Source organism: Jatropha curcas, chromosome 4 (genome assembly GCF_041381405.1).
Source record: "Jatropha curcas cultivar XTBG-Jc1 chromosome 4, XTBG_Jcur_1.0, whole genome shotgun sequence".
Taxonomy (NCBI): domain Eukaryota; kingdom Viridiplantae; phylum Streptophyta; class Magnoliopsida; order Malpighiales; family Euphorbiaceae; genus Jatropha; species Jatropha curcas.
In genome coordinates, this window is record NC_143154.1 from 22569202 (window position 1) to 22686799 (window position 117598).

The 117598-nt window shown below is 33.3% G+C and overlaps 6 protein-coding genes, 3 long non-coding RNA genes, 1 other non-coding gene and 1 pseudogene across 13 annotated transcripts in view; 5 read left to right on the forward strand and 6 right to left on the reverse strand.

The window, feature by feature from the left end:
• Window positions 1-1089, forward strand: part of LOC105641498 (uncharacterized) — a 10178-nt gene extending 9089 nt beyond the window's left edge. Inside the window, exons 8-10 of the mRNA XM_012226101.4 lie at window positions 1-194; window positions 344-548; window positions 893-1089. The exon at window positions 1-194 is cut by the window's left edge and continues 43 nt beyond it. Coding sequence (XP_012081491.1) covers window positions 1-194; window positions 344-548; window positions 893-987 — 494 coding nt within the window. The 3' untranslated portion in view covers window positions 988-1089. The remainder of the gene's footprint in view (window positions 195-343; window positions 549-892) is intronic.
• Window positions 1090-4135: 3046 nt separating this feature from the next.
• On the reverse strand, window positions 4136-4241 carry LOC149496998 (small nucleolar RNA R71). Its single transcript, XR_016320709.1, has one exon. It is a non-coding gene; the product is annotated as a small nucleolar RNA R71 (small nucleolar RNA).
• Window positions 4242-50993: 46752 nt separating this feature from the next.
• On the forward strand, window positions 50994-54790 carry EMB1687 (ribonuclease P family protein / Rpp14 family protein). The gene is made up of 4 exons (XM_037638757.2): window positions 50994-51228; window positions 53249-53436; window positions 53555-53692; window positions 54415-54790. The coding sequence occupies exons 2-4, from the start codon at window positions 53259-53261 to the stop codon at window positions 54561-54563; spliced, it is 465 nt and encodes a 154-aa protein (XP_037494685.1). The 5' UTR covers window positions 50994-51228; window positions 53249-53258; the 3' UTR covers window positions 54564-54790.
• Window positions 54791-55396: 606 nt separating this feature from the next.
• LOC105641666 (18.5 kDa class I heat shock protein) lies at window positions 55397-56366 on the reverse strand. Its single transcript, XM_012226290.4, has one exon. The coding sequence runs from the start codon at window positions 56105-56107 to the stop codon at window positions 55661-55663; it is 447 nt and encodes a 148-aa protein (XP_012081680.1). The 5' UTR covers window positions 56108-56366; the 3' UTR covers window positions 55397-55660.
• An 8546-nt stretch (window positions 56367-64912) lies between these two features.
• Window positions 64913-70520, forward strand: LOC110010193 (uncharacterized). The gene is made up of 3 exons (XR_002285177.3): window positions 64913-66711; window positions 66857-68883; window positions 69088-70520. It is a non-coding gene; the product is annotated as an uncharacterized LOC110010193 (long non-coding RNA).
• Window positions 70521-71650: 1130 nt separating this feature from the next.
• Window positions 71651-72720, reverse strand: LOC105641757 (NDR1/HIN1-like protein 6). The gene has a single exon (XM_012226390.4). The coding sequence runs from the start codon at window positions 72629-72631 to the stop codon at window positions 71861-71863; it is 771 nt and encodes a 256-aa protein (XP_012081780.1). The 5' UTR covers window positions 72632-72720; the 3' UTR covers window positions 71651-71860.
• Window positions 72721-84696: 11976 nt separating this feature from the next.
• Window positions 84697-86025, forward strand: LOC149496999 (uncharacterized). Its single transcript, XR_016320659.1, has 3 exons — window positions 84697-84948; window positions 85165-85292; window positions 85970-86025. It is a non-coding gene; the product is annotated as an uncharacterized LOC149496999 (long non-coding RNA).
• Window positions 86026-94147: 8122 nt separating this feature from the next.
• Window positions 94148-103154, forward strand: LOC105641839 (nodulin MtN21 /EamA-like transporter family protein). Its single transcript, XM_012226492.4, has 7 exons — window positions 94148-94912; window positions 95715-95762; window positions 96389-96511; window positions 101029-101178; window positions 101533-101704; window positions 102139-102199; window positions 102371-103154. Exons 1-7 carry the CDS (start codon window positions 94244-94246, stop codon window positions 102471-102473), a joined length of 1326 nt encoding a protein of 441 aa, XP_012081882.1. The 5' UTR covers window positions 94148-94243; the 3' UTR covers window positions 102474-103154.
• A 672-nt stretch (window positions 103155-103826) lies between these two features.
• LOC105641912 (uncharacterized protein At1g65710) lies at window positions 103827-106475 on the reverse strand. The gene is made up of 2 exons (XM_012226594.4): window positions 104959-106475; window positions 103827-104847 (listed from the first exon to the last, which is right to left on the reverse strand). Exons 1-2 carry the CDS (start codon window positions 106240-106242, stop codon window positions 103993-103995), a joined length of 2139 nt encoding a protein of 712 aa, XP_012081984.3. The 5' UTR covers window positions 106243-106475; the 3' UTR covers window positions 103827-103992.
• Window positions 106476-109567: 3092 nt separating this feature from the next.
• LOC105642003 (uncharacterized) lies at window positions 109568-113934 on the reverse strand. 4 transcript variants are annotated; one of them, XR_016320532.1, is made up of 4 exons: window positions 113720-113934; window positions 110306-110559; window positions 110082-110232; window positions 109568-109956 (listed from the first exon to the last, which is right to left on the reverse strand). It is a non-coding gene; the product is annotated as an uncharacterized LOC105642003 (long non-coding RNA). The 4 variants fall into 4 exon arrangements; XR_005178002.2 differs by lacking the exon at window positions 113720-113934 and adding an exon at window positions 110653-111539; XR_001047277.4 differs by lacking the exon at window positions 113720-113934 and adding an exon at window positions 110626-111539.
• LOC149497000 (uncharacterized) lies at window positions 111864-113051 on the reverse strand (annotated as a pseudogene).
• Window positions 113935-117598: the final 3664 nt, after the last annotated feature.

The following is a 117598-nucleotide window of genomic DNA, read 5'->3' on the forward strand; positions in this document are numbered from 1 at the left end:
TCAAACCTGAAACGGCAAGTACAGGTCTGAAAGTTTTACCACCATGGATGATCAAACAAGGAATGAACCTCACAAAAGAGCAACGAGGAGAGGTCAAGCAGGAGTCTAAGATGGATGTCAATTCTGCAACAGCAGCATCAGGATTCTCAGACGACAAAAAGTCCAATAACGCTGATGATAAACAAAGTATACAGGTCCAGAGAACGACAACATTAGAGTTTTGCTTGTTTTGTCTTCTTCTATCTCTCTCTCTCTCTCTTTTCCCTATCTTAGTTTCTGCTATTTGGTTTGTGACTCTCTTCTCATCTTTTGAGTCTTACTTTTTGCTAATTAATTCTCACAGAATGAGTATGTAAAAGCTTATTATGAAGCTCTGCTTAAACAACAACAAGAACTAGAAGAAGCTGGTAAGAAGCAACAGGCGTCGCAGACATCTATATCTAATGGTATTTCTGGATCACCTTCTAATCGTCAAGTGGGCATGAAGTTCAAACGTGAGGAGGATGAAGGGGAAGATGATGTTGAGTGGGAAGAGCCCCAAGCTGGAGGTAGGCCTCAATAATCCCATATTCTCCAATCCTATTGGAGACAAATAAGAGCCATAATATGTCTATGCAAGCTGAACTAATTGCATATACTCTTCTCTCTCTCTCTCTCTCTCTCTCTCTCTCTCTACTATTTATCTGTGAATCTCATGTTATATATTTGGCATTTATGGAGGGGAGAGTGGGAGGGAGGGACAAAGAGGTTAGGCCCCTATGCGCCTATAAAGGAGCTTAGATAAAATATTAGACCCCTGAAACATTTTATGACAAACAATTTTGGTTGGTTATGTTAAGTAGTCTCTAACATAATCATGGTGGTTTTCTCTGTTTTGCTTGTGACTTTACAGGCAATACAACTGAAAGTTACAGGATCAATGACTTGAATGTTGAAGCAGAAGCTTCATCAGAGGATGAGGATGATGTAGATTGGGAAGAAGGTTGAATGGTGCTTATTAATCTGTTATGGATCTGTTCTTACAATGTTTAGAAATTCTGTATGAAAGGTACCCAAAATTTTATCTAAATATATTTTCCTTGATTCGCATTTTACATGTTCAAGACATGATCCATTTAGCACTAATGTCATTAATGTCATGTTTTGCAAGTCAAATCCACCTTTGTGATGCATTTTTGTAAATCGAAAAAAAGAGCGAAAATATTCCTCTTCATCTCACACCCAATTTTTGGCATATTAATGGAACAAGATACCATATGAGAATATTAAACAGCAACAGCTGAATATTCTCTTCAGGTTCACTATTCATAGTTGAGTAATTGCATAATCTTAGCTTAAGATTGGACTACTTAGGTGTTTCTTTCTTAGTTGCTTTTGTGAAAAACACATTATTGAAATATATTAATTAGAGGTCATCAAAATTTATTTTTAAAATGAATTTTAAATGTTCTACTCATAAAAGCATCAAATAGTAAAACAATATTCCAAAATTATTTTTCCCCAATAGCATCTAAAATGGTTTGCTTAAGGGAAATCCTAAGATGGGTGACCTCCTAGTAGAAGTTTCCCATTTTATTTCACCTTCCATTTCACCTACGGGACAAAACTGTGCGGATCTTGCCAATTTAGTATGGGATGGAATTGACGTGATCCAAAGCAGACAATTTTTTTGGTGGTTGGAGTCGGACGTGACAGACATGTTACAGATTTTGAGCTACGCCGAAAACAATTTGGTGAACTCTTACTAGGTTAGATGATAGATGTTAATTCTATAGTGTTTTAATATAGTTTTTATTTGAATTCTAGTAAGTTTTTATTGCTTTAATTTGATTTTAAATCACTTTTAGTATAATTATATTCAAAAGCTTCCTTGATCTTTAATCCGCTTGATCTAAGAGAAAATTGCAGAAATTTGGCGCAGAAAAGAACTTTATAATACAAGGCACTTAGCCTTTAGCACGCCCAGGCCGTGTTAAAAAGCACAACCGTGCTAGAAGCCAAGGAAACCAAAGAAGAGACAGAAGAAAGCACGGCCAGGGTGTGCCAAAAGGCACGACCGTGCTATAATGGGACTAGGGCGTGTCAAGCATAGCACGCCCGTGACAACTCTAGGCAGACTTCCAGAGAAAAGCACGCCCTTGCCGTGCTAAATGGCACGCCCGTGCCTCAATGCTTCGCTAGCCCGTGCTGCCTAGCACGCCCCGTGCTTCACTGGCCAGACTTCCAGACTAAAGCACACCCAGCCCGTGCCAGGAAGCACGCCCGTGCTGCACAGGCGGAACCAGCGTAAATTTAATATGCAAATCAAGCCTTTTCTCACATGGGCCGACTTCAGGGAGTTTCCTAAACACACTAAACAAGACCTGGACCTATTCTAGGAGAAAAAGGAGTCCTAATCAAGAAGAAATCAAAAGTCTAAACAGTCATGATCTCCTATAAAGGATTTTGCATTAAATAAGGATTCTATTTCCTAAAAGGAATCAGACTTGCCTTCAGGAACTCTATATAAAGAAAGGAACTTCTCATAGCAAAAGATATCTCTCGTTGTTTTTAGGCAATTTCTTTACATAATTCGTTCTCTCTCTCAAGGATTTCAAGCATCAAACAATTGTGCCAAGATTCAAGGAAGCCATCAACATAGTTGTGATACAGTTTTTATTCTAAAACTCTTCATCTTGTTTCTTTCTTTTATTATTGTCTTTAAATATGATGAATGTGCCAAGCATGATTGAGTTTAATTTAATTACTATGTCCAGCTAAACTCTTATACTAGGGATTTGATGTAGCTTAATTCGATTCCAATTTATGATATTAGATTTGTTTTTCTTTGTTCTTGTTATAAATTATTATTGTGCTTAATGCTTCCAGGCAGAAATTTTCCCCTGGATTGAGGTATTTCAATAACTACATTCGGGAGAAGGGTTATTGATATGAAAAAGATAATAATTTACTTGAGAATAACAACTTGATGCGGAAGCTATATGGTTTGACTCAAGGGAGGTTTTCATAAGTTAATAAATTATTAAGTTGTGAACTCACAAAACAACCATAAAACCTAATAATCTGATTTATGTTTAATTTCACTATTAAAGATAGGTAATTGAACTGAATTAGAATAACTAACAATAAATCGGGAGAGCTTGTTAGTGACTTTAGGGTTGTTCTCCTACTTGAACAATTAAAATTGATTAATGAACTAATAGAATAAGCTGGATAGAATTAAGTGAAATCAAATTCCCTAGTAGCTTAATCCCCTGATTTCTTTTCACTTAAATTTTATGTTTGATCTCTTCTATTTTTACTTTAAGATTCTATTTACCTTACAGTGAATCTCTCTTATCGTCGTCTAAATAATAATAGGTTAACATAATTTTGGTACTTGATAAACAATCCCTGTGGATACGATACTCTCTTACTCTATATTACTTGTTGCGATTTCGTATACTTGCGAAAAAACGCTGTCAAGTTTTTGGCGCCGTTGCCGGGGATTGGCATATCAATATCAATACGAATTACCCTATTGTTAATTTAGACACTTTTTTTTATTTTTATTTAATTTTCTTCTAAGAATCATTCCAGGTGTTTTATGCAAAGAAGATCGAGGAGGACTGAACCTCTAGTCTTTGATCCGGAAATTGAACGAACTTGTCGTCGCCACAACGCTGCAAGAAAAACACGTGAAATAAAACCCGAACAAGAAGCAAACATGGCCAACGAAAACGAAAACATAAATGAAAACATAGTTGGACCACCACTTCAACAGCCGGTCCGTACCTTGAGAGATTATACAACACCTAATCTGAATGGGACAACCTCAAGTATTACTAGACCCAGGGTAGAAGCTAACAACTTCGAGATTAAACCAGCAATTATCCAAATGCTCTCTACCTCGATCCAATATGGGGGTCTACCTAGTGAAGATCCTAATGCTCACATCACCAATTTTTTGGAAATTTGTGACACATTCAAGCAAAACGGTGTTTCTGAAGATGCAATCAAATTAAGACTTTTCCCATTCACTCTTAGGGATAAAGCGAGATCTTGGTTACAATCGTGTCCCGCTGGAAGTTTCACAACATGGGATGAATTAGCTCAAAAATTCCTAGCTAAATTCTTTCCATCCTCAAAAACCACCAAGTTGCGCAATGAGATAATGACATTTGCTCATCATGATCAAGAGAGCTTGTATGAAGCTTGGGAAAGATTCAAAGACTTGTTAAGAAAGTGCCCACATCACAGTTTGCCCAAGTGGTTACAGGTACAAACTTTCTATAATGCATTATCTCCTAACATAAAAATTACCTTAGATGCAGCTGCAGGTGGATCCTTTGAAAAGACAGGAATTGATGAAGCATATGAGTTGATAGAGGAAATGGCAAGCAATAGCCATTACCAAAACAATACCAAAAGGAGAAGAACTGCAGGAGTCTATGAAATAGACGCTATTACAGCACTTAATGCCAAGGTAGATAACATGGTAAGGAAATTGGACATGTTAACCACTAATCCTGTAAATTCTGTTATGCAAGTTTGTGATAGGTGCAATGGACAACATGGTATTGGAGAATGCATTATGGACTCTTTAAATCCACAAACTTTAGAGCAAGTGAACTATGTGATGAATCAAGGAAGAAAGAATTACCCTTATTCAAATTCATATGATAACAGATTCAGGAATCATCCTAATCTATCTTATGGTAATCCTAACAATGCCTTGAATGCACCACCTGGTTTCCATCCTCCGGAAAAGAAATCTCATGACGACCTCCTCACTGCTCTTTCCAAATCGCACATGGAGTTTATGAATGAAACTAGAGAGAACCACAAAATCCAGCAGGCCGCAATAAGAAATTTGGAGATCCAATTGGGACAGTTTGCAAACATGATGACATCTCGACCCCAAGGTACGTTACCTAGCAATACTGAAAAGAATCCAAAGGAACAAGTGCAAGCTATTACCTTGAGGAGCGGCAAACAGTTAGATGAACCACCAAGGAAAGAAAAAGAAGAAAAAGAACAAACAAGGGAACCTATCATTGACTTGGAGGAAAAAGAAAAGGTAAAACCATATGTTCCCCCTGTACCCTTCCCACAAAGATTAAAGAAAGCACAAGAGGACAAGAGCTTCCTCAAATTCCTAGATGTATTTAAGAAGCTTCAAATCAATATTCCTTTTGCTGAAGCTCTTGCTCAAATGCCTAGCTATGCTAAATTCCTAAAAGATATCCTACGCAAGAAACGAAAAATTGATGATCAAGAAACGGTAATGTTAACCGAGGAGTGCAGTGCGATTATCCAAAACAAATTGCCTCCAAAGTTAAAAGACCCAGGAAGTTTTTCTATCCCTTGTAACATTGGTAATCTTGACTTTGAAAAAGCTTTGGCAGATTTAGGTGCTAGCATTAATCTTATGTCCTATGAAGTTTTTAAGATGCTAGGTATGGGAGAACTCAAGCCAACAAGGATGTCTTTGCAACTAGCAGATCGGTCAATTAAATATCCTAGAGGGATTGTAGAAGACGTGCTTGTAAAGGTAGGTACATTCATCTTTCCTGTTGATTTTGTAATTCTTGACATTGATGAAGACAGGGAAGGATCTCTAATCCTGGGACGACCTTTTCTTGCAACTGCAAGAGCATTAATTGATGTTTATGAGGGTAAGTTGACCTTAAGAGTTGGACAGGAAGAGATTGTCTTTGATGTACTTAAATCTTGTAAACTTCCTATGGACTATGAAGATTGTTTTAGAATTGATGTTGTTGATGAATGTGTGGAAACCACTTTGCATGTTGAAAATAACACTAACGAATCAAGCATCTTGAATGAAAAAGAAAAGGAACTTCCTAAGCATGAACTGAAACAACTTCCACCTCATTTAAAACATGCATTCTTAGGAGAGAACCATTCTTTTCCTATTATTATTTCTTCTCACCTAACGCTTGATCAAGAGGAAAGGTTGTTACAGGTTCTACAAAGGCACAAGAAAGCTTTAGGGTGGTCTATCTTGGATCTACAAGGAATAAGCCCAAGTGTGTGCATGCATAAAATCTTGATGGAAGAAGACTACAAACCTTCAATCGAGCATCAAAGGCGGCTGAACCCAAATATGAAGGAGGTAGTCAAGGCTGAAATCATCAAACTCCTAGATGCCGGTATCATTTATCCGATTTCAGACAGTAATTGGGTAAGTCCTGTCCAAGTTGTTCCAAAGAAGGGAGGTATGACTGTTATCTCTAATGAAAACAATGAACTCATTCCCACAAGAACAGTCACAGGTTGGCGTGTGTGCATAGATTATAGAAAACTAAATAAAGCAACACGAAAAGACCATTTTCCCCTTCCCTTTATTGATCAAATGCTTGAGAGACTTGCTGGCTATCCTTTCTATTGTTTCTTAGATGGCTACTCAGGGTACTTCCAAATACCTATAGCTCCTGAAGACCAAGAGAAAACCACATTCACCTGTCCTTATGGCACTTTTGCCTACAGGAGAATGCCTTTTGGGCTATGCAATGCCCCTGCAACCTTTCAAAGGTGCATGATGTCCATCTTTTCTGATATGGTGGAAAAGTTTATTGAAATATTCATGGATGACTTTTCTGTGTTTGGTTCTTCCTTCGATGCATGTCTTTATAATTTATCTCTAGTAATGCAACGATGTGAAGACACTAACCTTGTGTTAAATTGGGAAAAATGTCACTTCATGGTGAGTGAAGGTATTGTCTTAGGGCATAAAATCTCTCAAAAAGGAATTGAAGTAGACAAGGCAAAAATTGAGGTAATTGAGAAACTACCTCCTCCTAACACAGTAAAAGGTATAAGAAGTTTTCTTGGGCATGCAGGGTTTTACAGGAGGTTCATAAAAGACTTCTCCAAAATCACTAAACCTCTTTGCAATTTGTTAGTTAAAGATGTTCCATTTGATTTTGACAAAGAATGTTTAGATGCTTTTAACAGGTTGAAGAAGGAATTAATCTCAGCCCCGATCATCACTACACCAGATTGGACTTTACCTTTTGAGCTTATGTGTGATGCTAGTGATCATGCTGTAGGAGCCGTTCTTGGACAAAGAAAAGACAAGAAGTTGCATGTTATTTATTATGCAAGTCGCACATTGAATGATGCGCAATTAAACTATGCAACTACGGAAAAAGAATTATTGGCTATTGTTTTTGCTTTTGACAAATTCAGGGCATATCTAATTGGAGCTAAAACAATAGTCTACACAGATCACTCCGCTATCAAATACTTGCTGGAAAAGAAAGATGCAAAACCGAGACTCATTCGTTGGGTACTTTTATTGCAAGAATTTGACCTAGAAATTCGCGACAAAAAGGGGACCGAGAACCTCGTTGCTGACCATCTTTCCAGGCTTGAATTGGGGGAAGAAGATACAAGCGAGCTACAAATCAATGAAAGCTTTCCTCATGAGCAACTTCTTCTAGTAGCAAATGCTCAAACCCCCTGGTACGCTGACATAGTTAATTATCTTGTTTGCAAAATTTCTCCTCCCAATTTTTCTTACCAACAGAGAAAGAAATTTTTTCATGATATCAATTTCTACTATTGGGAGGAGCCATTTTTGTTCAAGTATTGCAGTGATCAACTATTCAGGAGATGTATACCAAAGACTGAAATAGAAAGTGCCCTTAAATTTTGCCATTCCATGGAATGCGGAGGCCACTTTGGAGCAAGCAAGACAGCTGCGCGTATACTAGAAAGTGGTTTGTATTGGCCTAATCTCTTTAAAGATGCTTATAACTATGTTCGTCTTTGTGATCGTTGTCAAAGGTTAGGTAACATTTCGAAGAGACATGAGATGCCCCTAAATAGCATCCTTGAAGTCGAAATCTTCGACGTATGGGGTCTGGACTTCATGGGACCGTTTCCGCCATCATATTCAAACCAATACATTCTAGTGGCGGTGGATTATGTGTCAAAATGGGCAGAGGCTGTTGCTCTTCCAAATAATGATGCCAAAAGTGTAATGAGCTTCATCAAGAAAAACATTTTTACAAGGCATGGTACTCCTAGGGCAATAATCACGGACGGAGGTAAGCATTTTTGTAATAAGTATTTAGATTCCCTTCTTGCAAAATATGGTGTCACTCATCGTGTAGGTACTCCATATCATCCTCAAACAAGTGGACAAGTAGAAGTAACTAACAGGGAAATCAAGAAGATCCTCGAAACCACTGTTGGACAATCACGAAAGGATTGGTCCAAAAAGCTAGACGATGCTCTATGGGCCTACAGAACGGCATTCAAAACACCTATAGGTATGTCTCCATATCGCATGGTGTATGGTAAGGCTTGTCATCTTCCTGTAGAGTTAGAACATAAGGCGTTTTGGGCCATTCAATTTCTTAACTTCAATGTAAAGGAAGTTGGTCAAAAGCGACTGTTACAATTAAACATGATGGATGAAATGCGCCTCCATGCTTATGAAAGTGCCAAAATATACAAAGATCGCACCAAACAATGGCACGATAAGCGCATTATCATGAGGGATCTGAAGGTAGGCCAGCAGGTATTGCTCTATAACTCTAGGCTCCGTTTATTCCCTGGTAAGTTACGCTCTAGATGGTCTGGACCATTCACAATAAAGGAAATCTTTCCTCATGGTGCAATTGAAATAGTGGATGGTAAGACAAATCGAAGTTTCAAGGTGAATGCTCAACGTCTGAGAAGCTATCATAATGACAACTTCGAACCCATCAAGAGTGCGATCGGTCTTGCTTAGCCTAAACTAGGATAAGTGCGTCGAACTTAACGACGTTAAACAAAAGTGCTTGTGGGAGACAACCCATCTAATTTTTGTTATGTGTTTTGCTTTATGTTTGATTCCATTCATGCGTTTTGATTTATGTTTTATTTGCAAAAACCCCCAAATTTTCTCCATAATTGTTGTTTTGTTTTAGTTAGAGTTTTTAGGAAAAAGTGGAAATCCAGAAAAGCGCACGCCCTAGCCGTGCTAGGAAGCACGCCCGTGCCATGGGGTGAGGATCCTGCACGCCCAAGCATGCCCAGCAGCACGCCCGTGCGGTTTTTCAAGGTGATGATACTTGAGAGTCAGACACAAGCACGCCCGGGCCGTGCTAACGGGCACGCCCGTGCCATTGAAAAGGGACAATCGCACTTGAAGGTCAGAAAAGAGCACGCCCTAACCGTGCTAAGAGGCACGCCCGTGCTACTGAAGAAGGGAAAAGACACTTGAGAGTCAGAGACAAGCACGCCCAGGGCGTGTCAGATAGCACACCCGTGCTATCCACAGGCAATTTTCAATTCAAGAGGCAGGGAATAAGTATTAGTGTTGATAATCTCTCTAAACTTATATTTTACTCAATGAATGTGCTTTATTCAAAAAAATAAAAATCAAGCTTAAGTATGAATAGCATGGAGAACAATTGAGTTTATCCACTTATTTACTAATCATGATATCATGAAAAGTTTATTGAGATCAGCTCCAGCCATGGTAAGCCAGTGTCGTCAAATTATTTTCTTTTAGTTTTGTTGCTTGAGGACAAGCAATGGTTTAAGTTTGGGGAATTTTGATAGATGTTAATTCTATAGTGTTTTAATATAGTTTTTATTTGAATTCTAGTAAGTTTTTATTGCTTTAATTTGATTTTAAATCACTTTTAGTATAATTATATTCAAAAGCTTCCTTGATCTTTAATCCGCTTGATCTAAGAGAAAATTGCAGAAATTTGGCGCAGAAAAGAACTTTATAATACAAGGCACTTAGCCTTTAGCACGCCCAGGCCGTGTTAAAAAGCACAACCGTGCTAGAAGCCAAGGAAACCAAAGAAGAGACAGAAGAAAGCACGGCCAGGGTGTGCCAAAAGGCACGACCGTGCTATAATGGGACCAGGGCGTGTCAAGCATAGCACGCCCGTGACAACTCTAGGCAGACTTCCAGAGAAAAGCACGCCCTTGCCGTGCTAAGTGGCACGCCCGTGCCTCAATGCTTCGCTAGCCCGTGCTGCCTAGCACGCCCCGTGCTTCACTGGCCAGACTTCCAGACTAAAGCACACCCAGCCCGTGCCAGGAAGCACGCCCGTGCTGCACAGGCGGAACCAGCGTAAATTTAATATGCAAATCAAGCCTTTTCTCACATGGGCCGACTTCAGGGAGTTTCCTAAACACACTAAACAAGACCTGGACCTATTCTAGGAGAAAAAGGAGTCCTAATCAAGAAGAAATCAAAAGTCTAAACAGTCATGATCTCCTATAAAGGATTTTGCATTAAATAAGGATTCTATTTCCTAAAAGGAATCAGACTTGCCTTCAGGAACTCTATATAAAGAAAGGAACTTCTCATAGCAAAAGATATCTCTCGTTGTTTTTAGGCAATTTCTTTACATAATTCGTTCTCTCTCTCAAGGATTTCAAGCATCAAACAATTGTGCCAAGATTCAAGGAAGCCATCAACATAGTTGTGATACAGTTTTTATTCTAAAACTCTTCATCTTGTTTCTTTCTTTTATTATTGTCTTTAAATATGATGAATGTGCCAAGCATGATTGAGTTTAATTTAATTACTATGTCCAGCTAAACTCTTATACTAGGGATTTGATGTAGCTTAATTCGATTCCAATTTATGATATTAGATTTGTTTTTCTTTGTTCTCGTTATAAATTATTATTGTGCTTAATGCTTCCAGGCAGAAATTTTCCCCTGGATTGAGGTATTTCAATAACTACATTCGGGAGAAGGGTTATTGATATGAAAAAGATAATAATTTACTTGAGAATAACAACTTGATGCGGAAGCTATATGGTTTGACTCAAGGGAGGTTTTCATAAGTTAATAAATTATTAAGTTGTGAACTCACAAAACAACCATAAAACCTAATAATCTGATTTATGTTTAATTTCACTATTAAAGATAGGTAATTGAACTGAATTAGAATAACTAACAATAAATCGGGAGAGCTTATTAGTGACTTTAGGGTTGTTCTCCTACTTGAACAATTAAAATTGATTAATGAACTAATAGAATAAGCTGGATAGAATTAAGTGAAATCAAATTCCCTAGTAGCTTAATCCCCTGATTTCTTTTCACTTAAATTTTATGTTTGATCTCTTCTATTTTTACTTTAAGATTCTATTTACCTTACAGTGAATCTCTCTTATCGTCGTCTAAATAATAATAGGTTAACATAATTTTGGTACTTGATAAACAATCCCTGTGGATACGATACTCTCTTACTCTATATTACTTGTTGCGATTTCGTATACTTGCGAAAAAACGCTGTCATTAGACAATTCCTCTGATGGTTGGAGTCGAGTGTGACAGACATGTTACAGATTTTCAGCTGCGCCGAAAACAATTTGGTGAAATTTGGTGAACTCTCACAGATTTTGAGCTGTGCCGAAAAAAATTTGGTTAACAAAAGCTGCGTTGAAAATAATTCAGTGAACTCTTACTAGGTTAGACAATTATCTAGGTAAAGGCTTGGGCCAATAATGCTAAAAGGTTAGTACCAACCAATTGTCAGTTAGCTTGCTATCCTTATATGCCTTTTGTGAATTTAGTATTCAGTCGATATGGGATTCTTAACAATCATTGTATTCACTTTTTTTTCTTCCTTTCTTTCTCTCTTTCTTTCTTTTCACTTAACATGTGATTTTAGAAAGTAGGAAGAATGAATCAATTATTTTTTAGCTTTCTTTTTATTGTTATTTTTTGTCTTCACTAAATAAGCATTGGTTATTTGAAGAAATTGAAGTTGATTATTGCATTTCATCTTAAACACAATAGTTTTCATCACTCGTGTGAGTTAAGAGAGGGTTACTCTTTTTGTATAGTTCACAATGTTATTATAGCTTATTGAGTCTCCCAATAAATAAAAAAATGCATGTGCATGAGAGAAAAAAATGGAACCTTTATTTGTTTTTAAATTAAAAATAATAATTTTCGATAAGTCATTTTCCTCAACTTTCTAGTGAGGACTAGTTTGAAATATAATAATATATAAGAGATATTTTATTATTATGGAAATTGAAATTTATGTATTTTTCAATTACAAATTCAAGTTTAGGAATGATAATTCCGTTGTTTAGAGCCTAAAAGGGTTTTTGTGAAAAAGAAATAAATGAAAGGTAAGTAGAGAGAGAGAGGGAGAGAGAGAAGAGAAACTAATATTTTATTCATTAATTTCTGTTATGTCCATCTCAGCCTATACAGCTTTTAATTGTTTTGCATAAATTACAGATTTCAACCTCAGCTGATATTTCATAATCTGGTTTATCAATTACCATTCTTTCTTAAACTATCAAATCATAACAGAATTTGACATTTACAATTAGATTCATTCCTATCAACAAATTACTCCAATGAGGGTTGATGATTATTTAATTGGTGGTGGATCTACATATTTGGGAAAGATTCTTGCTTTTTGCAGGTATGATTATTTAAAATCATGGGGTATTATTTTAATTGTTTAAAAGGGATTATTTGTATTGTTTTATGCAATTGGTGACAGCTCCTATTTATGAACTTAGCTAAGTTATTGAGATAAACTAGAAAGGTAAATATAAATATGTGTTAATTTGATACCATCATATGAAAGTAAAATAGTTGAGGTTTGATTTATATAGATTTTCTTTAGAGAAGATCAAATATACAAGGCTTGAGAAAAGCTTAGACTTCCTTATATTTTGTGTACGTGGAAAGAAAAACTAGTAAAAGATTAGATAGAAGATAAATATTTGAAGAGATTATTTATTGTATATTTCTATTTCTATCTGTTGTTGGGTTAGTGTTGTAACTTTTGTGTTATTTATTTGAAAAATATATTTGATTGATGTAGGAATCGTTCCAATTATTATTAAGCTTAATCAACTCCTTTACTATTATAAATAATTTCTCTTTGTTAACCAGTTGATTAAGTGAGCTATTTTACTATTATTAAACATTCCAACTATTCATTTGATCCTAGCATAAGAGGTTTCACCTTGGCCTGAATTGAGAGCTTGTGCTGCTTTATCCTTCCTTTGATGTCTAAGACATTGCTGTGTTTTTGGAATACTTTGAATTCTTTGTTTTGTGTTTGAGTGAGGTTCAACGATTATTTGTATAATTGTGTATTTGTGTTTATTATTGGTGTAGATAATGAAATTTTTTGCAACATGAAACCTTCAACTTAGGAAATAAGTGGATATGCCTCAACTAAAAAATTAGACTTTTGAGAGTTGCACCAAGAGTTTCATATGGCTTCTCAATGCTTGCTTCTAAGGTTGTACTGTTTTGGTGTTATGGTTGTGTGGAACAATTGGATTAATATAAAAAATTTAGGATTTGATTTTATCCTTGGAAAAAAAAAATTCCAATTATTAATTAAGATAAAATATAAAAGATGGACACCAGTTCTTCTATTCAATTGATCGAGAGTGATTTATTTGTAACTCATTCACTATATTTACTATTTTTCCTACATTCTTCTATTATTTCCCTTTTACACATTATTAGAACTCTAATTTTCTCCCATTTATGCTTATTAAAATTTAATTTTATTTCAAGTTGACAAGTGTTATTGCAGAATTCCTTCATTTGATATCTATTTTATTATATCCTAATGTTTGCATTTGCAAATCTAATTATGTGCTATCATTTCTTCATTTGTATACAGCATGTCTCACACTCTTGTTAGACTTCTTAATATCATGGTGGGCAATTTGTGTATATAAATGAGAAGAAAGAATATGTGGGTGGGAAGTGTGAAGTTGTATGTGAGAAATTTGATATGGACTTACTGTGTTTCCCTAATGTGATGTCCTATGTGAAGGACCTAAGGTATGAGGTTGTAGATGGTGTTTATTTTAAGATGAAATTAAATGGAGAATGGTTGCAAATTATTGATGACAAGAGTGGAGATGACATACCTTAGGTCATACATGTTCATAATGATTTAAAAAGTCAACCTTTTGTTCGAGTCAACTTGCCCTCCATTGATCATATTGTATATAGATCAAAACCTTTTAATGTCAATGCAGAGGTAGATTCTGATAGATAATAAACCTTTAATGACAATGCAGAGGTATGTTGAAGAGGATATTAATGTAGATGACTTTCAAACTCATCAAACGTTTGATGAAATTTGTGTTAATGTGCCCTATTTAACTGATGATGAGGATGAAGAGTTACAATAAGCAAGGGGAAAGTTAGGGGGTTTAGAAATAGAAACAAACAGCCGTTGGTCAATCAATATGGGAATGGGTTGGGGGAATTAGGTGAAGAACCACCAGTAGATCTCTTGGATGAACCTGAAAATGAAGAGGTTGATGATGATTGTGTAAATAGCTCAAATAGTGATTTTTCTTTGGAATAGTAGTGTTTACTATGATACTTCTGATTTAAGTAGTTATTACACTGACTGACGATGAGCTTGAGCTAGATTCTGCAAGAATACCTAGGTCTAGGATTACATTTGATCCCACCTATAATATTCTTGTTTTTTGCTTGGGTATGGCATTCACCAATTTTCAGCATGTCAGGGATGCAGTGTCAAATTATCCAATTTTCAAGGGTTTGGCGGTTCATATTGTTAAAATGAACCTCTTAGGATTCGGGTACATTCTGCACCAGGTTGTCCATGGACTCTATGTTAGTAATGAAGTGAATGATAATAGTTTGGTTGTTAAGACGTACATTCCAAATCATAGGTGTTACAGGGTCAATAAGGGCAATTTTACAAATAGTTCCTTTGTTGCTTGATATTTTAAGCATAGGATTACTGCCCCCCCAAACATAAACATAAGGGTATTAAAAGGTCTGCAAATCTGATTTGAGGATGCATGTAAGCATGCATGTCTGTAGGAATGCAAAAAAGAAGGTAATGACTAAGTTGGAAGGCAATTATAAGACATGCAAAAGGTATTCATTTAAAAATAACAACTTTGAATTATTTCAGACATGATGTTTGTTTGTTTGTCCAATAATAATTTTGTTATATGTGTTTTAGAGATTGGAGGGTGCCATTAAAGATCTTCTTCCGAACGTGGAGCATAGGATGGTGTGCAGGACACATGTATGCAGCTTGGGCTAAGAAGTGCAGGGGGGGAGGAGAGGAAAACAGTTTTTTGGGGCTGTGCTAAAGCCACATTTATTAGTGACTTAAAGGCAAAATTGAAAGTTTCGGATACTTTGGGTACAGGCTGTGTGCATGATGCATTGGCATATGAAATTCGAAGTTGGTGTAAGGCATTTTTTAATACGGATGTGAAGTGTGATGTGATGGATAACAACCCATCAGAAACTTTTAATGGTTGGGTTCTTGAAGCAATATGTATTGTTCAAAAAAATAAAAACAAAAAAATTTATTTTGGTCAATATTTTTTCTATTTTTAGTTATTGTCTTTTCTAGTTTTTCGTTTCTATATAATACTTTCAATTTCTTTAGAGATATCATAAAGTCAAAAATACAAGCAGCCCCTTTTTATGGAAGTAAGATATATAACTTACTGTTACACAGTGGCTTCAGATTATGACATGTTATGCTCTGGGGTTACAGATAATAATTCTCGATTGTGGAAGTTGGTGTGGAAGAGTCAGGTTCCTCGGCGGGTTAGGATGTTTTTATGGCTTCTAGCTCATGACAGAATTATGACTAACTCAGCTAGAGGTACGAGAGGGTTTACAACAAATATCTTTTTCTCTTCTTGCCCTGGTGTTCCTGAGGACTCCTTCCATCTGTTTAGGACGTGTTCTCTTGCTTCTCGTGTTTGGGATGCAATTTAGGCACGTGATTATTGCGGAGCAGTTTTATTAGCTTCAGCTGGAAGAATGGCTGGTTCTCAAACCGTCTAATACTCAGCCGAATATTCTGGGGTGTTCTTAGGGTATTGTGTTCTCGCTTTCTCTCTGGTGGCTTTGGAAGACAAGGAATAATCGGGTTTTCAATACTGAGAATGGAATGCTTGATCTTTCCTCTCTGTTCTTGCATTCTAGAGTTCGTGAGGTTTCTGAAGCATGGAATCGTTCTACGAGCAAGGATGCTGGAAGTTTGCAGTCTGGTGTTTGTTTGATTGGTTGGTGACGGGGTAGGCAAGGGTGGATCACAGTTAATACAGATGGATGCTCCAAGGGTAACCCAGGCATTGTAGCTGGTGGTGGATGTTACAGGGATCACCAAGGTCGTTGGTTGCTAGGTTTTCAAGCTTTTTTGGGCTCGGGCACAGCTCTTGAAGCCGAGCTCTAGGCTGTTTATTATGTTCTTAATCTGGCCTGGGACAGAGGTTGGAGGAAAATCCAAGTGCAGGTGGATTTCCATGTAGCGTTTGACATGCTGAACAATAGGGTTACTTCTGCGTGCAGGTACCGTAACTTGGTTATGGCTTGCTCTGTTCTGCTCAAAAAGCAATGGGACGTGAGGTTAGTGAAGATTCTTCGAGAGGCGAATTGCATTGCAGATATCTTGGCTAATAATGCAGCGTTAGGGCCTCGTGGTGTCTATTTTGTTTCTCATCGGTCACCGAGAGTTTCTTCCTTTGTGGACGCTGATCTGATTGGGTTGGCTTGACCAAGGAGCAGCTAGTGATGCTTTTAAAAAAAAGAAAAAAAAGGATATATAACTTGCTTAGGATGTGTTTGTTTGAGCTTATTGTACTTATTAGAAACCTATCTTATTGATTCAGATGATAAGAAATAGATTTGTTTGTTTTATCTTTGCAGAAAAGTAGCTTCTTTGAATATAAATGCAAAAAATTAGTTTATTAAAAAAGCTAAGTTTTCTTCCCTTATTTGGTAAGCTGTATTGCTTTTTTTATTATTATTTATTTATTGGAATATAAAAATATTCTCACGTAATATTTAAAATCATGTCCTACTATGTAAAAAAGGACTTTATATTATATATAATTTAATTTTATATTTATTATATAGTGAACTATAGATGATATGCTTTAATTTTATATTTTCTAATGAATTTTTTAAGTTATGAACTATTTTTGACTTTTACATAATTAATTTAAAATATTCATCATTAAATTAAATTTATATTGTATAAAAATAATAGAAATTCATGTCATTTGCAATCATATTATGCTAGCAGTTGATAATAAGTTATATATATATATATATATATATATATTAGAATTTACCCCAAAGAAAGAAACAGCCCCTTCGTTGCTAAATGGACTATGTATACAAATTAATGTAATTTGTTTTGCAAATCACTATAATACTCGGTTAAAAATTTATAATTTTTAAAGTAATTTAAGAATCTAGAATTTATAAAATTAGTTGCTTTTTGTTTCAGCCAATGAAAATTAATTTTTCTTTTGAAACTGAATAGAAATCTAAAATTTACACGAATAATTTCCATATTATTTATTTTCATTATGTACTGATTATATAATTAGCTCCTATCATATTTCTTTTATTAATTAATATACGTATTTCGATTTTATTGTTCTTTGTTTTACCGCTTATATTATTTACCTTAAATTTAAAATTTAAAATTTAAAAATAAATTAATTCCTCCATACTTCTGTGAATAATCTTCAAATGAACTGAAAAAAAATACAACTTTTCAAAATCCATTTCCCTAGATTCTAAACTTCTCTCTATAGCAACTTTTTCATCCATTGCAACCAACAATGATAACATCTATTACTGTGTGTTTATAAATCATTCTACACAAAAATTGAGCTTACACATTGATAATATTTGGAAGCAAAAATCTCCAAAATCTCAATTCTATTATTTTGTTTACATTTAACTTGAAAAAGCATTTATATTACAATAACACTCAAAATAATTACAATTTTTTAATAATTTTCTCCAATATCTCATATATATTAAAAAATTTTTTTTTTTTCTTTGTAAACATATTAATTCAAACTCCCATTCATTTACTATTATGTAGTAAATTATCATATGTATGGTTACTTGTAAAATGAATATGGTTTAGTGTCACAATATAATTGCTTGTAAAACAAGTATTCACAGTTTTTCAATGGTGAAGTTTTAAGTTCTAACATTCAAAACTTGTTAGAGGCTTACAGCTATAATTTAAAAACTTTTTCTCCATCTTAAAGGGCTGTAAAACTGTCATCAAAAATATATTTACATGAGTTAAATTCTTATCCTTAAAGTTGTAATAGAAAAATTGTGTCCCTCTTAATCTCTTGAGAGAAAAAATTTGACAAAATTATACCATCAAATTGCGTTACGTCAACTTAATCAAACTTAATGTATTTAAAACAGTATTTTAAAAATTGGATCGATAGTGAACTGAAAGGTTCGACCGGATTCAATATGGTTCAACCGAATTAATTGCTAGAATTTTAAGCTAGAATTTTCCCTCTTTTTTTTGAATAGGTCAAATAAGCAATTGATTGCTTGTTGGACAAAAATAATGCAATTTTAGAACTATTTAAAAAATAATATTTCTTTTTCGATGAAATTTTTATCTCACGAAACCACAAAAATGGTGAATGAGATTTCTTCAGTAAATTTGGCACTGTTTAAAAATGCAAAATGCTCTTGAAACAAACAAGCGGCTGCTGTTTTTGAAGCATAATATAATGTCCTACGCTCTTCATCATTTTCATTGATTGATTAAAAATAATTAAAATAATAATTCTTAAAAATCGGGGCTACTTTTTCTGAAGCATTCATTACTTTCATTAAAAAAACTATGGGACAATTTAACAAATGAGGTTGCAAATTTAACTAAATGTCAAAAAAAAAAAAAAAATAAGATAATAATAAATTTGGTCAAAATAAATTTTAAAGTACCAAAACTAACCTTGCAAAAGAAACTACAACTGTTGAGAGATTTACTATAATCATGATAAGAAGTGGATTTATTTGCATAAAACAAAGATCAAAGTATAACGATTAGGACTTAGTTGCACTAAAATATAATATACACCCGTTAGGACTTAACGGGTGGACCGGGAAGGAATGTTTCATATATAATTTGCAGTGGCTGGAAAATATGTTGGGGTAGCAGGAGGAAGAGCTGCCTCAAAAGTTATGAGTTTTTCATGTAACTCATCAAAGGTTATGGCAGAATCAGGAGCATTGATTGCATGTATGATTTCTTTGTAAGCATCTTCTAAACCTTCTAAAATATGATTAGTGATGTCTTCCTCGGACATAAGTGAGTCTAACATTGCTAATTCATCAGTTGTCATCCGAATTGCCTGCATGTATTCTGTAACTGTTGAATTCCCTTTTGTGATACTTTTAAGCTGAGCTTTGATTTGTTTAATTCTGCCTCTAAAAGGTTTGGCATAGGTAGTTTGAAGAATATCCCATGCTTGTTTGGATGTTTTGGCTTTTGCAATGAAAGGAATGAGAGAAGGTGAGAGAGCACCAATGAAAGCATTGATGACAAGATGATCTTGCCTAATCCAATGACTATATTCTGGATTGGGAGTGGAAGTTCCAGAAATAGTGGGAGATGGACAAGGACGAGAGCCATCTATATCTATATGGCCAAGAAGATCATAACCTATTAACAAGCTTTGAAACCGATGTTTCCAAGCAAGGTAATTTGATCCTATGAGCTTTAGAGGAGCTTGTGCAGCTACAGTAAATGTTACTAATTGTTTGGTGTTAGAAGCAGGAAGAAGAGATGTATCACTCATTGTGAAAGAGAAGAAAAAGAAGGAAGAAAAAAAAGGATCAAGAGACGTTTGTCTTGAAGCTCTGATACAATAAAAGACTAAAGAATGTTACTGCAAAAGATGATATTTATTGATGTAAACTGTATGTATTTATACAGATTGCTAAGCCTAATTTGAAAATCAAATCCCACTATAATAGGGATATAATAATATTTACAGATATTCTTTCCTAACAGAGTTTATTTGCTAAGAGAGTACACAGATGGGCTTGAGCTTGGCTATTAAAGCCTATCTCTAATATAAGCAAACACTACCCTTTTATTCTTACCAATTAACGATTGCAAACCCAGATATCTACCATGATTCAAAGGTGAGAAAACTACCAAGATTCTCATTAACATTAGGTGAGACGAAAAAACCTGACTTTTGGAAGTTAACCGATTGGCCAGAAGTCGATTCATAGGTTTGTAAAATATCTTTCACCTTTATACTTTCTCTTTCCGTAGTTCAACAAAGAAAAACTATCATCGGCAAATAGAAGATGAAAGATACTAGGTGCACTACTGTTAATACTGCATCCATGAATATCCTCTACACGCTCTGCCTTCCGAAGAAACGCAGATAAAGCTTCAGCACAAACTAAAAACAAATGGGGAGATAGATGACCGTCTGATGCAAACCTCTCTCAGGGATAATCGGCCCATTTCCATTCTATTAAAAACGGATTGAATACCTAATCAAAATAACACAAAGCATAATGAGATCCCCCAATATAACCACAAAATCCATCTTAAGTAACATAGCTTTCAAAAAAAATCCAATCTGCCCTGTCATAAATGTTTATCTTTAAAGTGGTTAAGCATTTTCTCCTTCTAGTTTGTCTCTGCATATGATGCAGTAATTCAAAAGCAACTAGCATGTTATTAATCATCAAAGAAAAAATGTCGAATGGGAATCATAAATAATTTTGTCCAAAAACCTTTTTAAATGATTAGCAAGGACTTTAGAGAAAACGTTATAGACAACATTGCATAATAAGATTGGCCGAAAATCCTTAGGATTTTTCGGCTTGTCAATTTCTGAAATCAGGACAACTGCAGTATCATTTAAAGACTTAGGAAAAACTCCTTTTTCAAACCAATCCCGACAATTGAAAATCACGTTAGAACTAACCACATGTCAGTACTTTTGAAAAAAGCAAGGACTCGTATCATTAGGTCCCGACACCTTGTCTGGATGCATCTGGAACAAATCTATCCTGAATTCTTCATCAGAAAATGGGGCTAGAACAGGTATATTATCTGCATCTACGATAGAAGGAATAATAGCCCATAATACTGGTTTCAGCTCTACTGTGGAAGCCGTAAATAAGTAAGAATAATATTGCTCATCAAACAAGCTTGCCATTGAATTATTACGAGATCGTTTAGTTGCCACTGAATGAAAATATTGCGTGCTCCGAGCCATATTGAAGTCAAAACGATACGGTTGGCTCTTTGCCGCCAATGTATTTCTTCTTCTGCTAAAAGAACATTCAACTCATTCTTCACTTGTGCTAAGTTTCCTTCCACACGAAACAATTTTACTAACCACCATGATGACTACTTCTTGGTTCCTTGCGAAAACCTTACGTATCCGAATGCCAAAGAATAATTGCTGAGGGAGTGATCTGACAAAATATCAGTGACCCAACTTCTAAATAAAAAAACATATATATAAATATATATATATATATATATTTCGTTAGAATATTTATCAGAGCCTAGTTTCGATCTAGGGACCTGTGGGTTATGGGCCCACCACGCTTCCGCTGCGCCACTCTGATTATTGACGATAATTTTCATATTTAATATATATATACAGCTATGTTTTATTCAATATAAGTTCAACAATAACAATTATTATCAAATAAGTTCTAATTATTTGATCTTGTGCATCCCACTAATAGATTTCGTGTTGGGTGGTGTGAATGGAAACTTTTTTTTCATAGTAATTTTGTTTTTTTATATTAACAAATAATATTTTTAAATAATTTAATGTTTTTGCATAACAATTATATTTAATAAAATTTAATAATTTGTATGAAATATACTTTTACATAAAAAAAAAAGTTATGGTAAATTTAGAAGTTTGAATTAAATTTAGACTCTATAATTTCATCCTCAAAATTTTTAGAAAAAATCTCTTATCTCTCATCAATATTTTATGTTAGTCTTAACATTCAACGTATATTAGTAAGTTCAATTTCAAAACTAATTGCTTTTAAGCCAGATTCAAAGCTTATAAAGTTTATAAATGATATAAACTCTTCGAATCAGCAATAAATTTAAATTATTATAAGGAATTAATTTGAAGTTATTTTCTAAAAAAGAAAATTTTTATACAGATAATTAAATTATTTTAAATAATTTATGTTTGTTATCTTAATCAATGACCCACTAAATAAATTTTCTTCAATAATTTATGGTTCCAACTTCCAAGTTTGTCAACAAGTACTGGAAATAAAATTATTATTGAAGAGAAATTTCATGCTTTAAATTGTTGTTTTGATCAATGAATGCCTGCCTCCTAAAGAGAAGCATTATGTTTATATTAGAATTCACTTCCAGCTCCAGGCCTTATAATCTGCTTCCAAATGAATTTCAGAAACAGTTACTCGCTCAACGGTTTCTTCAATTTTATTTATTCTAACGTTCATATTTTATCCTAGAAATTTATATTTATACTTATATTTACTATATATAAATGCGAGAATGGTGGAAAATAATAAGATTTTCGATATTGCCTTCAATAAAATTTAGAATATCATAAAATAGCCTTAGTTATTGTCAATTCAAAAATTACATTTTATACCAACGAATGTTTGGATGAGTAATTCGACACTTTTCTCCCTTAGGTAATGTCGAGTGTTCGATCCTTATGAATGGAGCAAATACTCACTGGGAGCACTTTATCCCCTCTTAGGTTGACTTGGTGCGAGCAGGATTTAATTTTGCCCAATAAGCTCAGGATACATGTGGTTAAGACGAAAAAAAAAAATACATTTTATTATTTGGTTGGATATAATTTCTAAAAATTATTTTTTAAATAAATAAATATATATAATAAAAACAAAAAAAGTATACACTTTTTGTATGCTTGTAGGAAAAATTGTAGATTTATTTGGAGATGATACAACGTTTCTTTTATGTAACTTTTTTTTATTACTTAATTAACTTATTTATTTATTTTAAATCTGCAACTTAGAACAATAAAGAAACACAATACTTGAATAAACTTATTAATTGACTAATATTAGATCCTAGCATGATTTGCTTTGTAATTTTCATTTATTGACATCGCTTTTTTTTTTTTTTTTTTTTGTCCATCAAAATCAAATTTAATTAAATTATAGCATTTCCAAGGTTATGTTTGAAATTCAAATTCGTAATTTTTGTTCTTACTAAAAATTTATTATTTTGTATTTTCTTTTTCGTTATTGAATTAATTTGTAACCACTATCACTTTAATTTAGTAAAAGATTTATATCTCCTTTGCAATCAATAGATGGCCTCCTGATTAAGTATTTTTAATTTTCTTGACATTTTTAATATATCCTAAATATGTTTAACTTGAAAGAAAATTGTGTTTATGAAATTGAAAAAAACTAGAACTATATATTTCTATTTTAGATAATTTTTGGGGTTTTAAGAGTTTGTGTGTATATTCATATATTTCTTTCTATAATTGAAACGACCCGAAAATTTAATTTCGTAGAATTTTCATTTAAAAACTAAACTTTTTTATTTCAACCAATGAGATTATACCAGCTAGTATTTTATTATTGCTAAACTGGACCCGTAAACCAATTCGATTTTTTGAAAACCAAGCGAAAAACTTAAAAATCAAACGAAATGAGACCAAATCACTAAAACAGACCAAACCGGTTTGAATCGAACCGGAATGGCCTAGAATTTGCTAGAAACCGCCTTTCTTCTTTCTTTTTTTCTTTCTCTTCTTCTTCGGCGCGACCTCGCTGCCTCTCCTCTCTCGTTTTTCCGATCACCAGAACTAGCGCCTCCTCGCCGCGCATCCTTGCCACGCCGCCGCCTCACCGCAGCACTGGCCTCTCTTCCTCTCTTTCTCTTTTCGTTTATGGCTAATGCAGCAACCGCAGGAGACTCGATCGGGAAATCGCGTCGCAACCCACTCCTCGATCTTCCGGCGACTGCAGCCCTCTTCGGTCGACTCCAGCTTCGTCTCGTCGACAGCGAAGTTCCTATACCTCGCTCTCTTCCCTTTCCGGCTAGCGCAACAAGCTAGTAAATGTGCGATCATGGCTTGCGATCGCCGCTGATCCTCCATTGTTGTCTCCTCCAGTCAAGCTGTCGCTGGCAGCATTGGGTTTTGACTTTGAAGTTCACTTCCGGTCACTTTAATTGGAAAATCTCAGTCTTTCAGTGCGTTTTTCAGTTGGGTAAGTCAAATTTCACCCTTCTTTAATACATTTAGTGAATTCTTTGAGCAAGGGTCTAGAATTTCATGCATAAATCAAGTTGGATAGAGTTTAAATCCCTAAATTAACTATTATTTCAGTGTAAATAATTAGAAGCTTTGATTTTACTATTTAGGTTGATTTATAAACTGAATTCCCATATAGAAATGGTTAGGTTATTTCTTCTATTATAAATTTTCATGAAAAGTCGAGCATTCGTTAGATTGATAGTAGCCAGTTAGCCATGCTTGATTTTCTTTATCAATTTAACTGAACTATAAACTGAAATGGCGAAAGAATTGAGAAACTTGAAATGGCAGCATGCCGTTTTAACTAATTAGCTTGAACAATTATTGCGGTATAATGCAAACGAAGTTATAAATTAAGTTCTTGGTGGGAAATGGGTTAAGTAGCATATGATGTTTGAGTTTAATCAATAACTCAAGGTTTCTTTGATATAATGGCAGCTTCTAGTTAGAGAAAATCATGGATTTTTGCTTGAACCAAGTTTATATTGTTGGAATAAATGTGCTCTTCATAACTTGTCGTGGATGTAGAGGTTCTAATGACTAAATTTGATGAGAATGGAGAAACTTTTGGTAGTGGCAGCAGCTATTTTCAATCATTTACATAGATTATTGCTTGATATGGAATATTTGAAGTAGTAGATCTAATTCTTGTTAAGAATTAGTCGGTTGGTGTTTTTTTGTTGTAAATTGGATTTGTTTTAGTAGAGGTAATCATTAAATTTTAGTTTAATTGAAGCATTTGTTCTTAGTAGCTAATTTAAATTTAATAAAGGTATAAATATGTGGTTGTTATCTTTAAGCAAGAATGAAGAAATGAAAGCTTGATAAAGAGTATTATAATAGTTAGACACTACGAAACTATCAAATGAAAGTGATTGAAATTAACTTAATGATATAAGTTTTATTCGATTATATATGTATTAAAGCTTTCATTTGTTTGGTAACTAGTTATAATTATATGAAGTAAAGAATGATTGCTATTATCATTGGAACATGATTGTTGTAAATTAATGGTTGAGTGTTGATATTGTTGTTTTGGAAGGAGGACGGGATTTTAAATTGATTGATTGCCCGACGGATGGGCTGTGTGCATTGATTGGTAAATATATATAATATTGTGATATTTGAGCAGATAGATAGTCCAATTTTTAGGGGAGGTGCTGCCGAAATTTCGATAGAACTTAGACTTATTTTAATTAACAATATAATTAATAAGTTTATTTAGATTAATTCTATAACTTAATACATAGTAAATAAAGTGCTCTAATTATTTTACTATTATCATTATTTATTTAATTATTAAATTACTTATTTATTTTCATTATTATTGTTTATTATTATTATTATTATTTATTTTATTATTGTTGTTTATTGTTAACACTATTTACTTATTTATTTGCATTTGATTTTGGATGTCTAATTGTGCATTGCATTACGATGTTTAATTGATTAATATGCTTGCATTTAATTGCAATACTTGATTAATTGTGTTGTGAAAATGCTATGCTTTGTTTGTGTGGAATTGGGATGAAGTGGACCACCATGGGTTTGTGAGGACGGTCTGTGATATGGATCCTGAATACGATATGAAATTTGACCGTCGGCCGGGAAAATGGGAGATCGGCGCCCCCTTGTGCACCTGATGATATAGATTATATGGAAATTCACAGGATGGCTTCTTGTTGTTGCGCACCTGATAATCTAGATTTGATTGTAGCCCGCAGGGTGGCCTCCTGTTGTGAGCACTTGATGATCTAGATTGGATGGAGACCACCGGGTTGCCTCCTGTTGGTATGAAAAAGAAAAGAGAGAATGGAAAAATAATGAGAGGACTGGTCAGTGAGGATTAGACCAGTTGGCCGTATGGGGGATCGGCTCCCTGGTGCACATGTATGAGAGGGCGAGCCATGTGTGAGGACGGCTCGTTGGGGTTTCAGGTGGCGCCACAGACCAATTTCTACGTGATGTGATTATATGAAGATGTTAATGATTGTGAGTGCTGGTATGTGTCATTTGTGTGACTAGCTGCGTGAGCATATAACTAGTCGGATGACTAGATTGATATGTTTACACATTTGCGTGACTGCGTGTGTTGTGCAATAATTATTACTCCTTAGAAAACTCACATGTCTTGTTTGATTTTTTTTCAGGAAGTAAGTTTTTCTTTAATTCGATTTAGGCTATGTTTCTTCGGCGCAGGGCAATAGAGAAATTTTCCTAGTTTCATAATTATTTTACTATGTAATTATGTGTATAAAAAGCTATGTATATCAAACAGTTAATGACTCCACAGTTGTAGGATTTGTATACTTTTAATCGTTTATTATTATAGATGAGATAATTATGTTGTAGCTGATAAATTTGGGCCGAGATTTAATAAAATCTTGAGGTTAATTTGCCTATAAATATGGGCTGAATGTTTAAAATTATATTGAAATAGTAAATTTTTAGTATTTCAGGCTTACTACGGGCCTCGGGGGCCTTAAGCTTACCTGGACCCTAGTGCCGGTCCGGCCCATGGAATTGGGTCGTGACAATAATGCACTGGGTAAGTAATATATTAATATAGCCAAAATGATTACCATTATTAATTCAAATCATTTTCTCATTTCTTTTCTTTTGCCTACCAGTAAAAACAATTTATTATTATTTTTCATTATAGCTGTATATAGATATTGATTTGTGATTGAGGACAAAGGTTGGGGATTGAGTGATAACTAGATTTTCTTTTATACTTATTACGGTTTTAAGAATCTATATTTATAAATTAGGGGCTGAAGGGTTAGATATAAGGATTGGATTGAACTTTATTTTGAAACCATTTCATTATATAAAAATAGAATCAGGTACGTAAGAAATAGCATTTGAAGTAGCTTAAATGGCAAACTCTAATACAACTTAAACAATTGTATTTATTTTAATGTAAAAAAAAAAAATTATGCTTTAATATTATATAGATAAAAAATTAAAAGAGTATAAAAAATGAAAATATAACGAGCATTGTTGACCTGCTAACAGTCGAGCTACAAGCTGAATGAAATCCTCATTTCCCAGCCTAACAGCAATTGGATGAGTCCAACTATTAACTTCATATAGAATGATGTCCGACCTACTAATAGACAAGAAGCGATCAAACTCTATAGGAAAGCTGCAAACTATGCACTTGAGAATGGAGAACTGTACAGGAGATCAAAATCACACCCTTGGGCGAAGTGCCTAACTGAAGAAGAAGGTAACTACATCATAAAGGAGACCCATGAGGGTGTCTATGGAGCACATGAAGGCTTAGACGCTTTGCTTAGCAAAATACTACTCCTAGGATTTCACTGGCCAACGATGAAGAAAGATGTTCGCCAATACGTTCGTCGTTGCAGTACTTGTCAAAAATATAATCGTGTACCCAAGAAAGCTTCTACAGAGCTACAGCCTTTAGATTCAGGCTGGCCTTTTGCTCAATGGGGGCTAGATATACTAGGACCCTTTCCTGTAACAACTGGGCAAAGAAAATTTGTAGTCGTTGCAATTGATCACTTCTCCAAGTGGGTAGAAGCCAAGGTCCTTAGCATTATTACCCCAGCTCGAGTTATTAGCTTTTTTAACAATAATGTGATATTCAGCTATGGTGTAACCCATTAACTTGTCACTGATAATGGTAAACAGTTTGACTTATGAGCCTTCAGATCCTTTTGTGAAGACTGGCACATTGAACTCCATTTCACTTTAGTAGCTCATCCCCAAACTAATGGCCTTACTGAAGTTACAAACTGAACCATTCTATAAGGCCTAAAGAAGAGGCTAGACGGGGAAAAAAGCTAACTAAGTAGAAGAGTTAAACAGTCTACTATGGGCTTATAGGACCACATCTCAACAAGCGACAGGACAAACCCCCTTCTCTTTTGTATATGGGACCGAGGCGATTGTGCCAGTAGAAATAGGTATTTGTAGCAAAAGAATAGGGGAATATGACGAGCTCGGTAGCAATGAGAGTCTGAAAATCAACCCAGACCTATTAGAAGAACTTAGAGAAGATACTATGATCAGAGCCGAGGCGTGCAGGCAAAGGATGAGAAGGTACTTCAACAGGCGGGTTGAAAACAGACAGTTCGAAGAAGGAGATAAGGTATGGCGAAAAACGGAAATAATCAAAGGCTCGACAGGGGTTGGCAAGCTAGGATAGAATTGGGAAGGCCCCTATGAAGTCTCAAAGCAGTTAGGCCAAGCACATATAAGCTTAGGAAGGTTGACGATGCCAAGCTACCTCGCACATGGAATGCAGACAACCTAAAGAGAGCATATTATATTTCCACCCAAAAATAGGCATGTCCACTGGTTTGGTTCTAACCGGAATCTAACCGTACTGTAGATGAACTAGAACTGGACCAAAACCGGCGGTTCAAAATTTTAAACTGGAACCAAGGGTTCAAGGGCCGGTTAAGGTTTATATGAATGTTAACATATGAACCTGAACTGGCCCGAAACTAGCGGTTTTGGTCCAATTCGAACCGGACGCACATACAAAATTATTTGCAGCTTAAAATTTTTTATAAAGAAATTTATATCACTTGATTTAATTGTAGTTGATTTGATTTATGGTGAAGAGAAGTACACAATGATACATAGAAGTTTTTGTAAATTTAATGTAATAATAATGAATTAGCAAAATTTTATAAATTTAATGTAATAATAGTTCTAAGTTAGTTAATAGAAGTTTTTCTTTTAAAATTGTATAATAATTTATTTAGTTAATAAAATTTGAACATTTTAAAATATTATTTATTTATGAATTCGGAATCAAAATTTTATTAATTTTTTTAAAAATTTGCGTAATACCAGAATCGAATTGGAATCGTAATTCGAACCGTCGGTTCATCGAAACTGTGCCAGAATCAAATCAAACCGGAATCAAAGGTTCAAAGGTCGATTTCGGTTCAAAATTTTAAACATCTCGAACTGACGGTTCAATGAACCGAAATCGTCGGTTCACTGAACCAGCCATGTCTACCTAAAAAGATGTAAAGTAACTTTATATTTAAATAATAAAAAGACCTCAATTTTTTCCACTAAATATATCATGCCTTATAAGGGTAAGAAAGACATGATACATTAAGTTTTTCCTAAAGGATCTTACTTAAAATTTTTTTCAACATCCTATTTAGTTCTCCAGTTTGGACTTAAGTGGTCCTTTAAATAAGTCCATTAGTTCAAACATACATGGTTCTATCGTTCAGACATAAGCAATCCTTTAACTAAGTCCATCAGTTCGGACATACTTAATTCCCCATATCATAATCCATAATAGTTAAGCTCAAGTTTTTCAATCTCTTGCGTTCGGAATTTGATACTGAAAGAAAAGAGTAACTTTAACAGGCACATACTTAGCCGCGATGTTGACATAATATAGAAGAAATGCCATCAAAAGTACTTAGAAAAAGAAGGAAAACGTAACACTTGAACAATAGTGAAAACTTTTATTCATTCAACAAAAAGTATTACATAGATGAGTACAAAAGCTTTCTATCTAAGGCTAAGTACAAAAAATCTTCCTACATAAAACTAAGTACAACATACATCGCCCTAGACTAGTTAAAATCTTGCCCTAAGCGCAAATCCCAGTGGTGTCTTCCCCCCAGAAGAAATAGGATGGACATCAGTTGATACCTCGGTATCCACCCTCGGAGAAGGCAAGCCATTCGCATTAGGATCTTGAGGCAAAAGGTCGCCTCTAAACCCATCAACATCCCCCTCTTCTTCTTCTTCTCCTTCATCATCAGGATACACCTCCTCCACCTAGCTTCAATCTTGCTCCAGATCCTAAGCCTTTAGTTCGGCCATAATCTTAGTCCTAAGGCTCAAACAAGCCTTAACTAAATCCTCCTCCACTGAACCCTCCTGAGCCTGAAGCCTTTGAACCTCATTCTCCAACTCTTGATTCTTTGTTTCCAAAGCATGAATTTTTTTAGACTATGCTCGAAAATTCTCCTGCAATTCTTCATGCTCAGTTTCCCGAGCAGTAAGCTCGACCTTGTACTGAGCCTCTTGCTCCTTCATTGTGGCATCTAGGCTCTTTAAGGCCTCCTCCAGCTCAACCTTCTTCACCTCCATCTGTGTTTATGCCCCCTTCATCTTCTTTATATGAACATAGCTCAAGTTATTAGCATTGATTGCCTGAAAGAGGCTTTGATCGACGAGGTCCCTTATACCCAGGTCATCCATACACTTAAATTAGTGAGCATCACCAGGAAGGAGGCAATGTCTCGACATCTCTCGACTAGGATGGTCACTTTGCAAAGTACATGTTGGCCCATACTTTTGCAAAAAATAGGCTCGTATGCCCATAGACTCGTCACTTCCCGAGGCCTTTTCCTACTAGGCTCGGTCGATGGGCTTGTAGAGGGAAGTCCAACATGAGCAGGCTCAGAAACAGCACCGATGTTGTATACTGGGGGATCAACTATCACTAGCAGAACTCCCTAGTCCGATCTGCTCTCCTTAGCCTTTTTCTTTATTGCTTCTGCAATTTTAGCCATCTTGGAAGCCTTCGCCTTTTTGGGAGCCATCTCTATAAAAAAACCATGAAAAGAAGATAATAAGAAAAGTTAGTACAAGAACGCAATGCTAAAACAAAAAAGAACTAAACTCACCAAAAGACGAAGGGCAAGGCCTTATGGGTCGACTGGGAGAACGAACGGGGTAACCCTCGGCAATCACTTGCCTCAAATTCACTGATCGCAGTCCCTTAGCTTTCATGAAATCCACACATTATCGATCCTCAAGGGTTGGCGAAGGCAGAAGGCAACGCATAGGATAACTAGACCACTGGTTCGATATCTTGAACCCGCCAAGATGCCGAATTATGAAAAACTTCTGCTTTCAATTTTTAAAGGAAGAAATCTTTGACTTCTTCGAGAAGATATTGCACTTGATCTTCGCTTGAAGGAAGTAGTGATCCTCGTTGACCTTAATTTGAAAATGATAGAGCTCCCGCACTCCCCAAGCTGTAAGAGCCTTCCCATCTTGGTGAGCCAACTTCACATTGCCACACAAAAACCTTAAGCCATTGGGGTGGAGTTGGCTAACAGTAATATTGTACTCATTGAAAAAAGACAAAGGCTCAGAAAGGGATAACCGAACCCCAGGTCGAAAATCTTCCTCATATAACATAATAGAATCACTATCTAATGGCTCGTTCTCTCTCATATAATCAGAAGGGCGAGCTAGCATATACTCTAGAGAGATATCATACATATAACATATATCAAGGAGCTCGCCCTCATCAATATCAAAAGCAATATCGGCGATCTTGATATTGTCCTTTCTGCCTTTCACCTCGCCAACCCTAGATTCAACAGCTTCATCCTCAGAATGCTCAAACAAAATTTGGACGTCAGCTGAACCCATAATCCCAGCCAGTAATAAGAAAGAAAAACCAATCTCGAGGCCCAGGAAACTTACCAGAATAGTTAAAGAGAGAGAAAAAACTTTTAGAGAGAGAAGCTCTAATGATTGAAGAGATTGAAAGTGGGTCAAATGAAATGAAAGGAGGAGCCTTATATAAGTAGGGCAAGGTGCCGAAAAGTCATCATATTTAATGAACTCTTGAAGTACCCCTTGACAAATGAACTAGCGCTCATTTACTTCAAAAGGAGCTATTTTTCTTTGTCAGCTCGTGCAAAGCTAAATAATAAGTAATAATATTTATACACTTAAAATATAATAAAATCTTATGGTGAAGACATGACAATCACTATATTTGGACATAAATGACCAAATAACTAATAGGAAGACTATTGATCATATATAATAATATATATACTATTATTTTCATATTTAAACTCTAACTGATAAACCACATAGGATTCCCATAGTTCTTATCCTAATATTATTATATATGACTCCAATATAAATACCTGAGTTCTACCCTTCACAAGGGTGATTTCACAATTTATTATACCCTCAATTTCTGAGAGCTTAACAAATAGCAATGATAATAATAAATAAGGATGATCACGATTTAGTTTCGAATCGAACTGAAATTGAATCGGTCAAAATTAGCACTAAACCATAGTCAACAGTTTTGGTTTCAAACAGTAATCGAAATCGTGTATTTAAGGTTTTATTCTGATTCTTCATTTTTTGAAACCGACACTATTGGTTCGGATTTAAAACCAACGGTTTTGTTTTGAAAACATAAAATATATGCTCTTAAAAAAAACTCCCAACTTATTTTTTTATTATAACTTTTTAAACTAATATTTAGAAATTTTTATTAAATCGGTTTTAGTTTTTTTTTTCATTATGTGAATACTCAAATTTTGAGGCTCAAAAAGCCAGTTTTCCCGGACTGCAAACAGTTCGGCCGGACCGGAGGTCATTTTAGAAATTTACCGGAAGTATGCCAATATGGTACTTAAAACGTCCGGGACGTTGCGAGGATCGCGGAACTGGTCTCGGAATATTTTTTGGAGGTCCAGAACTCCCAAAAAAGCCGTCGGAACGAAAAAACTGGCGAATGGACAGGATACGGCGGCAGCGGCCGCCCTGCCCGGCGGCAGCTGCCGCCCTTCAATTCGAATTTTGCCTATAAATACAGCCCCGGCACTCCGTTTTTACTCATTCAGTCTGTGTTGACGGACGCTCCTTCTCCCTTACGCTCCTTGCGATTCTTTACTGCTTTTCTGTATTTAACATAGGCTTTTATTATTGTGTTGCTGTGATATTTGGTCACTTAAATTAAATTAAATTAATTAATATTCCCTTAACGAGGAGCTTAATCCAGAATTTTCAAGCTGAAGCTAAGAAGCGGTCGTCGATTAAATCAGGTAATAACTAAACCCTGTCTATTTAAATTTAGCACTTCATGCATGCTTCTCTTCTACTCCTAATTCTACAACTGCATAAATGCATTCACGTCATCGTTAGGCAAATAAACTACCTCAATTAAATAATTTTAGGCTAGATGCCCGGTTAATTAATAATCGTGGTATTAAAGCCTAAATCCGACAATATTGGCTAAAGCCTAGTTAATCAATGACTATGGTGTGATCGCCTTTATTTCGAACAGTTCGGCTTAAGTCCAATTAATCAATAATTATGGCTAAAAGACCTTAATTAAAACACGTTTTCTTGGCAATAAATTGCCTACATTGCAACTCAGTTGATCTCTTTTGGCAAACAAATTGCTTATAAGTGAGATTAATCTTTTTTAGCGACAAATTGCTTAAAACAAAGTCTTGGCAAAAACCTTTAATTAATCAATCTTTTGGCTAAAAGCCTTAAATCAATTAATTTTGGCGACAATCGCCCAATCAACACCTTTTGGCAAACTAATTGCCTAAATCAACTCATTTTGGCTAAAGACCTTCAAATAATCAATTTTGGCGACAATCGCCTAAATCACATCAATTTTTGGCAACAATTGCCTAAATCAATCTTTTGGCTAAAAGCCTTAAATCAACATTTTTGGCAACAAACGCCTAATCAAATCAATCAATTCTTTGGCAAAATGCCTAAACAAAATGCACAAAACATACACACACTCATGCATTAAGCATACCCATTCAAAGCCCTTTTAAAAAAGGCCTATCGAACTACGTTGACTTTGATCTTCCATTCAAACGGAAGTACGCAGGCACGTTCGGGATTTAACCCCGAGTGGCAAGTCGAAATCACATAAACATTTTCATTGGTCCAATTACATCATCTTCCTTGCAAAGCATTCATTCATAGGTTAGTTCATCAACATGACATGGTCTCGGGATCCACCTCGGGTTCGTAGATTATGCCTTAAACATTGGGATAATTAATCTAATAATTAGGTTAATTAAAATTGGAGTCACTTAGGGTTTTTTCCTAGTTTACCCTAAAATAATTAAGCAAGGTGGCGACTAACACATTCACGTGCATTTCTGCCCTTAATCATATGCATTTTTATGCTTATTTTCGGGGGAGGGATTCACACATTAGTAATAGTTATTATTATTATTTATTCAAGATTCAAATCTAAAAAAAAAAAAAACATTCTAAAAAAATTTAAATATATTATTTAATTTCAATTTAAAATTGGAATAAAACTGAAATCGACAATTCCAAAACCATTTTAAAAACCACTTAAAAACTGTTCGATTTCAATTCCAAGATATATATATATATATATATATATATATATATATATGAAAGCTGAAACAAATAGAAACTTAGCTGCGTTCTCTTTGTATAGTATTCTATTTATCTTTTTTTAGAAAATTTTAAATTTTTTTCTTTTTTTTTTATTTTGATTGGCCAATTTTACTTATTTTTAATTTTTAATTAGTGTGATAACTTTTGAATCTAAACTAATCTACCCACCTAATCAAATCCAATTAAAACTTTAAATTTATATATAGATAATTATAGATTTACAAATTTTCATTTTTTTTCTTATCCATATCTGCAAACACACACACACACACATATATATATATATATATATATATATATATATTCAAGTGTACAACTAGATTTTTTTATGAGTTCTTCGTATTTTGGTTTGGCTACGAGATATTTACTCTGTGACGCAGAACGGTTATGTAAATGGAAAAGACGATTATACTCCGTCAGGAGTTTTGATCAATAACGTTTGATCTGCGAATAAAATAGGGAACTTAAACTTTCAAAGAAGTTTATTGATATTAATAATGTTCAAGGAAAATGAATCAATCACAATACAAAAAAAAAACATATTTATAGGTTCAGGGTAAAAGTTATAAAATCCTAAAAATACAAAAAAAAACTCGTAATTAAGCAAAACCCTAGTAAGGGCGGTGGCACGAGCGTGCTGGACTTAACACAGGCGTGCTTGGACTCTCAGAGGCTAACACGAGACGTGTTTGGCATGACATGGGCGTGCCGAAACTCGAATCGTAACTGGAACCGTCGGCACGGGCATGCTATGACTTCCACAGGCTAGCACGATCAGGCTATCTGTGGCACGGGCGTGCTTGGGCTTCTTGGTCTTAGGTGTGACTCGTGTCTTGTACTTCCAGAGTCTGGCACGGGCGTGCTAGGAGTGACACGGTCATGCGTCTTTTTTCTTGGTTTGCACCGATCAATGGGAATAAATCAGCAACATTGAAAGTCCTAGAAATCTTCATGTATTCAAGCAGGTCAAGTACATAGGCATTATCATTAATCTTCTTAAGTATCTGAAATGGGCCAATCTTTTTGGAGTCATGCTTCTTCTGTCCTCTGCCACGCTCCTTGCAAAGATACACCATGACCCAATTACCCACTGTAAAAGATTTGTATCGCCGGTGTTTATTAGCTGCAGCTTTATATTTTTCATTGGCAGTAGTGATGAATTGCTGCACTTGCTTGAATACTTCCTCGTGCTCAAAAGCCAAGTGATTAGCTGCAATGCTCTTTTTTACACCTGCTGGAAGGAAAAGAAGATCAAAAGTATGCGCTGGTACCTTCGGGTAGACAACTACAAATGGGGACATCTTGGTGGAGCTATGGACGACACTGTTGTAAGCAAATTCTACTTAGGCAAGAGCAAGATCCCATATCTTCTTCTTCTCACTGCAAATGCACCTCAGAAGATTTCCAAGAGTCCAGTTCACTACCTCAACTTGTCCATCAGTTTGTAGATGAGCAGTACTACTGTAATAAAGTTGAGTGTTGATCCTCTTCCACAAAGTTGTCCAGAAGTGAGCTAGAAACTGTGTCTCGATCATATGTGATTGTTTTAGGAATGCCATGCAAGCGAACAATCTCCTGGAAAAATAACTTCGCTATGTGTGAGGCATCATTAGTTTGCTTGCAAGGAATAAAGTGTGCCATCTACGAGAACCTGTACAACAAAGATAGAGTCAGCTCCGCGTTGAGTTCGAGGTAAACCCTACACAAAATCCATGGATAAGTCCTCCCAAGGTTGTTCCGGTACAACTAAAGGAGTGTAAAGATTGGTGTTTTGAGAATGGCCCTTTTGTGTCTGGCAAACGAAACATCTTTGTACTAGCTTTCCTACTTCCTTCTTCAGCTGTGGCCAATAGAATCGAGACTCCAAATCCGCAATAGTTTTATCTCGTCCTAAGTGTCTGCTCAACCCTCCACCATGGACTTCACTAATTAATTTTTCTCGGAGGGAAGACCAAAGGATGCATAGCCTATTTTCTTTGAATAAGTACCCGTCATAAGCCAAGAAACCGTCGGTAGGCTTTTTAGCATCAATCTTTGCCCAAGTGTCAGCAAAATCTTCATCCGAGGTGTATAGATCTTTAAGAAATTTGAACCCAACAATTTCTTGCTTGATTGTGATCAACAATGATGCTCTTCTGCTCAAGGCATCTGCTACTGTGTTGCATGTACCTGACTTGTGCTTGATGACATAATGGAAAGCACCAAAATAAGTTGCCCAATGTGCATGCATCTTGCTCACTTTCTTTTGAGTTTGAAAATGAGTTAAAGCCTGATGATCAGTGTAAATGATGAACTCACGCCCCAACAAATAATGTTCCCAAGTTTTGAAGGCTCGAAAAACTGCATACAATTCTTGCTCATAAGTAGACCAATTCTGCCTAGCTTCATTCAACTTGTCACTAAAAAATGCAATAGGCTTTCTAGATTGAGACAAAACACCACCAATTCCAACCCCACAAGCATCACAATCTACTTCAAACTATTTATCAAAGTCAGGTACAAACTGTCGAACTCTCTCCTTCTTCAAGAAATCTGTGATGGGAGCAATGATGCTACTAAAGTTCCTGATAAACCGTCTATAGAAAGTGGTAAGACCATGAAAGCTGCGAACTTCAGTGATGTTCCTAGGAATAGGCCAATTTTGAATGGCCTCAATCTTTCTGTCATCCACATGAATTCCTTTCGAGCTAACAATATGCCCAAGAAATAGAATCCACTCTGTCATAAAGCTGCACTTCTTGAGGTTGATATACAACTCATTTTTCTGCAAAGCCTCTAACACCCCTCGAAGGTGCTGAAGGTGTTTTTCCTTGCTGCGACTAAAAATCAAGATATCATAAAAGTAAACAACCACAAATTTGCGCAAGAAAGGACACAAAACCTGAGTCATAAGTCGCATGAATGTGCTCGGTGCATTAGTCAACCCAAATGGCATAACCAACCACTCATATAATCCTTCCTTGGTCTTAAATGTCGTTTTCCATTCGTCTCCCTCCTTGATCCTAATTTAATGCCTGCTGTGAAGATCTATTTTGGAGAACACTATAGATCCTAATAGTTGGTCCAACATGTCCTCCAGATGAGGAATAGGGAATCGATACTGCACCGTGATCTTGTTGACTACTCGACTATCAACACACATCCTCCAAGTCCCACCTTTTTTTTTGTACTAACAAAGCAAGAACCCCACAAGGACTGATACTTTCATGGATATATCCCTTCTTCAATAACTCTTCTACCTGTTCTTGAAGGATCTGGCTATCCTTTGGATTCATCTTATAATAAGGTAGATTTGGAATCTTCGATCTAGGGATGAAATCGATTTGATGTTGAATGCCTTGTAAAGGTGGGAGTGTAGATGGTTCTTTAACTACAGAATGAAATTCATCTAGCAACTCTTTGATTGGTGGTGGTATTAGTGCCCCTTCATTAGACCCTATCTCTGGTTTGATCAGCAATGCCAACGCACCTTCGGACTTCTCAATTGCACCAGATAATTCCTGCACGTTGGACGAAACAGCTACTATGGATTTCCCCTCCACTTTGGAAGCTTTGGCAAAATATCCAAAAGGTAGGACAATGATTTTCTTATTTTTCCAAGTGAACATGTATGAATTCTCTCTACCCTTATGCAAAGCATCTATGTCAAACTGCCATGGACATCCTAATAGTACTCCACAGGCATCCATATCCACAACATCACAACTAACAATATCTGTGTACGACTTCTCCATTGAAATCGGGACTTTACAAACACGATCTACCTCAATCGTAGGACCCTCCTTAATCCACCCTACCTTGTACATCGAAGGATGTGGTTCTATTGGTAAACTGAGCTTTTCAACCAATTGTTTGGCTATCAAGTTTTCACAACTGCAACTGTCAATGATAAGTCGGCACACTACTTTGCCAATTCGACATTTAGGTTGGAAGATTTTTCTCCGTTAGGTGTCGCTTTCTTGTTTCTGGAGAGTAAAAAATTTTTTTAATCACATATGTAACTTCACCATCTTCTAAACCTGCCAAGGACCCATCTTCTTCATCTTCCACTTCTTTAACCTCGGTCACCTCATCAACTACATTAACTTGCCAACGATCGTCATTAGTCCCCCTACGCTCTGGACATACGTTAGAGGTATGCCCTTGCTTTTTACATTGAAAACAGTAGTCTCCGATTGGTTTCTGGTATGGGTTAGACTTGTTGATTTTGTATACTATAGGAGCCTTACCCCAGGAGTCTTTTTTTTCTTCGGTTGAGGGCTGTTGAGAATTTTGATTATTAATAGGGGTTGTTGCTCTTGAATTTTGTCCACCGAAATTTCTGTTAAACTGTTGATTTCTAGGTGAGTACGGTTGCCTGAATTCTGATTACGATTAAATGGTTATCTAAACTGCCAGTTAATTTGATCCTCCGCACGTTTAGCCATCTCAATTGCATTTGGCAATGTGAAAATCGTAGCTACACCCATCCTACACATGATATCATGCTTCAATCCGCTCTAGTAATGAGCTATTTGCTGGGATTCGATTTCACAATTGTCACAACGAGCCTGTAGTCTTAAAAACTCTTCCGTATACTCATCAACCTTTCGGTTTCCTTGAAAACAGTCATGATACCTATTGTACATTTAATTTGAGAGTGATCACTGGGAAGGAAACGTTGCTGAATCATCTGTTTCATTAGGATCCAATCTCGTACAGGTTCAATTGTTCAGCGATGGCGTTCGTTTTGCATAAAATGCCACCATGCTGCTGCACCTCTTTTAAGTTTATAGGCCATAATAGAAACCTTGCGTTCATCCTCAACATTCATGACCTCAAAGAATCACTCGACCTCCGTTAGCCAATCAAGGGTGCTTTCAATATCTAGCGATCTTGAGAAAGGTTGAAGGTCTACCTTTATTTTGTATCCATCATGAAAGTTTTCACGATTGTTTCTATAATCTCGGCCTCCATCATAATGATTTTGGCACCTTGCATAATCTGGTTGCTGCTGATTCGACCCTGCGACTGCAGCTGTAGGTTCTTGGTTTCCTTGTTGAATTATGAGAGTCAACTGTCTAATCTATTCGGTTAACTCGTTGAATTTCGCCTCTATGGCTGCGAGTCATGCTTCATGATTGTCGGCCACGGAGTTACTTTGCCTTTTCGGCTCTGATACCAACTGACGCAAAACGATTACGTGAATGGGAAGGATGATTATACTCCATCAGGAGTTTTGATCAATAACGTTTGATCTGACGAATAAAATAGGAAACTTAAACTTTCAAAGAAGTTTATTGATATGAATATTGTTCAAAGATAATGAATCAATCACAAGACAAAGAAAAAAAAAAAAAAAAACCTATTTATAGGTTCAGGGTAAAAGTTATAAAATCCTAAAAATACACAAAACTCGTAATTAAGCAAAACCCTAGTAAGGGAGGTGGCACGGGGGTGCTTGGACTCTCAGAGGCTAACCCGGGGAGTGTTTGGCATGATACGGGCGTGCCGAAACTCAAATCGTAACTGGACCTGTCGACACGGGCATGCTTGTCATGGCACGGGCGTGCTATGACTTCCAGAGGCTAGCACGGTCAGGCTATCTATGGCACGGACCTACCTGGGCTTCTTGGTCTTGGGTGTGTCTCATGTCCTGCACTTCTAGAGTCTGGCACGGGCGTGTTAGGAGTGACACAGCCATGCATCTTTTTTCTTGGTTTGCACCGATCCAAGTCTTCCATATATTGAAGTGCAAGTTGCTCCGCATTACTCTGTTTTATCTTTCGCTTTTGCAATTCAATATTTTATTATCATCATCTCCTTTTGCATTTTAATATTTTTATTTTTTTACTTTCATGAGTTTTTTATTTTATTATCTTTTGCTTTTACAATTTAATATTTTTGTTTTATTATTTGTTGCTCTTTCAATTTTGGTTTCATTGACTTATCATAAATCTTGGTCCTCAGAATTTGGTTATCTGGAGATATCAAGGCAAGAAAGAAGTAGGCAATTAAAGCTGCTTAAGATGAGGTCATGTATAGAAACTTACAGTAAACAACCAACAAACATTAAGGTGAGAAAGACGAAGATAAAGAAGACAAGAAACTTAGTAAAATCTAATCTTTGTCACCGTAATTATCAACTCCAAGTCATTCACCTTATTCCTAATTCTTCCTTTTGACTTCTCTTCTTCTCTCTATAAAATCTCTTTCTAAACCTCTTAAAATTTCACTTCTTTAACAACTATTTCTACGCAATGGATCGCTACTTGGAGGATATTGAAACGAGATCTGATTGAAGGAAAAAGAAATCTTCTTTCTATTAATCTGTGAGTTCTTATTATATACAAGAATAAGAAGATAACAGAAAAGCAATAACAAAGGAGGAAGTTGTAACTGCCTATAGAGATGTGCTAACAAACTAAAAATAAGTTACAGCTAATCTATTGCCAGGTAAGCAATTAGTTACTTAGTGGGCCAGTCTCTTTTTTTTGCTTTCTTTTCATTTTGTTTGCGTCTGCCGTGAATTTGTCACTTTCATTTATGGTTAATACCCCCTCGCAAGCTGGAGAATGGATACTCACCATTCCCAGCTTGAGCATAAATGAGTGGAAGGATGGGGAAGGAAGGGGTTTGGTGAAAATGTCAGCTAGTTGGGCTGAGGAGGAGATAGGAAGGAGGTGAATGAGACCCAAATTGACTTTTTCCCTGACAATATGGCAATCAAGCTCAATATGCTTGGTTCTCTTATGGGATGTAGGGTTGGCAGCAATGTGTATAGCTGATTGATTATCACAGTAAATGCTAACAGGCTGAGGGTGTGGGAAAGAAAGCTCAGTCAACATGTATTTTAACCATTGGACCTCACAAGTTACTGCTGCAAGGGCTCTGTACTCAGCCTCAGAGGATGATCTAGAGATAGTTTGTTGTTTCTTAGATTTCCAACCAATTAAGGAATTGCCAAGATAAACACTAAAGCTAGAGATGGATCATCTAGTATCAACACAACTGGCCCAATCCGAATCACTGAAGGCTTTAAGAGTGCAGGAAGAAGAAGCGGGGAAGAAAAGGCCTTTTCCTGGGGCTGATTTGATGTACCTCAGTATTATCTATAGAGTGCTTGTAAATGAACTGTAGTAGGCTTGGATAAAAATTGACTTAAGTGGTTGACTGAGAATGTGATATCGGGCCTTGTGGTGGTGAGGTACAGCAGTTTCCCTACCCATCGTCGATAAACAGTTGAATCTGGTAATGGGGATCCATAATGAGAGCTTAACTTCTGATGGGAATCTATGGGAGTGGAAGCAGGCTTAGCTATAAGATAGCCTGTGTCCGAGAGAAGCTCTAAAGTGTATTTCCGCTGACACAAAGAAATACCTTGCTATGACCTTGCAATTTCAAGACCTAAGAAAAACTTTAAAGGACCGAGATCTTTAATCTTGAGCAAGGAATCAAGGTTCTGTTTGACCAAATCAATCTCAGAAACATCATCACCTGTTAAGAGGATATCATCAACATATACAAGTAAAATGGTAAAGGAAGCTAACTTGTTTTTTATGAACATAGAGTGATCATATGAGGACTGTGAGTAGCCAGAATTGAGAGGGACTTCAGATAACTTTGAAAACCATTGCCTGCTTGCCTGTTTGAGGCCATAAAAGGGACTTTTGTAAAAGGCAAACTTGCTTAGGATTAGAAAGAATTAAGCGTGGGGGCGGGGTCATATACACTTCCTCTTTAAGATCCCCATGCAAAAAAGGCATTATTCACATCTAATTGGTGAATATGCCATGAGTGAATGGAGGCTAGAGCCAATAGTAATCTGAGAATAGTCATTTTTACAATTGGTGAAAAAGTTTCCAAGTAATCAAGACCCTCAACTTGAGTGTACCCTTTGGCCACAAGCCTAGCCTTGTACCTCTCTATTTGAACCATCAAACCTATGCTTTATTTTGCATACCCACTTGCAGCTAATAGGAATTTTCCCTGCAGGTAAATCAACTAGCTTCCAGGTTTTAGTGCAAGCAAAGGCTTGAAGTTCAGCAGCCATAGCCTCTTTCCATTGAGCATGATTGTTTGCTTAAGCAAATGTTGTAGGTTCAACAGAAGTGGAAATGTTAAGAATATAATGAGAATAAGAGGGGGAAAGGTGAGTATAGGAAATGATAGAGGAGAGAGGATACCTTATACTTGAGCATGCGGATTTTACTGAAACTAAGTTGCAATAATAATCTTGCAGGTATGTGGGGGTTTCCTCACTCTAGTGGAGTGACGTGTAGCTAATGGAAGCGGTTGTGTAACAGGAGAGGTGGTAGCTGGGTTTTGGGATGGCAAAGTGGGTGACTGTGAATATGTTTGTGGGGTAGCTGAATGTGTATGAAATGGGGAAATGGAAGGTGTGCAGTTTTGCTGTGAATTTGGAAAAGGATATACGGTGTCAGCAAGGGAATTCAAAGAGGGAATTACAGGTGTGGAAGAGGGGTGAGAAAAAGGGAAGTGACTTTCATAGAACTGAACATGTCTAAAAAGAAAAATTTCTCTAGTTGTCAAATCTAGGAGAATGTAACCCTTTGTACCAGGTTTGAAACCTAAAAATACGCATTTCCTAGCCCTGGGGTCAAGCTTAGTTCTGTGATTGGTAAGAGTGGAAGCAAAGCATAAAGAGCCAAAAACTCTGAGTTCATTAAAATCTGGTGAAGTATTATAGAGTTTTTGAAAAGGGCTTTTATTTTGAATCAGGGGACTGGGAATTCTATTAATAAGAAAAACTGAGTGAAGGACAGCATAGGACCAAAAGGCTTTGGGCAGGTTAGACTGAAACATAAGGGCTCTTATGACATTTATGAGATGTTGGTGTTTGCGCTCTACAATCCCATTCTGCTGGGGAGTCTCAACACAGGTAGTTTGGTGGGAAGCAGTTGAAGCAGTGGTGCTAAGGGGAAAAGAGAGTTTTCTTTGTTTTGAAAAATGACAAACATCACATGGTTCATGTGTATTATTATTACAATTAACAAAAGGAAAATCTTTAGAAATAGCCTCAATTCTGGAATGAGACGGATGGCCTAGTCTAAAATGCGACAGATGATTGGGAGAGAAAGTTGAAATGGATTGTATTGTTGAATTGAAGACTGATGCACTCTTGGTTGTGTTTGAAACTGGTTGCTGCAAGATGTATAAAGCGTCTCTAATTTCAGTTGAACCAATCATCCTCGAGGTAGTCTGATCCTGTATAAGGCAATAATTGTCTTGTAAGTGCCGCATACAATGCTAAAGTTTTGATAAGTTTGGTAATGGAGATAAGATTGAAATGAAATTCTGGCACATACAACACATCAACAAGAAACAAATCATTACTAAAATGCACTGTGCCTGAATAGCAAGCTATTACATAGGTATTGTTGGGTAATTTCACTTTAATTGGTCTGATTTTCTTATATGAGGTAAAAAATGAAAGAGAAGTGGATATATGGTCTGTGGCACCTGTATCTAAAATCCAAGATCCATGGTCTATCACAGAAGCAAGGAGAAAATGATTACCTGCAATCTTTTGATTACCTTCTGAAGCAATTTGTTCGAGTTGTTTGGTTGGAATATCATTTGCAGTGGTGATGTGATTTACCAAGCTATTAGACGTAGATTGATCTTGAATCAAAGATAAGAGTTTCTGGTGTTGCTCAGGGGTGAAAAGCATAGCTTCATGAGACTGTTGTGTAGGAAAAGAGGGCTGCAAACCAAAGTTATTTGATTTTTCAACATTTTCTGTAGAAACAGCATTGGCACTTACAGTGGAAAAATTAGGATTCTTAAACTTAAATCCTGGTGGAAAGCCATGCTTTCTATAACAAGTTTCAATGGTGTGCCTTTCCTTTCCACAATAACAATAAGAACAAACTTTAACACTAGTATTGCTATGAAAACCTCTTCCTCTAAAGGAATTGTATTGTCCTATGCCTGTTCCTCTGTGAAACTCAGATTTTGTGTTCCCAAGGTTGTTATCATTTCTCATTACTCGATTAACAAGAACTTTGGGCTCCACAGACCCTGCTATCTGCCCTTCTTGTTATATTACTACTAAGGAGAAAACCTTGTTAATTGAAGGTAAGGGTTCAATTAACATGATTTGAGTTTTGACGTTAGAAAAGTTCTCATTGAGTCCCTTTAAAAACCTGACTACATAATCTGCTTGCATATAGCTCTTAAAAGTCGAAATTGCACCACAATTGCAGGTTATTCACATGAATAAATAGGTATTGGCCTAAAATTCAATAGTTCATCCCATAAGATCTTTAACTGTGTAAAATATTCAGTAACTGAAAGATCACCTTGCTTGAAGCCATAGATTTCTTCTTGCAAGTCTGAAATTCGTATAATGTCGCCTTGAGAAAAACGATCTCGCAAATCATTCCAAACATCAGCAGCGATGTCTATCCACAAAACACTCTGAGCAATTGAAGGTGAAAGTGATTTAGTAATCCAAGATAACACCATAGCGTTGCATCTCTCCCAAGTTGAGTGCATCAGGTCTGTTTTTGCTGGAATTATGATTGAACCATCTATAAAAGAGAGTTTGTTTTTGGAAGCCAGCGCCATTTTCATTGCCCTGGCCCAAGAATGGTAATTTGATCCATCAAGAAGAGGTGATACAACAATCAATGCAGGATTCTCGTTTGGGTGAAGGAAGAAAGGATTGGAAGGATTTTGAAGGTGATCCGCCATTGTAGATTAAAGGGAAAATTTATGTAACTATAAGCATAAGTTAATAACAAGAAGCAAATGAAGAAGCTTCTAGAAAAATGAACGCAGGAAAAGCAATTGCTCTGATACCATGAAACGAGATCTGATTGAAGGAAAAAGAAATCTTCTTTCTATTAATCTGTGAGTTCTGATTATATACAAGAATAAGAAGATAACAGAAAAGTAATAACAAAAGAGGAAGTTGTAACCGTCTATAGAGCTGTGCTAACAAACGAAAAATAAGTTATAGCTAATCTATTGCCAGGTAAGCAATTAGTTACTTAGTGGGCCAATCTCTTTTTTTTTTTTTTTTTTTTTTTTTGCTTTCTTTTCATTTTGTTTGCGTCTGATGTGAATTTGTCACTTTCATTTATGGTTAATAGATATTTTTAGAAGATAATCGTCTGGAAGCAATTTCTGTTTTTTATTGGCCAACCTTTAAACTGTATTGTCGTTAGAGATACTGTAGGTGAGAAATCTAAATTTATGGTCTAATTTTATGAGTTTGCTTCATGTAAAAATGAAGATTTTCACTGCATGTTTAGTTTTGTCAATTTGGTTATATTTAATTTTTTTTGCCGCAGCCTCCATAATTGCATAGAGCTTAGCAATCGCCATATTATCTAATTTATTAGAGAGCTTTGGGAAAGAAAGAGGACTAACCCATATTTTGGGTGTGTCTATAGTAGCCTGAATCGTTCTTCTGCTTTATATGATGAAGATGATAGCATACAGCTTGAAGCTTGAAGGGTGCCATGTCTTGCTTTAATTCTAAAATTTAATAATCTACTCAGCTTACAAAATTGGAATGAAATATTTGGTTCAGGCTTTAGAGAAGGTTAAGTTTGAAGAGAGGGTATGATTTGATCTTGATGCGATATTCATATAGAGGTAGAGATTGCTCAAAAACAAGAGATAGAAAGGGTCTAACTGTTGAAACTTGAAATTTATTATTAGTTTGAATTTAGAAATTAGACTATTTCATTTTCTGAAGTCAGTGATTAAACTTTAAAAAATAGTATAAACCACTAACGCTAATGAATTCTAAGCATGAGTTATTAAAGTTATGGATGATTAGGTAATCTAAATATGAAAATTCATTTATAAATGAACTTATAGACAGGTTGCAGCTGGCTCTACATATATCCGGAAAGAATTTATGAACTTACGTTGTATTTAAAGAGGAAGTACAGCAATCCAATCATTTACATTATTCAGAAGGGTAAAACAGGATAATCAGCTTTTTGGTGTTCATTAATCTATATATTTTAGTTTATTAATTTATTTTTTTAATTTTTTTAATATTAATAGAAAATAATCAGGTAAGTGCTAGTATTTAACTATTAGTCTAATTACATATTTGTTTACGATCTATAATAACATATTATTAAATAACTAGATAATTTTTTTTCTAATTATAAATCTGTCTGCATCCTATATCTATATAAATAAAAATTATTCCTTCATTTATCTATATATTTTAATTGGTTAATTTATTTTTGAAAATTTATTTAATGTTGATAGGAAATAACTAGATAATTAATAGAAAATAACTAAAACAATTTGCTGAACAAATCATCCTAGCAAAAACTTTACATTATTACATTGTTTGTTTTCTGTAAAATCAAAGTAAAACATGAATTTATAATTTTCAATAAAAAATTTCAATATGTTTTTTTTTTTCATCAAATCCAATCTAATTTAAGATTCATTTTGATGTTTGTATAATTACCCGGTTAGGTATCTCTCATATTTAAAAATTTCCTCTACATTATTTTATTTTCTGGATTTTCCCCTCCTATTATTTAAAATCAATTTCAAGTATTTAAATATCTTTAATAATGAAACTTACCAAGTTTTTTTTAATCATCTTTGGCAAATTTCTACATATGGTACTTCCTCCACCGTGGGGTTATTTTGATAAAGAAACTTAATTACAATATTATAGATTTACAATATTATGCTATTGCAAATAATGTCATAATCGTTTTATTACAAATTATTTTGAACCATTATTAATTATTTCAAGTAGGATTTTTAATTGTTCTACCTAATAATTTGACAATGCATAATAGTTTATCAAAAATAATAATATAATCAACTATAATAATTAATAAAATAATATTTAAATAACTGAGCTTTCTTGCAATTTTTGACTTTTTTTTTATAAATTGGAACCGGTGATTTTGAAATCGTCATCATGCCTGAATAATAATAATAAAACAAAATAACTCTTATGCTTTTACTACAGTACAGAATTAACAAATTCTATATTGATAGAGAACTCCATTTGAGTGTGTCACGACCCGATTCCATGGGCCGGACCGGCACTAGGGCCCAGGTAAGCTTAAGGCCTCCGAGGCCCGTAGTAAACCTGAAACACTAAAAATTTACTATTTCAGTATAATTTAAACATTCAGCCCATAATTATAGGAAAATAAACCTCAAGATTCTATTAAATCTCGGCCCAAATTTATCGGCTACAACATTCCATAATTCGGGCCCAATTAACAATACGTCACATTTTTAATATGGGCTCACATAATTATATCGTCTATATTAATACACGACTAATTGTACACAAATTCTACAACTGCGGAGTCACTAACTACTTGGTATACATATCTTTTTATACATATAATTACATAGTAAGATAATTTATGAAACTGGGAAAATTTTCTTCTAGCCCTGCGGCAAAGGAACATAGTTAACCGAATTAAAAGAAGCTTACTTCCTAAAAAATTAAACAAGGTATGTGAGCCTTCTAAGAAGTAACACTTATTGCACAACACACGCATTCACACAAATGTTTAAATATATCAATCTAGTCATCCGACTAGTTATATGTTCACCCAGCCAGTCACACAAATGGCATATCACCAGCACCCACAAACAATATCACATTCAATTAATCACATCACGTGGAAATTAGTCAGTGGAGTCACCGAAACCCCCGATGAGCCGTCCTACCACATGGCTCATCCTCTCACGTGTGCACCAGGGAGCCGATCCCCCATACTGGCCGACCGGTCTAATCCTCACTTGACCAGCCCTCTCATTGTTTTTCCATTCTCTCTCTCTCTTTTTTTTTTTTTTTTATACCAACAGGAGGCAACCCGGTGGTCTCCATCCAATTTAGATTATCAAGCGCTCACAACAGGAGGCCACCCTGCGGGCTGCAATCAAATCTAGACTGTCCGGTGCGCAACGACGAGAAGCCCACCTGTGGTCAACGGTAACGGTAGGTGCACACGGGGGCGCCGATCTCCCATATACCCGGCTAACGGTAATGGATCCATATAACGGTAATGGTATATAACGGCAACGGTAATCAGGATCCATATAACGGTAACGGTCTCACAAACACATGGTGACCCACTTCATCCCAATTCCACACAAACAAAGCATAGCTTTATCACAACACAACTAATCAAACATTTCAATTAAATGCAAACATATTGATCAGCTGAACATTGTAATGCAATGCACAATTAAACATCCATTCTCAAATGCAGCTAAATAATTAAATAAATAATATTAACAATAACAACAACGATAAAATAAATAATAATAATAATAAACAATGATAATGATATGGTAGTTAAAGCACTTTATTTATTATGTATCGAATTGTAAAAATTATCTAAAAAAGCTTATTTGTTATGTTATCAATTAAAATTAGTCTAAGTTCTACTGAAATTTCGGCAGCACCTCTCCTAAACATGGGACTATCAATCTGTTTAGATAACATAGTATTATTATATGTTTATCAATCAATACACACAGTCCATCTATCGGGCAATCAATCAATTTAAAACCCCATCCTCCTTCCAAAACCACAATATCAACACTCAACCATTAATTCATAACAATTATGTTCCAATGATAATGACAATCATTATTTACTTCATATAATTATAACTAGCTACTATAGCTAATTACCAAACAAATGAAGGCTTTAATACATATATAATCGAATAAAACTTATATCATTAAGTTAATTTCAATTACTTTCATTTCTTCATTCTCGCTTAAAGATAATAACCACATATTTTTATACCTTTGTTAAATTTTATATTAGCCAATAAGAACAAATGCTTCAATTAATTATAATTTAATGAATACATCTACTAAGTAACTCGACTCGCCCTTATATATATATATATATATATCAATTCTTATAATTAGTTTATCTAAATGTCCTTAATTATTCAAAATAGTTGTTGTTCATCAAAATAGGTCATTCTCAACCTAGCTCATATATGATATATGAATCAATTCATTCAAATTCAATTTAATTGACTAATGATTACTAAGTTTAGAATTTATACCGAAAATAGGAAATTGGTCTTAGAACGTACCAATTGAAATTTGGGTGATGATTCCACGATCCTTGCGAAGGAGAGGAACATTCTGTCCCTGGTGCCTCGCCGGAGACTCGCCGGACCGCCGCCGTCCACGGTGGCCGGAAAAGTTGGAGCCACCCAGAATTGACCCTTCTTCACACCACCCCACTCAAATTTCATCGAGGAGTTCATTTTTTATGTCGGTTGTGCGAGGTTGGCCCTCCATTTGGCTGAATTAGTCCCGACAATAGCTTGGTGCCGCCATTAATGGTGGTTTCGCCATTTCAAGCTTTGTAGTCGGAATTAATGGAGGAGAAACACTCACAAGGTAGAGGTGACTCGATCGACGCCTACCTTTTGTGTTGACGTCGCCGGAATTGCTCGATCTCGCCGGAGATCGAAGAAGGAGAACTGTCGATGGAGACAGTCCCGCTTCGCGTCACTGGAGGCTCTGTTAGTGTGGAAGGAGGTCGGAAAATGGACAAGGAGCTCTAGCGGAGACGATCGCCATCTCGCTCTCGTCGAGCGGTGGCCAGAAACGGAGGGAGAGGGTGGAGGGAGGCTGTCGCGTGACTGAAGAAGGAGAAGAGAAAGAAAGAAAAAAAAAGAAAGAAGAAAGGCGGTTTCTAGCAAACTCTAGGCCATTCCGGTTTGATTCAAACTGATTTGGTCCGATTTAGTGATTTGGTCTCATTTCATTTGATTTTCAAGTTTTTCACTCGATTTTCGGATTATTCGTGTGGTTCTCGACAAATTAAACCGATTTTCGGGTCTGGTTCAATTTATTTTAACTGTTCAGTTCAGTTTCATAATATTTTCTCCATTTACTCAATAATTATAAAATTATTTATAGAACAATATTTGATTTTAGGATAATTAATTTATATATATTCATAATAGGTTAAATTACGGGATTTCGTATTATTTCTCAAAAATTTTAGCTGTTTACGATTCAAAATTTCTTTTCGACATTTTATTTGGGCTTGGGCCCAACTCGTAAAATTTTGGGCTCAAATTAGAATTGCTCGATCCTACCAACCCATACTATCAAAAATTCGGATTTTTGATTTAATAAAAATTCCAAAGTTTTAAAAATAAAAATTCGGGGTATTTCAGTCACGTTATTATCTCAATTTACTATAATATTGGTTACCTATTAAATATGTCTTTTATTTTCTAACTTTTTCTTTTACATTTTTGTAAGTAATTTCTTTTTATCTTTAAAAGCACAAATATAAGTCTAAATTTATTCTTCATTCAAATATATATATATATATATATATATATATATATATATATATATATATATATATATTGAAACATCCCATAATTTTATTTTCGAAACTTTTGAATTTTTAATATATATTTTTGACTCATGGGCCATAAATACTATATAATCTTAATCCGCATCCAAATTCGCGAGTTGGGCCTTAACCCAAAGTATAGTGTCGTGACACCTAATTGAGAATTTTCCAAACTTCTTGAGAATTATATTGGACGAAAAATATTAAATCAATTAAAATATATCAATCGGACCAGTAAAACCAAGTGGAAAACTCGAAAACCAAGCAAAAATCGAGCCAAATCTTTGAATTGAGCCAAACCGGTTCGAATCGAACCGGAATGGCCCAGAAATTCCAAAAACCTTTTTCTTCTTTTTTTTTCTTTCTTCTTCTTCCCTCTTGAGCGAGGCAGGCGCGCCCCTCTCCTCCTCTCGTTTTTCCGACGACCAGAGACCCGCCCCGTCGACTCCTCGCCGCAGCAGTCCGGCCTTCCTTTACCTTCTTTTCGTTTCCGTTTCTGGTGAGCGCAAAAGTCACAACGAAGCCGCGACTTCAGCCCGATCGAGACAGTCGCGTCTTCGTCCTTCTCTCCGAGCAACTCCGGCGACTATCGCCGACAAGGTAAGCCGATTATCCTCCCTCCTTACTCTTTTGCAAATTATTTTGTATAGAATAGGCGATTTATTGAAGGAATTGATCAAAATAGGACTTAGGGATTTAAGAATAAAAAATTGGGATTTCGTTAGATATTGACATAATTTGTAGTAGTTAGCTATAGAACTGAGTTTTATATGAAATTTGCTATGTTTAGGCGTAAGAGTTGCAAGATTCTGGAACCATGGTACCTCCGGCCACCGTAGACGGCGGAACAGCGGTGGCTCCAGTGACCGGAGTTTCCAATAGGCAGAACATTGCATTTTTCGTGTAGAGTCTGAATATATTATTAGTTTTACTATCTGACACCAATTAATATTGAACTGTGGATTGACGTATATTTAGAAATTAGGCTTCAGGCTCAAAAATCACGGAAAGTCGATAAACAAGAACTATACTATATTAGAAAGGTTTAATTAGCTAGTTAGCAAAGTAATTACATTTGGTTAGTATTCAAAATAAGTTATATGTATGAATTTGATAATAATTAGGATGTTTTAGTTTCTATGAAGTTAATATTAATAAGGGTTAATATTATTAAGTGATATGTAGTCGAATGTTAATTAAGGATTAATTAGTATATTTTGTTTTATATATAAATATTCTAAATCTGAAATCTTTCGATCTTTTGTGAAATATTTAGTTTTTATATCCTTGTATAACACTTAGGTACTAATGATAAGAAGTTGATTAGTGAATTTGCTAGCCTGTGGACTATGAGTTTAAGCTGGAATTTATTAATTTTATTCTTAATTATTTCTTCAAATCATTGCTTGATATTGTACATAGGAGGTTGTAAGCGTAATTTTCGCAAGAAATTAGTTAGTTGGTGTGTAATTTAAGATTTTAGCATAGAAAAACTACGAATCTGTGTATTGGCAGCAGTTATCTTAAATTGTTGTAGAAGGACAAATATATATGAGCAGTGTATATTCAAATTTCTGGGTTGATAGATATATATGTAAACGCTTATTCATATTCGATAGACGATGATTCATGGATCATTAACCGGAATTGCGAGATCTAAATTAATAAGAAGGGAATGGAAGAGTTGGTAAATTATAGTTGTATATAATTATTAAAGGTATATATATATATATATATATATATATATATATATATAGTTACACTAGAAGGATGTAAAGGTTAAGCCAATATTAGTTTTCAATTGTTTATTTACTTAGTTATTTGCTTATTTGCTTAACCTTATAAAGTAAAGTTAAAGTTTGGTATCGGTGATTAAATATTGATATTGTTAATTGGATGGAGGAAGGGAAATTTAATTGCTTGATCGCCCGTTGGATGGGCTGTGTGTAATGATTGATATCTATATATATTAAGTTGTGTTTCTTTAAATAGGTGGATAGTCCAATTTTTAAGGAAGGTTCTGCCGAAATTTCGACAGAATCTAGAATAGTTTTACTTGTGAATAGGCCGCAGGATTTGTTTAGGATAATCCTTTATTATTTAGGAGGAAGTTTTAATTAATTCTTTCCTCTCCTCCCAATTTCATTTCATTGCAATCACTTTAGTTGGTTTATTAATTTGACAAGTTGGAATCGAAATTTAAGTCTTTTCCCATCTAGTGTAATAAATAATAAAAAATAGTATAATATCATCTACATTATGCATAGTTACATTGCTACATAATGCTATAATTGTCTATTTATTTGATTATCACTTATTTAATTCATTACTTTTCTACTTATTGTATGTATGTTTATATTTGAATATTAGCATAACAATGTTTGTTTATTTAATGTGCTTGCATTTAATTGCAATGTTTGATTAGATGTGTTGTGACATTGCTATGCCTTGTTTGTGTGGAATTGGGATGAAGTGGGTCACCATGGGTTTGTGACATATTTTTCATAATATTTTCATATGAAAAAAATTAGCTGCACAAAATGTGCGATTTTGTGCTAGCAAGAGTGAAAGAATACCATTTCTTGATGTTGATTTGTTTTTGTTTGGATTCATATTTTAGGTAAACGAACATGGTGGGATTTAAAAATAGGTATCTAGTAATGGAAATTTTCTTGGATCCAACTAGAGACCCCATGAGTGATGATCCCATCATAATTACGCAGTTTAATGTCTCAAAAGCAATTAAAGAAAGTATTCTGGAAAACTATGGTGAGTGTGGTTTGGCTTCATCAATTGGATCTTTTCAAGGTGAGTAACTCGTTGCTTATTATGGTTGTTTTTGTTGTTGATCATATGTAAAATCACTTTCATCTTCTATGAAATGCTGATTCCCTTAATTGTCTTTCTAAATCTGGTGTATTTGCAGTCAAGTATGTGAATCCCAGTACAAAGCTAGTTATCATCAGGTCCGCACGGGAGGACTACCAAAAGGTTTGGTCAGCAATTACCATGGTTAGGAGAATTGGAAATTGTCCAGTGCTATTCAACTTACTGGACCTAAGTGGTAAGTTAAATAACTAATGACAGTGGCTAAAAAGGGGAAAAGCAAGAACTAAAAGCATTATCTCATTAAAAGCATAATGTGTGAAGATTTTGTTATTGATGTTATTATTGATTTTGTCAAGTTAATAGAAATAATATGTGAAGATGAAGCTTTAAAACTCCTTTATTATGCTGGATTTTCCTAAGTAAAAGCTTAAATTAGCTCAAATTTTTTTGGCAACTTATTCATAAGAGAATTTATTTGTTTTATTCTGCAATTTGTACAATGTTTGCAAGCAGCATGATATGACAGGAAAAGTTTTTTGCATGTGAATAGTAAGATGTGCTGTTAATGTACAATTTTGGATTGTGTTCATTGTTACTAAGTAGCGATAACAATGATATAATGCGAATGCCTCGCGTCAATTCACTTGAAATTCTCATACAGGATATTCTGCTTTTACACTAGCTTCTTATTAAACCCAGAGACCAGGTTTTGTTTATGAAACCTTTATCAACAACAAATTCCCTGAACAATTTTTTTACTTGATTTTCTCGAAGTGGTTTAATCTGTACGTTGAGAGCAGTTTGCACCATTGTTAACATTGAATTATTATACCTTTATTTCCATAGTATCATGCATAATGTCATTGAACAATGAAAATATATTGGTGTTAATTTTAGTCTAATTTTAAATTCTGCACTCATTGTACTTTGTTTGTTTTGATTGTTCTTTCATGCTAGGAAGCATCAAGGCGTGCAAAACTGCTGCCTTGAAGTATGATGAATTGAAATTTGAACAGTACAAGCTTGCAGCTGGGGATCGCCTTTCGGCTGAGGTTACTCAGAGCATGAAAAATTGTCTGGAAAAGATCAAGATTTTGGAGCACTGAGTATTGCACATATAGCCTGCACTTTGGTGATAATCTTTTGACGTCGATCTTCTTAGGGAATTCTTCCAAATTAACATTGTTTTCACTAAAGTAAAAACACCATATCTTTTTTAACCCCTGTTGGATGAATTGATAAAGGTTCTTTCAATGGTGGAAAAAACAATATGTGTACAACTATATTAAGAAAATTTAAATTTAAATTTGAAGCCATGGGGATTTTTTTTTTACGTGACGAGATCACAAGATTCATTTTTTTCCAAAGCTTCTCTTTCTCCTCATGGGAAATGGTATCTTGCAATTTAACTTCTTATAGATTTTATATTTTGAAGTTGGTTTGGCTGTTCTTTATGGAAGAGGAAAATGGGATTCTTAAGGATTTGTTCATGGGTGGAAGTGAGCTGGTTAGAGTGAGGACCGAGTTGGACCAGTTGGTGATGGTAGATAGAAGAAGAAAGTCGAGAGTTAAGAACTTGTGCATCTAGAATTTTAATTCTACAATAATTTACATAAAATATTATTGTTTGAGAGATTATAAATATTGAAATGTAAATGTAAATGAGATTATATAACTTTGGTTGATTGAACAAATAAAGTGAAACTTTTCATTTTTCTGCAAATTCTCAAGAGATTTCACATTAAAAAAAATATATGAAAAATTGTTATATTAATCTTGACCTCTCAAGTAGTTTATTTTCTAATTATGTTAGTTAAAATTTTATTTAATGTGACTTCTTATTATAAGTTCTAAATTAGGTATTCTCAAAAAAATAAAATCTAAATTAGGAAGAGTTTTTTAAAATAAATCAAATTAGAAATTTTATACAAACATGGGATGAAGTAATTGCTTTTAATATTTGATATAACAAGATTTATTCCATCAATATATATTTATTTAATTTACATCCTCCCAGCAAAACATATCTTATTACATCACAGCCACACGGAAAAACCCAACCCTCTTTCCTACAGACACAGAAGCAGAAGATCCTCTCCTACAGACACCACACGGGAAAACCCAACCCTCTCTCCTACAGACACAGAAGCACAAGATCCTCTCCTACAGACATAGAAGCACAAGATCTAACTATACATGTATTCTAATCAGAACCAGAAATTTCAATGGCCCTTACATTAGAGATCCTATCACCACCTTCCTTAGGAACAGTAACAATAAGAACTCCGTTCACCATAGAAGCACTAACCTTATCCCTTTGAGCATTATCAGGCAGCTTAAACTTGCTCATGAACTTACCACTCTCTGTACTTATTTGAAGAATATTGTTATCGTCAATGTAAACCAACACATCCTCATTGTTGGACCCTCCAAACACACCCCTAAACACATGGGCTCTTGGGGTTTCTCTCCAATCCACCTGGGTTTCAAGGGAAGAGAAAACTGAGGGGAAGTGAGCGGAAAGTAAAGAAGGGAAAGGAAAGTTTTGAAATGGATCTAGTAAAGGGGAGAAGCCTTCTAGGTCCCAGAAGTCTGGAGAGGTACGATTGGCGATTGTACCTCTTTGGTCACTTACAGGGACGATTGACATTGGAATTGAAGAAGAAGAAGAGACAAATGAAATGAAGTTGAGGAGTGGAGTATGTGAAAATGGGAAAGTAGATAAAGAAGAAGAGGAAAGAAGGACAGAGTTTTCTTGCGCCTTCTGGAGTGTGCTGTTGGGTGGGCTCTCAAATTGTTGTAGACAAATGAAATGAAGCTGAGGCGTGGCGTATGTGAAAATGGGAAAGTAGAGAAAGAAGAAGAGGAAAGAAGGATAGAGTTAGTTTTCTTGCACCTTCTGGAGTGTGCTGTTGGGTGGGCTCTCAAATAGTTGTAGGCTTATGGGCCTTAGCTGACTGAACGGCGTCGTTTTTACAGACTTCAATTTTAATAAAAAAAATAAAAAACCCTAAACCTTGTTTTAGTGTAGTCTGGGAACGCAACTAGCTGTTTTGTGTTTTGGTGTAGTCTGGGAATACATCTAGCTGTTTTATCTGTTTGGAGGTTAAGTAGGTTGTGCTGAAGTTTTAGTTTTTTTTAGTTCTCTAAGTATTTTTCACGATAGCTAGGAAAACCAATTAAACCATCCTGATTGGTTGATGTAAACTTTTATCTATATATCACTTTATTACTTAAAATAGTAATATATCACTTTGGATTGGAGTGATTGGTCGGACCAATTAAATCACAAATATTTATTAATTTGACTAAATTTGATTAAAAGAATTAAATGAGAAATGAAATTAATTTCAGTCGTTCCAAGATTACCCATATAAACTCACTCAATTTATAAGTATTTTTTCCACGTATTGAATATTTAACCTTAATATATTATGGTAGATATATATTTTCTTTTCTTCTTAAATAGTGAGCTAAATTTTACAATTATAGGGATGGATTGAAAAAAATATGTGTTGATCCCTAAATATTATTGTTAGCAATAGGGTATTTTTATATTGGAGAGTGACGTTTGAGCATATGAAGAACTTTTTACCTTATACAAATAAATAACAAAATGATTACTTTTAAATTAGGGTATAATTTATTTTTAAATTTAGACATCAAATCAAAGTCTATTTTGTAAGAAAATTTTAAATTATTTATTTATAATTTTTGAATTTTTATTTTTATTTACGATGAATTTATTTTCAAACAAAAAGTCTTGGTAATTATTTTATAAATCTATATTATATATAAATGTGGAAATAAGGAGAAATAATGAGATTTTCTATAATAGCTTTAAATTGATTTTCCATTTAGTTAGATTTTTTTTATGCATTTTAATTGCAGAAACTATTTATCTTTTTAAGTGTATTTTTTATTGCCTTTTAATTGGAGAAAATAGATTCCATTTATCTTTTTGAATATCCTTTTAATTAGATTTTTTTATATATTTTAATCGGAGAAAATATGTGTAATATTTTTTGCTTATTTGATTTGATATTATTATTGTCCAATAATTTTTATAGTTAATAGATTTTGATGTTCTTAATTATAGGTGATATTGCTTTTTAGAAGATAAATTAAAAATCTTAATTCCGGAATTGAAAATGAAATTTAAATTCTTTAAATAATTATGTTATAAATTTTTTTAAATATGGGTAAACACTTTACTATTAAACTCTATTAGTTAAATATAATGAAATTAAAATAAAAAATTTTAAATATATTATTTCTCTTTGATTTTTTTAGATGATGGTGTACATTTATTTGGACTATTTATACATTATTGTATTTGACTAATATCATATAAAAAGTTTTCCTTTTTAAAAATGAAATCTTATTTTTTAAAAAATACACTATAAAAGTTTGAATTAATGAAAAATGGCTATTTGGCATATTTGCTATCATTTTTATTTTTTTCTATATTAAAGATGAAATGATGAAGAAATTCAAGAGATCTCTTTTTATTAAATATTTTATTCTTTTTTTTTTTTGAATTTTTGAAATATAAATTATTTTTTTATGATTTAATTGGATGTATTTTTTTAAAAAATAATCCTTACAATAAATATGAAGATAATTAGATCTTTGAAATTTTAATTTTTTTTAAATAAATATATAGGACATTGAATTTTTTAAAATTTAATACCATATATATCTATCTATAAATTTGACGGAGGATCTTCTATTACCTATGTTATTGTTTGCATATTGATTTCTAAGTTACATATTAATATTTATTTATGTCATTTTGAATTCTTTTTTAGCAAAGAAAAAATCTTGAAACAATTGGAATAAAATAGTTGCATGTTAAATAGAAAAGTTAGATACTATAAAATTTTCTTTAGTTACCTTTTAATATTTTTTAATTTAATGAGTAATAATATTTTTTTCGACGAGTTTGATTTTTTATCATTCTTTTTGAAATAGTAATCTTTTTTTATTTTTATAAAATATATTAATTAAAAGGAAGAAAAATACTTTATATCATTTATTTTAAATGAGTAAAAATACATATTAATTTTTGTTGTTTTAATCAAAATAAATAGTAATGTAATTTAATAATAAAATTTATTTAAACAACATATTTATATAAACACCAATGCGCTCAGAATTACGAGTACAATATTAAATATCAGTTATTATATTTAAAATAGATATTCGACTTAAATCAAACTCAAAAGAAAATTTAAATTAAAGAAATGAAAATCTTCTAAGCACTTATGCTCCATTAACTCAAGTTGGATGACTTATAAAAAAAAAAAAAATACAAACTAATTAATTTAGATAATGATTATTAATATAATATTTTCATATTGTAGCGGATAAATTAAAAGTTCTATTTTTTAGAGTTTAAAGAAAAAAGAAAAATGTTATTTTAAAGAGAGAAGTAGAAATGTTATTTTTTTTTTTTCAATTAGATATTAAAGTGCAAAACATTTAAAACAAATCATTGTATAAATAAAGTGCAATATAAATATATCATTGTATTTATTTTAAAATAAATAAGAACTTCAACTTTAATATTATATAAATAAAAAATTAAACTTGTATCGCACGTCATAAAAGAACATGTAATATAATAAAAAGCCACTGATGCCCACAAAATATCATTGTTTGAATTAACAAATTAAAATTGTGATAAACTATATCAATATAATTACAAAGCAATAAACTAAAAAATGACCATATTCAAAAACATCTGAAATTTAGCATTCAAAATTCCAATTTGATTTTGATTTACAATAATTAGGTACAATCATGGAAAGTTTGAATAATTAATAAAATAAAAAGAATAATTAAAAATAATAAAAAACAAATAACAAGTTTTAAAATTGAAAAAATAAAACTAAAAAAATAATTAACTAAGTAGAATTAAGTTATGAATAGTCTATATTGTTAACAAAGTTTAATTGAGTTTGTGGGTATGGTGAGTTGTTTGAGAATAATAATATAATGATATTATTATTGTTATTATAACGATGACATAATCATGAAGACAACTCTGATAAGTAAAAGGTGAATTATCACCGTCTTATACAGTGATGTTTTCATATGTCACCAAAGATTTAAGGCGTGATATATAAATTTGATTATGAAATTTACACATTTAACCTTGTACCAATTTATTGAAACCTATCATGCTCCAAGTTATATTTTTTTTAATATCAAATTTACACCTTGCCATGTTGGCAAAACATGCGTGAAGGTCACACACTCAAGGTTGAGTGACAGCTTTAAAGTGTTGCCAATATAGACTTTTTCTTCCTCTTCGTATCTAGCATCAAACAAAACAAAACATTTCTTCTTAGCATTTTATCAAACAGAAGATGATCATTTGCAAAAACAAGATCAAAAGATAAAATTTTGCTCAAAAACTAAAATAAAAAAATTTCATAACATGAGCTTGTTCTGTTCATATCAGGTGCTACTACTATTATTGTCACGACACTTCGATTCAGGTTCAAACTGTTATTGGTGTTACTCCTATTCTTAATTTTCTTATGGGTTATAATTTATAACCCTAACCTTTTGATATCTTTTGGGTTGAATTTCGAGTCAGATTTGCAAAGCTTTATTTTTTTTACATGGTGAAACCAGTATATCAATAAGATCTTAAAAATATAATTGAGTGTGTAGTGGCATCTAAGAAAGGGAATCAATTGTTACTGAAGAAATAGCAAGCATTAAAGAGAGAAACTCACCTTCATCAAATGATGAGAAAGATCATTTTAGTGACATAAATTCTTCGTCATCGGTGAATGAGATAGGAATAAAGATCAATTTGGTCCAAGAACTTATTTAGCAGGATCAAAAAGATCAAATTTGATCTTTTGGACCAATTTAACCGTTAAACTTATATAAAATGATTAAAAAAATCCGATTTCACTTTTTAGGCTAATTTAACCCTTGAACTTATTTTATTTTTATAAATTAATAATTGATTTAATTTAATATGATTGACTTTTTATCCCTTTTTATCCTACGCTAAGAACATTCAGATCAAACTTTTTCAACACTTACGAATATAAATTTAAAATTCATAAAAACATCATTTCTTATAATATAATAAATTTATAAACATGCATTATAAATTTAATTTATTAAACATAAAAAATGCATTGATTTCATAAGTGATAACCAAGTAATAGAAGTTAATTTATAATATTCAAATTAACACATATTTATAAAATCAAAACCATAAATCAAGATAAACATAGAAATAATATACTTCATATATCATTTTTTCATATTTTATAATTAATTAATTTTTAATAAATTAGTCAGCTCGATCTCAACTACAGTTTTAATAAATATCTATATAATAATTTTCATATTGTAAGTACAATAAAAAAGATTAAATAGAATCAAACTGTTAAATATGATTTTTTTTAATCACTTTAATTAAATTTAGGGGTTAAATTGATCTAAAAAGTGAAATTGAATCTTTTTAATAATTTTATATAAGTTTAAGAGTTAAATTGGCCTGAAAGATCAAATCCGATCCTTTTGATTCTGGTGAACAAATTTAGGGATCAGATTGGCTTTTATTCGATGAAGATATTTTCTTAAAAAAAAAAAAGAGGAAAAAAGAGAGAAAGAGATGGTCCAAATAAGGAAGAAGAAAAGAGCAAAGAAACGCAGATGAGATTGGTTCTAGAAATAAAATAAAGAAAGAAAAATAAAAAATAGAAGAAATATGAGTTGGAAGTTGACTTGTACCACGTGTCATAAGTTGTTTGCCATGTAGGTGCATTTGAAGACCATGCAAATTTAATAGATTGGCTAAATGCAGATTTGATATTTTTTTTAATACAATTTCGCTGAGCATAATAGTTCTCATGCAAATTTAAGAGTGCCATAAGGTTAAATTTATGCATTAAGCTAAAGATTTCATAATGATGATTGAATATATAAATTCATCCCCAAAATATTGCAATTTCAATTTTAAGACATCCCAAATTTTGTAAATCACATATTATGCACTCAAATTATAAATTTTGGTAATATTACATACATCTCCGTAATCACAATAATAATTTTTCTGGTTTTTGAATTTTATATACAAAATATTGATTTGATGTATAGTTATTATAATTCTCAAAACAATAATTTTTATATTTCAATTATTTAATAAGTATTTAATTAAACTAATTTTATAAATTAAAGTGTTTGATAAGTGTAATTTAAATCGAAATGATACGAAAGTTAAAAAAAAAAGATAAAAAAATTATACGGTTCCGATCCGATTCTAATTCATCTATACTATAGTTCAGTTTAAGTTCAACATGAACCAATCCCTGTGCCTACAAACAATAAGGTATTTTGAAATACTTCTTCTCTCTCTCTCTCTCTCTCTTTCAATCTTATACGGGCAGTCAAACACGAGCCAATGGGAGTTGCAAATATCGGCTACACTACCAACCTACGAGGGGAGCCAGCATACGGTGGCTATGTTGTTTGATAGACACAGTGGAACAATAAACCTTAATTAAGATTGAGCCAAATTAATGCATAAATATACCCATAATGGTATGGAAAAAACTTTCTAACACTTTAAACTTTTTAAACTTTGCGAGTCACCTATTATGCTCCTAAAATTACGAATTTTACTAATATTATATTCCTTTTTATATTGTTAATAATATTTTTTTAGTGTTTTTGACATTTATGTGTAAGATATTTATTTAATTTGTGGTTAGTATAATCTTTAAAATAATAATTTTCACATTTTTCAACTATCTAATAAGTATTTAGTGAGCTAATTTTAGAAGTTTAAGTATTCAATAGAATAATTTTTGCATATCGAAGCATCTAATTGGTGTAATTTTATAAATTAAAGTGTTCAATAGATTAACGTAAAAATTGAAAGTAACGCAAAGTTTTTTATGTAAAGTTTATGGATAAATTTATGCCCATTAAGATAGAGACAAAATTAAAGTCTGAATTCAATTAATTTAATTATATATACTGAGACAATTTAATTATAACAACAAAAGAAAAACGTAATTAATGCATTTTCACATTGAAAAAAAATGCATAAACTGAAAAGTATAAATAGTTAGCAAATCAATTAAAACATGAGTATCTTACAATAACATAATATATATATATATATATATATATATATATATATATATATATATATATATATAATATTTAAAAAATTTTTGATTTACAGTAGAGAAGCTTAGAGGCTCGTTGTTATCTTGACATGACCAGAGACGAAGTTAGAATCTAAAAGAATGAGCCAAATACTATAAAAATTAGTTAAAAGAATGAAAACCTTACGAAGGATTAGATGGTTGAAATGTTTGATTGGGAAGAGTTGGAAGCCGAGCATTAAAAGAGAAGATTTGAGGGAGAATAAGACAGAAAGAGTTGCAAGAGAAATTGTTTTATCAGTTTAATCCATCACTTAGATAATAGATTAACTCATGTTCATCTATTATCAATTAATAAATTGCTATACACAACCATATGAAGACATTTTACATGACTATTATTATTGCATTCATAGCCATTTTTTGGTTTTTGCAACTGTAATCGTGGTTCGAAACCGGTGGGAATCAAAACCATATGGAATTGAAATCGGTACGAATTGAAATCGATCCGAACCAAAATCGAAATCTGGAGCCTGTGGTCCGATTTCAGTTCTAAGAACCGGTCGGAACCAGCAGTTTTTCCAACCGGTTAGAACTGGCGGTTTTAGAATTTTTTTTTTTCAAAAATTTTTGTGAAATCTCTAAATTAATCATCCTAAAAACTATATAATAGCTAATTTTAAGGATATTTGTGAAAATTTGATTTTTGGATTTATTATAAATACACATTATTTCCATTTATCCTCATACAAAATTATTTTTCTCTATTACTCTCTACTGGTCACTCTTCAATCTTTCTAAGCTCTCCCATTTATAATTGTCCAAATTATTATCAAATAATTTCTCCAAAGTCTAATATCTAATTATTTTCCAAGTCTTCTTTCAAAAAAAAAAAGGTTCAAGCCTTTTCTTTAATTTCTTTTCTTAAAGTTTTTTTTTAATTATATCATAAATATTTAAATTTTCAATTTTCAATAAAAAATCTAATTTTTTATTTTATAATTATGCGATTCGCTGGAAAATCGATTGGAAAACGGGCGGAAACTATCAGTTTTGAAACTATTAAGGAATCGTAACCGGAATTATAACTATTCAGTTCTAAACTATATTCAGAAGTGTCAATTTTCGATTCGATTTCAGTTCCATATTTTTTAAACCGAAACCGGTGATTCCGAAAGCGTGGCAACTCCTAACATTTTCTAATGATAATGTGTCACGTGATAAACTAGATTCACCTAACATTTTCTAAAAATATGAAGGCCTTAACGTACTCTTCCAAGTTCCAATTATATGTCAATGATAATGTAAAGAATACATGTAAATATGTAATTTATTTATAAGGATACTTTTGTAAATACATAGCTTTGATGTTATAGCTACTGTATATGCAATCACAATAACAATTAATGAAGCAACGTGTTGAATATTTTCCAAAACCGCTCTCTCACGTGTCAGGCCTGAGTGACAAAATTACCCTACGTTTGCGACTTGTTACAGTATCACTCCAAATCCACTTTTGCCTTTCGAGCACCCTGACTCAGTAACTTAGATATATTATTACCTTAATTAAGAAATTAGCTACGGTTTTATAATAAAATAATACTAAAGTGGGTCCCACCTAACCAGCTTGGATTAACTTAACCCAAGCCCCTCTAAAATCATCAAAACTCAGCGTTTTGAAGACCTGAGTTTCTCCTTTTCCAACGCTCTCTTCTCCTGACACTAATCAAATGTTTTATTCTTCTTTCTTATAAGCACAACATCATCAACCTTTGTCACAAATCATACAACAGCCTTACAGGTATGAGATACCACTCAATGGATATAAACTAGAATTAAAAACTAAAAGCTACATCTAACAATTGATCGTCTTCCAAGCAGCTGAAATTAGTGTTGCATAACATACCCATGTGACACACTTCAAATTATAACCAACAAAATAATTGCATCAATGACAAGAATCAAGATCCAATAATTTTATCAAATTCTGTTGATATACATCATCAACAACTGCCACGCTTAAAAAATTTTTAATAAATAATTTCTCTATTATCCAATATGGCAATCAAAAACCTTAGACCAAATATCATGGACTAAACAAAAAAGAAATTAGATTAAACCTCTTAATAGAATTGTCTGGAAAATTCCTCAAGCTCTCTCCTTCGTGAGAGTTATGCTTTCGCTTTTGCGGCTAGCGTTTCTTATTTTTAGGATTTCTGTCCCCTAATCATTAGGGTTTTATCACCTTTCGTTCCACCTTTTTTAACTTTTCCCATTATTCCTTCCCACCAATCCATCAACAAATCTCTTTCTTATTATTTTCACTTTTCCTAATCTTCTGTTGCTTGTGTAGGCTTTATCTTTGCTGAGGTGCCTTAATCCCCAAGCTTCAGACTTTTGAAAAGGGCTTTTGGTTCTGCAGTCTTAGATGGTGACAGAAATCACTGATGCTAAAACCCAAGGGGAGGCTGATGCAATTAAGCTACCTGAGGATCTTGTGGGTGAAGGAGAAGATAGGGGCAAGTTATGTCTAGCTGGGAAATTATGGACTGACAGAGGTTTCAATAAATTTACTCTCATGGAGACCATAACTCGTGTTTGGAAGGCGAAACATAATGTAACTACGCGCGAATGGAGGAAAGACATATTCCTTTTCCAGTTTACTCATTGGAGAGACATGCAAGCTGTCATAGAGAGTGAACCTTAGAATTTTGATAAACAACAGCTTGTTTTAAAGGAGGTGGTTAGTACGAAACAACCCTCAACGCTGGATTTTTCATTGGCTCCTTTTTGGATTCGAGCTTATGACCTTCCGATTAAGTGTATGAGCCTTCAGGTGGCGCAATTTATTGGGAATAAGATAGGGACCTTTCTGGAATATACTGATCTGTCTAAATAAGCTAAAAACACATATATAAGGTTTCGAGCTACTTTGGATTTAAAGAAACCTTTGCTATGGGGGATAACAATCAAGGCAGAGGGTAAGGAGTTGTGGGTTTCCCTTCGTTATGCAAGCCTACCCAATTTCTGTTACTTCTGCGATTATTGTGGTCACTCAATGAAGAGTTGTGACATGCACACTGATGGATCTTCTGACAATATGGAGAATCTTACGTATGGACGTGCGTCGCCTTTCAAAGGACCTTCCAGGCTGTCTAAAGACCCTTTGGACAACTCAAAAGCGAAACAAAAGTTGGGTTTATAAACCACAGAGGATTCGAAAATCCACTGAGTCTGTGACTAAGACAAATGGATTTCCAGAAAATCACAATGATACAGTTGTGGATCTTTCAAATACCGACGAGATCTTGCACCAACTAGAGGATATGCATGTGAACCGAAGGACCATCCCACGAACCATGTCTCTTGTATCTGATGACTCGCCTAGATTAGAGGAAGGTGAGACCCTCGATAGTAATAACTAGAATCGTAAACTTCCTATCCCATCACCTATTGACTGTAACAACAACTTGCTCATCCAAAAACCTGCCATTAATCCTCCTCCTTCTCTCCCGACCCTTATATCTATTCCTATATTTGAAGACGCATTACCTTTCTCCACTCACATATTATGCTCTAATATCCCTTTAACACCTTTATCACCACTTCCCTCCTCAAATTCTAAAAGTAATCTTTCCATAGCTCATCCACATTACCCGGCTCAAGCAACCAACTCAACCCCACAGTCACCTATCCCACAGCTTAACCCGCCTACCCTTTCCCATCCTAACTCTAAATCCAAATCTTTATTGAAAAGAAAGGCGAGATTGTCTGAACAGGTGGCCCAGCAGGATAAGTTAGGCAGTGCAGGGAAGAGGAAGGAGAGTGAAGTGATTATTTTTTTCCCAATAGATGGTGTTCCTATGGATAATGACTATTCTGCTAAAAAATCCAAATCAACTGAGATATCGACGGAGGCTGGCAGCCAGCCCCGCCGGAAGCCGTGAGTATTTTTTACTTGAATTGCAAGAGGCTTGGGAACCCCTATGCAATTCAAAAACTGAAGAAGCTCATCAAGCTTCAAGATCCCATTTTGGTTTTCCTTGCAGAAACAAAATTGACTGAGGCTGAAATTAGTAGAGTTTGTGATAAATGTGGTTTTAAGGTATCTATTGTTGTTTCTTGTGATAATTCAGTAGGGAGGAAAGGGGATATCTGTTTATTGTGGGCGGAGCATCCGCAAGTTCAGGTTTTTTCGTTATCTCACAATCATATTGATGTCTTTATTACTAATACTTGGCAGTTTACAGGTGTGTGTTATTGGCCGGAAGACTGTAACAAGCACAAAACATAGTCTCTTCTTCGCGATCTTAAAATGCGTCTCAGTTGCCATGGCTAGTTGGTGGTGATTTCAATGAAATACTCTAAAATCATGAAAAAGCATGCGGTTTACCGAAAGATTAAAGCAAGTTGGAAGATTTTCACTCAGTGCTTAATGATTGTGAACTAAAGGATTTGGGCTTTAATGGTTTCGCATTTACATGGAGCAATGGTAGAACTGGTAATCAGAATATTTTAAAACGGTTAGACCGTTTTGTGGCGTTGCCATCTTCGATACAGATGTTTCTTAATTTTTCGGTGTCACATCTCCTTAGACAAAGATCTGATCATTGCCCTATTACTCTGTCTTTGGAAAAACCTAGGAAAGGTCATCGACACAAGGCTCACCCTATCAGATTTGAATTCATGTGGCTTAGAGATTCTGGTTGTGTGGAGACGGTAAAAGATGCATGGGATGAGTCAGTGGGGGACAGCTTGGAAGTCAGATTTAACAAGGGTGCTAAGGCGCTTAAGAGATGGGAACGATGTCACTTTGGTCATGTTACTCATCAAATCCAAAGTATGAGAAGTTGTTATTTAGTTTGCGATAACAAACTCAGTTTGAGGCTTATGTTTTGCTTCAGAGAGATGTGGAGGCATATCATTAGGCCCAGGAGCTTTGGATGGAGGCATTTGCTTAATACCTAATAAAATTTCATCCTTATGATTCAAGATAGCATTCATCTTAGAAGTTACCTTTCTCTCCACTGCAGTTAAAGCTTCGTCTAGAACTGATGGACCTAGAGAAGTAAAAAGCGAACAGAAATACGATGTTATAACCCTTGCAATATCTCCCTCGTCCCTAAACTGCATGCTCGAGTCATCCGATATTTGATCAATATTATTCTTTCTCTAACGAGAGTTTGCTTTTTAATGAAAGAAACCAGTGTTACGGTCCCCCTCCTGCAGCCATTTAATTCTTGATGCTATATGGGTTTTTTTTTTATTATGGCTTGTATTTCTACTGTCTCTTATTCTATTTTGATTAACGGTGAGCCTAAGGAGACTTTCCTCCCATAAAGAGGTCTCTATCAAAGTGATCCTTTGTCACCATACTTGTTTCTCTTTTGTGCAGAGGTTTTCTCTAGCTTACTCAGAAAGGCGAAAGATAATCACCATCTACATGGCATTAAAATTAGTAGAACTGCTCCTCCTATATCACATTTGTTCTTTAAGGATGATAGTATTATCTTCAGTGGACTACCAGGCAATAGGCTATGAAGATTAAGGAGATCATAAGTTGTTATGGACTTGCATCAGGCTAAAGTATCATTTTCGATAAATCTGAAATCTACTTTAGTCCTAACATCAATACAAGTGCCCATGAGACTATTAGTAACTGTTTGGGGGTTCGCCAAATTGACCACCATAAGAAGTATCTTGGCCTTCTGGCTTTTGTTAGGAGAAAAAAGAAAGAAATGTTTAGATATTTAGTTGATAGAGTTGTGAAAAAACTGAATGGATGGAAGGAAAAATCCTTTCTCGAGCTGGTAAGGAAGTGCTTCTTAAGTCAATCATTCAGGCCATACCCACTTATGCTATAAGCTGTTTCTTGATTCCCATGGATATCTGTAATCAAATTGAGGGCATGATGGCTAAATCTTGGTGGGGACAAAAGAAGGACGAGCGAAAATTCATTAGTCGAGTTGGTCTAGCCTACATCGTTCTAAGAAACAAGGAGGAGTGGGTTTTAGGAATTTTCGGGCCTTTAATCTTGGATGCTATTAAAACAGTGTTGGAGACTTGCTTCTAATGAATCTTCATTGCTGTCACAAATTTTGAAGGCAAGATATTACCCTCATGGTTCGTTCATGTCTACAGGACCTATATACAAGCCAAGCTTTACATGGCAGAGTTTTATGAAAGCACGTCATCTCATTGATCAAGGTTCCAGGGTAATGGCACGCGAGTTCGTGTTTGGGGTGATAAATGGATTTCATTGCTGCCTTATCAGAAAGTAATCTCAAAACCCTTAACTTTGTAACTAGATGCTTTATGTTTCTGAGTTGATTGATCATGAGACTAGTTGTTGGCGGTAAGACGTGATCTATTCTTTTTCCTCTCCTATGGAAGCTACTGTTATTCTGAAAATCCCTATCAACGCTCAGAGACCGTGATATTCTAGTTTGAAATTTTTCTAAAAATAGATTCTTCTCTGTAGGTCGGCCTATTACTTGGCGCTATAATCCCAATCTGGAAACATTCCATCTTCCTTTATAGGAACTCAGAACGGTCTCTTGAAGTGGCTATGGAAGCAGCAGCTGCCCCCTTAAGGTAAAACATTTTCATCATTGTCTTCTCTCCAACGCGCTCCCGATGAAACTCATGCTATGTAGACAAGCGATTATTTCGGATCCCATTTGCAATAACTGTGGCGAGGCAGCAGAATCTTTGGACCATATTTTCTTGCATTACCCAGTTGCAGTTAGAGTTTGGCATTTATCACCTTTGCGCTATTATACTACAGTGACTCCTTTATCCTAGATAGACTAGTTTCTTCAGAAACGAGAGAATCTTTCTCCCGAACAGATACATATGATTCTTATGATTGCCTGGGCTTTGTGGCGATCCAGAAACTTGGGGCTATATACGCTTAAAAAACTATCTAATGTCCAAATTTTGCACTATGCATCCAGTTTGCTTCATGATTTTCTAGATGTGCAGGTTCGTGATAGTCAGAGTGTTAATGTTCAACACGCCCCAGCTCAAGTCTCAGGGTGGCAAGCCCCAACTTTTGGTTTTATCAAGATGAATACAGATGCGGGTATTAAGGACAAATGATGGCTGCTGCGGCTAGATGCTCCAATATTATTCTCTCTTTAGCTTAAGCGGAAGTACAGGCTGTGATTTACGGAATGGAAATGGCCTTACGTTGAGCTTCACTAATTTACATTTTGAGACAGACTACATGAAGATAATTTATGGCCTAAGAATTATCCTTGTTCCAGCTAATGATTTTGGGACTCGTCTACTGAAGTTGAAGGGCTTAGTATCTCAGTTCCCCCAGTTCTCTTTTTAGTCATGTTAACAGGAAAAGCAACTGTGTTGGCATTCTATAGCAAAAGATGCTCACTCTCAATTAGAAGAGGAGCTCATATGGGTGGAGGATGTTCCACCTCAATGTTCTTCCCTTATACTGGCTGACTCTTTGCTTCGATTTAATATATTATTTTCCTTCAAAAAAATAGAAAAGATATTAAATCTTAAAAATAAATACGAATAAAATTTCAGAAAACATACCAAGTACCAGAAACCCCACCAACAAGCCTGTTGATTCTATCACCAGTAACACACCCAGCTTCCATAACCTCTTCAGCAACCTCTAAATCAATAGCTTCCTTCTAAAAAACTAACACTTCAAAATCCTTCCTCCTAGTTGCTAGTGCAAAAACCAATCCTTCAATCCCACCTGTAGCAGAAAGAATTCACGATTTCCTTTGCTTCGACTGTGATTATGGTCCAATTAATGTAGAGAGGGAAAGTAAAATGATATAATAAATAAAAAATTGACGAATCTAAATCAAGAAATAAGGAACAACAGTTTGGAGTGGGTGAAGGGAGGAGAGAGATGGAGAAGGGAGGAGAGAAGGAGAAACTTAGGTCTTCAAAACGGTGAGTTTTGATGATTTTGGGGGCTTGGATTAAGTTAACTTAAGCTGGTCAGTGCGACTCACTTTATTATTATTATATTATAAAATCTTAGTTAATTTTGCAACTAAAGTGACAATATATCTAAGTTACTGAATCAGGGTGAGCGAGAGATGAAGGTGAGTTTAGAGTGATACTGAAACAGCCGCAAAAGTGGGAGTAATTTTGTAGCTCAGGCCCACATATAAAGTGCTTCACAAGTTATTTATTATTAATCACAAAAATATGAAAATAGCAATAGAAATGCTCAATAATTTCCAACCTCAATTGAAATAAAACATGACATCATTTTAGCATCCACCAAGAACAATAAAAAGAGATATATATATATTTTTTTTATCAACAATGGGTTGATTGAGGTGATTTGCGACCTCAATTCCTATAAGGAAGAGAAATCTTTGTACTCTACGGCTTGAGGGATTAAGCATCCTTTTTATTAAAAAAAAAAGAGAGAGAGAGAGAGATTTTTTTGTGGACAAACTAATATATCAACTTCATTAACCAAAAGAACAATGAGCCAAAAGCTCTGTTATTGTCTAGAGGTTTGAGCACTTTCTTAGCTCCACCGACTCGTGTTTGTGACGTGGTGTAGGTTGACCTGGTAGGTGGTCTATGGCCACGGTTAATTAGATAATTTGGATTATAGCCTCTATTGTATTAAAAAAACTTCATTAACCAAAAGAACAATGAGTCAAAACAAAAGGTTGAATGGATAGAGGCACTTCCTCCACCCAAATTTATTTAAATACAAAAATCTGTCTAAAAGAAGAAACATGTAGGAGAGAGATTTGTAGAAGAGAGAAGAAGGAAACGTATAAAAAAAAATTGCGTAAACCACAATTTGTAGTTTCATAAAACACATTTTTTATTTTTTAAACGGTTTTGAAAAAAGTTAAACATTTTTACAGTAAACATGTTTCATTTTTCTTTTTTTACCAAAATTAAACGGAAAACTAAAACCACAACAGTAACAAACCCCACCTAATTTGCAAGCTAAAAAAGATTATAAAGTTTTGAATTTGCTTTTATTGCCTAAATCAATAACAAACTAGAGGCTATAAACTAAAATTATAATATATAAAACTATGTATATATATGCCTGAATAAATTAAATATAATACCAAGTACAAGCTATAAATATGAGATGGAGGAAAAAATAACATAAATAATCCTCCATTTTTATGAAAATGAGATAAAAAACTCCAAAAAAAAAAAATCATCCTGACCCTCCCATGGGCATGTATAAAAATACATAATAAATAAAAAAAATATATGACTTAATTAATTTATAATCTTAATCTAAACTTACAACTGCTATTTCTAATCCTAATATCATTAGCAGTAGATAAACTGTCCACATCTAACTTGCACTTAACCAAGAACTTCACCTTCATCAGCTTCAACTTCCCAAGCTTCACTCTAACAGGCTGCTTAACCCTAAGGTTCAAAGGAATAACTCCATTCTCCTGTTGCTGCTGCTGAAGAGATGTAAATAGTCCATAAGCATCCTGTGTCTGCCCTTGCAAAGGGACATTAAGGACAGTTATATTCCTATGTCCTTGATAAAATTTGGGCAGTGACCCTTCACATAGTTTTGTCCCTAAATACAATACGCCTATATGGCTCCCTCCTTCATAATAAATACCAATTTTCTTGTTCGGGTTTTCTGCAGTAATTCTCACATCAAATGCAGCAGATAAGCTTGAATCTGTAGAAAGATTGAACTCAGTTATTTGCAATCCATCAATGGAATATTTCGGCAGTTTTGGCCGGAAAACTAAGTATAAGATTCCGGCTATGATTCCGACTATGACTATGATAAGCAAGATTAGACTAAGTGTCCAACACAAGCATCTGCAGAAACAGCTTCTTCTTTTCTTGGGTGGTTTTGAGTGGATGACCGGAAGAGTACGTTGAAACGGCGGATATCGGTTCTCTTCCACCGCAGGATCGCCTTTATCAGACTTTGAAGCATTTCTAGGCATTAATGGAGCTGTAGGCGGTTGTGGCGCTTCTACATCTTGAGTGACTGGATGGATTCTTTGTTGATCTGCCATTGCTAGTTGATATTAAGCTTCTTTTTCTTCCTCTTTATGGATATGGGTATATAGTTTTCCTCTTTAGATAGTATTTGATGAAGGTTTTATAAGGAGATAAGCTGTAATTTCATAGAAGGAGGATTGATTAGGTCACATGTTATATGAGTTTGAAGCTTCCTTTCTTTGACTTCTTACAGAGTTTACACATTGCATATAATATAAGTAGGTATGTCTTTTTCTTAGCAAGTTTTAAAATGTGGGAGTTCTATCACATGACTTTCTTGCAAAAACAAAATTCAATAACGCGGTTGTATTGTATGTAATTAAAATATTAGTGAGTGCAAAAAAATCTTTACCCTCTAGGACAGGAAGAGATCAAACTTCTTGATTACATATAAAAATAATAATAACCTAAATTTATTATCAGTGTGCGCATTCTTTTCAATTAAGTTAATGGTTTGGAGTATATTTTTATCCAATTTGGATCCCGCTAAAATTAAATATTTTTGTTGGACATTTCATGTGCATTGGAGATTTGCTAGATCCATGTGGAGAGGTATTTGCATGAACCGGAGGTGAAGGGTAGGAATTATATCTGTCCGTTAGTTGGACTGGACACCATCCCGATATAATATATATATATATATATATATATATATATATATTTTCAAATTGCTCTCTAGGGGAATCAAGTAATAAAAAAAAGTGAACAAAATAAACCAAAATAAAATAATGCAAATTTAAAAAACTGAAATTTTTAATGTGAAAATTGAATCCAATCTATTAGTTTATTTCAATCAATTTGGTTGAGATTTTAACTTTTCTTAAGACGAATTTAAACTTATTTATTGATTTAACGAAGACTTAATCAAATTTAAATTTTTTTTATTTAAATTAAAATCAAACTGAATATATTAATAAGTATGATTCAGTTGGTTTTATCGATTTAATCTAGACACAATATTCAATTTTTTCCTATTTTAAACGTAAAATAGACATAAATACTGAGTATAAAATATTAATGAACCATATGATATTATTGGGTACTACAAATAACAAAAGAAAAAGATATAAAGTTTTTTATTAATAAAGTTTAATTCAGGAAATATTGAAATAAATTTATAATAAATACTATAAAAATAGAACCTTTAGACTGCTGTCACAAAAGCATAAATAACAAGTTAACTTATTTCTTAAAGTAATGATAAAGTACATATATTTTAAACTTTAAATTTTGAGTGGAATAGTTAAAATGGATCTGTTGAGGCTCTAAATGATATAATTTTCTAAATATTTTATTTGTCCAATTTTAAATTATTCTATGATTTTCAAGCTCTGGTAGGTTTCACCACATGGAATATATATTTCTTTTCAATATATAATAATAGAATAACATAATAATTAAAGTCAACGATAGAAAACCTCATACGTGTTAATCTCCAAATATAAAATTCTTTTAAGCATTCAGAAGGAATCGTTTTATTCTTTTCGTGGACAATGACTGAGTGCGAATGAATTAATATGACGGGTGAACTTGACGCGGTTAAAAACAAAAAAGAAAGCTGAGAAGCTTCCATAGATTTATTCATACACACAAGCTTGAAAAAGTCTTGCAATGCTGCGTCAATATATAAATATAAATTAATATAAAGAAAAGGAAGCAACCTTTTCCCAACATATTACGCGGCCGTGTCATTATCATCGTCTAATTTACATATGTTGACTTTTCTTCTGTTGGCGCGCTACGCTACCTAAACTTCTTGACTTTGTAATTTGTATAGGAGTCAGGCGCAAATTTTTTTTAATTAATTTTTTTTTTGGAAAAAAAAATGCTTGGGAAGGACTAAAAATGGAAATCTTATTTTTTTAATTGCAAATTGTAAAATTAATAAATTCTTTTATTTAAAATATTTTTCTTTATTGCAGTAGTGTATATATAGGGGTTTAATTTGGTCAAATCAATTAGTACAAAAACAGTTAAAATTTTAATTTTTTAAAATATAAATCGAACCAAATTGTTTAATTTACATGTATTAAATCGAATAGATTTGATTTAACTTTTTTTTAAAATATTAGCTAATTTTTGGGTTTAATGTGATTTCATTTTTAATTTTTAGATTTTTTTTTAATTTTATCACATAATGAAAACCAAACTAATTATAAACTTAAAAAATATTTAATTTTTAAAATTATATTATAAAATTGACCTTGAACTTTAGTTAATTTTTTTTTATTGTGGCTCCATGAATTTTATGAGAATTCAATCATAAGCAGCACTTTAATAATAATTACACTGCTTGTCAAAATAAAATAACTTTTCGAGGTTTTACTTACGACTCTGTATTTTTACATTTCGTTTTACGATTAATATAATTATTAATGAAATGTGAAAATATAAGATTATATCTACAAAATTTAAAGAGCCATAAAATAATGTGAATCGTGAAATTATAATATCAAATTTATGCATTAGTCTGTAACCCTCCAATAAATTTATGTATGTGTATGAGTGTGTGAAGATTCAGAAGCCGCCTCATGTCATACATTACTTATATTATAAGTAATGTTTTCTTTCTTTTTTAATCCTAAAATAAGAAGGTTAGTTAGGTTTAGATAGATAAGGCATTAATCACACCTTTTAGTTATAAAAATTTAGTTTTTAAAACGCGGAATATATAATTTCACTAATTTTAATAAAAAAATTATGAAATCATGAACTTATACAATAATTTAAATATCATTTTTTCGTAATAATTTCACACATTGTCATATAATAACAACAGTATTTAAGATTTTTTGACTTTTATATGAAAATATTAATCTAATATATAGTTAATACATCTCTTGGAACAACAATTTTCACATTTTTTAATTATTAAATAAGTATTTTATATGTACAAATTATTAAATTGAAGTATTCAAAAAGTCAAATTAAAAATTGAGTGCCACAAAATTTATGTATTGAGCCGTTTTTAATTTTAAACGAAGAATTTTTAAACGAAAGAATTGACCTCCTTTTGTAATCAAAGTTTGGAGCTACCATTTGCTTACATTATTGACTTTGATACTTTTGTTGGCTTTCTTTTTCTTTTTCCTATAAAATATTTTCTCTGTTCCGTTAAATATGGGACGATTTTTTCTTATTTAGATGATACTTTTAGAAAATTATAGTATTAATTATTTTATTATAATTTTACCCTTGTCCAAATATATGCAATGCAGGTTGTTAAACTGTAATACTTAAAAATCTCAATTAAGTTAAATTCATTGAAAATTTATGTTAAATACAATAATTTAATAATTAATTGGCACCCTATAATTCGGATTTCAAATATTTCCCATATAATTTTCAAAAATTTCCAAATATTACCTAAAAAGTAGATGAAGTAAAAGTAATCCTGCCACCTTAATTTAAAAAACAGAATCGACGGAAAAGATTGAGGTTAGATGACCGGGTCAAAAAGTGAAAATAAAATGGCCAATTTAATGTCTTGAAATATAATTTTAAAACCTTACTTTTTTGTTTGAAGAATAAACCGACCTTACTTCCATCAACATTTTTTTTTAAAAAAAAATTATCATTATAATTTCATTATGTATAAATTATGAGTTCTTTTTATTTTTTTTGTCAATCATTTGTGTTCTGGTTAATCTTTTTACCTTTTGTAAAAGATATAAATGATAATTATAAATTTAATGTTTGAACTGTTCAAATTTTTCTGTTTGATATCTGATCGGAAAAATTTTACAATCAAGTGTTTAAACTACTTTAAAAAAATTTTTAATTACGTGTTTTACAGCCCATGTGGACAACCGAAATTGCTATTAGGACAGCTGGGACTCACGAAACAGTAGCAAATATGCTGAGTAGGCTGAAAATGAGTGAGCCACGTAGACTCATATGTACAACATACAATCTGGATGTCTAAAATTATTAACTCGCCATTTTTATCTCTATCTCCTTCAAGCAGCAAACTAAAAGAGTCGGAAAGTCTCAAACCGAGCTATTGTACAATCTTGTTTACATTACACCATCATCTTCCTTATACTCATTTGAAACCATCCAAAAAAATTTCACTTTAGAAATCCTCTTATTTGCTAAACAATTTTAGCCACGATATCAAAAGATACATTTGAAGTCTTCTCCCCCCATCTTAGGACTATTATACATTTAAGGCTTACCGGAAAATTTGAAAAATCGATTTTGACAGATTATTTGAAAAATCTATTAACGGTGATTTTTACGGGAGATGGGGATCTCTAAAGTTGACGACAATATCTATCGTATCATTTGAAAAATTGATTATGACAGATCTGATTTTAGATCTGAGATGAGAGTTTGTTGATGCTCTATTTACAAATCGATAGAGTTCCATTATTTAGATAATCACAGTCACTTATTGAAATAACCCGAATTTTTATTTTCAAAACTTTGGAATTTTCATTAAATCAAAAATCCGGATTTATGATAGTATGGGCTGTTAAGACCGAGTAATTCTAATTGAGCCCAAAGTTTTATGAATTGGGCCCAAGCCCAAAAACATATTATTCGGAATTTTCGTTTGGGTAACACTTAAAATTTCGATGAAAATGAAAATGGAACACTAATTGCTAATCGATTATAAATGTGTTTATATATAGGTGTAACTACTATATAAATTAATCAGCCTAAAATTAGATATCTTTGCTATTAATATTTTATGATTATTGAATAAATTGAGAAAATATTACGGAACTAAACAAAATAATCAAATAAATTGAACCGGACCCAAAAATCAAATTAATTTTTCGAAAACCAGATGAAAAATCCATAAATCAATTGAAAAACCAAGCTAAAACCATGATTTAAACCAAACCAGACCCGAATCGACCCAAACCCCATCCACCAATTAGAAAATTCTAGAAAAAAAAAAAAGAAAGAAAAGAGAAATGAGAAGAGAGACTCAGTGGTCTCTCTCTCGCTCTTCTCTCTCAACAACCCCCCTCCCCTTTTCTTCTCGTTCTCCGACCACCGGCCACCAAATCCGGCAAATGAATACTCTAAAAACATCTACTCAACACAAGGAAGAAGATTATAGCTTAGATTTGAACTGAAATTGTGTCTATTTTGAAAGGGAAGAGCTTGAAGTTTCGGCCACCGTGGTGACACCTTTCTCCGGCAATTCACGCCGTATCAAGCAAGTCTAGAGCGCAAGGTGAGTACCAAATGCCTCCTCTCTTCTTCCTCTTTCATTTGATGGCCTCCTCGTCAACTGTAATAGCCGGAATCGGAAAACCCAAAATGGGTATCACCGAACCTTTCCGGTCAATTTCCAGCCAAATAGTTCATACCCACCTTGATTTGAATACATATTAGTGATCCTCTCATTGAAACGAATAAAATGAAATATTGTTTGTTAATTTTGGTAAAGATTTGACATTTCCGGCCACCGTGCACGGCGGCGGCGACGGCGGTCCGGCGACCGGCCGGCGAGACTTCAAGAGATAGAATGTTCTCCTCTTCGCGCGGATGACGGACATAACATCTGATTTTCAATCGGTACACTCAAAAGCTTAATTCGCAATTTTTGAATAAATCCCGAATTAATTAATTAATGAACTTAATTAAGTATTTAAGTAAATTAAATTAAATATTGTTAAATATATTTTAATGAATATTAATTATAACTATAAGGACGGTACTAAAATACAAATTCCTACCTAATAATAAATTTTAGGAATTTTATTAACAAATAAATAGTTATAGATCAATTAATTATAATGGACTATGTGAATTAAGTGACTGAATAAATGACGGTTATGGCGGACGAGATTAGTGGATATGAATTTGCCCGATGGATGGGCTGTGCGTGTGGATTTGTGAAAATTTGATAAATTGGGGTAGTACAGTTTAGAGAGGAAATGTTGCCGAATTTTTAATAAAACACTTAATGAATAATTAAATTAGTTATATTCTTAATAAGTAGTAACGACTAAAACCTTAAGTATTATGATTATTATCAGCATTAGGAATATCATTATTATTATTATAACTAGAAATTTTATCTAAAGGTTATAAATTAGAATAAATAAATAAATAGGGAAACTATATATATAGAGAAATATAAAGTTTAGTTTGATATGTGAGTAAAGCGAATAGTAACCAAAACTAATAATTAAGGTAAAAGTACGTTTCTTGAATGAAACCCCTAATGTAGAATTTTCTTATTATGTTAGATGTTTATAGATTCCGAAAGGTGGAGACAAATGCGGGAAGCGTGCAGTAATAAAGATAGTCCTTTGAAGGACAATAAAGAACTGTGAGTAGTGTTAGATAACTAGTATCATCCGCCTGCATTCATGCATTCACGGCTAAATGCTATCATGCATTAATTTGTTGAATTGCCATATTGTGCTGCACTATTTGTTGATATTAAATAAATTATGTGATTACTTGTGCTGTGTATATACTGTGTCTTGTTTGTGTGGAATTGGGATGAAGTGGGCCACCATGGGTTTGTGAGGACGGTCTGTGATATGGATCCTGAGTATGATATGATATGGAATTTGACCGTCGGCCGGGAAAATGGGAGATCGGCGCCCCCGTGTGCACCTGATGATATGGATTATATGGAAAACCACAGGATGGCTTCTTGTTGTTGCGCACCTGATAATCTAGATTTGATTGTAGCCCGCAGGGTGGCCTCCTGTTGTGAGCACTTGATGATCTAGATTGGATGGAGACCACCGGGTTGCCTCCTGTTGGTATGGAAAAGAAAAGAGGGAATGGAAAAACAATGAGAGGACTGGTCAGTGAGGATTAGACCAGTTGGCCGTATGGGGGATCGGCTGCCTGGTGCACATGTATGAGAGGGCGAGCCATGTGTGAGGACGGCTCGTTGGGGTTTTAGGTGGTGCCACTGACTAATTTCCACGTGATGTGATTATATGAAGGTGATAATAATTGTGATTGTTGTTGTATTGCCATTTGTGTGACAAACTGCATGATCATATAACTAAACGAGTGACCAAATTAAAATATTTTAGCATTTGTGTGATTGTGTGGGGTGAGAGGGTTATCTAACCCTACTCATTGAGTTTGGCGCTCATCCCTGCCTACTATTTTTTTTTTCAGGTAATAGAAAGAAAGGAAAGCCATATGGAGTTGAAACACGTATTATAGAAGATTGTTAATGATAGAAATAACGATGTGTATGTAAAGGTAGAGTTCCGCAATTGTATTCCAGTTGGGTTGTAAATAAATAGTAAAGTTCATGTTAAATATATGAACTGTATTTTGGATGCATATGTATAATAAGTTAATGGGCCTGAATCCATAATTATGAATAGAATGTGGGATTTAAATAAGTTAGGCTTACTACGGGCTTTGGAGGCCTTAAGCCCACCCAGGTCCTAGTGCCGGTCCGGTCCATAGAAATGGGTCGTGACAAAGTTGGTATCAGAGCATAAGTTGGGCCTTAGGAATCAATTGCGGAACATAGGAAATTAAATAGAGAGCTCCTATGTTGGGATCGGCCGTAACCAACAAAGGAGTGTAGTCTGGATTGAATTCCATTTTAGTGCCGGTGGACGCATCGTGCACGAGGATGGAAGGAAATCTATATGAAACTTAGGATGAGAATTAAATGTATATAAGTAATAGTAAATCATAAAAAGGTCCGGGTAACTGACGTTTATAAAATAAACATTTCGAGTTTTGCTAAATCCCCTCCATCTATTTTGAAGCAGAAGATCAGTAGGAAATTGGTGTAATGGCCTGATCACCCAGTACACCATGATTCGATAAGAGACACTGCTTCAAAAATTATTTGAAATTATTTAGAAAAGAATTCGGAGTTTTAAAGACAATAAGAAAGTAAATTTATTTGAACTATGATTTGAGAAACATGTTTTATTATTTGCTTATTGGAAATTGTTTTGAAGTTGCAATTAATTGTTTGGTTTTATTGTTTTGTCGGCATGTCAAAAATTTATCTGATTTTAGAATTTAAATTATTTACAATGATTGCATGTTTGAATTATTTTATCATATTGTCTATCCCGAGGACTAAATTAGGCCTATAGAAATTAATATTGATAAATTAATAATAAATGGTATAGAATATGAATTTGAATTAAAATTTCAATTAAGATATAGATTAAATTCTAGAAATGTTACTGTTAGGGAATAAAAAGTGAAAATTGTAATGTACATTAAATTAAGGGTTAGCAAAAGAAGGATTTAGGACAAATAGTCATACTAGACAAGAAATCCTCAATTAACCAAGCGAAACTTAAGGATGTAAAGAGAAAATTTGTAACTTACTTAAGCATAACATTAAGGAGGATAGAGACTTATTGGAAAAATTAAATAGAGTTAGACGTGGAAACAATAATTTGTGTCTAAGTACAATAAAAAGTATTGATTGAGGTGAATCTCGACATATAGAATTTAAATAGAGCAATGAAATTAAAATAAAAGACAAAGGTAAACTAATTATGTGATTAAATATGAAGAAAATAATTTTTAACTGGATAGGTCATATTGAGGTGAGGCAGAATATAATAAGGAAACGGGTAAAACTTCCTTTGCACAACTAGTATGAAGGGTAAGATTTTGGGTGTTTTAATATAGAATTAAAAGTAAAATTGGTTGGTAAATAATTGGGCAAAAGTTTGAATCGAAAATTTGATTAATATAGAAAAGAGTGACTAATAGTTAATAGAAGTAATTACAAGTCATGAAATAATTATGAATCTTTTATAATAAAATGAGCAATTAGATTGAATCGATAATAGACTTATGGAACTAATGTGTAACTAAGGGATAGTTGGTATAATCTAAAATTTTATAAGGTGAAAGTGTAGTAAGTGTATTAGATATTATATAATTAAGATCCTAGCACATGTAGGATGCTTAAAGGGCTAGACTAAGTTCATAAATCTATTATAATAAAATGAATGTAGAAGATGATGAATAATGGAGAATGAATGGGGAAAGGAACGTGGATGCTGTAGGAAGCTTAATAAATTAAGGAAATTGGATGTATCTAGGTAGAGAGTTATGTAGAAAGGACTAATACCATTTATTAATCTAAGGTAATGATAAGAAACGTATATAAAACCTGCTTTAAAGAATTAAGTACAAATTTAGATCGAGGTGCTAAATAAAATAAAATAAAATAAAATAAAAGTTAATAAATTTGGAAGAGAATAAAGGTCAAAGATAACTCATAATGATGAAGTAGAGATAAAAAAAAATGATGATAAAATAAGTAACTAAATAAATAAAGATAAAATAATAATATAAATATAAATATAAATATAAATATAAATCACTACTGAAAATAACTTTTGGGAAAATTTAAGGTGTGGACCAATCTACTTGAGAGACTAGTAATAGCGAAAGGAATAGTAATGATGGAGATTAGAATATTCTTGGTTTAAGAGGATCATTTAGGGATGAAATATGTAACAGTAGACTGGAACTAGATGATTTAAGGATTGTCCTCGTGGAGATAGACAATTCATTTTTGTTAAATACCAAAAGGTTTTAGAAAATAAAATGAGTATTGATTTTCAAACTTTATGAAAATATTTTTATACCACGATTGAGATTGGTTTAAAATAAAAGTAAATGCAAATTTCTATTAAAAGAATTTCAAGGTTTTATGTGAGTGACATGCCGATGTTTTTAAAAGTTGGAAAGGAAAATTACTTTGAAAGTTTTTAAATAGTCAGTTACCCATAGGATGGTCAACCTAGGCTGTAGTTGTCAACTCATTAGTCGAATTTTGAATAAACAATTAATCTAATAATTTATAACGGTGAAACAATGTATAGTGGAAGTATGAATAAATGAGGACTCTTAAATTACTCAAAAATCCTTAGTTAGTAGACACATTCGATGAAATTCATATGAGATAGTTAGTATTGTAGGCTATTAGTATAAATGAATCTATTGAGGCAGAAATTTCTGAAGAATAAGAGATACAAATCAATAAAACTTAGAGATAGATACCTTAAGAACCGAAATTTTTAGTACTATAGACTATAATGAGTTGTGACAAATCAGAATTTAAGAGACTCGATATGTAAATTTAAACTTTCAGATAATTCACGAGATGTAAACAACCCATAAATGTATTAAACAATTAAACTTCAAGAGGAAAGTTCGAAAATAGTTGTTAAATTAGTGAAATGTATAGGTATTAGTTGATATTAGTTGAGGTTGAGATAATAACACCAGGTGGCCTTGTGCTAACCTGAGAAACTAGAGTCGATAAGATTGAATGGATAAATTTAAGGAAATTATAAATACCTTGCTAAACATAAATAAGAAAGGAGGAGATAGATAAATTGATACTATATTTTAAAACTTGGATGAAAAATTAAACAATTAGCTTATATATTATAAATGTGGAGTAGTGGAAACGAATAAATTATGTTGACGCAGAGTTGGGTGATAGAAATTGAGTTGGTGATGTCTACTTACTTGGTGTGATGTCGGAATTGTAAGACAACGTTAGGTCGAGACTTAAGAACTGTTATTGAGATAATCAATAGTACGTTGAAACGATAGTGATCGGATAAGCCGTGAAAAAGTCATGATTCGTAGTATGAAGAAACTAAGTGGAAAGAATACATAATAAGTATGCTTCAATATCCTTAAGATGAATTAATAAGCAACATAAGTGAAATGAGAGGTTATTATGAAAGTCAACTTTTAAGGAGAAATGTTAAGATAATTTAAGGAATAAGTATTAGACGTATGGACGACGATTAAATAGAAAGTGTGGAGATCCCTATAGAGTAAGATAACTAATATTGCAGGGATGTCCTTAGTAAATCAGCTATTTAAATAATTGCGCTAGTGTACGATAAAACTATTATAAGAAGAATAGAACTTGTATAAAAAAGAACTGATAGAGTGAGCTCGAATAACCCTGCGATACTTTAGACAACAGGAGTTACAAGATAATTTTTCTTGAAATTTTGGATTAAGGTATCAGTTTTCCAGTTTTGATTAAGAAAAGATTTAGTCATAACATATGTACGTTAAATAACTCAATATTGATTATACATAAATTAAATTTCAAATTGTTTTGCTTTTTGCAAATTATATATTTGGTTTTCATAAAGAAATGTGTAAAAAAAAAAAAATTAATTCTCAAGTGAAATTAAACACTCTTGGGAAAAATATACATCTTACACTTTTTATTGAAAGACTCGGTTAATTATACGATTTTATTTAAAGAAAGATCTCCTAGCAACTGTCTGAAGATAGTTTGGAGATTAATGTAATAAATCTTCCTATAAGCTTCAGTAAGATGGTACTATGTAACTTAAACGAAATTTTATTCTAAATATGATGATTGGTGATAGAAATACAATCATAAAACCCCCACTCACTTTGTTTCCTCGATATGTATTTTCGCTCTTGAGCTGTCTCCTTGGTTCTGGAAGCAATTTCTGATAACTTTAAAATTTCTCATGCGTCCATTCTTAAGCTTTCCCATTAGATTCAATTCGAGGACGAATTGTCTTAAGGGGGGGAGATTGAAATAACCCGAATTTTTATTTTCAAAATTTTGGAATTTTCATTAAATCAAAAATCCGGATTTATGATAGTATGGGCTGTTAAGACCGAGTAATTCTAATTGAGCCCAAAGTTTTATGAATTGGGCCCAAGCCCAAAAACATATTATTCGGAATTTTCGTTTGGGTAACACTTAAAATTTCGATGAAAATGAAAATGGAACACTAATTGCTAATCGATTATAAATGTGTTTATATATAGGTGTAACTACTATATAAATTAATCAGCCTAAAATTAGATATCTTTGCTATTAATATTTTATGATTATTGAATAAATTGAGAAAATATTACGGAACTAAACAAAATAATCAAATAAATTGAACCGGACCCAAAAATCAAATTAATTTTTCGAAAACCAGATGAAAAATCCATAAATCAATTGAAAAACCAAGCTAAAACCATGATTTAAACCAAACCAGACTCGAATCGACCCAAACCCCATCCACCAATTAGAAAATTCTAGAAAAAAAAAAAGAAAGAAAGAAAAGAGAAACGAGAAGAGAGACTCAGTGGTCTCTCTCTCGCTCTTCTCTCTCAACAACCCCCCTCCCCTTTTCTTCTCGTTCTCCGACCACCGGCCACCAAATCCGGCAAATGAATACTCTAAAAACATCTACTCAACACAAGGAAGAAGATTATAGCTTAGATTTGAACTGAAATTGTGTCTATTTTGAAAGGGAAGAGCTTGAAGTTTCGGCCACCGTGGTGACACCTTTCTCCGCAATTCACGTCGTTTCAGGCAAGTCTAGAGCGCAAGGTGAGTACCAAATGACTCCTCTCTTCTTCCTCTTTCATTTGATGGCCTCCTCGTCGACTGTAATAGCCGGAATCGGAAAACCCAAAATGGGTATCACCGAACCTTTCCGGTCAATTTTCGGCCAAATAGTTCATACCCACCTTGATTTGAATACATATTAGTGATCCTCTCATCGAAACGAATAAAATGAAATATTGTTTGTTAATTTTGGTGAAGATTTGACTTTTCCGGCCACCGTGCACGGCGGCGACGACGGTGGTCCGGCGACCGGCCGGCGAGACTTCAAGAGACAGAATGCTCTCCTCTTCGCGCGGATGACGGACATAACATCTGATTTTCAATCGGTACACTCAAAAGCTTAATTCGCAATTTTTGAATAAATCCCGAATTAATTAATTAATGAACTTAATTAAGTATTTAAGTAAATTAAATTAAATATTGTTAAATATATTTTAATGAATATTAATTATAACTATAAGGACGGTACTAAAATATAAATTCCTACCTAATAATAAATTTTAGGAATTTTATTAACAAATAAATAGTTATAGATCAATTAATTATAATGGACTATGTGAATTAAGTGACTGAATAAATGACGGTTATGGCGGACGAGATTAGTGGATATGAATTTGCCCGATGGATGGGCTGTGCGTGTGGATTTGTGAAAATTTGATAAATTGGGGTAGTACAGTTTAGAGAGGAAATGTTGCCGAATTTTTAATAAAACACTTAATGAATAATTAAATTAGTTATATTCTTAATAAGTAGTAACGACTAAAACCTTAAGTATAATGATTATTATCAGCATTAGGAATATCATTATTATTATTATAACTAGAAATTTTATCTAAAGGTTATAAATTAGAATAAATAAATAAATAGGGAAACTATATATATAGAGAAATATAAAGTTTAGTTTGATATGTGAGTAAAGCGAATAGTAACCAAAACTAATAATTAAGGTAAAAGTACGTTTCTTGAATGAAACCCCTAATGTAGAATTTTCTTATTATGTTAGATGTTTATAGATTCCGAAAGGTGGAGACAAATGCTGGAAGCGTGCAGTGATAAAGATAGTCCTTTGAAGGACAACAAAGAACTGTGAGTAGTGTTAGATAACCAGTATCATCCGCTTGCATTCATGCATTCACGGCTAAATGCTATCATGCATTAATTTGTTGAATTGCCATATCGTGCTGCACTATTTGTTGATATTAAATAAATTATGTGATTACTTGTGCTGTGTATATACTGTGTCTTGTTTGTGTGGAATTAGGATGAAGTGGGCCACCATGGGTTTGTGAGAACGGTCTGTGATATGGATCCTGAATATGATATGATATGGAATTTGACCGTCGGCCGGGAAAATGGGAGATCGGCGCCCCCGTGTGCACCTGATGATATGGATTATATGGAAAACCACAGGATGGCTTCTTGTTGTTGCGCACCTAATAATCTAGATTTGATTGTAGCCCGCAGGGTGGCCTCCTGTTGTGAGCACTTGATGATCTAGATTGGATGGAGACCACCGGGTTGCCTCCTGTTGGTATGGAAAAGAAAAGAGAGAATGGAAAAACAATGAGAGGACTGGTCAGTGAGGATTAGACCAGTTGGCCGTATGGGGGATCGGCTCCCTGGTGCACATGTATGAGAGGGCGAGCCATGTGTGAGGACGGCTCGTTGGGGTTTTAGGTGGTGCCACTGACTAATTTCCATGTGATGTGATTATATGAAGGTGATAATAATTGTGATTGCTGTTGTATTGCCATTTGTGTGACAAACTGCATGATCATATAACTAAACGAGTGACCAAATTAAAATATTTTAGCATTTGTGTGATTGTGTGGGGTGAGAGGGTTATCTAACCCTACTCATTGAGTTTGGCGCTCATCCCTGCCTACTATTTTTTTTTTCAGGTAATAGAAAGAAAGGAAAGCCATATGGAGTTAAAACACGTATTATAGAAGATTGTTAATGATAGAAATAACGATGTGTATGTAAAGGTAGAGTTCCGCAATTGTATTCCAGTTGGGTTGTAAATAAATAGTAAAGTTCATGTTAAATATATGAACTGTATTTTGGATGCATATGTATAATAAGTTAATGGGCCTGAATCCATAATTATGAATAGAATGTGGGATTTAAATAAGTTAAGCTTATTACGGGCTTCGGAGGCCTTAAGCCCACCCAGGTCCTAGTGCCGGTCCGGTCCATAGAAATGGGTCGTGACACTTATATAAATAAACATATAAAGTTAGATATAAAGAAACTGTACCTCAATAGATAAAATTTATTGAATTATAAATATAATTATACATATATGCATTTATATATTAAAGTATTTGGAATTTTTTACTATATAATATTTATTTTGTTAAACTATACATTTGTGTATACTTTTATAGTTATGAAAAATGAAAATTATATTTTAAATTTATTAAAAAAATTTTTTTAAATGTTTATATTTATTTTCAGTTTTCTCATGTAAGTAGGAAACGATTGAGGTTATCCAAATCGAAGTACAACCTAATTTTAATGTAAAAATAATTTTATTTAAAATATTAAAATTGCATAATTAATGTTTAAACGGGAAATTAAGTAGACTAAGTTAAAGGCTACTATTTTAAATTAAAATATTTTGTTAATTTAATAACTAATGAAAAACTAAATCAAAGGACTTTTTTTCTATTGGATAAAGTAAAAAATTATATTATATACTATATAAAGTATATCGTAAATATGGTAAAAATATAGTATCTTTAATAATTTTAAATTTATTGTTTGAAAAAAAAAAGGATAATTTAGGTTTTGGTTGGTTATATTAATTGCTTATTTAAATCTAAATTCTATTGGATAGAATAAGAAATTATATTATATACTAAAATAAGGTATATATTAAATATAATAAGAATATAATATCTTTAAGGATTTTAAATTTATTGGTTGAAAAAATAAAGATAATTTAATTTAATATGTGAAAATATAATATGTTTGATTATTATTTGTAATCAATCTTTAATTTAATTGGTTATAATTATTTTCTATAAGTAACTTATCTAAAAAAATATAATTTATTATTATTTACTAAGAAATATATTATAATATTTATTATTTGATTTTTTTTGAATAATCTTGTTGGAGAACAACGATATGGAAAATCAAACTATATTCGACTGAATGATACTTCCATTCATGCTCTTGAAATATCACAAAAAAAAAAAAAAAAAAAAGGAGTATTAGAGTGTTATCCTAAAGGTACAGCAAAAAGGTAATATTATAACTTTTGTCAGTTGTTAAGTATAAAAATTTGCGGACTTGTATTAATTTATTTTAGAGGACACGTAAAAAAGGACAACGAGATGGATAATGTTTTATACATTAATAAATTTGTACAATTGTTAGTTAGCAGTTGTACAAAACACCTAAATACAAGTGAGAACAATTAATAATAGACATGGCCATGTAACGGTTCCAAGAACTGGAACCGGTGGTTCGGAATCGGTCTAAAACGAAACTAGAATTGGTGGGAACCAAAATCGGAGACCTATAGTTCGGTGCCGGTTCCAACATTTTTGGAACCACAAACCGGCGGTTCCAAGAACCGGTCGGAACCGGATGGAACCGCCGGTTCAAACTGGCGGTTCGAACCAATATTTGAATTATTTTTGTAATGGCTTGAACCGTCGGTTCCAACAGGCAGCATCTTTTTTTTTTTTAATTTTTGTGTGAAATCTCCAAATTACCCCTCCTAATAGCTATAAACAGCTACATAACGGTTAGTTTCAAGGGTATTTGTGGAAAAATGATTTTTTGGATTTATTATAAATACCTCATTCCATTTACAATCTCCTCACACAAAATTATCTCTACTCTATTTTATTCTTTTCTACTCTACAATCTCTCTAATTTTCATTCACAATTTATTGTCCAATATATTGCAAGATAATTTCTTCAAAGTCAAATCTCCAATTATTTGTCCAAATTATTATGAATTAATTTCTTCAAATTTCAATATCTAATTATTCTCTCTAATTTTTTTTATTCAATTTTTCAAATTACATATTATTTTTATATAATGGCAAGTGGAGGAAACTCAAGATCCACTAAGGGCAAGGGAAAGATTGGAGAAACACAACATTCATCTATCCCTACAAACGACATCTCCGATTTCACTCTCGACCAATATAATCTTCAAGGATATCCAAATGAAAATTTGAAAATTCCAACTCAAGAATCTGAATTTAATGATGAGCAATTACAAAAAAAGGAAGAGCAAGAGCAAGAGCAAGGTACACAACTTCTTCGAAGAGCAAGACAAAGTTCCAACATATTCATCATTCATTTCACTAAGAAATTCAAAGGTGACAAAATGTTCGATGTAATTTGCAATTATTGTGAAAAATCTTATAAATTCAAACAATTGGGCGGTTATAGATCATTTTGGAAGCATTTGGAGACAAAACATCCAACAAAAATAGGAGTTGATCAGTCTCAAACATAAATTTTCGGGTACACATCTTCTAACATTTCTTTATTTAAATATTCTGAAAAACAACAAAAAGAAGAATTAGCAAAAATGATTTCTATGGAACATTTATCTTTTAGTTTTAGTGAAAAAGAGGTCTTAATCAATATTGTCAAAAAGCTTTAAATCCTTCTGCTAAAAGAGTGCCAAGAAATACTGTAAAACGAACTATTATTTTTTTATATATAAAAAAAAAAGAGTTAAAGCTTTTATTGTCTGAAATGAAAATTCATGTTTCAATTTGTTGTGATATTTGAAGTGATCATTGGCAAATGCATTCTTATATGGGTATTATATGTCATTGGATTGATGATGATTGGAAAATTCAAAAAAGAATTATTGCATTTCGTGATTTTGATGATAAACATATTGCAAATAATATTTAGAGAATAATTGTTTCAATTTTAGATGAATATAAGTTGACAAAAAAAAATTTTTCAATTTCATTTGATAATGCTTCAGCTAACATAAAATCAATTATTGAACTTAAAAATATTTGTGAACCAAAAATTGGTGGAAAATTTTTTCATATAAGATGTGATTGCCATGTTTTAAATTTATGTGTACAAGGTGGTTTAAAAGTTTTTGAATCTTATATTTCTCCAATTAGAAAAACTATTTCATATATATGGGGACATCCCCAAGTGATGAAAAGTTGGGCTAAATTTTGTTAGGAAAATAATAAAAGACCAAAACATTTTCCAAGGGATGTCCCAACTCGTTGGAATTCAACATATGAATTATTAAACGAGTCTTTTTCGTATAAAGAATTATTGTGCATTTTTGTTACTAATAATATTGAAGAAATTAATTTATATCCACAAAATTGGGATATTTGTGCAAAAATTTTAGACATTTTAAAAAAATTTTAATGATACTACCTATAAATTTAGTAAGGTTTATTATCCCAAATCTCATTTATTTTTGCCTATATGCATTAATATTGCTAGTGCACTCCCAGAATTTGAAAATGATTTTATATTACAATATTGTGTTTTTTAATAAAAAAAATGGTTATCTTATTTTAAAAGTATACCACCCCTTTATCTTATTGCTTTTGTATTTGATCCTAGATGTAAAATTGAAGTTTTATCTGAATATTTGACTATTTATTATGAATTATTAAATCTTGATATAGAAGATAGTGTTAATATAAATGTAGTATTGCATGAAGTTATACAAAATATTGTAGAATTATTTAGTGAATTTGTTCAATTTTCTAGTTCATCTACTTCTAATTCTTCTTAATTCAATAATCAACAATTTCCAACTCAAAGGATAAGTGTTAGTGTTGCTGAACGCATTTTAATACAAAGACAAAAAAGACCAAGGGAATCCAATTCTATTTCTGAATTTGATAGTTATCTAACCACTTCTTTTCGAGTTTGGTGATGATTATGCAGATAATAATTTTCTAATTTTAGATTGGTAGAGTCGTCACGCCAATACATTTCCAATACTTTCTTTAATTGCAAAACAAGTTTTAGAAGCTTCGGTCTCCACTGTTGCGGTTGAACAAACTTTTAGTCAATGAGGAAACATAATTGGTGAAACACGATCTCGTATGACACCCGATTCATTAGAAGCACAATCATGCATGGATGATTGGAGCAAGGCTGAAATAAGAGCACAAGAATATCTCATAGAAAATGAAGATTTATATGATTTTTACAATGGGTCCTCAACGGGAACATCAACCGGTGGTGGAAATAACAAATAAGGTAAAAATAGTGAAATTAGTACAAGGTAAATAAGAACTATGTGGCTTTGATTTCTCTAAACCCCAAGAGGATACGTAGGCAACTTAATCTTTTTTTAAAAAAATTAAGTTCAAGCCATTTTTTTAAAAAAAATTAAGTTCTAAATTTTTTAAACAAAAAATAAATTTAGTTGAAAACTTTTTTTAAAAAAATAAATTAAGTTCAGGTCTTTTAAAAAAAAATTTAATTCAAGCATTTTTTAATTTTTTTAAGTGTATTTTTTTTTAGAAATTATTTCACAAATTTTTAAATTTTAAATTTTGAAAACCAGTCTTCAAAATTTAAAATTTAAAATTATGCGATTCGCCGAAAAATCAGCCTAAATATCAGTTTTGGAACTGTTGAGAAATCGAAATCGGAAATTTTCGGTTCTGTTCCGGTTCCAAATTTTTTAGAACCGGAACCGGCGGTTCCAGAACGGTGGCCATGCCTAATTAATAATATATAATAAAAAATGCATATTGTAATCAAGTGTAGTCTGATTGATCTTTCTACCTCTCGTAGAAAATATAAATTAATTCGCAATCGTCGAAATAATGTTTTAGTTCATTGGATTACGAGACAGGTTAATGTAGGGGGTTTATACTTTAGCTAGAGATTCCTACCATCATACTAGTCTCAAAAGTTTAGTATTCAGTTCTCTTAGTTAACTCTTCATTGTTTCTTTTAATGAAGTTTCTTTTCTTTAAAAAAAAAAAAAAGATGGATTGCCTTTTAATAAAAAAAATGACAAAACGCTCACCTTATATGTTACACCAAAAAAAAAAAGCCTCAATTTATATGTTACACAAAAAATCTTGTGACACTATCAATTGTTATTTTGACAAATTGAATACTTTAACTTATAAAATTTTTCTTTTGAATATTTTAATTTGTAAAATTAGATAAATAAAACATTTAATGCATAGTTAACAAATGTGAAAATTATTGTTATAAAAATTGGAATCAAATATCAAATCAATATTTTATATATAAAAGCTAAAAACACTAAAAAATTATTACTGTAAATGTGGAGAGACATGCAATGTTATCAAATGGGAAAATGACGATTTTATTTCTATATTTTACCATAATATCAACATCACCCCTATATTTTTTAAAATACATAGGTTTATCTCTATTTGTTGCTTTTATTACATTGTTATGTCTTTCTGTTTATTTTTTGGGAAAATTATTATTTCGTCCCTGAGATTTTACATAATTATTTAAGTAGTCCTCGACATTTATACATGTATTTATAACGTCTCTGAAGTTTGCCACCATCATATTAATTGGTCCTTCCGTAAAAAAAATACACTTTTTCCGTTAATTTTGAGAAGAAAACACAAAATTATCCTTTGCAAAAATAATTATTTCGTCCTTGAGGTTTGTCATAATTATTAATTAGTCCCCCACATTTATACAAATATTTATAACGTCCTTGAGGTTTACTTCTGTCATATTAATTGGTCATTCCATAAAAAAAATACACATTTTCTATTAATTTTGAGTAGAAAAGACGAAATTATCCTTTATAAGTTTTTATTGACATTATTATTAATTCCTTTCCTCTAAAATACCTGAAACTCACATTTTCACTATCTTTAGTCACCACCGTGTCAATGAAAACTATCATCTTCATAACCAGATCACCACCAAAACTAAAACCCAACATCCAAACTTAATCAAGCCATCATCACCTTTCATCCATTTATCTTTCTCTCCTTGATTAGAGGATTTAGGTTAATTTGGTCATTCTATTAAAAATTAACAGCAAAAAGTGTGTTTTTTGGACGGAAGGACCAAGTAATATGACGGAAGTAATCTCAGGGACGTTATAAATATTTGTATAAATGGCAGAAACTACTTAAATAATTATGGCAAACCTCAGCGACGAAATAATTATTTTCCCTTTTAGTTTTGTTGGTGATCTGGTTATGGAGATGATACTTGACAGAGACATGGTGGTGGCAATGAAGACCGCGTTGGGTTGAGGAAGATGGTGAAAATTTGAGTTTCAGGTATTTTAAAGGAAAGGAATTGACAATATTGTCAATGAAAGCTTATAAAGGACAATTTCGCATTTTTCGCTCAAAATTAACGGAAAAAATATATTTTTTTTTATGGAAGGACTAATTAATATAACGGAAGTAAACCTAAGGGACGTTTTAAATATTTGTATAAATGTCGGGGACTACTTAATAATTATGGCAAACCTCAGAGACGAAATAATTATTTTTCCAAAGGATAATTTCGTCTTTTCCTCTCAAAGTTAACGGAAAAAATGTATTTTTTTGACGGAAGGACCAATTAATATGACAGTGGCAAACCTCAAGGACGTTATAAATATATGTATAAATATCGAGGACTACTTAAATAATTATGTAAAACCTCATGGACGAAATAATAATTTTCCCTTATATTTTTTTTTACTTTTTCAACAATAAATTATTATCTTGTTCCTATATTTTGTCAAAATTAACAAATATGTCCTTGTATTTTATTAGATATTATATTTTTATATTTTGCTAGCATTAACTTCTCTATTCCTGTATTTAATGAAAAAGTATAAAATATCAACAAAAATGATATAGCAGTATAAAAGAGGCAAAAGATAGACACGAAATTATATATTCCTATCAATGAAAGAGCAAATGCATATATTTTGACAAAATTCAAAGATAAGATAGTAATTTTTTCTTACCAAAATTAACTCAATTGGGTTTAACAAGTTCTCTATAAAATTTAGGGTACCACATCATTTTTCACATAAAATACATATGGTAAATTGATATATTTGGCTTACGAAGATTCAATTGGACATAAAATTAGATTCAATTGAAGTAATTTAAAAATATCAGGGATCAAATTGAACTTTGATCTTAAATAAAAATCAACTACATTCGCTGAAGCGAAGCGTTACGTGTACTTATCGGTTGCCACTCGCGTCACTGACCCTCGTTTCCCAAAACAACCAGCAAAACCTATTTAGTGCTTTACACTGAAAAAACAGAGCAAAGAAGGAGACATGAATCTGCTTCCTCTTTCTGTTTCAAATCCCTACAAATTCCCTCTTTCTCTACCTTTACAATTTAATGCCATCCCTTTGTCGTCATTTCGATTCTCCCTTCCACCATCTAATTCTTGTCATTTCAAATCCTCATTTTCAATCCCAGCTTCTAATGTTTACAGTAACATAGCAAGAACAAGAGGAACGAAACGGTACCAATTTATTGGCCACTGCACCACTAGTAGTAGAAACTTAGAATTAGAATCATCGTCTTCGTCATCACCGTCAGATTCAAATAATGATTCTTCATCACCCACCGTTGATTGTGTGGGGACGGGTCTGGACGTGGAGTGCCTTATCTCTCCCTCCGACACCAACGATACACTATCAACGGCGGCGGTGGAAGTAGAAGAAGGAGGAGTAAAAGAATCGAAAAGAAATTTAGTGGAAACGGTGGTGGAGACGGGAATTTTAGTATCGCCGTTCTTTTTTTGGGGAACGGCGATGGTGGCGATGAAGGAGGTTTTGCCTCTCGCCGGACCTTTCTTTGTGGCTGCTTTTAGGCTTATTCCTGCTGGCTTGATTTTAGTTGCATTTGCTGCTTCTAAGGATAGGCCTTTACCTTCTGGACTCACTGCTTGGTTATCTATCGCTCTGTTTGGCGTTGTTGACGCCGCTTGTTTCCAGGTTAGTTGTTTGTTTAAAGCAAAATAATTAGTGGACTTCTACATTTGATAATTTTTTTTTTTTTGGACTAATTTTAAGATGCTTTATTTGATACAATTATGCACAAAATTAGCAGAAAATTTATGTGATTCTGTTAGACTTTGATGTGCTTTAATCTTCAAAACCAGTGCTTTGTTTGGTAGAAACTACACTGGGTTACATTTAGATAGTATGCATTTGAAATGATGAGTGGATTTGATTTATATTTCACTCGTACAAAATCAATTTTGTGAGTTCAGAAAATACATATTCCATTTTTATCTATATACATATATATGCTATATACGGGGCCTGTTTGGTGTTGATGTTGGTAATAGCAAATTTTAGGCCAGAATTTGGAGTATTCTTGTCTGCAGACGGATGTAGCTATTTGCAATAGTGATTTTCTACAGGTCCAAAATTGATTTTGGGACAGGGCTCGAATAAATAGGAGCTTTTTCCAAAATCGATTTGGGGGTCCATAGAACTCTATTCCAAAACAGCCACATTATTGGGCTAACAAAATTTCTAACGTTACCAAAAATTTGTTATTACCAATGTAAGTCCAAAAGGGTCCAAAATATGTTGATTTTATGAAGGTAAATCACTAAGTTTAGAATGACTACATATACATATATACAGATGGGCCCTTATTAACAAGTGTAAGGATTGGTGTGCTTTACACCTATAGTGTGACTGGATTCTTTTGGTATGCTAAAAATTGATGCTATATTTTAGTTATTTCTTGGGTCTGATGATAACAATTACATTAATGGTGGAACAGGGGTTTTTAGCTGAGGGACTGCAGAGGACATCGGCAGGTTTAGGCAGTGTATGTACATTTTCTTTATCTAGCTATTTAATTCTTTTATTGTAATAGTTATTAAATTTATTTTTCATGTTGTTGTATCTTATTGTAAGTTCTACATGCTGGTCTTTTGCTCCATAAAGTTGGAAAACGAGTAGTCTTCTTGATACTTCTATTCAGAGTTAAGAATTAGGCTTCGATTATCTTGGTCAATGGAAATAATTGATTTAAAAAGGTTTAAAGTGGATCAATTGCAAACGATTTCACTTAGTGAGAAATGTTACAATCCCTTATTTGTGATCGAGTATTTGAGTCGCAGTACTAGTATTATTTAACTACCCACTATAATGGAGAAACTCCCTTAGCAACTTCCTACTATTAAAGAAACTGATCTCCATATTGTTATCTGCAGATAGGAAAACAGAAAAATAAAGTACCAAATAAAGCAGCTCCCTAACAGAAAACATCCTGATTTAGGAACTAAATTAAGCTTCACAAATAGGAATAGTTCTTTCATAATCATAGGAGGCTTTTAGGGGAGGAGGCCAGGGCAGGATTTAGGAGTCAGTCATTCAACATCTTCTATACCTATGATATTCTCCTACTCAAGAAAAAATGATGATATAATTCATGGAGCCTTCATACTGCAGGTTATAATTGACTCGCAACCTTTGACTGTGGCTGTACTTGCAGCCTTATTATTTGGTGAATCCATTGGATTGGTTGGAGCTGCAGGCCTTATACTTGGTGTTGTAGGACTTTTACTTCTTGAGGTGAACTCTTAACTTCTGATCCTTTATATATATTGCATGAGATATTGATGTGCATTATTGGTAGCTAAATTATCTGATATTTCAGGGACCTCTGTTGCCTATTTAATGTGATATATCATACATCCTACCATCCAAATAGGGAAAAAAAAAGCAAAAAAATTTAAGGGTTCCATTTCTTTCCTCGTTGATTAGTGTTGGCATAATCTTTTTGCACATGATATCAGCATATCTGGACGTGAATCATTATTTTTATTCAAAGTTTTTACTTAGTCCTGCCTAAATCACTGATGTAATATTTCAACGTAGGAAACTAGGTCCCTGTTTGACTTATTTATTTCCTTTGTAGAGACTAATAATTTTAAGCTTTAGCTTAGACTTAGATTTGACAATTAGGTTTCATTGCCCAAGATTACTTCGGAAGGGGATCAATTTATGTTTCGGAAGCTATGCTATTTTCACCAATTACTATTCATGTGAATGGTATCTATGTGTATATTAAGTGAACAATTGTACTAAAAATTATACAAAGTAAATTCCCAAATAATCGGAGGGTCACAAGCGGCCCCACTTAAAGCTCTATTACCTAGACATGTAATTAATGGCACAGTATATCACTGCAATTATGCACAACAATAGCTATTAAATAGACAATAAAGAGAATGATTAAATCTATAAAAATACTCCTAACTTTTCGACTTGTTGTAGAATCACTCTAAATTGACCTTTGTACCCCGAACACCCCTGACATGCAAATTCGCAAGTGTACGAAATCGCAACAAGAGGATTGTATATCAAGTACCAAAATTATGTTAACCTACTATTATTTAAACGTCAATAAGGGGAATAATTGTTTAAAAGAAATAAAATAAAGCAATGAATAAGAAATCAAGCAAGTAACTGTTGAAAAGAAATTAAGGATTAAAGACTACTAGGGATTTTAACTTCACTTAATTCTGTCCAGTTTATTTTATTAGTTTGATAATCAATTTTAATTTTTCAAAAAGGAGAAATAATCCAAAAATCACTAATAAGCGCTCTCAATATTTTATTAGCTATTTTAACCCAATTTAATTATTCATCTCTCAATGGCGCAACCAAATATAGATTAAATCATTAAGTTCTTGTGATTATTCAGAAATTCACAAATTAAGGTCTTTATTTTTATGAAAACGTCCCACGAGTCAAACCATAAGTTGTTATTCCCATGAAATTTATTACCCTGTTCGTATCAAAAATCCTTCTCGATAGTGATTAATGAAATAAATCAATGCATGAGAAAAACTCTCTCTGGAAGTATTAAGATCAATAATGAAATTTTACTTGAATAAGGAAAATCAAATCTAATATTATAAATTGAAGTTGAATTTAAGCTACATCATATCTCCAGTAAAAAGATTTAGTTCAGCATAGTAAACTCAATTAAACTTGTAGATAATCTCTTAATGAAAAATAAATAAGAAAAGAGTTTAGAAATGAAAACTAGTTGACAATTGGCTAGAGCAGTTTCCTTAATTCTTGGCACTAACTTGGATACTTGAAGTGGTAAAGAGAGAGAAACTATTTAGAGTGGAGAACAAAAGAAAAAAAGATAAAAATAAACTAGCTAGTCTGTCTCTTTATATAGACTTTTTGGAATATCTTCGAGTTCATTTAGGAAAATGAATTTTTATTGAGGATGAAATCTTTTGGAAGTAGAAAATTGTTTTAGGCTTTATATTTCTTCCTATTTAGGAATCTCCTAACATCTAAATAAGATTCTAGCTTGAACAGACACGACCCATAAAATTCTCATGTAGATCCATCCAAGCATCACGGGCTTAATCTCATTTATATAGACTTTTTGGAATATCTTCGAATTCATTTAGGAAAATGAATTTTTATTGAGGAAGAAATCTTTTGGAAGTAGAAAACTGTTGAGGCTTTGTATTTCTTCCCAATTAGGAATCTCCTAACATCTAAATACGATTCTAGCTTGAACAGACACGGCCCATTAAATTCTCATGTAGATCCATGCAAGCATCACGGGCTTAATCTGAAAACTTGGCCCAAGTTGAACTCTGCAGAGTAGCATGAGGGTGCTGGGTAGCACGCTCTAGGCGTGCTCCCTGCTGGAAGTCTTGGACAACTAATTGCTTTTAATCTCACTTGTATTTTTGGCTGGTTTCTATAAAAATCCTGCAATATTCCTCAAGATAAAGTGAGATATGATTCAAGGAAGCCTTATTAAAAAGCAAAAATAAATTTAACTAAAATGAAACAAATTAAGTAAATTTAAAAGAAATCCTAGAGAAAATCTACTAAAAATACTATAAAAATAAAACCTATCAACCCCATTTTGAAACTTAGATATATTAACACTCTAAAATCATATTAGGGTTAGAAATTTAATTAAAAATACATAATAGTGGTTCCACTATCTGACCTTGAGTCAATTTAACTCAAGCGCTCAGTCACACAATAAGCGCACCATTTTTAATAATAATAAAAATCCTTATTCATTTCTCCCTCGACTAGATTGACAACCCCTCCTTCATCTTTGCAACCCACCATTATCAATTGATTTTTGAAGAACGTAAGATATAATCTCACCCCTAGATGAAGCTCTCTCACCCATCAATACTAAATTGTGTCCAATTCCCATGGTTACTACCATTATCTCAGATCAAGATTGAATCTTTCTCTCTTACATGAACCACAACATCTTGAATCTCCATTTTCGAGCCTACTACCTTAATCATCAATTATCTTCTTCCTTTCTCTTTATCTCCATTTTTAATCATTTGGCAAAACTCATATTCTTCAACAATCAATGCAGCAAATAAGAAGAATCAATTTGGGGTTTTCTGAATTTTCAATTTCTCTAGTGTGGTTTTGTGGTGTTTGGGTTAAATTTTCAATGGATATTTGATTGATGATGAAGAATGAGTGGGCGACGATCAAATCGGCAGCTGATTTTTTGTTTCCCTTTCTTATTTTGGTGCTTCTACTTAAACTGAGGATAAACGCAAGGTGCTATCAATATTGCCCTCTTGCTTTGTCCTTTTTTTTTGTTTCTTTTTTCTTCCTTTCCCTTTCTTATTTCTTTTGCTGTTTTGAAAATGAAACTCAGTGATTAATTCTATTTGATGGGATAAATCATAATTTTGAGCTTAGATCTTTAGTTTTGGATTGCTTTAACAAAGCTCTATGGAAGATGATCAATTAGAAAAGATAGAGGAAGAAAAAGAGGAGAGAGAGAGAAAATGGTGGGTTAGTTTGTTTTCAATACAATGAGTTTTAGGTCCTTGGGTTAAGTTAACCCAAGGTTCCAATATGGGTCCCCACTATATAATTTTTTATTCACAGTTCTAACCTCAATATGGTTTTAGGGTGCTAATTTATCGAAATTTGAAAATGGGTGTGGCTAGAGTACAGAGGTCAATTTAGAGTGGTTCTGCAACAAGTTAAATAGTTGAGGGTATTTTATAGATTAGGCCTAAAGAGAACACCAAAATTAAACGAGGTTCATCCAATTTTGCCTACGTCCTACCAAAATAATATAGAAATAAGTACAACAATAGGAGAGAGAGGAGAAAACTATGACTATATAGAAGAAATAGGCAAGTTTTGGAGATGAGAACGAGACTGGAAAGCCCAAACAGAGCCCGGCGGAGGAATGCTTACCGATACCGAAGCTGTTCTGCTCATCCCTCCGATAAATCGCCATCTCGTAGCACCACCACGACACCGATTCTCGTTATTTTTCCGAGCCCCCCATGCCATGCCGTGACTTCGATTTAAACTTAAGGGAGGGGGTCCCTATTATAGACCAAGGAACTCATCCCATTTCCCTCAATTGGCGATGTGGGATTCTTGCCACACACCAACACTGTATATACCAAAATTTAAATTCAAGGAACTTTACTTTATCTCCCTTTTTGTATATATAAAATCAATTAGAGATTGAATGCCTCTTCCAATTTGTAACTATCAGATTATTACAAAACCAGGTAAAGTACCTAGTCGTGTTATAATTAAAATTAAGTAATTAAATTGAGATGATTAAATATTTATATTATAAAAAAATTATTGCGACCACTGTTAGAACTATTTATTTGACAAGGTGCTGCCAGCATTTGATGTGAAAAGCAAATTTCCAACAGTTAGCTGCAGTCAACATTAATGTTTATTCTACACATTTATATGTCTTGCAATTTTTTTTGGGGGTTAATTTTGCATATCAATTATTCTCTTATAAAAAGTAAATATTTAGAAAATGAAAATTACAATTACAAGCCTGCAGCATTGTGTTGCCAATTTACTTGTTAGTTCCTATTTGCTCACCTTGAGCTGAAGTCCTCTGTTTCTTCCTCATAGCTGCTGATCTCTTACCGTCACTGGTATTTATGTCATTGAGTGTGATGCATTACAGACATTTTTTTTCTACTTTTTGTTTTTAGAAATGGAATAAAAGTTCAACTCAATAGAATTTTATTTGCCCCTTTTTTTATTGAATGATGATGCGGTTTGTCCTGCAGTTACCTGTTCTGGCTCTTGATGAGGGTAATTTTTCATTGTGGGGAAGTGGAGAGTGGTGGATGCTTCTTGCTGCTCAGAGCATGGCAGTAGGCACAGTCATGGTCCGTTGGGTTACCAAGTACTCAGATCCTATTATGGCAACTGGATGGGTAAGTTATTCTGAATTGCCCTCGCTCAGCTTATTGTTTGTCATACAATGATAGTCTTGATAATTAATGACATAGTTAATTGTCATTGGAATTTTTTCTTCTTTTTTTGTTTTCTATTCTCTTTTTAGGTGCTATTTATGTTTCTTGATTTATTCTTTTTTTTTGTTTTCTTATCTGGATGTTTGATTATACGTAGCTGTTTTCAGATGTAAATGGATGATATACAGAAAAATCAAGTTTGTTCTGAGATTGCCTTAAAATGATACTTGATGTGCCAATGCCAAAATTTGGTTTTATGCAAAGTTCAAGCAAATGGAAAGGAAATTGACAGTCTTACCTGAACTTTAATTGCAGCACATGGTTATCGGTGGTCTCCCTCTTGTGGTAATCTCTATTCTCAACCATGATCCCGCCTTCAGTGGGAGTCTTAAGGATTTGACAACATCTGATATATTGGCACTCCTCTATACCTCTATTTTTGGAAGTGCTATTAGTTATGGGGTGTATTTCTACAGTGCAACAAAAGGTTAAATTTTATACTCAGAACTCTATTTGCAAGCCTTTCTTTCTGTTCTTCATTTGGTTCTGTTTTATTTTTCTTTTAGTTCGTTTGCATGACTAATATCATGATTGGTATAAATGAATTTTATAAAATTTTCCAGAATTCATTTGAAATTTCTTGTTTTCTGTGTAAGAAAATTTCATTTTACTCGGATAGGATTCACATAATTAAGCCAAAGTTTATCATTTATAAATGAATTCTATACTTCGAGTTCATTTATACCAAACATGGATTAGAATTTAGTCATATGATACTTGCTCAAAATCATCTTTTTGCTTCGCGTTCTTGTGCTGTAATTTGCAGAGTCAGCACGTTTTAATTGCACTAAGATATTCAAGTCCTGATTTTACTTTTTGGATTTCCATAGGAAACTGATTTGTCATTGCTTATAATTTCAGGTAGCTTGACAAAGCTCAGTTCCCTCACATTTTTAACCCCAATGTTCGCTTCAATTTTTGGGTAAGATTCTTCAGTTAAAAAACAATAAAAGATTACAATTCAATTGCAATTTTCTAGATGAATCTTGTTAGAATGCAAGTTCAGATCTTAGTGCATTAATAATTGCATTAAATATCAGTGAAACTTCCAGTATTTTCTTGATTTATTCTTTGGCAATTGGATTAACTACAGGTTCCTATATCTTGGTGAGACCTTCTCATCCTCACAACTGGTGGGGGCTGTTCTTACTTTGGTTGCAATATACATGGTTAACTATCGTGAAAGTATTGAATGAAGCATTTTGCCTATAAGATGGATGCAAAGGGCAGGAAAATGCTGATGGTCTGGTTAGACTCCTGATTCTCTAGAGTGAGAATAAAGTTGATCAAAAGATATCAATCAACATATATGCTACCAGCTCATTAATATATCTGTGAATAATGGTCGGAATTGTTTGGTACCTTTTAAGGGTTACATATGATTCAAAGTGACAAAGCTGTTACCTCAAAGGGTCTGAATTGGATAGACTGCCTCTTGATGTCTAGAATTTCTCACTTCAAGACTATCGTTGTTTGTACCCTGGTTGGGAATCAGTTTTGCTGTGCATTTACTTGTACATAGGGAAACACTTGGAACTAATCTTCTTTTGAGAATGTATATATAGGAAATTCTACATTGTTCTTTTCCAAAATAAACAGTGCTTGTTAAATTATTGAGACAGGTCCCATCTTGTGATGGAGAGAGAGAAAGTAAAGTAGAAATAAAGTGATTAAAATCAGAGTTAGAAAGCATTGATGGAGGTGTGTGAATTCAGGGTTTTGCTGCATTTAGAAGTCATACTGTTTAGATTAATAGTTCTTTTATTGCTAGAAATTTGTAACCTGGCTAAATAGCTTGTTTTGTTTTGTAGTAATGTTTGTACATTCGGTTGTATTTTTGCCCCTATTTATTCACCCTTGAACAAGTTACATGCCAATTCAGTGTACTCTGCTTCTTGTCACCTTAGCAATTTCCCGTTTAAATTAATTTTTCTCATGATAGAAATTTGTAATGTTTCAGAAACTTTGAGATCTTTTTTTTTTTTTTTCCCTTATCTTTGTACATTTTGTAGTACATTTGGTGTTTTTGGTGTCTATAGCATGCTAATTGTTGAAGATGATCCGTTGGTGTTCATTGGTTGATCTCTTGCCAAGCAAAATGATACCTGCTCAACCTATTATTTTGGAACTTGAAAAATAGGTCGGCGTATCTTTTTCCATGGAAATTTCTTGCTTACAGTCGGTGCAATCAAAAAATGTTTTTTAAAAAATGTTACTGTTTTGTCATTCTTTTTCTAATTTATGGTCAGAATCTTCATTTTAATCAAAATACAAAACTCTGATTGTAATTGGTTTGGTGTACGAGTAAATTCGTGTGCGGTATAGGTAAGTTATTTCTCCCTCTAGTATTGTTATTAAGACCTAATTAGTGGATTTTAGTTTGTTATTGTATGAAATTAAATTAAAGCACTTGAGAAATTTGTCTGAGTTGGGTTGAAAAAAACCTGGAGTCATCGAGCTATACCTAAATAAACCTACGTGAAACCTGAAACAAACACTTACCCTCGTGCAAAATCTAGTTTTTCTATTGTAACAAATAAAAAAGAAACTATAAAATGATGATAGATTCAATTAAACAAGAAAAGAAGAGGTTGCTAGCTAGCAACCATCAAATCAAACAACTACAAATGTTTACAACTAGAAAACCACAAATCAGTGGGATTGAAAGAACAAAAAAGAACTATAATCAAATAACCAAATTTTTCACTCATTATCTCATATTGAAGCAACAATATGACTAGTACTAGATGGGTGAAGATTTTTGTTAGAACCAACTCTACCACGCCCAATACCAGTTCTCTGTCCACTAAATCCTTTCCTAGCAGCAACCTCTTCCTTAATACCATCATCCTCTTCTTTAGTGTTTGATCTTGTAGTCCAACGATCAGTTGACTCGGCCGAGTTGGGTTCCCATGAAGAAGAACCAGAGTAATATCCCCACTGCTGTTGGCTACCACCACCTCCTACATAGCTATTGCTGCCTGAGGATTCTTGTCCATCCATATCTTCTGCTGCTGTAACTGATGATGTGCCTCCTCTCCTTACTGTAACATATTTGTGTAAGCTTGGTTCCATTAGATCATCACTTACTATTACTTCAGATTCTACAAAAGGGTCTTTAGCTTCAGTTAGTTTCTTTCCAATAAGATTGGAGCTTCTTTTGTCTTCACATGAAATATTGGAACTTGTAGTGGAATTTAGATCAGCAACTGCTTCAAGAATGGAGCAGGCCTTTGTTACACATCCTGGAACTGTAAAGGAAGGGATGGTGGCTGTGGCGGCTGTGGCAGTGGGGGCGTTGGTGGTGGTGGAGGTGGTGTTCTTTTGGTGAAAATTTTGTATGTCTTCAAGTAATAATGCAGTGTATGATGGGGCTGTGGGATTCAATAAAGTTTCAGGATTGAAGTCTAGATCTCTAGATCTCCTTGCTGACCTACTTCTTGTTAGTGCTTGGGGTTTAGCCTCTTCTCCAAGGACTTGTGGCTCTCTCACAAAATTGCTGATCACTTTGCAATTAGTCCCATGAGCACCCTGTCTGTTTGTCTCAGAAATTGTTTTCTGCATTTGAACCTAAAAAAGATAACAAAAAACAAAAGAGAAAGAGTCATTTTTTCATTTCTTTTTAGGATGAAATGAATTGTAGATAGGAAAATGCAAATTTAAGAAAAATTTAAGGTATACCTGATTGATTGATTCTTTCTCCACTGCTTGTCCTTCCATTTCTTTGTTTCTAGTTTGAACTCTGCTTGTGCTATTGTTGCTTTTGTTATTGCCAGTTGCTTGTGAATACATGAGAGAGTTTGGATCAATTTCACTTAATGGGTTTCTCCTACAAGGAGATTGCTCTGCTTTTCTTGAAGAACTCCGACTAAGTGATGGCTGCTGCTGATTATTCTCATTAGAACTCCTACCGTTTGTTCTCGCCGGGGACTTTGAGCGAGGCGATGCAGCAGTTCTTGCCCCTGCCTCTCCAACATTTCTCTTTACAGAGATCCTTTTAACGGCAGTTGAACCTGTTTGGGCCTCAACGCCATTATTGTTGTTGCTTTTATCCATTGTTAAAGAAGAAACAGTAGCAGGAACTGAAACCATCTTTCCAGGCCTATTTGTAGTAGAAGATGAATTGTTAACATTGGTAGTAGCATTCGAATTTGCAGTACCACTATTGGTTTCTGATCTTCTACCTGGAGATCGACTCACTCTTCTCCCACTATTGCTACTGCCTCTTTCTCTGCTACCAGACCTCTGGTCTCTTTCCCTACTGGGTGTCCTTCTCCTTCCTTGTGAAGATGAAGAAGGAGAAGGCCTACCACCTGAATTACGATGCCGCTGGCGATGTTGTCTTCGCTCTGCTATCTCACAATCATCATCATCAATATCATTGGAATCTCTCTTCTTATAATCATAACTAGCATTAGCATTAACATTAACATCCTCCGAATCTTGATCTTGATCCAAATCATAGCTTCTTTTCGAGCCGGAGTACTTCCTACCAGAAGAGGCAACCTTGCCGGAAGAATTACTCCGGCTAAGCCTACCACATTGTATAAGAATAGCATCTACTTCTTCTTTAGTACAGCTTGAAGTCCTCACCACCATACTAGTATTACTACCAACATTGTTGTTAATTTCAACATCAACAGAGCAATCGCTAGGATTAGTGCTTTTTTCTTCTACAGCAATAGGCACATCTTTTTGACAAGGAATGGAGGGTTTTTCTCTATCATGGCTCTTTCTATGTTTTATAACAAAAACCTCCTTCTTCACTATCCCTTCATCTTCTACTTCTACTTTATTTTTCACTTGCTCTTCCTGAACGACCTTTCTCTTGATCTTTACCACCTCCGCATCTCCTACTGGTTCTTTAGCTGCAGCAGAGGCAATGGTAGCTGCAACATTCAAAGAAGAAGAAGAAGAAGAAGAAGAAGAAGAAGGCCCATTTTTCCTGCTTAAACAGCCTCCCATGGCTGTTTTTTCTGGGTGACCCAATGAAACAGAGAGAAAAAAAAAGTTGCAGAAATGGTGAAAGCACGGAATTTGAATTCAGTATAGAATGGGTAATGGGTAATTAATTGCTAAACGCTCTCTCTTGTTAATAGATAAGAGAAAGAGGTTCGTTGTTCAAGAAAACATTTTCAAAAGAGGAACTTTTGGATATTAATAGAGAGAGAAGCATTTCAAATTTCTGAGAGAGAGAGAGAGAGAGAGAGAGAGAGAGAGAGAGTGCGGCAGATCTGGAAAGTTAAAAAAAGAGTTATAGCCGTTACAGAGTAGAGGGAGTGAAGGATAGCCGTTGGATGAATCTTTTCTTTTCCTTTTATTTTTTTTACTGTCCCCACTAACTGAACTAACGACAGAGACGTCTCACAAAATACAAAATTCCTTTTAGTTATTTACTCATTATTTTTTATTATTTTTTCAAAAAATATATTAATTGCTTAAAAAATACCAAACATTCTCTTATTATAATCATTATTCTTAGAATCTTTTAACAAGTTCATGTTTCAATTCAAATTTCTCCAACGGCTATTTAGCCTTCAATTTGAATATGGTTGTGTTAATTTTTTTTTAATTTAATAATTTTATTTTGTTAATTCAACTTTGAACCTTTGGTTAATTGATTTTTTTTTTATTTGATCAATAATGCTCTGAAATTCTTATTTTTAGTCAACAGAATTTCAAATAAGTAACTGTATATGATAGTAATGAATGGTGAGAGTTCTTTTCATTATTATGTTTTCATCGTTAAAAGAAGCTTATAGTAATGATAACATTTCCTCATTAATATTTCATAATAATGATAATTTCATTTTATTATATAAACTAGCATTTGCAAACGAGACTGGGGTGAGCATTTAGTTGGCTCGATGCAAATCAAAACATATTTCTTCAAATGAAATTGAATCAATTCCAAACCGGTTAGATTCATGTCGGTTTGGTTGGATTTTGATCATTTTCTTTTGGACTTTTTTAGATTCTTTAAATTGAATCAAACCAAAAACATTTTATAGTTTTCCTTCATTAATTGAAATTAAAATCGGTTAAAAAATATCAAATCAATTCGAAGCGGTTTGAGTTGGTTTTTGGTTCACCGAACCATTTAGCCCAAAATGAGACCTATCTTCTATATTTTCGGTTGAAAAACTTATTTTATCAATATTTTTAATGACTTCTAACGTTATTGTGTAATAATTTAATTAATTAAAAAATAATAATTCTTAAGGTGTAACTGACTTAAATTAAATAGAAAATAGTTAACTAACTAGTTTACAAGAATTTAATTAATTAAAAATAATAATTTTTAAGGTCTAACTTAAATTAAAACAAAAAGAAGGAACGAGACTCAATTTGCTCTCTGATCTTGCGCACACCATACAATTTACTCAAAAATTAACTTTTTGTACATATTACTCCTTAAACTTATACCAAAAGTACAGATTGCCCAATTCTTATCTAAAAATAATTATTTTGTATAAATCAAATATGATTAAAAAATTAATTAAATATTTGATCGAAATCAAATATAATTAAAAAAATCAAATAAAAAAATAATAAATATTTTTTAACCAAATATTTCAATATATAATCAAATCTTTTTCTAATTCTATAATTTTTTTTTAAATCAAATATTGTAAATTTTTATAATTATTCATACTAGTACAAAAATTAACAAAATGGTATAACATTGCAACGAAGGTAAAAGATAAAAAAAAAAAAAGTGCATTTTAAAAAATGCAAGGATAAAGCATCGTATTTTGACAAAATATAAGGATAAAATACAAGTTTTCCATATAATAATTAGTGTATGAGGTTTAGCCAACTAAAATATTTAGTCCTTCCTAGAAAGACTAAATCTCTCTCATTTCACATAAGCATTAACCCCTAAGTATTTTCCATTTGAATTAATTCTCTCTCAGTAATTAACATCATTACATGGAGAGGGATCAAATTAATGACATACATCCTCTCTAAGCAGAAACCATATAGAAACACCCAAAAGCAGAAGACAATGACCAAGTAAGAGAGCCTGCGTTAACATCCTTAACAAACAAGTAAAGCGTTAACAAGAGTGCAAAAAGGCTTAATTATAAATTTAGTGTTTGAATTTTCGAAAATTTTCTATTTTAGTGTCTCAACGGAAAAATTTTGCAATCAAGTGTGTGAATCCCAAAATTATTTTCGATCTAATTTCTCCGTCCTACGTTGCATGCTGGAAATACAAATAGGGCGGGAGACTTTGTGCCACAGTGGAATTTTTGTTGACATGAAAATGAGGGTTAAGTTGTCAACACCTAATTAGCCGTTGTTAGTTGATTGGAATAAGTTGAAGATTACTAAATTACCCTTCTGTTTAAAACGCTATACATTGAAGTCATCATTCAAATATGTAGAATTAGGGTTCAAGATAACAAAAATTTAAAGAACTTAAGACAAACATATTGTTTTCGTTGGAGATGGAAAACGTGTTGCAAATGTGGGAAACGTTGCATAATTTGTATGTCGTGGACGGATTAGAACCCTGGAAGAAGATTTATCAAGAACACAAAGAAGTGAGGGAGCGAGATGCGAGTTCTTCGAATGGGTCAATCTAGTGATGTGCAGTAGATCTAAGTAGATAATTCCTGACTTGCTTAGAAAAGTGAACCATTTGGAGGTAGAATTGAGGGGGTGATAGAGAAGGGAGAAATGGTTATGGGTTTGGTTTATGTTTTTCATTATTGTGATATTATTAAAGTAATAGTAACTATGAATGGGTGGGTTTTTCTTGTAGTTGTAGCTTTGTAGGCATGTGTGGGAAGTGGTGACTTGGATTGCCAAGCAGAAAATTCCTTAGCTAAGTTTGTAGCTTTGACTGGCTAGGCTAATTCTGTGGCTTTGTTTGCATTTTGCTACATGCAGGGGAAGTGTTTGACACAATGCCTTAATGAAAAATTAATGAAATTAAGCCTTATTTTGTAATCATGTCAAGCAAACGTTCTTTATACATAATTTCATCAAGCTTGTAATTACCAGTTATCCTAATAAAGCATTATAATTTTGAAATGCAATGTTCATTTTTTTTTTTTTTTTTTTTTTTGCTTTGTTTGCATTCCAATACATGTATGGCAACTGTTTGATGTAATGTCTCAATGAATTTTTGATATAAATTAAGCTTTCTTTTTGCAATCCTGTCAAGTAAACATCATTTTTTATCAATTAATTCAACTTGCAGTTATTAGTTATTCCAGTACTTGATTGAACATAAAGTATGTACAAAAGAATTTTGAAATTGCTATAAAACAATACTTGATTGAACATAAAGTGATTTGCTATCTGGAAATTGATATAAGTAATAGCATCATTAATCCTGAAGCTATGAACACTTCAATGACATCCAAAAAATACAAAGATAAAATTCATACACCTATACTAATATGTATCTGTGTTATCCAAAATAATACCACTTGTTAATATTACAAAGTCAATAATTATGGTATCCAAAATAGTTTGTTGGAACAAAAATAGGCAATTTAGCATCTTAGGTCACTACTTTGCTGTTGATTCCTGTGTCCCCAAAGTTGCATCATCATTTGTGTCCACTCTAGCAGTTTCAGCACCAAATTTTCCCTTCTTTATTATAGTAACAGCAATTGGTGCAGACCTTGCAGTTGCTTCCATCCTTTGCTTTTGCGCCTTATTCTATGAATCAACAATGCACCAATATCAATCAACAATATCATATTCCACCAATCATCAATTAATCATCTATCAATCATCATCATTCATATCTGAAAATTAACAAGTTGCATGAAATAACATATTACCTGCAATTGGCTACATGTAATGAAGTGGTAGCCACGTTTTTTGAATCCCTCAATCTTTTGAGACATGAAGCTAGGTTCAGGAGGGTTTCTTTCCCTTATTCTTCCTATTGAATTTAATGGCATCTTAACTATTGTTCCAGGTTGTAAATACCTAACAAAACATAAGAATATTTGCAATCATCCAAGAAAACATTGAATATTAAATCAATTAAGTTGCAACTCACATTCATAGTGACATTGCCCCTTGCATCAGTATATGCTCCATATCCATGCACTTTTTGACTAGTTTTGTCTCCCCTTAATACAAAGTATGCCTGCTGATTGAAGAACAAGGTTGGCTTTTCAACTTGGTTCTGAGCTGCTGACTTCTCCCTTCTGCATTTTTCTCTTTGCTCTGAGTTACTGAATTTTTCCTTTGTCTCTCATTTCCTGCACTTTTCCCTTTGTTCTGAGTTGATGACTTTTTCCCTCTCCTCACCTATTAACAGTATGTGTCATTAGAAAAAAAAATTTCGGTTGTGTATTAAAGGGTTTGAAGAATTACTTAATTCTTAGAGGGCCTCTGATGCACCTCTGCTGCTCCAATGTCATGACAAAGGGTAGACATGGTCTGCAGTGGCGTTTTAGTATTAACAGCACCATTTACAGTTGACACAGATATGAACATCATATCTCCACCTTCAACTGGTTCACTTGCATTGTTCCTCTGAATAAACTTGCAATTTTTCTTGTTGTGTCCCTTTTGAAAATAGGCCTGACAAGTCATGAGCTTATCCTTCTTACTCAAATTTTATGCTCCCACCTTTTAGCTCACCCTCTTCTCTCAGTCTATTCTTCTTTGGTCTACCTAGTGTCCTATCATTCTTGGGGGTACAAGGCCTTCCTTTCCTGATTTTCTCTAAAACTTGCTACTGTTCATTGGGCTAAGCATGTGTGTGTATGTCTTTAAATACTTAAGTTTTCTAAACTAGTCACTTATATAATCATAAGGATTCCTCTCAAGTTCATTGATACCATAGATTGCATGACAACAAGGTATACCAGACACCTCCCAAACATATATGGACATGTGTGATTTTTCAAATCTATTACATAAGTGTCCCCATCATGAAGCACCTCAACCCCATCTGCCCCATTCCATGTCATTTGGCAATATCAATTGATTTCAAGATTAGTATGTACTCTTCTCCTCATTCAATTTCCATAATCACCTAACCACTTTTCAATTTGATCCCTATTTATGTGCAATCTAGTCATGACAAGCCTCTTAATATCCTCTAACATAGATATTATATTCTTAATTCTTGGTTCTATAATCCTACTGTTGAAAGCTTCACATAAATTATAGTCCACAATATCATACTTTACCTCTGTGGTGAAGTAGGCTCTGCACTCATGACTTGGATGAGTGTTGAGGATATCATCAAATCTTTGTTTGGACATCTTTTTGAGCTCATTCATATTGGCTTCAAAGTCAGGGATGTTATATGACTTAACACAAGCCCAAAACTACTGATGTAGTTCACTGCCTTTGTGTTTTTTTCTCCAATTGGCATAAATGTGTCTTGCACAATAGTTTTCTCACATAGGGGCAGTTTCTCATAGATTGCATTAAGTAATCCCTACCACAAACCATAAATTTCAATTAAAAGCATGCACAAATATAAAGTTGTAAATCATAATCAAAAAAGGAGTACACTAACATCATATGTTTTACCTTTAGCTGGTCAAAAATGAATGTCCACCCTTCACCATCAGTGATACTCAAGTCAATCTTCAACTGATCAATGAACCAATGCCTTGTTGACTTGCATTCAATATTTACAACAGCCCATGCAATGGGATACATCTGATTATTGTCATCCCTACCCATTACAATTAGCAATTTCCCCTTAATTACACCTTTAAGAAAACACCCATCTAGCCCGACTGCCCTCCTACACCCAAATAGAAACCCTTTCTTCGGTGAGTCAAAGTAGATATACATTCTGTCAAACATAGGAATACCGATAGGAATGGGTCTTTGAACTCATAAGTTGTTGCTACTTCCAGGATTTGATCTTGTGATTTCACCCAAATAATCCCAAAGCTTAACATACTCACCCTTTGCATCTTCATTTAACCTAGGCAAAAACCGCATTTTTGCTCTCCTCAACTTAGTAATACTTACTTCTAAACTAACATCATTCTTAACATGTTTCTTAAGATCAATAAGGGTCATTGTCTCACATACAACAATCTTTGGCAAAACATGCATTGCCATCCATTTGGAACTACACCTTCTGTTTTCCAATGATATGGAGCATGTATGCTCATTTCTAAAAGTTTTCGCAACTATATCATTCCTAGAATCTTCCATGGATGCATAAATCATCTAAGGGCACTCTTTTTTCACACACTTTGCCCTAAATTGTATGCTAGTATTTCTAACAAACTTAACCTCCCTTCTCTCTTGTATTGCAAATGTACTAACAGCCTCTTTAAACTCTACATCATTCTTAAATGTCATACCTAAAGCAAATGTAATCTTTTCAGCATTAGGATTAAAGGCTTTGAATTTATCTTTTCTTCTCCTAATATCATGCTCTCCATCACTTCCATCAGTACTTTCTACACTGAGATCTCCATCAGAATCTGCATAGTCAGTTAGATTTCCATCTTCACAGTTTGCATCAGGTTCTCCATTAGGTATGGTAGTAGCATTTGAGGGTTGAGGAGTTAGTTGTACCCATTTCTTTGTTGTTGACTTCTTTTTATTTTCTTTAAACCTTCTCACAACATTTCTTGCTTCTTGCAACTCTTCATCATCCCCTAACATCCACTCACACTTAACCAATTCCTCATCTTCATCTTGTGGCAGATTCTGTTGTTCAGTTTCATCAACAGTAGGAACTTCCCCACCCCCAACATTTACATCAATAACACATTCCTCAATATTCACACTCACATCAACCCCTCCCCCCCCCCCCCCCCCCAAACCTACTAAATCTGGACCATTTTCTCCCTCAACTCCCCATTGAAATCTCCATTAACTCCTTCAACTCCCTCAACTCTCTCATTTAATCTTTCTGACCTAACCCCAGCAGCCTCATCCCATCTCCACTATTATTTACCTCATCCCTAGTTGTCAAGTCATATATATTGGACTCAACCTTACCCTCTGAATTTACTTTTCTAGCATTAAATATCTATGCTCAGTATATTTTTCAATCCTTTTTTTTTTTTTTTTGCTAGCTCAAGCATGTCAGACAATGACCCACTCCACACTACTCTATACCCATGTGCAAAAGTGTCATCTACAGCTTTAAAGTGCATTTGCACTATTGTTCTAATATCCATCTCATTCTGGATTTTTTGAATAAAAGAGTCCAAACAGAAATTAGAAACATTTATCCCAACTTGTATAAAATCACCCCTCCACATATTCCCTATGTATATACCTCTCATTACTGAAGAAAATACCACCATAGTAGACATCAATTACAGCCTTTGCCATCCTTTAAAAGAAAACAAAAAACAAAATATGCACTTCTTCTTGTAAACAAAATATTATTTCTTCACAACATGCAAACAAAATTCTATAAGAAAACACCAATACAACAACACTCTATATGAGTTCAAGGGTTTTCGATACTAACCTTCTTCGACAGAAACGATTGAGGTCAAGAATACATCCTCTTTTTAGATTTTCTCAGATCACTCGCCCAATTCAACGAATAGTTAAGGATTTGTCATGCGAAACACTCGCTAGGGTTTTTCTGTCTTTGAGAGAAATTGGATTGGAAATATGCGTGTTTGTTTAAATTTTTACTTAGAAATCCTATTTTTTCTGTCATGCAGGTTTCTTGAAAATCAATAATAAGGGCACCAACATCATTTCATAAATCATAATCCTATTTTTTACACGTAAATCCAACATGAAAATATCCTATTTGGTACCATTTTAAACATCAGTGGGCCCTTACCGTCCTATTTATATCTTTGGCATGCCACGTACGACGGAGACATTAGATTGAAAATAATTTTGGGATTCACACATTTGATTGCAAAATTTTTCCGTTGAGACACCAAAATAGAAAAAATTTAAAAGTTCAGACACTAAATTTATAATTAAGTCGAGCAAAAATGGCAATCCCTTCAATCTTTATATATAAACAAGAAATATATCTAGGAGAAATGACAACCAAAGCAATAGCAACAAGGCCGCTTCTGTTTTGTGATTTTTTTTGGATCTTTTCTTTTTTTTTCTGAAAAATCATATTATTATTAGCGTTATAGATAAAGATCAATTTTCGCTATGGAGGACAGAAAAAAAAAAAAAAGAAAAAGAAAGCGTTGAACATGGTTTATATGAATATGAATATAGTGTGTATGTAAGAATGAGAAGATATGTGGGGCAACTAAGTGAATGCACATCTAGAATCTATAGATTCTAGCTGGCACTGCTTGTGCCAAAGATCTTTACCGTTGATTTAGTTAAAGAGCAGTGCTAAATGGCACAACATGTGCCTGGCTCAACTAGAATCTATGATTGTGCATTTACTTAATTGCCCACTTGTTAATTTCTTTTCATCACTTCTTGCTCTGTTTTATCTTCTAAATTATCCCTTCCCTTTCTTTCACCTCTTTTGAATTTGGACTACTTAAAATAGATATCTACCACCACCAGCATGTTGAGATTTTAGAAGGAAAAATGAAAATGTACAAGATGATTACTAATGTTTTGCACTTCGTGTTTTTTTGCACTTCGTTAAATTAACAAAAGAATGTGCCTATTTATAGGCTTACAAGTGAATCAAATAATACCTAAAAATACTCCTAAAAATTATTAATCCTCATAACAAAAATATCAAATTCTATGCAGAAAATCTGCACTAAATAAAATTGAAATCTCAACAGATTTTTCATAATATTATTTTGAATTAATCCTAACATTCTCTCTTAATTCAAACATAATATTTTTATTACAATAATTAACAATTAAAATTTTTAATCTAGCATTTGAAGCACCTCTCTTCAATTGATTTTGTTGAAGCACTTCTCTCCAACTCATCATTTTGATGCACTTCTCACCAAATATTGATGCCCTTCTCACTTCTCACCAAATATTGATGCACTTCTCATCAAACTAGCATTTTTTTTTTTTGAAGCACTTCTCTTCAAATATTGATGCACTTCTCATCACTTTCTTTTATTTTGGAGCACATCTCTCCAATGTTCTCTTGGAGCACATCTCTCCAATACTCAAAGAAGAGTTCCTTCCTCTTGCACAAAATTTGATTGATTTTTATACCTGCAATCTTTTTGAATATGAAGGCAGGTTTTTGCTTTGAATTTTTTGGCTTTTTCTTCGCTATGATTCTTAATTTGAACCATAGTTGGGTTGGATGGCAATGGAGAGATTTCTTTTTCTGTTTCAACATGCTCCCATAAGTCATAAGCTTGAAAATAAGCTTTCATTTTAACAGCTCATAGCTGATAATTTTCACCAACAAAAATTGGAGGGGAAGAAAATGGAATAGTGTTTGTGGCCATTTAACAGACAGACTCTGATACCATGTTGAGATTTTGGAAGGAAAAATGGAAATGTACAAGATGATTAATAATGTTTAGCACTTCGTGTTTTTTTGCACTTCGTTAAATTAACAAAAGAATGTGCTTATTTATAGATTTACAAGTGAATCAAATAAGACCTAAAAATACTCCTAAAAATCATTAATCCTAATGACAAAAATATCAAATTCTATGCAGAAAATCTGCACTAAATAAAATTAAAATCTTAATAGATTTTTCATAATATTATTTTGAATTAATCCATCCTTATCATTCACAATACTCTCGATGGAGAAAGCGATGCTGGTGGTGGCCTTTGATGAGTTAGCTCCATCTACTGTGAACTCATCATCAGACACCCAAATACCCACAATTTTCATAATAACTCGAATACCCATTTACAATTGGATCCTCATACACCCCTATCTTGGTAGAGTGACCGACTTCTTCATGTAATACATATTGGGATAAGGAGGATTGGAGCAGGGATGTGGTTATGGGTATGAATATGGATATGGATTTGGATTTGAATTTTCTCCAGTATAATTTTTGTTATGAATTAATCTCAAATAATTCCACAATAACCTAAATCGTGCAAACCACTGGATTCAACAAAATAGATTGAATAAGAAAAGGTTGCGTACCTGACATCGTTGTTCGTCGATTTTGATGTGTAGAATTAGGTTTGCAGCCTTCCAGAGAATTGAAGAATCGATTTAGCGGAAGCAGTACCAAAGGAACGTAAAACTGAATCGTATTCAACTCCTCTGGGACCACGACCTTTATATAGCTGTAGTGTTAGTACAATTCCTATTTCGGTCCTTTAACGAAATAGGAATTATATAATGGTCTCTACACTTAATATCTATAATTAGTTGATACCTCAATAGTCAATTATTCACAATCAAGACCACATTTGAAATTGACTTTACAATTAGACTGTTGTACATATTTAATTTTACATATTAAGCCCACAATAGAAAATTAAATCCAACAATTTTAACCCCAATTCTCATGGAGGATAATCATCAAAATCATAAGAAGTTGAAGGTATTACTGATACTTTTCTTCCTTTGGCGTATCATGGATATGAATGACTCGAATCAGAATCCAAATTCGACCTGGACAAATGCAAATGCGAATCTGTATCCTCCTCTTCCTCTCTGTTTTGCTCTTATTATCTATGAACTTGTTCTATAGGTCTTCATATCCAATAATACAATATTACACAAATATAAGCCTTAAAGATAAAAATATACAAATTGAATTAAGGGTCCTGATGTTTCTTTTAGAGACAAACTCTCCCATGGTTCTACTCCAACAATTGTCTCTTTCCTCTGTTCTTTGCTGTTGTTGATACACAGAGATGCTAGACAGCGCTTTAAGAAAAAAGCTCTTAAGATGAAGCTATAGATAGAAAGGTATTATAGATACTTTCTAAATCAAGATTCAAGTTGAGTCGGTCTCGGCTTAAGCCAAATATGTTTATTGGTAGTTAAACTATTAATTGTACATGAACAATAGAAATCAATTGATACTAATATAAAATTAAAACGTGAATAGAAATGTTTAAAAACTGTATTATGACTGAGATTGTATTAAAAGAGAGGATAAGATTGATTGATTGATGATACCCGATTTTGGGTATTATGTAAATTGTAATTAAATATATTGAGAATTATTGATTTAATAGGATGGACGGTGTAATTTATAGGGGAGATTGTATTGAAATTTTGATAGAAATTTCAAAAATAATAAAGAAATGAAAGATGTAGATAAGCAGAAAATATAAAAATACTAAATGAGCTCCAAGATAAAATTAATCAAATTGAATAATAATCATTCGTTTAAAAACTAAAGTTATATTATTTATAAAATATTGAGGATGGTTTTCTGAATATAAAATTGTAAATAGGAAATTTAAGGAAGCGTCTGTGTATTGTAACTAATAATTTATAATGCGT

Coding starts and splice junctions, on each gene's coding strand:
- EMB1687 (XM_037638757.2), top strand. CDS start 53,259: ATGGTGGGATTTAAAAATAGGTATCTAGTAATGGAAATTTTCTTGGAT. Junction 53,437..53,554: donor ATCAATTGGATCTTTTCAAG/GTGAGTAACTCG, acceptor GTGTATTTGCAG/TCAAGTATGTGAATCCCAGT. Junction 53,693..54,414: donor CAACTTACTGGACCTAAGTG/GTAAGTTAAATA, acceptor CTTTCATGCTAG/GAAGCATCAAGGCGTGCAAA.
- LOC105641666 (XM_012226290.4), bottom strand. CDS start 56,107: ATGTCAATCGTCCCTGTAAGTGACCAAAGAGGTACAATCGCCAATCGT.
- LOC105641757 (XM_012226390.4), bottom strand. CDS start 72,631: ATGGCAGATCAACAAAGAATCCATCCAGTCACTCAAGATGTAGAAGCG.
- LOC105641839 (XM_012226492.4), top strand. CDS start 94,244: ATGAATCTGCTTCCTCTTTCTGTTTCAAATCCCTACAAATTCCCTCTT. Junction 101,179..101,532: donor CTATTATGGCAACTGGATGG/GTAAGTTATTCT, acceptor CTTTAATTGCAG/CACATGGTTATCGGTGGTCT. Junction 101,705..102,138: donor TTTCTACAGTGCAACAAAAG/GTTAAATTTTAT, acceptor TTATAATTTCAG/GTAGCTTGACAAAGCTCAGT.
- LOC105641912 (XM_012226594.4), bottom strand. CDS start 106,242: ATGGGAGGCTGTTTAAGCAGGAAAAATGGGCCTTCTTCTTCTTCTTCT. Junction 104,848..104,958: donor AGAAAGAATCAATCAATCAG/GTATACCTTAAA, acceptor TATCTTTTTTAG/GTTCAAATGCAGAAAACAAT.